This window comes from Notamacropus eugenii, chromosome 2 (assembly GCF_028372415.1).
Source record: "Notamacropus eugenii isolate mMacEug1 chromosome 2, mMacEug1.pri_v2, whole genome shotgun sequence".
Lineage (NCBI taxonomy): Eukaryota > Metazoa > Chordata > Mammalia > Diprotodontia > Macropodidae > Notamacropus > Notamacropus eugenii.
Window position 1 is genome coordinate 9,043,254 of NC_092873.1, and position 121,292 is coordinate 9,164,545.

General features: G+C 36.8%; 1 protein-coding gene, 2 long non-coding RNA genes and 1 pseudogene across 3 annotated transcripts; all 4 read right to left on the reverse strand.

The window, feature by feature from the left end:
• Positions 1-7,212: 7,212 nt before the first annotated feature.
• LOC140523400 (uncharacterized) lies at positions 7,213-8,873 on the reverse strand. The gene is made up of 2 exons (XR_011973387.1): positions 8,826-8,873; positions 7,213-7,510 (listed from the first exon to the last, which is right to left on the reverse strand). It is a non-coding gene; the product is annotated as an uncharacterized lncRNA (long non-coding RNA).
• Positions 8,874-17,740: 8,867 nt separating this feature from the next.
• On the reverse strand, positions 17,741-23,678 carry LOC140522475 (bromodomain testis-specific protein-like; annotated as a pseudogene).
• A 3,420-nt stretch (positions 23,679-27,098) lies between these two features.
• Positions 27,099-37,323, reverse strand: LOC140524341 (uncharacterized). Its single transcript, XR_011973672.1, has 4 exons — positions 36,418-37,323; positions 35,485-36,279; positions 30,071-30,217; positions 27,099-27,625 (listed from the first exon to the last, which is right to left on the reverse strand). It is a non-coding gene; the product is annotated as an uncharacterized lncRNA (long non-coding RNA).
• A 17,407-nt stretch (positions 37,324-54,730) lies between these two features.
• LOC140522476 (uncharacterized) lies at positions 54,731-113,039 on the reverse strand. Its single transcript, XM_072637907.1, has 17 exons — positions 112,810-113,039; positions 112,124-112,238; positions 111,742-111,972; positions 110,158-110,264; positions 106,224-106,361; positions 105,164-105,294; positions 97,239-97,267; positions 93,922-94,060; positions 91,779-91,992; positions 90,059-90,239; positions 85,765-85,986; positions 80,185-80,334; positions 75,839-76,645; positions 71,293-72,087; positions 66,746-67,540; positions 64,078-64,227; positions 54,731-57,627 (listed from the first exon to the last, which is right to left on the reverse strand). The coding sequence occupies exons 1-17, from the start codon at positions 113,037-113,039 to the stop codon at positions 57,511-57,513; spliced, it is 4,551 nt and encodes a 1,516-aa protein (XP_072494008.1). The 3' UTR covers positions 54,731-57,510.
• Between the last annotated feature and the right edge of the window lie 8,253 nt (positions 113,040-121,292).

Genomic DNA, 121,292 nt, shown 5'->3' on the forward strand with positions numbered 1-121,292 from the left:
GGTGCTGTATTTTCTCCTTGACCTAGGAGCTCTAGAATTTGCCTGCAATATTCCTAAGAGTTTTTCTTTTTGGATCTCTTTCAGGAGGTGTAATTTTTACCTTCTGCTTCGAGAATATCGGGGCAGTTTTCTGAGATAATTCCATGAGAGATGGTGTCTAGGGTCTTTTTTGGGATCACGATTTTCACGTAGTCCCATGATTTTTAAATTGTCTCTCCTGGATCTATTTTCCAGGTCAGTTGTTTTTCCAAAGAGATATTTCACATTGTCTTCTATTTTTTCATTCTTTGGGGTTTTTTTACTGATTATTTTATTTGCTTTCAGTGTTGTCCAATCACTTCCCATTATCTTAGATTTTTTCAGCATCCTCGTCCTCATTGTCTCCCCTCTCCCTACTCCATCGCAAAGACAGCAAGCGGTATTAAAGAGCCTATACAATACATTCCTACTGAATGCAATTTCACCTCCGTCGTGTTGAATAGAAGACTTAAAATGAGTGGGAAAAACCATAAAACCAAACCAAAGGTAACACACAAAAAATGGTGTGCTTCATGCTGTGATGAATCCCACAGTTCTTTCTGTGGATGTTAAAGGTATTTTGCCTCCAAAGTCCATTGGGAATTGTTTAAGTCCTTGCATTGCTTTGCAGGACGAAGTCTACCAGAAAAATTCCTCACACACTGTGGTTGTTGCTGTGTACAAAGTTCTCCTAGTTCTCCTCCTTTCACTCAGCATCAGTTCCTGTAAGACTTTCCTGGCCTCTCTGAGGTCTTCCTGTTCATCATTTCTTATAGCAGAAGAGCATTCCCTTACATTCATATATCACATCTTGGTCAGCCATTCCCCAAATGATGGGCATCCCCTTGATTTCCAGTATTTGCCCATCATAACTAGAGCTGCTTTAAATATTTTTATACGTGGGAGACCCTTTCCTATATTGCTATATCAACGGGTATGAACATTTTTGCAACCCTTTGGGCATCGTTCTAAATGGCTCTCATGGGTGACTGGATCAGATCACAGGTCCACCAACAATGAATTAATGTTCCAACTCTCCTACATCGTTTCCCACAATTATCATCTTCGTGTTGTCTCATGTTAGCTTATCTGATAAGAGTGATATGGCACCTCCAAGTTTTTTTATTATTTGCATCGCTCTAATCAGTATTGATTTACAGAATTGGTTCATGTGACTACAAATAGCTTTAATTTCTTACTCTAAAATGTGCCTATCCCTATCCTTTGACCACATACCAGGTGGGAAATGACCTGTATTCTTGTCCACTTGACTCAGTTCTCTCTATATAGTAGAAACTAGACCTTTTACACAGACCCCAGTGGCAAAACTTCTTTCCCAGTTTCCTGTTTTCCTCCTAATCTAGGCTGAATTGGATTTGTTTCTGCAAAAACTTTTCAAGCTAATATAATCGAAATTATCCATTGTGCACTTCATAACGTTCTCCCTCTCTTCAGTCAAATATTTCTCCATTCTCCATAAAATTGACAAATACAGTATTACATGCTCCCCTAATTTGTTTATAGTATCAATCTTTATACCGAGATCATTTGGACTTTATTCTTGTGTAGGTATCACGTTTTGATCTCTGCTATCCAGTTTCGCCAGCAATTTTTGTCGAACAGGGGGTTCTTTTCCCAGAAGCTGGAATCTTTGGCTTTCTCGAACAGTAGATTGGTATATTCATTGCTTATTGTGTCTTGTGTACCTATATTTTTCCCCTGGTCGGGTCTACTCCTTTGTGTCTTAGCCAGTAGCAAATGGTTTTGATGAATGCTGCTTTGTAATACAATTTGAGATCTGGAAGTACTACCCCACTCCACTCGCATTTTTTTAATTAGGTCCCTTGATTTTCTGGACCTTTTGTTCTTCCAGATGAATTGTGGTTCTATCTCTATCTTTTCTAGCTCTAGAAAATAGTTATCTGGTAATTTGATAGTATTGCACTAAAGAAATAATGTAATTTCAGTTGAATTGTCATTTTATTATATTGACTCAGCCTACCCATGAGCAAGGGATGCTTTAATACCTACTGAGATCTGACTTTACTTGTGTCAAAAGTGTTTTGTCAATGTGTTCATATAGTCCCTGGTTTTCTTCTGACAGGTAGAATCCCAGATACGTTACAGTGAATACTGTAGCTTTCAGTGGGAGAAGGTAGAGAAGTAGGAACTCAAAGTTTGAGGAACGTACTTTGTAGAATTGTTTTTGCATACAACTGGGAAAAAGGAAATAAAGGGAATATAATGGAGTACAGAAATTTATCTTGCCCTGCAAGACAAGGGAGAGGACAGGGACAAGGGAATGTAGGGGTATGATAGAAGGGAGGGTATATTGAGTGAAGGGGTAATGAGGATGTTCAGTGTTTTGGGGTGGGGTTGGGGAGACATGGGGAGTAAATTTGGAACTCAAAATTTTGTGGAAATAAATGTTGAAAACTAAAAATAAATAAACACTTGAAATCAATGAATGAATCAATGAATGAAAAAAAGCTGTAGCTTACCTGACCCTGAGGTGGCTGTTGTGAGAAAGCAGAGGCCAGGTGAAATCATTCCAGATTTCCCAGGAGTTACCAGAGAGCTAGCTGCCTTAGATGTGTGGGAGGAGTGGTCTGACCACAGAAGATCTCCTCTGTCGAACTAGAGCATAGGAACACTCGGTGGTTGGTGAACTTGTCTGCACTACTGTCTTCCCTTGTCCCCTGGGATGCTGAGGCATGTATAGATTCCTGGTGTTGGTTTGCGGACTCCAACGCACTGGGGTTTCACATTTCTTCCTTGTTCGCTGAAGTTCTTGATGATTTCTTAGAAGATATTGTCCAGGTCTTTTTTTGCACCATGGCTTTCTGTTAGACCAAGAATTCTTTCATTTTTTCTCCTGGATATATTTTCCAGTTTAGTTTCAGAACACCTACACTACTGGTCCCCTTCAGCCTCAGCAAGAGGGACCACCCAGCCCTTTGAGATTTTCCTAACCTCACAGGCTAAGAGACTGTTTTCGACTTCGACTGATCCCACTGTTCCAGAATTTCTCCTGGGGAATTATTTTAAGGGTTTTTCAAAGATCAACAAGAGGAAGGGGACAGCATTGAACAATCACTCCTGCATCTTGGCTCCCAGAAGTTCAAGTAGATAACTTACAGACTTTGGATCTGTGGGCTGAGAGTCACAGGAGTGACTGCTGCTGTTACCAAGGGTCCTGTACATCTCTCTCCCTCACTTACACAGGACTCCTTTTCTGGGCTGATATGTTGGAGAATTCGCATACCTTCTTCAGTTTCAGTCCAGCCAGGTGCTCCACTATGGTGTGTTCTGTGCTGATGCAGCATGTGCACTCCACGCTCCCCCAGCCCCATGTTAGAGATTCTTCCCATCGAAATTCCAGACCGTCCTGGGTTGGAAATCTGCCACACTCTATCTCACAGTGGATTCTGCCACTCTCATATTGATTCAGGGTAATTGTAACAGGGCAGCAGAGTCAAGATATTAGAGTGAAAGGAACGACTCACGTAAGCTCTAGGCAAAACTCCTTCGGATACCTCTGAAGGCAGAATCTGTCCAAATTTTGGAGGTGTGTGATCCAGGGAGAGACAGACTGTGGTGGATTCAGAACCCAGGACAGACTGGAAGGTTCACAGGAAGGATCGGTTCTGCGGGGGTCAACCCACAGCGTACAGTGCAGTGTGGCCAGCACAGTGGAGTGGAGGGGCCCCGGGAAACCTGATAGCAGCAGGCAGAATGGACAGAGCTGCAGCCATGTTTGGGAGGCCATCAAAGCCAAGCCAGTGAGAGCTACTGAGTGCCAGATATCAGCAAAGCAGCTCCTGAGACTTTCAGTCCTCAGATCAAACAAGGTGAACCTACTTGAACTCCTGGGAGCCAGGATGGCAGAGTGATCAGTAAGTGCTTTCTCCTCCCACCCTGATGACTGTGAAAGAACCATAAAATATTTCCCCATAAAAATCCTGAGTCAGCGGGAACAGCAAAGGGGGCAAATAGTCTCCCAACAGCTGAGGCTAGGAATATAGCTAAAGGGGATTTCTCCTACTGTGGCAGAGGCAAACCAGAAGGTCAAAGGACCCAGGGCAGAGAAAAGTTGCACTGGGACCCAGCCGAGCCTCAGCACCGTGAGAGAGGCCCCAGAAGGGGTGGGAACTCAGACTAGCATCTAGGAGTGTCTTAGCACTCCAGGAGAAAACGGGAAGACAATAGGGCAGCTGTGATCACCATCCCCTGAGCTTACTTTTGCCTCAGTGCAACAGAGGAGATAGCCTGTGACCAGATCACACCTCCCCCACACTTAAGGAGCTAACCTCAGGGCTGATCTGGGATACACAAAGCAAAAACTTGCTCTTAGCTTTTTCACAAGTCAGCTCAGCACCAAGTTGCGCAGCTTCTAACTGAAAGAACTAGAAGCCACAACACACAATCAATATCATGAACAAGAAAAAGCAGAAAGGCAAAAACCATAGAATCTTTCTATGGGAATAAGGACCAAAACACAAATATCAAAGAGGTCAGTACTGGGGCTGTACTTCCTTCTGAAACTTCAGAATGGTCTAGAAACAGCTCACATGCACAAACAACTCTGCAGGAACACCTGAAGAAAGAAATAGAAGAAAAACTGACCAATGATTTTAAAATGATAAAAAAAAAGAATTCACTGATGAGAACATCTCCTTGAAAAGGAAAATCGAACAAATGGAAAAGGAATACAAAATTAACTGGAGAAAATAACTCCCTAAAAGGAAAAGTTAGTTAAATGGAAAAGGAAGAGAAAAACCAAACTGGGAAAATTGGGCAAATGGAAAAGGAAGTACAAAAATTAACTGGAAAAAATAACTCCTTCAAAGGAAAAATTGGACAGATGGAAAAGGTGATGACAAAGTTAACTGAAGGATACAATTCCATAAACATTACAACTGGGCCACTAGAAACCAATTAATCAAGGAGACATCAAGAAGCAGTCAAACAAAATCTAAAGAATGAAAAGATAGAAGAAAATGTAAAATATCTACCTAGAAACACAACTGACCTGGAAAATAGATCCAGGAGAGACAATTTAAGAATTCTTGGCCTGCCAGAGAGCCATGATGAAAAAAAGAGTCTGGACAGTATCTTCCAGGAAATCATCACGGAAAACTGCCCAGAAGTGCTAGATCCAGAGGGCAAAATACTCATCGAAAGAATCCACCGTTCACCTCCCGACAGCGATCCCAAACTCAAAACCCCAAGAAATATCGTGGCCATATTGCACAACTATCAAGTGAAGGAGAAAATACTACAGGAAGCCAGAAAGAAACAATTCAAATATGGAGGAGCTACAGTCGGGATCACATAGGACCCGGAAGCTTCTACATTAAAAGATCGAAGGAATTGGACCCCAATATTCCCTGAAGCAAAGAAGCAGGGATTACAACCAAGGATCAACTACCCAGCACACTTCAGCATAACATTTCAGGCAAAGAGAACACCATTCAACGAAGTGAAGGATTTCCAGACCTTCCTGACAAAAACACCCGAAAGTAATAGACAATTTGATATTCAAATGCAGGTCTCAAGAGAAGCATAAAAAGGTAAACGGGGGGGGGGGGGGGGAAGACTTGTTACTCAATTTGTTCAAACTGCTTACCTCCCTATGAGGGAAGATGGTATCTGTTAATCTTGAGAATTGTGCATCTATTATGAAATACCAAAGAGATATATGCAGAGGGAACGGGCATAAAGTAAATGATGTCATGTTAAAAATATGATTGAAGTATGCCCAAGGGATTCTAAGAGGAGATGTGAAGAGGAGGAAGCAGAAAGTGGTAAATTACATCACAGGAAGAAGTACAAAAGTATAGTAGAGGGAAAGAGGGGAGGGTGATGAGCATTGTTTGAGAGGTAGTCTCATCAGATTTGTTTCAAGGAGGGAACAATAACCTCAAGTAGATAATCCTAACTAGCTCCAGAGGCAGTAGGAAGGGAAGGGGGAAGAAACAGGAGGGAAGATAAAAGGGAGGAAAGAAGCAGTAAGGGTAAAGGAGAGTAAAAGGGAGTGGGGTCAAAAGAAGGAAGGGAAGGCTGCAGGAGGAGGTGGTGAAAAATCAAATTTATTCAGATTCTCCTTTTAGAGATATCTGAAGGAATTTCTGGTACAGCATAGGTGAGTACATGCTCTCCATCTCCCATCTTGCACAACAGCCCCCTCAGTTTCTGTTAAAAAGCAACAATCATCCAAACTACTTGGTACTAGCTAAGACATAGTTGGTTAGGCATAGGTTAGGTACACAAGACACATTAATCAATGCTTATAGGATCCTATTGTTTGAGAAACCCAAGGATTCCAGCTTCTGGGATACAAACTCACTGTGTGCCAAACCTGCTGGGAAAACTTGAAAATAGCATGGCAGAAACTGGGCATAGACCAATGCCTGACAGTATATGCCCCCCAAAAAAGTCCAAATGGTTCACGATCAAGCTATAAAGGCTGATACTATATAAAAATATCAGGGAGCAAGGAATAGATTATTTGTCAATTGAAGGAGAATGGAGACATTTATGTCCAAATAAGAGATAGAGAATATTATGAAATGCAAAATGCATAATGTTGATTACACTACATTGAAAAAATTTTGCACAAACGTAGCCAATGCACCCAAATTAGGAGGGAAGCAAAAAACTGGGATTCTTATGAATTTTGCCTGGAGAAAGGCCTGATTTCTAAAATATATAGAAAACTGATTCAAAGTTGAGAAGAATACAAGGCCTTCCCCAATTGATACACATTGAAACGATATGAACAGGTACTTTTTAGAGGAAGTAATTAACGTTATGTATGGTGACAGGAAAAATGCCCTAAATCATTCTTGTTTAGAGAGATGAGAATCAAAACAATACGCAGTTAACTCTCCGTTGATGCACTAAGATGTTAGCAATCAGCAGCAAGAACTCATATATGTCGGACCAGTGTTCTCCAGTACACAAAATGGAAGGAAAAATACATCTGAAAGTAAGCTTGTCTTCTTTTTTAATTAAAAATGACAACTAGTTTAGCAATTGTATCTGAATAAGAAGTAAACCTGTCTTATCTATTATTTCTTAAATAGAAATTACATTATAATGTTCAACGATAGGTAATTAAAGTGTTCTAGCCAATTTAGTGGTCTCGAGAATTCCTGCAACAACTAACAATTTGAGGGACACTGTTAAAAATATAGTGAAATAAACGTTTTTAATAAAGGATTGTACAAACATATTTTCATACATATACACCTGGTGCATATTAAAACATGACAACATATTTTCGAAGTCAAGATTTTTTCACATTTGTATATTTAATGGAAAAGCAGTAAACATTGTCAAACATAGTTCATTTGATACATAAACATTATTTCTTCCTCTAAGCGTATTTCTGGATGCTAATTCATCTTTGACATTCTCAAGGATTTTTCAGTCTGTTGTCTATTGGAGAAGTCCGTCAAGGTTTGTAATCAAAGTTTATCAGTAGCTGCTGGGAAAGGAACGAAGGAAAATCAATTGACCTTATATATATGTATGTTTATATGTGTGTATGTATACACATACCACATATATGTATGTGTGTAATTCTTTACTTTTCCTTGGGACAAAGGATTCATTATATGAAGGAATTCTGTGTGTGAGAAGCATGAAAATTGTCACTGGTACAACTGAGCCTAAGAGTGTCCTGAGCCCTTTGAAGTGAAGGAAGTTGGTCATGGTGTCATAGGCAGCATGTATCTTATCATAGGGATGAGTTGAACTCAAGCTCTTGGGGAAGTCATCTACCCTACAAGGTGTTTTAAAGTTCAAACACAATGCTTTCAATGTTTCAAGTGCTATAATAAAGTTCATCTTCTTATTACACTTAAGATGTGTGTTGCCTTGATTTCAGCCAATTGTTACTATGATCTTCTTTTAAATTTTTGCTGTAGAAAACACTATATAAATAACAATCAGGATGGTGTTCATGAAAACCTCTTTACTTATGCTCATGTTGAACTTTACTTCCTACTTAAGTATGCTGATGTTTGCTTTTGAGTTCACCACACAATCAATCATGCCAATAATTTGATTTGCCTGTTTCAATAAAATAAAAACCACAATAGCAGTTAGCGGCAACTTCTTTGTATCTTTTGGTTAAACTGATAACCAGGGCGTCAATAAAAATTTTGCTTTGATTTTCAGTACTGTTGGTCATGGGACAAAGAGTGTCCATTGAGATTCTAACAATTATATTGATATTTGTAAACGGTTTTTCAATCCTGTCATTCTTAGTACCGTTTGCCCCCTGTCTCCTCACCCTTATGAAATCATCGTAGAATCACAGGATTAAACAGAACAATAGACTCTCAGCATTGAATATGACTTCAATAGCTTTCTAATCCAGACAGTCCTTAATCCTCTATCATCCTGAGGGCATTCGCCCAATGTGACTCATTTCTCATTTGAAGATCAGAAGGTGCTACCGAGAACTCAGCAGTATTCTTCCTTCTGTTTCATGGGATATGGTGGCCAAAGATTCATTACTTACTGACCAGGCTTCAGCATCTGAGTCTCTCTTTAATTGACCAGGCTTCTCTTCTGAAAACAGACACAAGAGGGCTTGTGCCACCTTTCTAGCTTATTGGAAAGAAGCTGCTAAATCTTGCACTTCACCTGCAAAGAAGAGTCCCTGGTTGCATCAACGGGATGAAGAAGAGAGATGTGGAAATGAAACAGCACCTCTGTGGAAGTTTTCCACCATATTTAAAAATCAGGTATAGGATCTAAATATAACATTTTATTTGTGAGCTGTTAGAACATACCTTCATTGAGTTCCCTGGTTATATTTTCTTCCAACTCCTGTCACATCTGAAGTCAAATGAAAAACCAAGTCAGAACAGTGAGGTAAATGAGGAAAAAGGAAGTCAAGATAATACACAGAACTCAAAAAATCATATAAAGAATATAGACATTCAAAGAAATGACTAATAAAATTAAGACCTCAGTATATTTGATTTTAGACTTTCAACAGAAAAGCTACTGACGTAATAAATTAATATTATTATGAACACAATCATGAATTTCTCACGATTAAATGCAAAGAGACATGTGAACATTTTTTAGCACAGTAGTCATGTCTCAGGTTGGGAATACAATTTTCTTCTGTGTTGAGCAAATTGTGCCCTCTTTATTTTCATTGGATCAATATAACATTTTTCTCTAAAAATAAAATCAGTTTCATATCCTATGCTTCAAAATAGTTAATTTCAAACATTAAAATTGTCTTCATTAAGCTTCATTCTAAACACAAAATGACCCGTAAGAGGTCCTTAACAGAGAAGAAAATTCCTGGAAATGATGAAATACAATACATTATCGCCAAGGAAGGGCAGAGAGTACTAAATGAAAGCAGCTCCTCCATTGTCTGTTACATTCGAATTATTTCTTTATTCAGGCAGACACTGACTTCATTTGAGATTCAAAATACATGCATTCTCCTTGTGCAGATTTTAGAAACCACGCTAAGATAAATTCTATTTCCATCTTTAAGTTATAAAGAAGGAAGGAAAGATTGTTTCCTCATTCATTACTTCAATTCTTAAAACCCCTTCATAGATACAGGAAGAGAAGATGAAATGGGAAATCACTGTTGATAACGATTAAAGTGGTATAGTTTCCCTTTCAGGAGACAAATGAAATAGTTTGAATAGTATAGACAGATATGAGGTCACTCTTACAACATACACATACACCATTATTTGGACATTTTGTTTGTATTGAGTGTGACCTGGTGTGGAGTATGCCGACTTCTCATGTACTATAATTTTGTGCCTCCAATCTTATGGCCAGTATCGTAATTAGTTTTTCTGTTCTGTATTCTGCAAATGTGAAGTTCAAAATGGGTTTGTGGGAATTATTTCGTGTTTACTTAAGTAATGATAATGTCTGTTGCCTACGCAAGAGTCGAGAATGCCCTTCGGGCTGAACGTAAGGTTAATGTAAGGTTAATGGATCATGGGGGAAGAATTCAAGACCTCCCCATCCAGTAATGGGCCTCAGACATGTTTTGCTAATTTCTAACGAGGCACAGAGTCACAATAGTCTTGCCCTTCAGCCCTGAAAAGAGTATCTACGCTCTGAGGTGAGGGTTTATTTTGGGCCTTAGTATTTGGACTCTTAATAATCACTCTGAAGGCAGGAGTGTCCATACTCTGACTACTTCTTAAAGAGGCCTATTCAATGAATGAGCAAGGAGTCACCCTAAGGGAATACCTGTATAGCCATTGGCCTAAAAGTGCCAAGGTCTCCCATTGCATCTGTGGTCATCTCCAGGCTTCCTGAGGAATATCACTTCACTAGATTCAGATGGCTCTGGGGACGAAGTGATTCTATTGATGTTGCACAGCCCTCCCTCACTCAGAACAAATTCAAGTGTCATCAATTCTTTGATGGGAAGGTGTTCTTCGGGGATGAAGAAGAAACACATGTATGTGTCCATGGAGAAAAATATTCATAGCAGCTCTCTTTGTGGTGGCCCAAAACTGGAAATCAAGGCGATGACCATCAATTGGGGAACAGCTGTATAAACTGTGGTATTTAACGGTAATGGAATGTTAATGTACTATAAGAAATGATGAAGAGGAAGACTTTGAGAGACCTGGAAAAACTTGTATGAAATGATGCTGAGTGAAAGGAGCAGAACCAGAAATCCTTTTCGCACAGCACCAACCACAGTGTGTGAGAAATGTTTCTAGTGGACGTAGTCCTTCGTTGCAATGCAAGGACTTAAAAAATTCAGAATGGTCTCTTAAGGTAAAACGCCTTTCACATGCAGACAAAGAACTACGAAATTGGATCACAGAATGAAGGAGAATATTTTCTTTTGTATTATGTTTTCTTTTGTTTGATGATTTCTCCCATTCGTTTTAATTCTTCTAAGGAACACGAATAAGATGAAAATGAATTGAGTACGAATGTATGTATAGACCCCATATGAAATTGTATGTTTTCTCATGGAGGGCGGGTGCAGAGAGGAGGACGGAGAGGAAGGGATGAGAGAAAAATCTAAGATATATGGAAGTGATTGTAGAACACTGGAAACACATAAAATAATAATTAAAAAAGAAAAAAATGTTATTCCATCTTCTATCTCCAAGATATTCCAAAGACTTTCTCCCATGCCAGGCATATAATCCCACCTTCCCTGGGTCTTTCAGAATTCCCAGTATCTTTTGAAAGCTCAGTTCAAGTGCGTCCAAGTCCTATTTTAATTCCGAGTTCATTTGCCCACCGTGTAAAACAAATGACCTTGTAGGTAGTGTGTATATGCTTCGTACTTACTTAGATAGAAGCATAAATGGCTTTTAGTCCTTTTCAACGACATCCCTCCTTCCACGCAGTGGAGATGGTATTGAGACAATCATAGTTTAAGTCATTTTATGAATATTAACTTAACCGTTGGTAATTTCAGTGTAGGATGACTGAGAAATTGCTCTGTTATTGCAAAAAATCCTTAACACCCTTAATGAAGTCACCACAGTAAGGGAGAAGACAAAATAAAATTCTAGTGAAACTGAAAGATAGCTTAGAGGGATCGATCATTGTTGGTTTCACTACGTGCTCCAAAGCAACAAGATCCATCTTTCGCCATAATTGGCCATCACATACAGCAATGATTACGACAAGTCTTTATAAAAAGACCACCATGAAGATAATTGTTACCTCCATGCCAATAATGTGTTGAATAGAGCAAAGAAGAGACCTTCTGTGAGAAATAAAGAGGTATTATTCAAATCATAACTTCTTTTGATGTTTAGTGACTTCAGTAGAAAGATTGAAGAAAAGGGGATTCTAGAAGGTATGCTGAAAAACATAACTCACGTTTGAGAAATGAAAGAGAACAAAGGCTTTTACGATGATTTAGAATATTTCTCTGTCTGCATGTCTCTTCTGATGATTTTTTTCCAGAATTTGAAGGTAACTACCCAAAGCAAAAGAAAACCACACACAAAGAAGAAATGAAATTGGTTATTATGAGAAAAGAAAAGATTGATTCCTGGAAATGACATCAGAATCAGCTGACTACAGTCTGAATATAGACTAGTTGTTGTTTTTTTAATGGCAAAAATAAACTTCTATTCATAAGGGAATTATATGGTGATATAGATGCCCCAGCATCTATGGTGGTCCAAGCCATGAACAGAGAGCAAGTAAGACCATTGAGTAATATTGAGTACACCCATTTTCATAGATATAGTTGCAGAGAACAGAAGGGTGAAACAAATTGTTGATTAAGGAGCTGCAGAAGTAAGAACACATGTATAGATCTTACGCCACACGATTCAATGAAATAAAATGAAGTGAAGGTGAGCTGATTGGCAAAGGGAAGGAGTGATTATAATTCCTATCTATGTACAAGTGAAACAAAGTGGTCAACTATGGCTTAATAAGGAGACTTTCTCATGAAAGTTTTCCTAAAAATTGCAAAACTATCTGTTTTCAAAATGAACGTTTTAATTAAAACTTCACAATGAAGACATGTTTATTAACTTTTATTCATGTTTCCTTATCATATCTAAATCACTCAGAAGATTACAAGCCATTGACCCAAAATGCTTAATCATTTCATCTTCCCTGAGTGATTAACACATTCAGTACATATATTTTTAAGGCATTTTAATTGTGTCTTTAAAAAAAATGAAACATTTGCTGTATTGAATGTTGACTGCATTACATTTATCATGTTGGCTCTGGGAGGTCCTTAGAATTAGGCACGTTTTATAAAGGGAGAGAAAGATGCCATAGATATGCAATACCTTTTAAGTTTCTAATCTTAGTTGAAGAAAATACGCATACAAATAGAAACTAATAACTAAATTAGGACGTAATTCTTTATATTATATGTGATGACTTTGCCAAAGATTTCTCTACAGTATTGAATAAAAAAAATGTGTTGATATGGGTATGGCTTTTTGTGTTTATATAGATGTTGAAGACGTTCTAAAAAAAAGCAGAAGGATCACAGAAAGACTGTGTTTTAAGTGTTAAGATGCCAGTACCATGGGAAAACAATCAGAGGAGATAAAACCCATGTTTAAGAACTGGTTAATGAGGAAACAGAATTCATTTTAAGGAATATGAGCGGCACTAGTCCCGGGTACATAAAATGTGTTCATTTATGTATGGCTACAACTGAGGACGTAACAGATGGCATAGGATAGTTGATCCATAAAAACATAAGTACATTTGCATGCATAAAATTTAAGTATCTGGCAATTGTTCTTCCAGTAGAGTTGTTACCTCCGCAAATTTGCATGGAGTGTTTCTTGTGTTAAGAAGAACACCACGGGATTAATCCCATCCACTGTAATCTCCAATTGTAGTGATCTCTCCCTTTTATAAATACTTATGTGTATATCATTCCCTCAATAGTTGTTTATGTGTTATCTTATATTAAAAATGAAATTCCTCTATTTTGCATTGGCTTCCTATTGAGGCTGCAGATTCTTCAAGGAGAAAGGGCATGTCTTACACAAAGCCTTTGCAACCTACTGAGGACCTACTATAGTGCAATTAGCATAATTAACATGCACTAGTTGATGATGTAAGTTTTGAACAAGGAAGAAACTGTAATTTGACTGAAAGCTGACATACTGAAAACTTGCATGCTCTGGGACATTAGACGAAAAAGGGTGCCAGTTTTCCCTGATCACAAATAAAATGAGGTAATTTGTACTGCCAAAGATGGACTCCAACTTATTGCTTCCTTGCTTTACCTTCGAGGGCTCGGTCCACACCTAGTTTTTTGACTGCAGCCTGAAGCCAAAAGCTTTGGAAGGTTATTATTTCCATCAGTGTGCTCCTAAAAGAAGGAGGGAAATGAAGACAATGAGTGATAGGGGAGTTAAATGGAAAACAAAGCTTATTTCTTTGCTATACTGATTTCTGAAACTTAGAAAAATTTCTGAAACATGAAAATGCAAAAGAAAAAAGTTTCCATAGGAATGAGACTGGCCCTCACAATAATTTCTTAGTTAAGACAAGTAAACTGAAATGAACCAGGTGAAGAGAACACTTTTTTAAAATTAGGAAGTGCTTATGAAAATGTGGGAGGCCGTGATTAGTTTAACATAATCGACAATGGTCACTATGTTTTTGGAGCAGAGACAGTAGCATTTATCAAGTGTCTAATATGTGCCTAAAATAAAGGCCACAAAGCTAAGAGATTTACAATTATTATCTCTTTTGATTCTTACACCAATCCTGGGAAACAGCTGTTGTTATTATCCCCCAAATGAGAAAGATTAAATGACTTGTATCACACAGATAGCATCTGAGGCAACATTTGATATCAGATCTTTCTAACCCCAGGCTCAACTTTCTATGCATAATTCCTTCAAAGTACCTCTAAGTGGAAAAGAATCTCATCCTCAAAAATTCTGTTTTTGACCACATTGGCTTAAATTTCACTTACTTTATCACGTATGATGGATACTAGGCTGAAAATGTTTTGAAGAACATCGCTATTATCCACTTCCATACTTTTTTGGTTGGCATAATGATGAATAGCATACATAATTACATACAAATATGGGAAAGCAACCGAGAATGGAGAAATCTACTTGATGGTAATAAAGTGAACTCTTTAGGAAAATTTGACTGCAATGTTATTCTACGCTTAACTTTGCCTTCATTGTAACAATTTCCAAAAATAATAATAGTAACGATACAATAATTATATATGGAATATGTATTTTGCCATTGAGGGCTCTGGGAAATTGAAAATTTGTTTAAAAAAATCAGACTAGAAAAACTCAAAGTGCTTTAGTCCAAATGTCACCTTGCAACAATTTTAATTTTAGCTTAACTTTCAACTCATGGCAAAATCCACAAATAAATCTTTCGTTTTCTTCTTCTTGTTCTTATTCTTCTACTGCTAGTACTACTGCTAATACTCGTACTCCTGCTACTAGAATTACTGCTACCACTACTATCACAACTACTCGTACTACTTTTACTACTACAATAATAAAATTACTTCTACTGCTAACATGCTGTGAAAAGGAATTCTTTCAAAAATGACAAAGTATAAGTAATCCCTGTCTTGTAGGAACATTTTTCTAGTTGAGTTACAAAGACTTAGAAAAAAGAAATGATAGTTTGATAACAGATGTGAACACCATAATGAATATACACTTAAATCCTAAATTATGTGCTATCTGATGACACGTGGAATTCAGGAGATTAAGAAGTCAAGACAGGTGAAAAGTCCAAAAAGGAGCCTGGGAAAACATTCAGTCAAAAGTCTCTTGAAGTTGAAGAGTAGAGTAGGAGGAGTTGTTGTAGTAGTGGTAGCGGTAGTAGTGGTAGTAGTAGTAGCAGCAACAGTAGTACTAGTAGTACTAGTAGTAGGGGTAGCATTGGCAGTAGCATTAGTAGTAGTAGTAGTAGTTTTCAGAACGTTTATAATATTGGTGAAAAAAGAGAAACATCATACTGAATATACTTTTCATTAATCAGGGACAAATTATTAATTGCGTAATTTGATTTTAGTTTTATTTTTTTGCTTCTGTAGTTTTTTCTGATCTTCATTATCAATTCGATAAAATGATGTGACTTGCTGTGAAACTACTGTCTGCAAATGATATTTGAGGGAAAGACGAAATTTTGTTGCAGGTATCTGACTTTAGCCTGATAGAAATATGTCCAAATAATTTCTATTACTGATTTCATAAATCAAGATTATCTTCCAGAGTCTGCAATTTTGGACACTGTGCAAGAATAAGTGTCAAAGCAATAAAAAAAAATGGAGATAAATGAAAAAATCCTAGGGAAGCACAATTAAAAAATAAGATCAGTAACACACAAAAGTTAATGCTACATGCATAAACATAATCCTTTTGAACAGAATTACTGTCCTCAGTTTTACAGAAAAGTGGTGGTTCGTGTTTGGAATTTCACTAAAAATATGATACAATCTTTAGTGTTTCAAAAATTAGTTCAGAGAAGTCTGAGTTGCAACTACTCGGATTGTTCAGCATGGTTACATTCTTGTAAAACATGTAGTGGTAATATGCTCTAGTATCTCAAAAGAGATGTCTGATTTGAATTGTGATATTATTCCTAGCATGACATTGTAGAATTTTTCTTAAGTTTTAGCACTTCAAATAATTTATTCCATTACAGTATTAAAATGGAACATTAGGAATATTGTTAGAAGAATAAATTTATCAGTACTTCTGCATTAATGATTACCCCTATCAATATTTATTGTCAAAATATCATGCAGTACATAATTTCTTTCAGCAAAGTGAGCCATCTAGCCTAAAAGATGATTTTAAAATTTTATTTGTATAATTTCATTTTTTATTTTATTTTTTATTTAAGATTATTGTCATTTCTTTATTTAATTATGCTTATTTTATTCCACTGATTTATTACATTCATATTAACTTAGAGACTATTATGTCATTATTTTCTTATCATATGTCATATTATTGGTTCTCATGCTCCTTTCTTACATAGCAGAATTTTTACAATAAAGTTAAAAATGTCTACCTGCTGAAAATTCAAATTCCTCAATTATTTTGATCAAAATTACTTTAACTTCCATTTCTGAAAGTTAAATGCTTATCAGATACATTATTTAAAGATCTACCTCTGCTCAGCTTTCTCATTTTCATATTTACATGTTTGCTTTTTAAATTGGTTACATTCACTGATTTAACCATTTTTTTCTCTCTTCTATCACAAGAACTTCCTTTTTAGTATCAGCATAAACTCTATTGAAGAGATCAAGAAACTGTACCTGGGCAAGACTCAATAGCTTTTCTTGAAGGATGACTGTCTTTTGGGTGTCTTCATGCTGTAGCTGAAGGAACATATTTGAACACTGAATTTGGGCACGTATTTCTTGGATAAGGTCGTTTTTGACAAGATGTATTTTTGCGTATTTTTTCCCAATTTATTTATTTATTTTTAATCTTCAACATGCATTTCCACAAGATTGTGAGTTTTAAATTTTCTCCCCATCTCTCCCCTCCCCCACCCCAAAACAGTGTACATTCTCATGACCCCTTCCCCCAGTCTCCCCTCCCTTGTATCACACCCCTTCCTTCCCATATCTCTATATTCTCTCTTTTCCAGTAGGGCAAGATACATTTCTATACCCCATACAGTTTTCTACACCCCATTACCTGCATTTCTTATTTCCCAGTTATGTGAAAAAACAATTCACAAGAGTCATTTCTAAAACTCCTCAAAACTGATTGTTTGTAATTACTTCCTCCTCCCATTTACCCTCCCTTCTGTCATCTCCCAAACCCTACTTATCCCTTTCCCCCGTACTTTCCTGTAGTGTAAGATAAATTTTCATGCCAAATTGAGTTTGCATGTTCTTCCCTCTTTAAATCAAACGTGATGAGAGCAAGCTTCACTTTTTTCCTCTCACCTCTGCCTTACCTTAATTTTATTTATTTAGATATCATCCCTTCCTATTTAAGTCAATCTCTGCCCTCTCTCCCTCTCTCTCTCCCTCTCTCTCTCTTTCTCTCTCTCTCTCTCTCTCTCTCTCTCTCTCTCTCTCTCTCTCTCTCTCTCTCTCTCTCTCTCTCTCTCTCTCTCTCTCTCTCTCTCCCTCTCTCCATATATACATATATATTTACTTATGTGTGTGTGTGTATGTGTGTGTATAATCCCTTCCACTACCTAAATACTGAGAAGAGTTTCAAGAGTTACAAATATTATCATTCCATGTAAGAATGTAAATATTTCAGGTTAGTATATAACTTATGATTTCTCTTCACTGTTTACCTTTTTATACTTCTCTTGATTCTTGTGTTTGAAAGTCTAATTTTCTATTCAGCTCTGGTCTTTTCGTCAAGAATGCTTGAAAGTCCTCGATTTCATTGAATGACCCTTTTTTTCTCTTAAAGTGTTATATTCAGTTTCACTTCCTAGGTGATCTTTCAGTTTAGTCCTATTTTCTTTGACATCTGCAATATCATATTGCAAGCACCTTGATCCCGTAATGTAGAAGCTTCCAGATCCTGTGTTGTCCCCATTGTATTGCTGCAATACTCAAATTGATTCTTTCTGGCTGCTTGAAATATTTTCTCTTTGACCTGGGATCTCTGGAATTTGCCTACAATATTCCTAGGTGGGTTTTTTTTTCAAGTCACTTTCAGGAAGTGATTGGTGGATTCGTTCAGTATTTATTTTGCCCACTGGTTCCAGAATATCAGGGCAAGTTTCCTTGATAATTTCATGAAAGATGATGTCTAGGCTCTATTTCTGATCATGGCTTTCAGGTAGTTCCTTAATTTTTAAGTTGTCTCTCTTGGACCTGTTTCCCAGGTCAGTTGATTTTCCAGTGAGATATTTCACATTATCTTCTTTACTTTTCATTGTTTTGGTGGTGTTTTGTAATTTTTTGGTTTCTCATTAAGTCAATAGCTTCCATCTGCTCCTTTCTGATTTTTCAAGGACTATTTTCTTCAGTGAGATTTGGAACCTCCTTTTCCATTTCACTAATTGTGCTCTTTAAAGCATTCTTCTCCTCATTGGCTTTTTGGGCTTCTTTAGCCATTTGAGGTAGTCTATTTTTAAAGGTGCTAAATTTTTCAGTATTTTTTTGGTTGTCTTTTCGCAAGCTGTTGACTCGTTTTTCATGATGTTCTTGCATTACGCTCATAACACTTCCCAATTTTCCTCCACCTCTCTTAGCTGATTTTGAAAATCATTTTTGACCTCTTATATGGCCTGAGACCACTGCATATATATTTTAGAGGTTTAGGATGTAGAAGACTTGACTTCCCTTGATGGTATGCATTGTTCTTCCTCATCCAAAGAATGGAAGAAATACCCGTTCGCAAAGAAAATAGTCTTTTATACTCATGTTTTTTCCCTTGTTTGAACTTTTCCGCAGCCAGTTTCTTGACTTTTGAATCCTTTTTCAAGAGGAGGGTCTACTCTGGTTACATGTAAGTTCTCAGTTCCTGCGAGGTGGCAAAAATAAGGGGGAGGGATTGATTCCTCTCCTGGCCTCTGGTCTGGTCAGTGAGCAGTATTCCCTCTACAGAGACTCCACTAGCTCCACCACACCAGCTACCATTCCTTCTAACCCCAAGGTCCCCACTCAGGATTGAGATCCACATCAGTTTCTCAGTTCACCCAGGGGTTTAGGCCAGGGCTCCAACAATGGAAGATGCAGCTGCAAGGGTCCTGCACCTAGACTGCTGCATTCCCTTCTCACCCAAATGAAAGAGCTTTCTCACTGACCTTTGAAGCTGTCTTTGGCATTTGTGAGTTGAGGAATATGGGACCTGCAGCTGCTGCTGGTGCTTTCTTGAGGCTTGCTCCAGTCTTGTCCCTGTCACTGTGCTACCTATTCTGTTGTTCACTCTGCACAGCATGACAGACCTTTTCTGTGGACTTCAAGGCTACTCAGGGCTGGAAATCTCTTTCAATCTGACATTTTGTGGCTTGTGCTGCTCTCGAGTTTGTTTAGATTTAATTTTTACACGTATCTAATGGGCTGTGGGAGGAGAGTGCTAGAGGTGCGTGCTTCTACTCCAGCATCTTGACCATGCCCCTTTGACAACGCATTTGATCGGTTCATCCTTTTCCTGTCAATTGTGTTTTCAAATTCCTTTTGCCTTCTGTTTTGCATGGTGTAATTCTCTCTGTATGCTTTCTCAAATGAATGTCTTTTTTCTGAGGGAATCATGTACATGGTACACCTCTTTTTCTAACCTAGTGATTATGTTCACCTTTAGAGAGCTCTTAACAAAGGGAACCACGGTTTTCTCTTAGGCTAGAAAAGTCATGACTTAGTTTGTGTTGTAAACGAAGCTATTCTTCACGTTGTCCCTGAAAGGAATGTTCAAGAGCTCTCTCTGATGTCCCATTTGGCTCATGAGCATGAAGAGCAAAAATCAGAAGGGAACAGTATGATGCAATTTCTTTCTCTAGACTGCTGTCCTTCCCTTTGCATTGTTTAATTTAGAGTTCAACACTGCATTCCCAGTTGTCAGAACTTTTATTTTTTCCACCCTAGTGGAATATGAATTTAATTAATGCTTCTTTATTCAGTTGTAATTCCTTTTGAAGTTCATCATTCTTTGCTTTTAAAACTTCAATGTCTTCTACATATTGATTTTATTTTTCCTGATCCTTAATTGTTTCTGCGTCTACATCCACTTTGAACATGGCAAATTCATCCTGTATGATTCCATTTTTATCCAAAAGATATTTTTCTTTTTCATTCCTAACAGGAACCCAAACATAATAAACAGAAAATATGTTAGTGAAAATAAATTCATGAATTGTGAGTTTTGCTTAGAAATTCAAAATCAACCCCAGGAGGCCAAGAAGGATAGTGTTTTCAGTAAACTGAGGAAGTTTCATCTATTTCACATTTCTGTCAGACTCAATTTTCCTAAAGAACAGGTCTTAAAAGTGCTTCATCAGTCAGAAAATATGGACTGTAATTTTAAGCCCACAAAGCTGTCTGCTTTCGGTATATTTGATTTCTTTTGCACTATCCATTCTATCCCACACGGATTAGTCACGATGTTACAATAAAAATAGCAAAACCTAATTATTTATGTGGGCCTTCTATGGTTTTTCAAAAGTACTTTCAAAACATCATGTCACCTAAAACTTTGATGAACCTTTTGAGAGACATATTTGTAGTCATCCTCCCCATTTTGCTGATGAGGATTTATGAATGAAGTATCCCACACCAGAGACAACATTTTTTAGGCTTGCTTACCATGAGGAACCAGATGATAGTCACAGTCACTATGAAGTGACATGCCTTTAGCGACCCTTTATTATTGTGATAAGTTGATGGAGATCTCACATTTTCAAACTTTTTATTAAGCAATCTTCTCTGATTTCATCAACTGTTCATTATCTCTGGGACATTACCAGTCTATGAGAGACTTATACAAGTTCACATACTTGAAGGTGGGAGGGAAAGATTGGGATGGAAAGCAAGGCAAATGGACCTGGCAGTACAAATCACACCTTCCTGTTGGATGCAACAAATACTCCATAAAGAGAACAGTTCTGGTCTTTCAAGGAACAGGTGTGCCACCTACACAGAGAGATGGAAAAGGGACACTAACCTGAACGTGAATCCCTGCTATCAGAAGAGCTCGAGTTGCTGCTGCTGCTACCCCAGCCTGAGGAGCTGCTGCCACCGCCGTCACTGCTGCTGCTCTTCTGGCTCAACCTTGTGCCCCGCACCCCCCTGCCCCCCGCATGGCCTTGGACACTTGTGTTTTCACAGTGTGAGATTTCCTGGGTCTCTTTCCCGCACCATAACGTATTTTTCTATTTCCCTCAGGATTGATGCTTTTAGTGTTTCAAAATCAATTTCTTTGTCATCAGAATTAGAATTCAGTAAAGATGGCTCTCCTAACTCTGTTATATGGACGACTCACACAAGTTTATCTCTGCGGCGTTTGTTGATAGCCAAGCTTAACTGCCTTTTTTCATCATAGTTCCTAGGCTTAGCATTATCTTCCTCCCCAGATTTATTGCCAACATTTGTTCCTTGAAATGTTTGGCAGGGTATTTTTCAGCTTTTTCTGTAGTTATTTGCTTAATTTTTTTTCCTCTCACTTTCATCTTTATTGATACATTTTTTTTTGTTTCTTTCTGCTTCTCTCTTTTAGATCTTTTATTCTTTTTCTTCAGCTTTTGGTAAGGTCCTTCAGACAGAACTTGCAGGTGTTGATGAACACATTTAAGCTGCTCTTGCAGTTTTGCACTCTCTCATCAGGAGACTCTCCAAAAGAGTTGTCTTCAAAGGAAGCATCTGCTGGGGATGGAAGCTCAATTCCAGGTGGACAGTCTCGGGCGGGTAAAGGTGGGAACTTCTAAATCTTAGAGTTCTCACGAGACCCCCCAGGAAACGACTGGGAATCGAGGTGAACCGAGCTATCTCGTGTATTTCCGCCTCTTCCCGTGAGAAACGTGATGGGAGAGAGCTCTCCCCGCCCTCGACATTGTCCCGGATCTGGGCACACTATTGTTATCTAACAGCCCGGAATTCAGATGCAAACTATGCTGCTGGAGGGTTTAAGTAGGATCAGGAAAGCCTGAAAGCTCTCTTGGGCGGAGGGGCGCGGAGTGGTGAGGACAACAAGGCTCAGCTTTTCCTCTCTCTTCTCTCCCCTCCCCCTCTCTCCCCACTTATACTTCTACTTCCAATCTCTTATTCTAAGATCTTTGCCTCCTTGGGAGATTCTTCGTTCCCTCCTAAGGAAGAATTCCCCTGCACTTGTAACTAGACCCTGAAATAAAGCTCAACCCTTGTTCGACTCTGGAGCATTCTTTCTCTCATACCAGCATCCGGTTTGGCCAACCGAAGACCTCGGGATAGAGGTGAGAAGACTCGGGTAGCCCTCAGGCCTCTAGGCCTGGCAAGCATCACTGCTACTTTCTCTACAGAATGCTTTGGTGACATCCTTTTCTATATAGCACATAGACATTCTTGCAATGGGTTCATCTGTGATCTTGGAAACTGAATCTCAAAAACATCTGAAGTGTTCTTGCCATCACTACCACCTCAAGATCTGGTGGGTTATACTTGCAGCAATTCATAAACGTTAACTGAACATCTGCAGCAAATTCACGTGCATCCTTACATTTCTGGTTATACCTTTTTCTTTAGTTGTGCCAAGGTCCATTGGATTTTTGACAACATCATTGTACTTATGGAGTCCTAGAGCAGTACTGGCAACAGGCTTATGGAAAGGTCAAGTATATGCTACTTCGTCCTTTGAAAACATTTCTTCAAGAATTTCATTACGGTATTTTAATTACTCAGTTAATTTAACATGTTCCCAACTCTATATTTTTGCTGAGAATCTGGTATGATATTCTTGACAACTTTTTCTATTACAAGTGGTATTTTAGCAGATTTGTGCTCAACCAGGCTTGATGAAGATTCACTACTTGCTGTATCTATCCACGTTATACAGGTTATAGTATCTGCTTTCCTTTTCACACCCCTTTTCACTTATGTTACAGCTTGTGTGTTATAGCTTGGTGGAGCTAGTTTAGCAATGTGCAATGCAGAAAGTAACGTCTGAGGACATAGAGGAGATGGAATCACTTGCTGTTTAGCTACCTTTTCTGATGCCTTAGGGAATGGTTTTTCTTTCATAGTGGAAACTCCTGAAGATTGTTGAGTACCTTTTCATTTTTTTTCCTTTCCACCTGCCACTAGTTGTTCTGAAGGCATTTGAGACAGTTTTTGCAGAAACAGTTTCTCTAAGACTTGTGTCATTAGAACAATGTCATCACCTGGCTTGCAAAACAATTGCAAAACAATATTTTCAAGTCTTCTATACATTCTGAGGCTTCCGCATAGTATTTATGTTCCAAGAGCTTTAGGAGGCTGTAATAATCTGGGAGAGTGAGCTTGGCCGCATCCACAGTCTGCTGGAAGGGTAAAGAGAAACTTTGCTGCCATAGAGCCTTCAGGACAATCTTCTGCAATTACTGCAGTTGGTTTGTGAGGAGGCCAGTCTTTCTGGCATTTATGTACTCTGGTGGAAGGGGGTTGGCAATAGCCATCTGTTGGCTTGACAGAGACATTCTGAACAGCTTTTTCCTGATGGAGTGTTGTCTTCCATGTATTTGTATCGCCACTCACCCATCGGCGTTACTGCTCACTCGAAATGGTGACCAGCCTGAGTCATTTTGGAAGTAGTAGCTTCTATTTCTTTGTTCACTCATGGAGGCTTATTCAGAATTCCATCTTACAAAGAACTGACACTCAGACCCTGCCTTTGTCTTTGAGTGTCATTTTGCTCTTCTTCAACCTGGGGAGAACAATATTGTAAAGTTTTTCATCACTTTTTTCTTCAGAATTCTGCAGAGACATTTTAACTTTAACTGGAATATAGAATGTGAAAAAGGATGGAAAAGAGATAAAAATTCTAAGAAAAGGAGGCTACTGAAAACGAAAGGGAATAAGGATATCATTTCAAAATTGTAAGGGACCCTCAAGAACTATTCAGTCCAATTCATATCCATTGCTAGGTGTGTAACAGAAGTGCAGTTTAGTCTTTTAGAACTATAGATTGTGAGAGCAGAAAGGGATACTAGAGATGAGTTAGCACATCATGGAATAAATGAGGAATCAGAGGCCTGAAACAGGAAGCCATTTGTTGAAAATCATGTGGATGGCAATGGACTGAGGTAGGACTCAAAATCTGGTAAAAGTCACAGTCAGACGCAGATTTTGGACAATTTGTGTATGTACACATGCATATGTTTCTGTGTACATATATATAGAGGAACAGATATACACATATACACATATGCATATATACATATATATGCATGTGTGTGTATAGATATATATATAGATAGATATATAGATATATACATATATAATGTAGGTATTCGGCAATTGTTCTTCCAGCAGAGGTACTAACTTAGCAAATTTATATGGAATATTTTTGGCGTTGGAAACCCAGTAATGGATCAACATCACCTGCGCTAATCTCCAACTATAATAATCTCTCCTTTATATAAATACTTACAGGTATAGCATTTATTTAATACTTCTTTAAATTCTACCTTGTATAATAAATGAATTTCCTCTGTTTTGTATTGGCTTCCCAGTGAGATTGAAAATTCTTCAAGGTAAGAGGCCATGTCTTACACCAAGTCTTTGTAACCTGTTCAGAATCTATCATAGTACTATTTGCATAATTAACAGTCACTGGTTGATGAAATAAGTTTTGATGAAGAAAGTAACTATCATTTCACTGAAGTCTTACGTAGTGAACATTTTCATCATCAGGAAAATTAGACAAGAAATGGTGCCACTTTCCCCTGAGTGTGAATTAAATGACCAATTTCATGTTGTCAGAGATGGAATCTAAATTGTTGCTTCCTTGCTATGCCTTCGCACCTAAGACCATATATGAAGGCAGATCTTTGTAAGTCTAGGTTCAAATCTCTATACAAAATTCCCCAATGTATCTCTGAAAATTCTCACCATCCAAAGTTCTCTTTTTGACTGCTTTGACATAGATTTTGCTTAGTTTTCCACGTACGATGGATACTAGGTTGAAACTGTGTTTTGAACGTTATCAGAAATATCTATTTCTATAATTTTGGGCTGGTATCATGATAAATAGCCTACTACATAATACATGTAACTGTGGGAAAGCAACTGATTATGGAGAAAGGCATTTTATAGTAATAAAAGGAGCAGGTTGTGAGACTTTGACTGCCATGTTATTCTACGATTAACTTCACATTCATCGTAACAATTTCTAATACTAAAAATGTTGAGAATGAAATAATTTTATACTGAATTTCTATTTTGCCACTGGGTCTCTGGGAAATTGAAAATGCATAAAAAATAAGACCAGAAAAACAAAAAAATGCTTTAGGCCCATTATTGCCTTAGAACAAATTTAATGTTGGGTAAACTTTCAATTCATGGTAAAATCAACAAATAAACATTTACTTTCCTTGTTCTTCCTCTTCTACTACTCGTGCTACTACTGCTAGAACAACTACTACAACGTCTTTTACTATTACAGTAATAACACTTACTTATACTGCCAACACTCTGGGAAAAGGAAGCTCTATTGAGTAAATGAAGAATAAATAATTCTTGTCCTCAAGGAACCACAATCTAGTTGAAAAAAACAGACTTAGAATCAGGACATGATAATTTGTTAACAGATGTGAACACCATAAGGAAATCAGTATAAAGTTAACCACTAAATTATGGTTTGTCCAAATCTAAGTGGAATTCAGGAGATTAAGAATTCAATAGGTATGAAAAGTTCAAAAAGCGTTATGGCAAAAGAATCATACTTTTGTAATTCAAAGGCACCTTGAAGTGAAGAGTAGATAGGTTTTAGATAGGTATACTAAATAGGGAAGTGTAACTAAGTGAGAAGAAGAGGGTGCTGAACGTATGGAGCTGGAAATCAGCATGGTGAGGTCACTTTGATTAAGGTAGAAGATAATAATGAGATTCTCCACCTAATTACTTTCATTCTCAATGGCATTTTGCATGTGTAATTTATATATTTACAAATTTTGACGAAATGACATTTTGCTTTTATTCAAGGAGTAGTTCGAAGAGAAGGAGAGAAATAATTTCTACTTCACAGTGCTGTTTGGGGGAATAAATCAGGAAATAAATGTAAAGGTCTTTCTAAATACGAAGTATGATAGAAATGATTTACTTATTATTGGCAGTTGGAAAAACACCCGATTCTTTGTGTAAGGCTAGAAAAACAAAATTGGCAACCACATAAAGAGTGAATGCTGTGAAATGATTAAATATTGGGTGGGGCTAGGATGGAGGAGTAGGAAGATGCATAGACTTTAGCACTTCCCCTACAGCCCACAAAATAACGGTAAAAAGGTCTCTCCACAAAGTGTAGAGCAACAGAAGTCTCAGAACAACAGAGCAAAAGAGGTTTCCAGTCAAAGGCAACCTGCAGGCTTACAGGAAAGGTCTATCTCACAGGACGCTGAGCAGAGCAGAGCTCAACCCTGGCCATGCGGCACTGGGAGGAAGAGGACCTGAACAGACCTCTGGGAAGAGCTCCTAACAGGGAGGATCCCACTTACTTCAACCCACAAGCAACACAGAAATCACCCAAAGTCAATGGGGGAGGGATTTCCCAGCTGGGGAGAGGTAAAGGGATTTCTTCAGCAATAGCCCAAAGTGATGGCAGAGGCCAGGAGCAGACACGGGAAGCCACAGAGGGTGGGAAGTAACCTGGGTCCATTGTTCAAGAAGCTCACCTGAAAGCCTCTGGCAGTAGGGAGCAGCTGATCTAAACGTCATCCCTGAGTGATAGTAAATGGCTGTGAAAGTGCCCCAAAAAGGGAACAAATGTAAGACCATCAAAGGTTACATTCTTGGTGACCAGCTGTCTCCTCCCATCCTTTCAGACAAGAAAGAACAAGACTTACTGTCATAGGAAGTTAAGACCTCTGCCTCCAGGGCCTCCAAACTGAACTTAAAGTAGACTCAGGCAATGGAAAAACTCGAAAAGCAAGGTAGCACCTGGTTCAAGGACAACCACAAAAATGCTGAGGAAAATAAAACCTTTATAAAGAGACTGACACGATTGGGAAAAGAGGTCCAAAAAGCCAGGGAGGAGAAGGAGGCAATAAAAAGTTGAATTAGGCAAAAGAAGGAAAAGGTTCAAAAGCTCAGTGAGCAAAACAGTTCTCTGAAACAGAGAACTGAGTTCAGGGAAATGAATGAGTGTAAGATAAACCGAGAAGTTGGAAAACAAACAAAAAAGAGTTTGAAAAAATACAAGATAATGTGAAACACCTCAATGGAAACACAAATGACCTGGAAAATAGATCCTGGGAGGACAATATAAAAATTATTGGACTACCTGAAAGTCATGATCAGAAAAGGAGCGTAGACATTATCTTCCATGAAATTATTGAGGAAAACAGTGCTGATATTCTAGAACGAGAGGACTAAATAAACATTGAAAGAATCCACTTACCACCTCCAGAAAAACACCCGAAAAGAGAAACTCCTAGGAAGATCATGGCAAATTTCAGAGTTCCAAGGTCATGTAGGAAATTCAGCAATCAGCTAGAAAGAAAGAATTCGAGTGTTGTGGAAATACAATCAGGATAACACAAGATGTGTTAGCTTCATCATTAAGGGATTGAAGGGCTAGGAAAAGCATATTCTAGAAGTCAAAGGAACTGCGATTAAAACCAGGAATGAGCTACCCAGCAAAACTGAGTATAATACTTCAGGAGAACAAATGGTCATTCAGTGATATAGAGGACTTTGCAGCATTCATGTTGAAAAGACCTGACTTGTACAGAAAATTTGACTTTCAAACACAAAAATCAGGAGAAGCTTCAAAAGATAAACAGGAAAGAAAAGTCATAAAAAAACTCTCTAAATCTGAAGTGTTTATCTTCCTACTTGGAAGGAAATTATTTATAACTCTTGAGACTATTCTCAGTGTTTGGGTAGGTGGAAGGATTGTATACACATGCACACATGCACACACACACACGCATTGACAAAGAGTACAGGCTGTGTTGAATCAGAAGAGAGGATATCTACAAAAATAATATATAGAAAAAACCTGAAGTGTGAGGGAGTAACATACTGGGAGGAGAAAGGGAGAAATGCAATGGGATGGGCTATAACTCATAAAGAGAGAAAGAAAAATCTAGTTCCATGGAGGAGAAAAGGGAGAAGAGGACAGGGGGTAAGTGATGCTACTCTCACTACATTCGTCTAAAGGAGGGAAATTAAATGCTCACTCAAATTGGTATAAAAATCTCTGTTATACTAGAGGAATGTAGCACAGGAGGCAACAAGAGGGGTGAGGGGAATGATAGAAGGGAGGGCAAATGGAAGAAGGGAATAACTAGAAATAAACACTTTTGGGAAGGAAGAAGGTTAAATGAAGGAATAAAACATACCGGGGAATAGAACAGGATACTGGGAAATATAGTTAGTATTAGAAAACATGATTATTATAGAAGTCTTCTTTAAAGCGGCCTGCATTTACTCTGTATTAAATTATTTGCCTTCTCTGGGGGATGAGTAGGGAGGGAGGGAGGGAGAGAAGGAGAGAGGGATGGAAAGAAGGTTGAATTCAAAGTAGTAGAAAGGAATGCTGATAATTTTTATTGCATATAACCCATAAACAGGTAACACAGGTAGTGAGGTACAGAAATTTATCTTGCCCTACAAGATAAGACAGAAGATGGGGAAAAGGGAAGGGTGTGGTGTGATGGAAGGGAGGGCTCATTGAGTGAAGGGGTAATCAGAATGCAGGGAATTAGTGGGTGGGGGGACGGGAGAGATAGGGAGAATAATTGGACATGTTACAAAGTGATGTTAAAGCACTTAACATTAAAACAATTGACAGAATTAATTACTGAGACTACACCAGAGACATCGTTAGATTGGGGAAATGCATTTTATTCTAAACCTCCTAGAGTCAGGTAACCTGGGGTAAAATGGGCATTGATGGAAAGGTTAAGGTTTGATTGGTAAATTTGTTTTCATGATCGTTATTTAAGTGGGAACTAAAACAGGTATAGAACGGCATGGAAGTCACTTAAGACTTCTCTCAAAAGATGTGCCTTAGCCAATGTGAAATTATAGTCATAACTGAAACCGTGGTCATTGCAACTTGCTATTTGAAGATGCTATGAGACTACTAAGTGACTGTTATTCTGAATCTAACTCCATATATGGATAGCAAAATAGTAATCTGAGCCTCCAATCCATGGTGCCATTAAGCCTGTATAGGAATTGAAAAAGGTGATCTCATGGGAAGGGTGGGAGAGCGGCTGTACAGCCTGGGCTGAGGTAGGATTCTCCTGACTCAATTTCCCCACTGATAGCTGGCAGACTCGAAGCCTCAGTGAATGCAAGTTGACAATCTATTCCTGCCTGAAACTGACAGGAATTTGGGGAGATTTGTTTTTCGCTGCAATGTCCTAACACTTAGTGGCAATTTCCTCTAGTCAAAAGGGTGGTAAGCCTAATACGAGATCAATTAAATTATAGCTTGTTGGTAGGGGAACATCCAAGGTCAAGTCTAAAATTAAGCTATTAGGCTTAGGAGTTTAGAACAACAACAGTAAGCTAAGGTCGTCTACTTCTTAGTAGGAATGTGGAGACAATTAGGACAAGGGCTTATGAAGTTAGCATACATAGTTATCATTAGTATCTCAGTTGGATACTGCTAAAAAAAATTACATTGTGGTCTACATTGTGAACACTTTAAAAGAGATATCACCCGACCAAAGGTGGGAATTGTTTTATGTGATATGAAATATGTTACAAATGAAAAATTAAAAAAAATATTAAATATAATTTAATTTAATATATTAAAATTCAAGTGTACAGTTGGTGGAGTTTTTATGTCTAGCTTTATGTGAGTGTAAATGACAGGCATAGTGTTCAGAAAATTTATAATATTGATGAAATAAAGGAAATAGCACACTCAACACACTTTCCCTTAACCAGTGAGAAATTATAGATTTTATGCATACATACATTACTTTTCCTTTGATCTAATTTCTCCTGTAGTTTTTTCTTATTTTCAAAATCAGTTCGATAAAATGATGCAACTTGTGAAACTACTGTCATGGAATGATATCACAAAGAATCAGCAAGTTCTTGTTGAAGCTTTCTTACTGTAACCTGAGTGAAATATTTCCAAATTATTTCTGTTCATGATTCCATGACATGATATTAGCTCATAAAAAAACGAACACACTTTTAAAATGAACAGAAATTAATATTTTCTCTTTCAACTTAACTTCATTTATATATTCATAATTACCATAGATTTACAGCTAGAGATATCTTAAGGACTATTTAATACAAGCACCTCATTTTGCCAACATGAAAACTGAAGCCCAACGAAGTTAAATGAATTACTCAAGGTCCTAAAGGCAGTCATTGAGAGAGAAGAGGATTGGAACTTGTCTCCTGAGACTACAAAGCTCAATTAACTATACAACTTCACCTCCACTCAGCATGGATCAAATGCTGTCTTCTTCTTGCTCAGTGTACTCCCCATTAAGCAATGCATTCAACCTGATTTCCCCATCACCTCTTTCAGAGAAAAATTAAAAGACCTCCAAAGTTACCTAGGGACTAAACTCTTTTATCTGAAATTGACATGGAAGGTGATGTAATGGAGTGGGAATAATCAATAGTTTTTATATTTGATAGAAACATTAGGGGTTTCCCCTTCCCTTTTTCAGAAACGTGAACTACTTTCTTTCTCTGCCCCTGCCTTTACAATGAGGAAGACATGCATAAGAAAGGGATGCATTTTCGTTCCTCTCATAGTTTCCCCTGGAGAATGAACATAGGTGCTGATATCCTTATCAGGCTTAGTAAAAGCACTTGACAAGTATGTTTTAGTTTGCTCGCAGCCAAAACTGCAACATATATCCTTGTTAACTACCTTTCACATGTTCAACTCTCTTTGCCAAGGCTTCAAAGCAATTCACTTATCCATTAGAATAGGAATTACACGTCTGGCTGTAGCCAATGGACAGAGAAAATGAAAACAATAAAAATAGGGTAGTTTTCCCACTTATGTATACACAGTATATTGCAAGGTCAGTGTTTCTACATACATAAGTATATTCATCCATATGCACATATCCATATGTCCAAATATGCACAGAAATACACAGTCACAAATGCATAGAGAGATATGCTACAAAATATCATCTTCACTTCACCATACAGCAAAGTATGTGAATGCACCAGTGAGTAAGAGAAAATGAAACCAAAAAATAAAAGGAACTAAAGCTTTTTTTTCTCTTATTAGATAATATTAAGTGCCTTGAAACATTAAATTTAAATAACATCTAGTAAATTTTTGAAGGAAGCAGAAAGCAGAAAGATGGCAATAAAAACTTGTGAAAATAAAACTGACCTAATTAACTAAATACATACAAGTAAACTGAATTGTAGTATGGAAGGACTGGATTCAAATTCATGACCATATATACTAAAAATAAAATTTAAAAATTTTTTTGTGACGTGTTTCCCCATTGAATTGATGATGAATCAGAGAGAATGAGAACTGCTAGTAGATTGTAAGGGGCAATGCATATTCAACAAATAAAAGGCAATGATTCTAGAAACTGCAATTTTGGACACTGAGCAAGGATAATTATTAAAACAATAAAAAATACTGAGATAAAAAAAAATTAGTAGGGACACCCAAACAATTAAAAAATAAGATTAGTGAGGACACCTCAGGGGCTGAATCTGCAGTTGCAACAGTGAGGCCTCAGACCCCTTGGCCCACAGGCACCAAAGGCCAGTGATGGGGTTCAATCAGCAGACCAGGAAGGGAGACGGCTTTCCCATAGCTCTGGCAGCAGGCAGTGGCCACAGATCTTGCACAGCAGCCCCTATGGAAGCTCCCTTGTTGGAGCGTAAAAACCCCTGGGGCCATTGAAGAGCTGAGTCTTGCCTCTGCCCTGGGTGGAGGCCCTGGGCTAGCTGCTCTTTGCTTCACACTGAATGGTGGCCCTGCCATCCAGCCTATCTGAAAATCAGCCCCAAGTGCTGACTTGGGAACTCGAGGCCAAGTGCCAGTGGAGAGGTATCTGCTAAGATTCTTGGCATAGAAATCGCTCTCTGCATCCAGACCAGGACACGCTTCATTGTGCCACTTTGGAGGAAGTGAAATCTCACAGATTCCCGGAGAATACCCTGCTCTTGACAAAGGACCCAAAAGTCAAGTAACTGGTTGGGAAAATGCCCAAAAAAGGGAAAAAATATAAGACTGTAGAAGGTCACTTTCTTGGTGAGCAGATGTCTCCTCCCATACATTTGGATGAGGAAAAGCAATGCTTACCCTCAGGGAAAGACATAAAAGTCAAGGCTTCCGTATCCCAAACAACCAAAATAAATATTCAATGGTCTCAGGACATGGAAGAGCTCAAAAAGGAATATGAAAATCAAGTTAAAGAGGTGGAGGAAAAACTGGGAAGAGAGATGAGAGAGATGCAAGAAAAGCATGAAAAGCAGGCCAACACCTTGTTAAAGGAGACCCAAAAAAATGCTGAACAAAATAACACCTTCAAAAATAGGCTGACTCAATTGGCAAAAGAGTTTCAAAACGTCAATGAGGTGAAGAACGCTTTAAAAAGTAGAATTAGCTAAATGGAAAAGGAGGTCCAAAAGCTCACTGAAGAAAATAGTCCTTTAAAAATTAGAATTCAACAGATGGAGGCTAATGACTTTATAAGAAAACAAGGAATCTCAAAACAAAACCAAAAGAATGAAAATATGGAAGATAATGTGAAATATCTCATGGGGAAAAACAACTGACCTGGAAAATAGATCCAGGGGAGACAATTTAAAAATTTTGGGATTACCTGAAAGCCATGATCATAAAAAGAGCCTAGACATCATCTCTCATGAAATTTTCACGGAAAACTGCCCTGAGATTCTAGAACCAGAGAGCAAAATAAATATTGAAAGAATCCACGGATCACCACCTGAAAGAGATCCAAAAAGAGAAACTCCTAGGAACATTGTGGCCAAATTTCAGAGTTCCCAGGTCAAGGAGAAAATATTTCAAGCAGCTAGAAAGAAACAATTCAAGTACTGGGGAAATAAAATCAGGATAACAAGAGATCTAGCACCTTCCACATTAAGGGATCGAAGGTCATGGAATGTGATTATCCAGAAGTCAAAGAAACTAGGACTAAAACCAAGAATCACCTACCCAGCAAAACTGAGTATATTAGTTCAGGGGAAAAAATGCTCTTTCTATGAAATAGAGGACTTTCAAGTACTCTTGATGAAAAGACCAGAGCTGAAAAGAAAATTTGACTTTCAAACAGAAGAACGAAGAGAAGCATGAAAAGGTAAATAGCAAAGAGAAGTCATATGGGACTTACTAAAATTGAAATGTTTACATTCCTACATGGAAAGATAATATTTGTAACTCTGCAAACTTTTCAGTATCTGAGTAGTTGGTAAGATTACACACCCACAGACACACACACACACACACACATCACAGAGTGAATTGAAGAGGATATGATCATATCTTTAAAAAAATGGAATTAAGTGGTGAGAGAGAAATACATTGGGAGGAGAAAGGGGGAAATGGAATGGGGAAAATTATCTGTCATAAAAGAGGAAAGCAAAAGACTTTTCAGTGGAGGGAAAAAGAGGGGAGGTGAGAGAAAAACATGAAGCTTACTCTCATCAATTCGACTAAAGGAAGGAATAAAATGCACACTCATTTTGGTATGAATACTGATCTTCAATACAGGAAAGTGGGGAGAAGGAGATAAGCAGGGTGGGGGGGATGATGGAAGGGAGAGCATTGGGAGGAGGGAGCAATTTGAAGTCATCACTCTTGGGGAGCAACAGCATCCAAAGAGAGAATAGAAGCAATGGGGGGGCAGGATAGGATGGAGGGAAATATAGTTAGTCTTACACAACACGACCATTATGGAAGTCATTTGCAAACTTACACAGACATGGCCTATATTGAATTGCTTGTTTCCCAAAGGGAATGGGTGAGGAGGGAGGGATGAAGAACAGTTGGAAGTCAAAGTTTTAGGAACAACTCTCAAGTATTGTTCTTACTATTAGGAAATAAGAAATACTGGTAATGGGGTATAACAAGTTATCTGGCCCTACAGTTCAAAAGAGAAGATCGGGACAAGGGAAGGAAGGGATGTTCGAAGAGAGGGTCGATCGGTAATAGGGGCAATTAGAGTGCTCAGTGAATTGGGGCGGGGGGAGGGGAGAAATGGGGAGAAAATTTGGAACCCAAAATTTTGTGAAAATGAATGTTAAAAGCTAAATAAATAAATTTTTAAAAAATCCAAAAAAAAAGTAAATATGTACTGGTTGACTTTGTAGCTGCAAAAAAAAAATAAGTTTATTAACACAAAAAATATTAATGCTTAGTGCATAATTATATTCCTTTTAATAGAAATACTGTCCTAAATTTTAAAGAAAGGTAGAGACTAGTCATTGGAATTCCACTAAAAATATGATTCACTCTTCAATGTTTCTAAAACTAGTTCAAAGGAGTATGAATAAAAACTCGTCAGACTGATGAATATTTTAAAAATCTTATGAAAAGGGTAACGGTAATACTCACGAGTATCTCAAGGGAGATATATGATTTTAATTGCTACATTATTCCTAGCAAAATTTTGTAGGATTCTTCAGAAGTTTTAGCATTTCAAATAATTTATTGTATTTCATTAAGAAAATGTAATATTTGGAAAGGAATGAGAATAATAAATTAATCAATATCTATGCACAAGAGATAACACTATCTATGCTAATGAAAAAAAAATTTCATTGACTATACAATTTCTTTAAGCAAAGTGAGTCATCTTACCTAAAAGATGACACTGACACTTTATTTTTTTATTTTATTTTTATACTTTTATGTATTTATTTTTATTTATTTCTACATAAATACTTTATGAAAATTTATTTCTATTTCATAGAAATTTTAATTTGATATATTAAGTATTTACTTTTATGAACTTAATTACCTGTATTTTACTGTATTTCATTTCATTACTATTATTAAATTCACACTTACTTATGCGTTTTTATGGTATTATTTTATCATACTATTGCTTCTCATTCTTCTTTCTTACATTTCAAAATTTTGACAATAAAAGTTAATAATATTGCGTGCCTGCTGAAAATTCAATGCTTAAATTATCTTCATCAAATCAATTTTGACTTTCATTTCAAAAAGTTACATGTTTACCCAAGCAGAATTCTTAAAACCCTACCTCTCTTTCAGCCTACACATTTTCATATATACACATTTGCTCTCTTAAGTACATACATTCACTGGTCAACACTTTACTTCTCTATTCTACCGTAAGAACTTGTTTTTCAGTGTCAGCACAAACTATATTCAAAAGATCAATGAACAGTACCTGGGATTCACTCAAGAACTTTTCTTTAGTCATGGTTTTCTTTTGGGTGTCTTCAAGCTGTTGCTGAAACAACATATTTTCACTCTGAATTTGTGCTAATCTTTCTTGGATAGATTCCCATTTGATAATGTAACTTGTTCACTTTCCCCTTTTTCAGTTGATTTGTGTGTTGAAGTTCCTTTTCTTCTGTTGGGCAAGGTTTAATTCTCTCTGTATGCTTTTTAAATGGGTGTCTTTTCCCTGAAGCAATCGTGCACCAGACAGCTAATTCTCTAAACTATTGGTTTTTCTTTCAGCTTTAGACAGCTCATGAGGAAGGACACCATTGTTCTCTCTTAAGCTAGGGGTGTCATGATAGCTTGTGTTGTAAACAAAGCCACTCATCTCATTCTCCCTGAAAGGAATGTTCATGGGCTAGTTTGATGACTCACTTTGCTCATGATCGAGAACAGCAGAAATCGCATGGGAACTTCATGATGCAATTACTCTCTCTACTCTGTCTCTGTTTTGCATTGTTCAATTTAAAGTTCAGAACTGCATTTTCAGTCGTCAGATCATGTACTTTTCCACTGCACTGGAATGTAATTTTTCTTAAGACTTCTTCATTCAGTTGTAATTCTTTTGAAGCTCCTCAATCTTTTCTTTTCAAACTTTTATATCTTCCATACAATGACATTCTTTTTCTTCATCCTTAATTATTACTGTGTCTAGTTCGAGTTTGAGCTTGGCAACTTCGTCGTGTAGGATTAGATTTTTATTCAACAGACATTTTTCTTTCTCATTGCCGTTAGGAATCTAAATATAACAAACAGAAAAAAAAATGTTACTCAAAACAAAATTATGTATTCTGATTTTCCTTAGTAATTCAAAATAAATGCCAAGGTGCCAAGAAGCAGAGTTTCCTCAGAAAAAATTAAATTAAGGGAGTTTCACCTATTTCACATTTCTGTCCAACTCAGTTTTCAAAAAGAACAGGTCTTAAAAGTGCTTCATCAATCTGAAGATAAGAAGTAAACTTCTAGTCCCACGAAGCTGCCTTTCAGCATATTTTATTTCCTTTGCTCTATCCATTCTATTCCAAACTGGATAGTCAAAGCGCTACAATAAAAATAAAAATACTTAATATTTACACATTGCCTTTTTATATTAAATTATTTTTTTGTTTTCCGTGTTCTAGAATCACTTCCATATAGCTTAGATGTTTTCCCTTTCCTTCTCCTCCATCACCTCTCTCTACACACACCCTCCCTGATTCTGTGTACAATCTTATATAGGTTCTACACGTACATTCCTATTAAACACATTTTCCTGTTTTTCACGTTGCAGAGAACAATTAAAATGAATGGGAGAAACCATAAAACAAAACATAATCCAAAGGAAAATGGTCTGCTTCATTCTGTTATCCAGTTCAGTATTTCTGTCTCAGGATGTGCAAGGCGGTTTGCCTCCAGAGGCCATTCAGAATCTTTTAGGTACTTGCATGGCAATGAATTACTAAGTGTACCAGAAAAATTCGTTGCACACTGCGGTTTTTGCTGTGTAAAGAGTTTTCCTGGTTCTGCTCCTATCACTAATCATCACTTCTAATAAATCCTTTCAGGTCTGTGTGAAGTCTTCATGCCACGTTGCCTTTTAAGGTATTTTAGAAAGTTCTTCCAATATATTATCACGGCTAAAATTTGCAACACACTTAAGAAGGAAATATTTAGATTATTCTCCCCATTTTACACATCAGGACTTACGGTAGGAGATATTACTGAATAACCTGCCCATTGTCACACTCAGTACGTAGTAGTAGCAGTGTTTCAAACCACGTCTCTTCAAACTCCAAATCAAACATGCTGTTGCAATAGCTAATTCCTCTTAGGAGCTGAAGACAAGCATTTGTCCTACGTTTAGAATCATTGTCTTGGTACAATTATATTATCTCCAGAACAATGAAGTGATAAGTCATAAATTTCTTAGTGGAAGTCCTCAGAAAATTCTCTTTGCTGATAGCTGTAGCGTTTTCACAGCAACACTGATTTAAATCTTTTAGAAGTTGTTAAGTCAAAACCTCTCATTTTCGGGATGGAAAAAGTGAGACCTGCAGTGTGTTCTCCTAGTGATGGTAACCTACCCTTCACCATCATATTTTAAAAGAATGATGAAAGCATTACTGAGGCCAAAGTGTAAAAAGTGCATATTGCACTCGTATCATAGTAAAACTGGTCCAGGAGCATTGTTCCCCATTCAGGACTGGTGGAAAGAGTTACATCAAAAAGCTTATAAGCTCCATGCTGTGACATCCTTTCTGGAAGTGTAGCAGGAGGGTATGAGGAGGTTTCAGCTGAGTTAAAAGGAGCACCCCAGGGCACCATTAACCAAGGATTACTGGGGGCCACCAACACAAATGATTTCCTTCAAACAACTTTTGAAGAAAATATGAAAATGCAAAACTGTAAATTTAGAATTTGATGAATATGTATTCCTATCATGGTGAGCAATGTTGAATTAGAATGAATGTAGGAATTCAGGTCACAGATAAAGCCAGAGGTCAGAAATCTAAGAAAAGTTTTTCTGTGGCAAATATTTTTTACTTCTCTTTCATGGGACATGAATGAGACAACAAAGTGAAATAGAGCAAATTAATAATATATACATATGTGTGTGTGTATATATATATACATATATATGTATGTATATATATTATATATTATTATATTATATATAATTATATATGTATTATTATATATTATTAATTTGCTCTATTTTTATATATTTGCTCTCTCTGTATATATATATATAGTAACCCTTAATCTCTCTCGTGAAAAGTACAAAGAGATGAATCGCTTAATCAAGGAATAAAAATGGTTTGTTTTGGAGGCGTCACTTTCTACCTCTTTGCATTCCTTTCTCCCACTAATTTAGGAGTGAATGACACTGATGAGCTCCCCCTTTTCTCTGACCAGAAAAGGCAAAGGCATTACTGAAATCCAGGGATTTTTTGAGTTGAAGTAGAGTTGGGTCTCAAGAATGGCCATTGAATGAAAAAGGAAAAAGGAACAACCAAGCATAACAAACAGCATATGCGGATTTTGATAACCAGCCATGTCCCGACTTGTGTGCTGTAGACAGATGTACCGGACTGAGGATGACAAATATGTAGCAAAATGAAGAAGCACAGTCCTGATTTTGAAAATATGGACTTAGGTTGGAAAGTGATCAAAGTGAATACCTCAGAAATCTCAGTGATTTGGGAAGAAGCTTTCTTTCTGCTTCCAAGAGGATTATTCACAATTCCACCTTGTTCAACTCTGGCTTTTAGCTCCAGAAAAAAGTCTCTTTGAGATGAGCTCTTCTTCGTCCTGGGGACAACAATTTCAGAAAATTTTAAATCATCTTTTTTCCTTCCAAAGTCAGCAACAACATTTGACCTTCAACTGGAATATAGAATGTGAAAAAGCAAGGAAAATAGCTTTATAGATTAAAAGAAATGCAGGCTACTGAAAATGAAAAGCCAAAATATAATAGCATTTCAAAGATGGAAAGCAACCTCAGTCACTACCCAAGGCAAGCCTTATCAATTCTTAGGGACCTAACTCTTACAAGCCTCAACTTGAAGGCTTCACAGGTGGGGGTGGCCACCACGTCTCAAGTGAGCGCATTCTGTTTCAAGATGTTTGTGTTGGTTAACAATTTTTTCCTGACATTCACCCTAAAAATGTACATTTTGGAAACTCTGATCCATTGCTCCGAGCTCTGATCCTCAGTCTGAAGCACAGAATGCTTCATCTTTCTTCAAAATGACTGTCCTTCAAAATCCTGAAGACATAAGAATCAATATCTTTAGTTCCTTTAACAGATCCTCACAAGTCATGGACCCCCAGGGTCTTCCTGTTAGGCATCGTGCTTACTACTTGTCATAATTCTGTGAGAGCCACAAATGAATTAATCAGGATAAGCCAATCTATTCACTTCAGAGTACACAGAGATTTTCACCTTGTCTGTTTTGAAAGCTATGCTTCTCTGAATAGGATGCAAAATTACACTAGCTTTTGGGTTCTCAGATAACAGTACCAACTCAGCTTCAGTTTAGAACTGACTAAGATTAACATCTTCTCAGACAAAATGCTGTCCAATTCTATTTCCTCCAACTTATACTTATGAAACTATTTTGTATTTAATTATATAATTTTGTATTCATTCTTACTGAATTTCATGTGATTAACAGGTTCCATCCAGTGCTCTGACTTATGAAGACTTTGTCTTTCCTCCATGTAGAAAGACTTGAATAATTTTACGTAAATTAATAAGAAAATAAGTAAAAGATAAAGATCCTAGAGAGCAACGAACTATTCTGAAATAGTGAGGGATGTATACTAAAGTGTAATGTAAGGAAGAGCAAAAGGGAATGAACTTGAAATTTCATTCGCCAAGAATTTTCAGGTAAGGAAATACTCTCTGCAAAAAGAGAGGATTTCTCTGGAACTTATATTCTTATGGAAGGTGAGGAGAGATCAGTGGTGTCAAATAGATGCCCCCAGGACTGAGTTTTGTGAAGAAATTCGGGGCAATTTCAGACCTCTGGCTCAGAGTCAGGTAAGATGAACTCTGTGTCAACATTTGAAACCAGATCTTTCTGGACTTGAGGCTTATTGTATTCATTACATCATGCTGATTCTGTATTGGGAGAAATACTTCACAAAGTACCAATTCCATTGTACTTTTCCATGGCCTTTTAGACTGTAATTTTACATTCAAATGATACTAGACGGGAATTTTTTTGTTTGTTTTATATTTATGTGTACTTATTTACAAATGATTGAACATAACTTATTTATTTAAGACATTATTTATTTTATGTCTTGTTTAGGATGAAGTAGCTTGGTAAACTGCATTGCCTGTTGTATTTCCCATTTCCATGTAAAAACAATTTTATAACATTTGTTTTCAAAACTTTGAGTTCCAAGTTCTCTCCCTTCCTCCCTCCCCACCCACCTTTATTGAGAATTCAAGCAATTCAATATATGTTATACATTTGAAGTCATACTAAATACTTCCAAAATAATCATATTGTGAAAGAATAACTATATTTGCCTCCATCCAATCACACTTCCCATTTATTCTCGTCTCTCATTTCACCCTGTCCCTCCTTCAAAGTGTTTGCTTTGGATTACCCCCTCCCCCAAACTTCTTCCCTTCTGTCAATCCCCCCCTCTTATGCCCTTCCCCTTACTTTCCTGTACGGTAAGATAGATGTCCATACCCAAGAGAGTGTGGATGTTATTCCTTCCTTAAGCTAATTCTGATGATGGTAAGGTTGACTCTCTCACTCTCACCTCCCTCCTCTTCCCGTCCACTGTAAAAGCGTTCTCTTACCACTTTTGTGTGAGATAAATTACTCCCTTCCACCTGTCCCTTGTCCATTTCTCCTCCTCCCGGTACATTCCTCTTTCAACTTTTATATTACTTTTCAATACCATCCTTTGATATTCAACTCACCCAGTGCCCGCCAACTATCATAATGAGAAAAGTCTCATGAGTTACAAATTTTTTTTCCATATAGGAATATTAACAGTTTCATTTTAATAAGTTATTTATGATATCTCTTTCCTACTTTCCTTTCCATGCTTTTCTTAAGTCTTGTATTTGTAAGATTCTTTTTCTGTTGAGCTCTGTTTTACTCAAATATGTATTAAATTCCTCTGCATCATTGAATATAATTTTTCCCCACTCAGTTTTGATAGGTAAGTAAGTCTCAGTTTTAATCCTTGCTACTTTGACCTCTAGAATATATTCCAAGTTCTCTGACTTTTATATTGCCCAAGCGCCCAATTCTTGTGGTACTGGGATTGTTGTTCCACAATATTTGGATGATTTCTTTCTGGCTGCTTCCAATATTTTATCCTTGACCTGGGAACTCTGGAACTTGGCTATGACATTCTGGGAGTTTTCCTTTTCGTATCTCTTCCGGGAGATGATAGGTGCCTGCTTTCAATTTCTATTTTATTCTCTGTTTCTAGAATATCTAGAATATCAGTTCTCCTTTAGAACTTTTAGAAATATGATGTAGAGACTCTTCTTATATCATGTCTTTGAAGTAGTCGAAGATTTTTTCAATTATCCCTCCTGCATCTATTTTCCAGGTCAGATGTTTTTCGGTTAGATATTTCAGATTATTTTGTGTTTTATATTCTTTTGGTTTTGCTTCGTCATTTCTTCATTTCTGATACACTCTTTATCTTCTGTTTGCTCCATTCTAATTTTAAGGACTCACTTACTCAACGAACTTTCGAGTTTCCTTTAAAATTTGGATGATTCTGCTTTTTAAGGCATTCTTCTCCTCATTGATTTTTTCCACCTCTTTTGCCCTTTGGTCTAGTCCACTTTTTTAACACGTTATTTCCTTCAAGATATTTTTGGTCTCGTTTATGAACTTGTTGACTCCTATTTTGCCTATGATTTTTTTCCCCTTACTCTCTTTTCTCTTCCAAATTTCCCTCTATTTCTCTTATGTGATTTTCAAAATCCTTTCTGAGCTCTTCTATGACCTGGGACCAATTTATATTTATGTGATATAAAAATCATAGCCCTTTCTTAAGATTAAAAAGACTATAATACTCACCTCCCTATTCCAGGAAACCCATACATATTCTTAACAAAAAGAGATGGAAATAGTGTCTTTTAAATTTCATTTTCCCTGATTCAAATGATTTGCTACTGTTCTCAGTTCAAGGTCCAGAATTCTGAGAAAGCATTGAAGTTTCTGGTGAGCTCCACTTTTTTACATCATCATTCTTTTTTCCTTAACTGATGTCTAATATTTTCAAATAGCATTTCTGCAGTCACTTGCTTCACTTCCTCTTGTTTCAGAGTAAACCTAGGTGAAAATTGCCTTTTTTCAATGACAGTTCAGTGGAAGGAAGTAATAAATGCCATTTGAATATACTCATCTGGATGTCTAAAAGAAAAACAATGTTCATTTCAGCTGAACTAAATCCATGTAGGGAACTCATTGTCAAGAAACTCCCTCTATTGATGCAGAGTGGTCCGTGCTCTACCCTTTGAAGCTTACCTTTTCGTATTACCTGTGGCACTGAGAATTTGTTGGCCTGCACAGGCCCACAAAGTCAGGACATGTTAGAAATTGATGGGGTGCTTGGGTGCATGTGATTGGACTCCTATTCTAAAATCACATTTCTCTTCAAAGATAACATTTGTTGTTAGCCTCAAAACCCTATCTCAGGCAGTTTCTCCCCAGTCCAAGAACACAGCCTGCCCCAGCAACCACTATTTTCTCATTTACTGATACAGTAGCAAGTTCCAACTAGAGAATTCATGAGTTTAAACAGCTGTATGCTGGCTGACCTGTTTGTGTACTTGATCATAATGACATTCACTACTCACTGACCAATCATATGTATCTTAGACTTCGATATAAGTACACTCCCTTTCATTTATCTCCTCCAACAAGATATTCATGAGATCAGGACGGTATTCCTTAGTCAGTCCTGTGGCCAGTGGTCAGTCCTGACCACTAGTTGACTTAGTGAGGTTTCAGGCCTAAAATTGTACCTCCATGGAGTGGCCCTTATTCGTTTCCAGACGAATGTTGGGTAAAATACTTCCCCAGTAGCAAAACTACATGTTCCTTTAAGAACTAACCATTCCATAATCCCACCTTGAATCATCTAGTTAGCCTATTTGACACATGTTTTACTATAGAAAATCCTCTAGAAACATTACCTGTACACAGATAAGGTTGCAGGTGCCCTAAGGACCCTTGTCCGCTGAAAAATGTAAATCTTTACTTTGAGTTCAGAAATGCTTGAGTCTTTGCATTCATTCGAAGTGAACTGCCCCTTGTACTATGATCTTGGCAAGGGTCTCACTGCCCCCCTTCTAGCCTTCATCAAAATCAGTGAGGAACCCATTTTTTATCCAGGCTACTTTAGGGCATTATAGTTCTATGAAAAATGGGTCATATTCTTATTTGTGTACAACTTCTTTTTTGTATTCAATGAAAAGGAATTCCATAAATTCTATATAGCTAGAACAACAGACTTTTTTCATTATTCCTGAGTTTTGATGCATTGGGATGACTCTGGAGAAATGTGTAGAAGGGCATGTACATAAAATTCTATCCATTTTCCCATCACTATTGATTATTCAGAGTTGACTTTTTTACTTCATTTTGAAAAATAAAACACAAATAATTGTGCTACCATTTTCAAATTTCGCTCAAAATACATCTCTTCCTTACATCCCTAGAGTGCAAATGAATAAGTAAGGCTCAACAATAATACTGTTTTAATGACGTAGTCCTTTTGCCTTTCTAATCTTAAATCCCCTGTCACATTTCTTCAACAGTAAGAATAATGCTTCCAAGACTTTCTTTAAAATCGCGAGTTTCATACCTAAGGCCATGGAGTTCTCTGTTCCATTCTGCTTTTTGGTGTACGAACTCACATATCCTTTGTCCTGTTTCTGGCCATCCTTCCTGTAGTCCACGAATCTTGCTTTGTAAACTCTTAACTTTTCTGGTGAGTAGTGGGCAATGCCTTTTTTCACGTTGTAGTGATCAGTCCTATCCAGGAACAGCATCCTCAGGTTTCACAAGTTTAATAAGATGTATACAGACAAAAACACAAAATAAAAATATGAGTATTTTAAAATCTGCAAGACAGTAGCAGTATTCCCAGAACTGAAATGCTCTTGCAATGGCAAAATAATATCCAAGCATAAATCCGGAGAATATAACAAAATATTACTTGGTCAAAAACTTCACATTGTGTATCAGAATAACCTATTTTTCTGTGAGCATTGAAGAAAATGATAAAAGATCACTAAGGGATAAATTACTTAATAGAAAAAATATATATGAAAGCTCAGAATTCCTCACAGTATGAGAAAAATATATGTGGAAAGTAAATATTTTGATGTGTACTCTGCGATGGGACAAATAAGATTAATATAATGGATGCTATGCCTAATATCTATATATTTCAAATATACTGAATGATTTTATAAGTATCATAAATGCGTTTTATTTTACAAAGTTGTGTGGAAACACGGCTTCTCCTTTAGAGATTTATAATAGCAAAAACCGTTCAAGATTCACATGGTAATATCAATCTTCGTTTATTCATTGGCCAGACTTCTAGTAACTTGAAACAAATATAGCTGAAACAGCAGAGGAAAGTGAAAAATTCTTTATAGTATTAAGCAAAATAGCTGCCCCTTTACTCTTCAGAGAGGTATGGAGCCAAATTGTTACCTAACCCAGAGGTAGTAACGTGTGTTATGTCAAGTTACAGATTCAACAGATTTGAGTATTGGGTTTCCCTTGGTAACTTTCAATTCTTCGTATATTTCAGTGTTTAGCAAAACTGAGGCAACAAGACAAAACTCGCTTGCTAGATGGAGCCACACTGATTGTAGCAGGAAGTGAAGCTGACGGTAAGAGAAATGATAAGCTGAAACATTCAAAACAAAGGAAGAAGCTGTGGCACAGAGAAGTCAAAAGGCATGTTAATACTCACACAATTGGTATGTGTATAAGGCAGAATCTGAACCTAGCCATTTCTGGTACGGTGTCCAGTACACTGTACTATATGTCATGTTGACAGAAGAATTACAAAAATTAGGCAGAACACTGACAAGATTGTTGACATTTTGTGCCGTTTTATGGAAGATTTTAGTAATTTAACCATTCTTTTCATGAAAGAGATCACTGCCTGATCTCTTGATACTTGAAGTCAAGTCAATCTCTTCAATGGTTCTCCTTTCACCAACCAAGCAAATAAAATTAATGCACCTTATCCTACCATGAAGTATTAATAACACACATTATATAATATAGCACTTAGAGGCTTACAAGATACATTCCACCCCCAAAAAAATCCTGTGAACTATGGTATTTTCTTGATTAAGAAACTGAAGCTCCAAGTTTAAGTGACTTGGCAACAGAAAAAATCTCGGCCCTCGGCAAATTTGTAATCCCCTAAGTTTCCATATTTAATTCTCACTGCTAAATACTGTCCAGAAAAACTCGATTTTTCGCTGTCACTTTTCTGCCTTTTTACTCAGTTTCCATCGTTTAAAGGTTCATTTCACCTCCCTATACTCCCATGATCTATAGCTACTGAATTCATACCTATCCTTTAAAACTCAACTCACATGCTACCTTCACACACAGGTTATTTTTTCTTGAAAGTTAGTGTTCTTTCCCCCACTGAAGCTCACAGAGCATTATGACGGTGCATTTCATACATATGCGTATATATACAAATATGCATTTGTATGAATATTTATATATATAAATACATATATAGCACATGTGTACACATATATCTACTTAGGTACACATGCACTTATATTTATATGAATATACATATCAGTATTCGAGTTACCTAGGTAGGGTATATCCCCTATTAGATTGCACACTCAATGAGATAACTTATACAAACTTTGTGTATTCAGCACAAAATAGGTACTTAGTAATTGTTTTTGAACTGACACAAGTAGAAGATGGCTGAAAAATTTATGACCCTGCAATCAACACAATCCCTTTCCCCTTGGCCAAGGCCTGTCAGTGATTGACTTTCCTCTATTTTGTTGTGAATGAATGGCATAAGGTTGCAATGGTCTCTTCTTGTATACATGCACGTCCTCGATTTCTGTTTAACAGTTATTATGTTTCGAAATTTTAAACTGTACTTACCTTTGCAATCACTACTGAGCTGTTCAACCAATAACAAAATATTCTTACAGTTTAAGGGAGATAAATCGTCATCCTCTTTATTTGTCTCAGAGGACTAAGTGACGTCCTCCCAATCATTTGCACACCACTTTGTCCTGTAAAATAAGTAACAGTAGGGGAAAATTCAAAAAAAAATCAGAAATCTTTAAAATAATAACGGTGGCTAACATTTCTCTCACACATGAGGGTTTTCACAACACTTTATATACATCATCTTGTGGCATCCTCACAACCATTTTGTGAGACAAGCATTACTCAAATTCATTTCACAGATGTTAGGTGGCTTGTCCAGCACCACAGAGTTAGCTAGGATCCCAAGGACGGATTTTAATGTGAGTAGAATATAAGGTAGTTCAAAGTTTACTCTAAATTCTTCATGATTAACCTTTTAACTTTCAATATGCATTACAAATCTAAAAGGCAAATAACAGTTTATAGAGTTTATGTATTCTCACTTCAGATATTATAACATGACCTTTATACTAGGCTCAAAAAGTGCAAATTAAGGACAATGATGTATGAAAGGTGATATAAACACCACACTATCCAATATATGTTTAATTTCTGGGTTTTTAAAATTTCTCCTATCTTCATTGAATTTGGCATCCCTTCAGGTTATTTTTATGTAGTGTCTCCCCTCCTTTTCCCTGTCTAAATATTAGAGTTATTTACAGTCACTCCTCAAACCCATTTATCTGACTGTGACCCTAAAACTCTACTCAAACTGCTTCCTCCAAGGTTGCCAATGGTATCTTCACTGCTAAATCTGATCACACTTTTTGAAGTCTTTTTCTTTCATCACCTTACCTAGCATCACAGCCTTGGTAATGAGGCTGACACAGGCACTGACTGACCTAACTCAGTGTTTGGGAGGGTCCAAAGAATATTATGGAAGAGAAACTGTATTATACTGTTGTATGCCTGTGAAACCTGGACACTATAGGAGGTCCATGACGGGAAACGGAATCTCTTTCATTTGAATGGTATTAGGAAGATTCTGAAGATTATCTAGAAGGACAAGGTACCAGACTAAGTTCTTTTCTAGATATTGAATGTTCAGGACTTCAAACTCTACAAATCTGATGGGCTGGTCACATGGTTTGAATGAAAAACTTACGCTTGCAAAAAAGACTCTTTTTTGAAGGACTCACAAAGAACAAGCGTTCACACGGTGGTTAGAAGAAGCAATGCAAGGACACTCTCATGGTCTCTCTTAAGAACTTTGGAATTCATTATGTGACATCGGAGACACTGGCACAGGACTGCTCATCATGGGGTGACCACATCACAAAAGGTGTTGTGCTCTGTGAACAAATCTGAATTGAGATAGCTCAAAGGAAACACAGGATACCCAAATTTGTTCACAAATACTCACAAGGACCATTTCTGCCTAAAGTGAGGTAGACCATTGCTAGTCGGAACTGGTATCATCAGCCACAGTCAGACACACTGAATCTGGACTCAAGCACAATGATGTTATTTTGGTCTGCTTTGAGAACAGAGGTCATACATACTGGAAGCATTTTCAGGTTGAGGAAGGATACAGTGGAATTGTTATTGGCAACTGGAAGACGGGTTTAATTTCCAGGAGAGAGGGATAGCTTATGCTACTGGATGTGATCAAAGTTGGTCCCTATATGTACATTCTTGTGGGGATCAATCAAATCCTGGCAATAAGGTGCTGATTGTTTTTGCTGAGAAGCGAATAAAAAAGTCTCTAGGTAACTCAGACCAGATGGAGAAAAGTTCTCGGGTTCAATCTGTATCAGTTTTAGGGAATCTGGGCTAGAGTCTAGACCTATGAATTCAGGGATCGTGGGATAATTGAACACTTACATATAATCGTTGCCATTTCTATTTAATATTTGTCCACTATTTCCCTTTATGAATAGTTCAGAAAAAAAAATGGCTGTTAGGTCAAAGTTTGGCAAACTTTGGGATGGATTACATTATCATGCATGTAGTAGTAGGTACTCTGTTACATTAATTGATAGAGTTTTTATTTAGTATGCCTTTAAAAGAAACAAATAAATCAATTTATTGGGAAATGATTATCAGGGAGATGAGCAAAATCCAGGAAAGCTTCCTGGAGTTTACACCTGTGAAAGTTTCTGAAGGAAGAGAGAGATTTCAATAGATAGCCCGAATGCATACAGAGCAGGACAAAATACAGAGTAAGTGGTAGAGCAGTTTGGCTGAAAAATGAGAGTGAAGACGAGCAGGATGAATTAAGACTGGTCAGACTCCTACTGTCAAGGGTCCTAGAAGGCAGCGCTCCTTCATCTCCTGAACATTTGCTGGAAGGTGTGTTTTTCTGCTGGGTATTGGAAATATTTTTTTTGACTTTGTACATTACCCTATGCCCACCACATTTGAATATCCTTAGACTACATATCAAGATAGCAACACGCCAAGAAAAGGAGGCAAAAGGTGCAAAGAAGGGTGAGAGCAAAAAGCATAACCTATTCTTGAATAAATGAATTTAGGGAGGGAAAACATATGTCTGGGTAAAAGTCAGTAATAAGAACTCCCAGTATAGACTGAGGCCTTCATACCCTCCCTCAAACTTTATGAAAGTAAGAGAATTCTTTGTTTCTTTTTCTTCCTGATTCCAATGAACTCATTTCCTACTATCTATATTTCTGACTTCCTATTGCCTACATTTTTCTTCAGTCACTGTTTGCTGTCAAGAGTGTGAACATTAACAGCCTTTCGAAAGCAGATACATAAGATTGTTTTTTAAAGATGAAGGTTATTACTCATTTTCTTCAATTTGTGTTTTATCTGATAGACACAGCGAATAAATAACCAGAGGTTTCAGGATCAGGGAATGAGAGCGACCAGGGAGTAAGCATCACAGGCAAAATTTGAATTCAGGTCCTCTGCTTCTACAGCCAAGGCAACGTTTCTCCAATGGACCACACTTCATTCCTGTCTACCTAGTTAACATTGGAAAAAAAACTGGTTTACTCATTTTTATTAATGAATATAATGTCTACTCTTGATACCGAGTTCCCAATGGAGTCATGGATTTGTGAATTAAGGATTTGTTAAAAATCATCATCGAAAAGTTCAAGAGCAGTCTGATAAGTTCAAGTATTATTTCCTTAGTGTCTCTGCCTCGGCTTACCTGTATAATTTGTTTGACAATAATTGTCTCATTTTTAAATCTTCAAAAGAAAGCTGGGCATATTTCTGTCTCTCTCTCCCTCAGTACCGTCTTGATATGAGTTTGTCATTCTTGAGAGTTGGGATTCCAGATCTCTTATTGGTTGCTCCATTTGGTTCCTTAGATCAGCATTCTTATTTTCTAATTTGTAATTATAAATATTTATAATTTATTTTCTCTTCATTGTTCTAACTTGTCTGTCTCTGCTGAGTCTAAACCAAACGGAAAACAAAGAATGAAATTAATGAGAAACTGCCCAGTTTTATCGTGGAAATTAACAGATGTCTACTTCTTAGCTTTCACTTTAATTTCAGTCAGGGATTCAGAGACCGATTCTGAATTTCTAAAAATAGATTCGAACTTTGAAAGTATTGATCATAAAGTTCATCTGAATTAAATTTTAACTAAAAGCAACAACAGCCCTATTTCTACAGGAAGTTAGTCATTAGTTTGCACTCTGGTACTTACTCTGGTGCTAGTATTAGGATCATTCCAAAAAACATGTATAATTCCAAAAGTTGTCTTCAACTCCAGAATCTCTGGGAATGCTTACTTTGGGTGTACAACCGGGAAAAATATCCTAAAATTTCATTTACATTGAAATATTTTACAATCGTAGTCGTGGTAAATGAAGTTACCTGGAGGAATGTATGGAGTTCCTTTGGTTTTTCATCAGTTTCCAGCCATGCTCGTTCATCAAGATCATGTTTCTATTCTGTGTCATTTAGCTGCATTTTAGCTTAGGAATTTCCAGATGATGTCTAATAGCAACAACTTCTTCTTCCAGGTGTTTGCTGTCTGCTTCCAACTGGTCACATTTCTTTTGCAAGATTTTCCTGAAAAAAAACCTCTTCTTGAAGATTTTGATCAATTGATCCCAAGTGTTTATAAAATGAAAATGCTGCTTCCAATTGCTGTGTAAGGTATTTAATCTGTATAAAAGAACATTATCAAGTTACACCAATTCAATTTAGGTCTTTCAAACTAAAGACTAATTTTAAACTGATAACATTAAATTATTTTGAATTCAGTTGTAATTAAATGCATCATTCTCTACATATTACAGCTACAAATTGTATTTCCTGAAATGATTACTCAGGTAAAGTGACAAATCAAAAACAAAATTAAGACTGAAATGATAAACCAAGAATTTCTTTGATTAGCTCTGATACTCAGTGTAATCCACATTTCATATTTCATCCCATATTTTCTTCTGTGATCTCTAATTTTCTCATGCATCTTTTTTCCAGCTCTTAATACAGTGCGCAGATATCAATAAAATTCATACTCGAAGGAGATCAATAAATTCTTCACTTATGCCAGGCCTAAGGCAGCAAGACATCTCAAAAGGAATTTGGAAAGACATGAAATTTCCTTTCTCATTCTAATGAGAAGACTGATTCTATGTTGATAAACTTCACTGAGAAATCAAATACATTTATAGCCATTTGAAGGCGACATGGTAGGATTTTGGGTTACAGAGCCAGAGAAAACCAGAGAGGTCTTTCTCAAAACTCAGGTGACAGTACCCAGGGACATCACATTGTTTCTCAGAGCTTCTGTTGTGAAATGGCCGTCTTCCTGCTCCCCAAGTGCTTTAAGGGAATAAACCAACACGCTAAACAGGACTCGATCGTTATTCCTTCAGACCCAGGGGTTAGAGGACAGACTGAAATAAGTGATCAATAAAACATATGCTACCACTGCCTTCCAGAGGACCAATCCTCAGTAAATGTTAAGAAGTTAATTCTTTATGATAAATATTGATGAGAACTGCAAGACAGGAGATATCATCTACGAACATTAATGAGAGTTAAGATAAAATGTTTCTAAGGAGTCACTTGACAGAGAAAAAAAGAGTATTACTATTAGTTAGCATTTAAATAGCACTTTAAGCATTATCAGTGGGATCACATTTGAACACTTGTTTTTCAAAACCTTGCTAGGAGTTTCCCCCAAATCCTGCTGGGAGTTGGGGAAATGGCTCAATATTACCAAATACTAGAATCCTTACAAATTAAGAAATAGTTCAAGATGAATTACTCAACTTATTATTCCTCAAGTTCGAGAAAAATCTTTGCTTCCCTAAAACAGAAGAGCAATGTATAGGCCATACTGCAATGAAGTCAGTTTCACCCACTTCCTGGTGGAATGATATGAAAATCTCCTAAGTATTCGACTCCTTTCTCCTCTTAAAACAACTAAAGTCCTGTTTTCACTTTTAACTCTTTTAACTCAATTACCTTGTATTATGAAGGTTCTTAATCAGCGGTAATCACCTTGCAATCAAATTTCTTTCGTTGTTGTTTTTTTTGGGGAGGGGGGTGATTTTGCCATTTTAAAAGCTCTTAAAGAGCGAGTGCTTTTCAAATTGTTTCTGCTTAGTAGTCATCTTTTTGGGGGGGATATGATTTGGATCTTTAGAAATCCCGAAGAAGTGTCAGAAGAAGTTCAGAAGTTCTAAGAGATCCTGCAATCAGTGCCCCTAAAAGACTTTCTATCATGTGTTTCTTCAAATAGCTTATCTCCCTCTGGTAGCACTCTGATTGCTGGAAAGTTTTTCTTGAGGTCCAATCTAAATTTGTGTCTTTGCACACTTCCATTGATGAGTAGAACAAGTCTAATATTTCTCTCACCTGAGAAAGCTTTTTAATCCTTGAGAAGTACCATTAACACAATATATTTAAATACATTCTATTTGATATAAGTTCCAAGATGGCAGAAGAAGAAAACCTTCTAGCATATAAATCTAGAAAGAAAGTTAGTAGAGTCCAGAATTTTCAGGGAGATTATCAAGTCCCAAGCTTGTTTACTGAGTTGCTAAGAGCAGCAAGAGGTGACTAGGCCTGAAATAGTAATTGTTGTCTTCCTAGCATGGGGAAGATGTAAATCTCAAGGACATTGGTGTCCAATGACCTGGTGCATATTGTAACTATTTCAAAAGGTATATCAAGGGAAGTCATTTTACACAATTCAATATTCAGGATTACCTGATTTTTTAAAGCATTAATTTCTCTACCCATTTCAGAATCAGTTCACTTCACTCCCACCCTGGTCAACAACATCTCCATTTTCATATTCTTTTAATGCCGTCATGGCTGTTTCCAACGCGTCGAAACATCTGTGACAATGAACAGAATAATTAAGTCAATGTCTTCATAGCTTACATATTATACATTTCAAAAGGGTAATTTTTGAACCACTACCTTAAATTATCCTCAATCATAGAGAAGAAAATAAATATAAAAAGAGTTCTTGTCATTACTCAACACATCTGACGATATTTTGGGAAATAAAACCAGAGAAACAGTAGCCTCACCAATGATTTCATCTCTCTTTCAAAAGATATATATTGGTCATCAGCTCTACATTAATGTCACTTCATTTTAGAACACTGCCCACATGATTTCTCGTTATGCTGTCATATTTGTAGAACGAAGGATGCCTTCCAAATAATATAATACAACAATTAAAGGATAAGGAAATTCATTTTGAATAAAAAAAGTTTTACAGTGCTGTGTTGTTTCTTCGTTATTTTCATTGTCGATCCATGTAAATTGGCTGGGGAAGTGTTTAAAGGTCCTAGGCTACAAAACACAAATGATCTCATTTAATGCTATTGGAATACCAAGTTGCATTTAAAATGTTGCTTTAGTGGATGGAATTACAGGTAGTCTCTAACTTGAAAAATCAGATGGATCTCAAACGCTCCTTTGCAAACTGACTTTGTGGAACAGGGGAGGCATTTCTCCCTCCCACTCAGAGGTAGTACTCTTAAAAGCAGTTCAATAAAAGCCCCGCAAAAACTAATTCTATCGTAACACTACTAAATTAAAGTCCTGGAAAATGCAGGACCATTTAGAGATTGTCCTCTCCCACTAATATGGCAACCTCTCGCCTGTGGTAAGAAGCTCTGATACCTCGACAGTGATAGCCTCTTGCCACATTCAATTAAAAGTCATCCACTGGAATTCAGTTACAATGCAATTTGAAAGCATTAAATGCTTACCTTTCAAAATTGTGACAGAATACAGAATTTAGATAGACCGTGGTCGATGCTCTCATTGAAGCAGGATATGAAATAAATGTGCAGATAATGACAATATACAACCACGTGTAAGAGCTTTAGGCGAGTGTAATGGAAATTTCAATGTGAACTCAGATGGGGAAGGTCATTCATTATCAAGTACAGAGATCAGAGTAGGCCCCAGTGAGAAACTGCATTTGGGTGAGGATGAGTGTAGATACCATGGGTAAATATCACAGGCACAGGACAGATTTGGGAAAGCCCAGGGCATGTTTTGAAGCACAGAGAATAGCCCAGTTGAACAGGAGTGTAAAGTGTAGAAGACAGAATAATATAATTGAAGAGAGAAAAGGCACGCTGCTGGCACATCGTGAAGAGCCTTATATCCCAGGTCAAGAAATGCTGTGGGGTCTAGCTCAAAAGTTATATACTTAACTTAGTTTGGCTGATCCCACAAAATTAGAAGAGGCCTTTTACTCCTTCAGTCTCTGACTGCATTTCATTTCGACCATTTTTTTTTTTATTTTTCTAGTTTTTTTTTATTTTTTTTATTTTTATTTTTTTTATTATTAAATTTATTTATTTAACTTTTAACATTCATTTTCACAAAATTTTGGGTTACAAATTTTCTCCCCTTTTATCCCCTCCCCCCCCAAACACCAAGCATTCTAATTGCCCCTATGACCAATCTGCTCTCTCTTCTATCATCCCTCTCTGCCCTTGTCTCCATCTTCTCTTTTGTCCTGTAGGGGCAGATAGCTTTCTATACCCCTTTACCTGTTTTTCTTATTTCCTAGTGGCAAGAACATTACTCGACAGTTGATCCTAACACTTTGAGTTCCAACTTCTCTTCCTCCCTCCCTCCCCACCCCTTCCCTTTGGAAGGCAAGCAATTCAATATAGGCCATATCTGTGTAGTTTTGCAAATGACTTCCATAATAGTTGTGTTGTATAGGACTAACTATATTTCCCTCCATCCTATCCTGTCCCCCATTACTTCTATTCTCTTTTGATCCTATCCCTCCCCATGAGTGTCGACCTCGAATTGCACTCTCCTCCTCATGCCCTGCCTTCTATCATCCCCCCCACCCTGCTTGTCCCCTTATCCCCCACTTTCCTGTATTGTGAGATAGGTTTTCCTACCAAAATGAGTGTGCACTTTATTCTTTTCTTTAGTGGAATGTGATGAGAGTAGACTTCATGTTTTTCTCTCACCTCCCCTCTTTATCCCTCCACTAATGAGTCTTTTGATTGCCTCTTTTATGAGAGATAATTTGCCCCATTCAATTTCTCCCTTTCTCTTCCCAATATATTTCTCTCTCACTGCTTGATTTCATTTTGTTTTAAAGATATGATCCCAACCTATTCAATTCACTCTGTGCACTCTGTCTCTATGTATGTGAGCGTGTGTGCATGTGTAATCCCACCCAGTACCCAGATACTGAAATGTTTCAAGAGTTACAAATATTGTCTTTCTATGTAGGAATGTAAACAGTTCAGCTTTAGTAAGTCCCTTATGACTTCACTTTGCTGTTCACCTTTTCATGGTTCTCTTCATTCTTGTGTTTGAAAGTCAAATTTTCTTTTCAGCTCTGGTCTTTTCATCAAGAATACTTGAAAATCCTCTATTTCATTGAAAGACCATTTTTTCCCCTGAAGTATTATAGTCAGTTTTGCTGGGTAGGTGATTCTTGGTTTTAGTCCTAGTTCCTTTGACTTCTGGAATATACTGTTCCATGCCCTTCGATCCCTTAATGTAGAGGCTGCTAGATCTTGTGTTATCCTGATTGTATTTCCACAATACTTGAATTGTTTCTTTCTAGCTGCCTGCAGTATTTTCTCCTTGACCTGGGAACTCTGGAATTTGGCCACAATGTTCCTAGGAGTTTCTCTTTTTGGATCTCTTTCAGGCGGTGTTCTGTGGATTCCTTGAATATTTATTTTGCCCTCTGATTCTAGAATCTCAGGGCAGTTTTCCTTGATAATTTCATGAAGGATGATGTCTAGGCTCTTCTTTTGATCATGGCTTTCAGGTAGTCCCATAATTTTTAAATTGTCTCTCCTGGATCTATTTTCCAGGTCTGTTGTTTTTCCAACGAGATATTTCACATTATCTTCCATTTTTCCATTCTTCTCTCTTTGTTCTGTGATTTCTTGGTTTTGCATAAAGTCATTAGCCTCCATCTGTGCCATTCTAATTTTGAAAGAACTATTTTCTTCAGTGAGCTTTTGAATCTCCTTTTCCATTTGGCTAATTCTGCTTTTGAAAGCATTCTTCTCCTCATTGGCTTTTTGAACCTCTTTTGCCAATTGAGTTAGGCTAGTTTTTAAGGTGTTAATTTCTTCAACATTTTTTGGGGTCTCCCTTAGCAGGGAGCTGATCTGCTGTTCATGCTTTGACTTCATGTCTCTCATTTCTCTTCCCAGCTTTTCCTCCACCTCTCTAACTTGATTTTCAAAATTCTTTTTGAGCTCTTCCATGGCCTGAGCCCATTGGGTGGGCTGGGACACAGAAGCCTTGATTTCTGTGTCTTTGCCTGATGGTAAGCATTGTTCTTCCTCATCAGAAAGGAAGGGAGGAAATGCCTGTTCGCCAAGAAAGTAACCTTCTATAGTCTTATTTCTTTTCCCTTTTCTGGGCATTTTCCCAGCCAGTGACTTGACCTCTGAATATTTTCCTCACACCCACCTCACCTCCTGATCCTCCCAGCCCGTGTTTGTGGTCTGAGATTCAAATGCTGCTTCCAGCCTCAGGGCTTTTGGCGGGGGCAGGGCTGCTATTCAGTATGAGATTATGATCTGGTGCTGAGATCGGGGCAGGGCCACCTCTCAGGCTCAGTTCCCTCAGGGGGTTTATGCGCAGACCTTCCGCAATGGATTCAAGCTCCCGCCCGCTTGGGGAGCCCCTGTCTGCAGCCGCCTCTCAGCTTCTACCTCCCGGGGGGGGGGCCTGAATTATGGGGGCACCCCACTCCCCTCTCGACCCGCCAAAGAGACTCTCTCACCCACCCCTGTCACCTGTGGGTGGAGGGACTTGTGCGGCCGCTGGAGATCCAGTCCCTGAAGCCTGCTTGGATCTGTTTCTCTCGGTGCCGCAGCCGTGGCCGCAGCAGGTCTGGGCTGGGCTTTGTGTCTGCAGCGCGACGGACCTTTTGCGAGAGGTTTGCAGATCCCTCTGTGGGTGGAGGGACCCGCGTGGCCGCTGGAGATCCTGTCTGTGAAGCCTGCTCGCATCTTTTCCTCTCGGTGCCGCGGCCGCGGCAGGGCTGCACTCAGCTCCCAGTCCCGGCGCCCAGTCCGCAGCGCGAAGGACCCCCCGCGAGAGGTTTGCAGGTCTCTCTGGAACAGAAATCTCCCTCGCTCCAATGTTCTGTGGCCTCTGGGTGCGGAATTTGCCGTGAGTTACTTCCCTGTAGCCATTCTATGGGTTGTGGGTTCAGAGCTATGTGTATGTGCGTCTTTCTACTCCGCCATCTTGGCTCCGCCCCCTCATTTCGACCATTTTAAAGCACTTAATACATTCTCATTTGCACAGCTTATTTGGGTCCCTACATTACCTCTTTGAATAGCCTACAATCACTCACTGTCAAAGCAGGGACTGCACATTAGTAATCGACCCCTGCCAGTCCAGGACCAGCACAGTATTTTATATACAATCGATGTTTGATAATACTTTTTGACTGAATGACAATTGAACAAATTAGGTAAATAATGAAGGAAATAAATTAGGATGGAAAACATAGAGATTTACCATAGAGAAGCATTTGTGTCCAGAAATAGTATACTGAACAAGCGACTGTCAAATGCTGTATAGTATCATTCCACCAAACATACTTTCAGGTACAGGTGCTATGCAGCATTTTACTATAGCTCCAGAGATGCAGGACAGAAGGTTTATTTGTCAGCGGTAAGTTAGTGAAGAAAATGAAAGTGAAAAAAAAAAAAAACCCTTTGTTCACTTAGAATCATCCATGGTGGAATTCTATAAGTGTTAATATACAAAATGAATTTGTACTCAGTATTTAACAAAATAGTGAAGTCCTTGCTTACTTTATGTTTCCTTTGAAAGGCCTGCCAAAAGGGGTCTTACCGATTTAAATCTTCCTCTAATTCATCATTTCTCTTCATTTGTCGTTCTAGAGAATCTTCCAGACATTGCTTCCACTCATTGAGTCTCGTGAATTTTTCCCTTTCAATACGAAGCTTTAAAAAAATTTTACAATGAAAAATATCACAATTGAACTGGCATTTCTCAAAGGGATTCTCTTCATTAACTCTAGCTCCAATTGTAAATATCAATTTAAGCATAGATTGTTGAACCAAAACAAATATGGAAAGATTTGAAAATGATTGATCTTCCTTGACATGACATACATTTCCCGTGATTTCACTACAAACTATTTCTTTTCTTTTGAAATTTAAATCAATGAAAGTTCTGATTTGATTCAATATAGGTATTACTTTTACCAACAATATTCATAAATTTAGGAATGGTTGAAAGGAATAGGAATGAATAGAAAGTGGGCCAAGTTTCCCAACACACCACACCTTGGAGGAACATTGGCCTTTCCTACTTCTCTAGAACCCATGATAATTATCCGTTCAGCTCCACTTCCCCTTTGTGTTGGCACACCTGCCCCATGTTCCAATCATTCCTCTGTTGAAATGACAATGTATGTCTTTGTAAGTAAGGGTGTAAAACAGTTCTGCTAATCTCTTTGTACTGAAATAAGAGAGATGCAACGTGAGTAAATTGACGTTTTCTTTTTCTCCTTGAGTGGTTATCTGTTGTTCCCGATTATGAGCCAGGTGCTCTTTACTCTCTTGCAAAGGAAGACAGAAGTCTGCTCATTGTGGTGAATACCGCATTTCTCCTCTTTGCTTCCACATTTCTCCAATGAATGATTACCACAGCTGCAATTTCTTCATTTCCTATTTCCATTTCATTCATCTATTTATCTGTAACTCTTCCCTTATTTATTTTCTATTTATCTGTGACTTAATTGGTATAGGAAATTCCCAGTCATAACGTTTATAACGTATCAGTACAAATAGGCCCTGCCCTCAACCGACATCTCAGAATCTGCAACTCTCAGAGTTTTACTGAATAACTTAGGGCACCAAAATTATACAAAACTGGCCCAGGTTCATGAAGCCATTTATGTCAACATTGGGATTTCAACCTACGCTTACGTCTGAGGCAAGATCTCTATTCCTAAAATATAGTGCCTTTCTTCATTGCCATAAAATCAGTTATTCCCTCCTTACTAGTCTACTACAACTGCATTCTCAAGAGGTAGAAGTCATACTGGTATCCAAAAACTTTTCTTCTTAGTCTCTGACTTCACTGAAACATAGATCCTCTTTCTCTTCTGTGATTGGTAATTTATTTTCCCTATAAATTATCCTTTCACCCTGTTTCTCTTTCCTCTTCTATCTCATGGAGACCCCTTTGGTCCTGGATCATGACTTCAAGCCGAGGATCAAAGAGTGAGGGAGGTGAGCATTTAATCCCACCTTCTCATTTTACAAAGGAGGAAGCAATCACACTGGTGTTAAATCAGTTGCATACAGTTTAATTAAAAACAAAAGGGCTACTGGGTCTTTCTGTTCTAATTTTGCCCCCACACCAATCTTTCCTACAAAATGCTAAGCCAAGTACTATCAAACATCGTTGTGATCATGTTACTGCCTTACTCAGCAACATGTACAGGAACTTCTATGGGCTATCAGATTGAGGCTTAAATTCTCCGTCTTTTTTTCTCTTATCTCTCACTTCATCACATTTTTCCAACTTTTAATTCTAATTGCTCTACGGCTCCCCTCCTCACACTCCTATGCTTTTTGTATTTTCCTATCGCTCCCTATCCTACTGATCCATCACTTTCTTAGCCTATTGGACTCCATTGCTCTCCTATCCTGCTGATCCCTTCCCAAATCTCGAAGGCAACTCAAAGTTCTCACTTTTCTTCAATGCTTTCCTTACTATTTTGCTGCAATGATCCTTGCCTTCACTGCATTCTTTGAGATTTTTGTCTGCAGCATTCAGTGAATATGCTATTGGGGTAAGTGCCTACATTGAGAATCACCTCTCATTTTAGTTCTTTATTATTTCAGTGTCTACTGGTGATATATTGTATAGGGACCTAGCAGGAATTCACTAAATATTTTCAGGATAATCAACTGCACTATACTCATTTAGAACTATAAACAGAGCAAAAATGGACAAGTCATGAGTTAGTACAGATTTTTTATAAATGAAGAATCCAAGGTTTGAGAGAGAAAAACATTCATAAAAACAAGTTGTATGCCAAGAGACTGAGCCAGGACGTAAAATTTTGAAAGTTCACCCTCCTATATATGCTATCAATAATGTATATACATATATACAGATGTATAGATGTGTGTACGCATATATAAAATTCAGATATTTGGCAATTTTTCTTCCACTAGAGTTGCTACTTCAGCAAATTTGCACTGGGAACTTCTTGTGTTAAAAATAGGGGTGGATAATACCATCTGTTCTAACCTCCACCTCTAGTGATCTCTCCTTTTCATAAATACTTACGTTTACCATTCACTTAGTAGTTGTTTATATGCTACGTTGTATTAAACATGAAATTCCTTTATTTGGCATTGGTATGCTAGAGAGACTGAAAATTCTTCAAGGAGAAAATGCATGTCTTATACATAGCTTTTGCTACCTGCTCAGAACCTCTCATAGTGGAATTCACATAATGAATATTCACTAGTTAATGAGGTAAATTTTGAACAAGGAAGAAATTGTAATTTGACTGAATTTTTACAGAGCAAAAACTTGGATGATCTGGGAAATTAGACTAGAAATGGGTGCTAGTTTGCCCTGAATACCATTTACATGAGGCAATTTGTACTGACAAAGAGGGACTCTAACTTATTTCTTCCTTACGTTACTTTCAAGGGCTCAGTCCACACCTAGTTTCTGGACTGGAGCCTAAAACCAAAAGGTTTGGAAGGGTAATATTTTAATCGATGTGTTCCACAAATAATGTGAGAGAAATGAAGAGAATGAGGGATAGGGGAGTTAATTGGGGAAAAAAAAGTTGTTTCACTCTCGTACTGGTTTCTGAAACCTAGAAAAATGTCTCAAGCGTCAAATGCCAGAGTAAAGAAGTTTTTCTAAGAATGAGATTGGACCTTGTAATAATTTCATAGCTAAGGGAAGTATACTGAAATTAACGAGGTTAAAAGAACGCTTTTGGAAAATTAGGAGGTGGATACGAAAATGGGGGAGGCAGTGGTTATTTGTATGAAAATGACAATGGTCTTTTGTTTTCAGTGTAGCGAAACTAGCATTTAGTCAGTGTCTAATGTGTGCAAGGAACAAAGGCCATAAAGTTGAGTGATTTGCAATTATGATCTCATTTGATTCGCACAACAACCCTGGGAGGTAGGTGCTATTATCAACCCCATTTCATGTTTGAGAATACTGAAAAGATCAAGTGACTTGCCTAAGATCACACAGAGAGCATCTGAGGCTATATCTGTAATAAGATCTTTCTCAGCCCAGACTCAAGATTTTATCCATAATTGCTGAAAATCCCCTTCAAGCTGAGAAACATCTCATCATACAAAATTCTCTTTTTGATCACTTTGCCTTAGATTTCCCTTGATTTACCACTTATGATGGGTACTAGTTTGAAAATATGTTTGAGGAATGTCAGAAATATCCACTTCTAAACAGGCATAATGATGAATAGCACACATAACTACATATAAATATGGGAAAGCAAATGAAACAGGAGAAAGGCATTTGACACTAATAATGGAAACCCGTTAGGGGAATTTGACTGTGTTGCTATTCTATGCGTAACCTCCCCTTCACTGTAATAATTTCTAATAATAATAACAACAATAATTTTTTTTTTTTACTGAATTTATATGTGGCCATTGCAGGCTCTGGGAAATCGAAAATATATAAAAAACCAGAATAGACAAACTCAAGGTGCTTTCGTACAAATATTACCTTGAGTCAATTTTCATTTTCACTACATTTTCAGCCTAGGCAAAGCCAAGAAATGAACATATAGTTTTGTCCTTCTTGTTCTTCCACTAGTAATACTACTATTATTACCAGTACCACTACTACTTCTACTAGAAGTACTACTACCAAATCTATTACAACTACTACTACTACTTTTGCTACTACAATAATAACAATTACTCTACTGCCAACATCCTGTGAAAAGGAATTTCTATGGAAAATAAGGAAGCATGAATACTCCCTGTCCTCAAGGAACTCCATTATAATTGGGTAAAAAACAATGAGATAAAGCAATTGATTTTTTGATAAGAAATGCGATCACCATAGGACAATCCATATGTAATTAAATACCAGATTTTGTGGTATCAGATGAAAAGTGTATTTGAGGAGATTCAGGAATCAACAGGGGTGAAAAGCCCAAAAAGCATTATGGCAAAAGAATCATACTTTTGTAATTCAAAAACATCTTGAATGTGAAGAGTAGAAAGGTTTTGAATAGGTAGCACAGATGAGGAAGTGTAACTAAACAAGAAGAGTACCTAAACAAGATGGAGGTATGGAGGTGGAAATCCACAAGGTGAGATCAGATTGATTAAGTTAGGGAATATTAATGAAAGCATTCATCTAATTACTTCAACTTCAATTTATCCTTTCCATGTACAATTTCTGTATGTACAAAATGTGAAGAAATAGCATTTTCTTGTTATTCAAGGAGTAGTTTGAACAGAAAGAAACAAAGAATTTGTACTTGACAGTGCTGTTTGGGGGATTAAATGAGAAAATGAAGGTCAAGGTGTTTCTAAAAATCAAGTATGATAGAAATGATTGAGCTATTATTGGTCGTGGGAGAAACACCTCTTCTCTTTGCATAAGGACAGATAAACCAAATAGTCAACCACAGAAAGAGTGAATATAAGTATTAAAATTTACGTGTACAGATTTTGGAAGTTGTAGTTGTAATTCTAAGTCAACGGAAATTACAGGCACAGTGTTCAGAAAATTGACAAAACTGGTAAAATGAGAAAGCAGCAATTCCCCAAACCACTAGGTAGTAGCTAAGAAAGAGAAGGGTAGAGAAGTGGAATGGGCTAGGTACTCAAGAGATAGCAGGCAAAGAATATAGCAGTCTCTGGGTTGATAAACTCAAGGACCCCTACCTTCTGGGATAAGAACTCACTGTTCGAGAAAATTGCTGGGAAAACTGGATAACAATGTCGTGGAAACTAAGCATAGACCAATTCCTGACACCATTCACAAGAATGAATGGGTACATGATCTAGGGATAAAGATTGATACCACAGACAAGGTGAAGGAGGAAGGAATAGTGTATTTATCAGATTTATGGAGAAGGGAAGAGTTTTTGACTAAAGGAAAGACAGTAAGCATTATGAAGGGAAAGGTGAATAATTGTGATTGCATTAAGCTGAAAAGTTTTTGCACAAGCAGACCCAATGCAATCAAGATTCGGAGGGATGTAGTACATTGTAGTTAATGTTGGGGATAAAGGCCTCATTGATAGAGTATATAGAGAACTGAGTCAAATGTACCAGAATACAAGTCATTCCCCAATTGATAAATGGTAAAAGGATATGAACAAACAATTTTCAGAGGAAGAAATTAAAGATACCTATAATCATAGAAGAAATGCTCTCGACCACTTTTGATGAGAGACATGCAAATCAAAACAACTCTGAGGTACCACAACACACCTATTAGACTGGCAAACATGACAGAACAGGAAAATGATAAATGTTGGAGAGGATGTGGGAGAGTTGGAACACTAATTCATTGTTTGTGGAGCTGTGAGCTCATCCAACCATTCTGGAGAGCGCTTTGGAACTATGCTGAAAGGGCTACAAAAATGTGCATACCCCTTCACCCAGGAATATACAGCAATATGACTGTATTCCCAAGAGATAATAAAAATGAGAAAGGGCCCCACATGTACAAAAATATTTATAGCATCACTCTTTGTAGTGGCCAAAAACTGAAAATCAAGGGGGTGCCCATCAATTGGGGAATGGCTGAAGACATTATGGTATATGAATATCATGGAATACTATTGCACTATAAGAAATGATGAGCAAGATGACTTCAGAGAAGCCTGGAAATATTTACATGGTTTGATGCTGAGCAAGAGGAGCAGCACCAGCAGAACTTTGTGCACAGCAACCACCAAAGTGTGCAAGAGCTTTTTCTGGTAGACTTCGATAGTCACAGAAAAAAAAAAAATTCCTAATGATGCCCTAAGGCAAAATGCTTTCCACATACAGGGAAAGAACTATCGAATTCAATCGCAGAATTTAACAGATCATTTCTGTATGTGTGTGAGTGTGTGTGTGTGTGTGTGTGTGTGTGTATTATATTTTGGTTTGTTATATGATTTCTCCCATTTATTTTAGTTCCTCTACACAGCATGACTATAGTGAAAATGTACTCAGTAGGAATGTATATGTAGATTCTATATAGAAGTGTACGGCTCTTGGGGTGGGAAAAAAATCTAAGTTTTGTCGTAGTGATTGGAGAATATTAAAACTAAATATATTGCTTAAAAATGTGAAATGTCACACTGAATATACTTTCCACTCATTTGTTTCCAGAACAAATTACTGATCTTTTTGCATACGTACTTGACTTTTGGTTTCATCTACTTCCTTCTTTAGTTTTTCCTTATCTTCATAATCAATTTCATTAAATGATGTGACTTGTTGTGAAACTCCTGTCAGGAACTGATAATTGCAGGAAACAGGTGATTCTCGCTGAAGATTTCTTACTCTAGCCTGACAGAAATATGTCCAAATTACTAATATTACAGATTTCATAAAGCAACATTAGCTCGTGTAAAATAAATATAAATTTAAAATTCAAATCAAAAGTCTATATAATTTTGCATGCAACTTAATTTCTTCAGTATATTCATAATTATCAACGATTGAAAGACAGAAATCTCTTAGGGATTAAGAAAACAACCTCATTTTGCAGGTGAGAAAAACTAAACTCCAAAGAGGTTTAATGAGTAACCAAGGTCCTAAAGGTAGACGTTTAGAGAGAAAAGGATTGAAACTTGGCTCCTGGGGCAGCAAAGTTGTTTGGATTATACCACTCAACTTCCATTTAGCACGGAGCAAATGAGATCTCCCTCAGAAGACTCCTCAGAAATTACTACAGTCAGCCTGCTTTCCCCATTATGTCTTAATTGACAAGAATGAGACCACCTCCAAAGCTATCTAGGGACTAAAACATTTTACGTGAAATTCCCATGCAAAGTAAAGGAAACAGGAGGGAAGAATGTACACTTTTTTATACTTGGTAGAAAACTTAAAGGTTTCCCATTCCATTTTTCGGAAAAGTTGACTACCTTATTTCTGTGTGCCAGTCCGTAGAAGAAAGACATCTACAAGAAAAGGTTGTGCTTTCTTTCCTCTCATGGTTTACGCTGGAGAGTGAACATCGGCACTGATATGCTTGTCAGGCTTGGTAAAAGCACTTCACATGCCCAAAGCCAAAATGTCAACAACAAATGTGGCCGCTAGGTACTATTCACATCTTCAACAGTCTTTGCTTAGCCTGCGAGGAAGTTGCTTACTCTATTCAGATAGGAGTTACACTCCTGGTTTCAGTGAATGGAGAAAAAAGAGGAAACTCTGGAAAATATGCCAGTTCTCCACGCTATGTGTACATAGCATGTTAGAAGTACAGAGTTTTGGACATACAGACGTATTCATCCGTTCACATATATGTATATGTAGATATCCACACAGAAAAACACAACCGTATGTGTATAGAATGATATACTGCAACAATTCCTCTCCTTTTTCACTACAGAGCAAGGGGAATTATTGAATAAATTATGAAAACCAAATGAAGCCAAAAATCAAAAGAAGCCAAATGTTTTTTTCTAATTAGACAAGATGAAGTACTTTGTAAAAGTAAATTTTAGTAGAGTCTCATCAAATTTTTTGAAGAAAACATAAGGCTAAAAGAAGACAATGTAAAGTTCAGAGAGTAAAATTGGCACAATTCACTGAATTTCTACAAGTAAACTATATTCTATTATGGAATGACTAGATAAAATTTTAAATTTTTTAGATGAAATCATTACCCAGGACAATACATGGTAGAATTCACCCTCATTGCATATATGAAAAATCACAGATAATGAGATTTGCTATTAGACTGTATAAATTATTCATATTAAGGAACTAAAATGAGTGATTCCAGAACCGGCAACTTTGGAAACTGAGCAAGACTTGTTAGTCCAACCACAAAAAAAAAAAAAAAAAAAAAAAACAGAGATGAAAAAATAGTGGAGTACAATTAAAAAATAAGATTAGTAACTGAAAAATTAACGCTTAATGAAGAATCATAATGTTTCTGAATAGAAGCACTGTCTTAAATTTAAAAGAAAAGTAGTGGCTCGACTACGGAATTTCACTACAACTAAAATCCAATCGTTAATGTTTCAAAAATTAGTTCAAAAGTGTCTAAATTGAAACTAGTTAGACAGATGAGTATGTTTAAATTTTAATGAAACTCGTAAAGAGAATATTGCACAGTTATCTCATAAGAGATTTCATACTTGAAATGTAATATTGTTCCTAGCATTATGTTGGAAGACTTTTCTTAAGTTGCAGCATTTGAAAAAATTTGTTCCATTTCAATGTTGAAATGGAATAATAGAAAAATTAATGAAATAAAAATTTATCTTTATTTAGACACTAGAGATTTCCTATACAAATATTTATTAAGCCAAATGTCATGGACAACATAATTTCTTGAAGCAAAACGTGTTGTTACCTAAAAGAAGAATTTGTAAATTATTTTTATACTTATAGCTTTTATACTATTATTTTATATTTAAAATTGCTTTCAACTGTTTGCTTTATTACTTATATTGTATTACAGTACATTTTATTTTCATTTTTGTATTCATTTGATCTTAAAAGTTATTATATTACTTGTTCTGTTTATCATATCGTGGATTCTCACTCTCAATTCTTATATATCAGAATTTGTACAATGAAAGATAATAGCATCACCAGCCTGTCGAATATTCAAATTCCTAAGATATCTTGATAAAAATTAACTTGAATTTCATTTCAAAAAGACTAAAACTTATCCAAGTAAAATACTTCAAGAGCGAACCCTCTTGCGGCCTTCTCATTTTCATATTTCCATGTTTGCTCTCTTAAGTGGTTCCATTCACGCATTAACTAATACTTTACTGCTCTCTTCTACTATAAGAGCTTGTTTATCAATATCAGCATAAGCTTTATTGAAGAGATCAATAAATTGCACCTGGGCATCACGAATTTGCTTTTCATGAAATATGATTTTCTTCTGTGTGTCTTCAAGCTCTTGCTGCAGCACCGTATTTTCACTCTGGATTTGGCCTAATCTTTCCTGGAGAGATTCATTTTCCAAACTGTATCTGTTGACTTTTTCCTTTAACACTTGATTTGTTTCTTCAAGTTCCTTTGCCTTCTCTTCAGCATGGTTCAGTTCTCTTTGTGTGTTTTCTACAATGTATGTCTTTTCTGTGAGGGATTCCTGGACATGGTCTAGCTCATTTTCTAAACTCTTGGCTCTACTTTCAGTCTTAGAGAGTTTTTCAGAAAGGACAGCGTTATCCTCTCTTAGACTCAACCAATCACGGTTTAGTTTGTCCTTTAAATGAAGCCACTTATCTCTTTCCCCCTCAAAGGAATCCTCAAGGGCTAATTTTGATAACTCATATTCGCGACCAACTTCAATCAACCTGGACGCGTATGATGCCCTATCGTCCTGTAGTTTTTCAATGTTTTGTTCTGCATTCTGCAGTTTAGAGTTCAGCGTGGCATTCTCAGCTTTCAGAACGTGTACTCGTCGACGGCACTGAAATCCGATTTTTCTTAACGCTTCTCTGTTCCATTGTAATTCCTGTTGAAGCTCCTCAATCATTTCTTTCAAAGCTTCAGTTTCTTCTGTGTGGTGCTTTCTGGTGTGCTGATAGTTAATTTTTACTGTGTGTAATTCCACTTGGTGCATGGCACCATACTCTGCGATTTCCTTTGTTTTCTGCAGGTATTTTTCCTTTACATTCCTAAGAGAAACCTAAACATAAGAAAAAGAAAAAAAATTTTATTCAAAATAAAATTATTTATTGTGATATTTCCATAAAAATTCAAAATAGACACCAAGGGTCCCAGAAGCATAGTGTATTCAGAGAAAAGCTAACTGAGGGAGTTTCACCTATTTCCTATTTCTGTCAATTTGAGCAAAGAACAGGACTTAAAACTACATCGTCAATCGGAAGATTTGGAACGCGTTTTTGAACCGACAAAGCTCTCTGTCTTTCAAGATATTTGATTTCCTTTTCTCCATGCATTTTATCTCACACTGATGATTCTATTTCAGACATTTCAAGGTCTTTGGAAAGTACTTTCAATACATGATCTCACCTAAAATTTGCACAACCTTTATGAGGGAAATATTTATATTTATTTATATTGCTAAGTGTGGAACAGAAGTGGAGTTCACGCATTTGAAACTATAGATTATTAGAGCAAAAAGGGACACTACGGATGAGTTAGTACATCATTTTATAATTCAAGAACCAGAAGCCTAACGACAGAAAACCATTTGCTGAAAGTCGTGTGGATGGCAATGGACTGAAGCAGAACACAAAATCTTGGAAAAGTCCCCCTTAGATTGACAGTTTTACCAGATTTCAGACATATAATTATATGAACACACGCACACGTGTGTGTAATTACGTATGTGTACATGTATATTTTTGTGTGTACATATACACATCCACGCAGGAACAGATATATCAATATAAATAAATATATAAATGTACATACATATGTATAAATATATATACATGCATATTTACACATATATATGTATAATACGTAGGTATTCAGCAATTGTTCTTCCACTAGGGCTGCTAACTCAACCAATTTGCATCGAGTAATGTTTGCATTAATAAAAACATGAATGGATTAATACCATCTGCTCTAATTTCCACCTGTACTGATATCTTCTTTCATAAATACTTACAGGAATATCGTTCCCTTAGTAGTTGTTTAAATTCCACTTTGTGTTATAAATGAACTTTCTCTCTTTTGTATTGACTTCCCAGAGAGAGTGAAAATTCTTCAAGGAGACAGTGCATGTCTCACACACAGTCTTTGTATCCTTCTCAGGGCCTATCACAGTGTTTACGTAATTATTATTCACTAATTGATGAAATAACGTTTGAACAAGGGAGAAACTGTAATTTCACTGAAATCTTCCGTAGTGAAAACTTGCACTATCAGGGAAATTACACAAGACATGGTGCCAGTTTGGCCAGAATGCCCATTAACTGACATACCTCTTCCTACCAAAGATGGATTCTAAATTACTGCTTCCTTGCTGTAACTTCCAGGAGTCAGTTCACACCTAGTTCCTTGACTGCATCCTGACGCAAAAAGCTTTTGACGGTTAATATTTTAATCCAAGTCTTCCAGAAAGAAGGTGAGGGAAAGGAAGAAAAGAAGCGATAAGGGAGCTACTTGGGAAACAAAACTTATTTCATTCCAGTGCTGATTTCTGACACCTTGAAAAATTTCTCAAGAATACAAATTCAAAAGAAAAGTAATTTTCAGAAGAATGAGACTGGAACTCATAATAGTTTCTTAACTAAGCCAAGTCTACTGAAATTAGCCAGGTTAAGAAAAGTCTTTTGCAATATTTGGAGATGCTTATCAAAATTTGGGAGGTAGTATTATTTGTATAAAATGGACAATGATCTTTATGTCCTTGGAGCAGGGAAACTAATATTTCTTAAGTATCTAATATGTGCCAAGAACAAAGGCCATAACCTTAAGAGAATTACAATAATTATCTCATTTGATTCTTCCAACAACACTGGGAAGTATGTGCTATTATAATTCCCATTTTGTGGCTAAGGAAAGGGAGAAGAATTAAGTGACTTGCCTAGGATCACACAGACAGAATCTGTGGACACATCTGAAGTCAGATCTTTCTAACCCCACACACAATTTTCTATCCCTAATTCCCCCAACATACGTCTAAGTGGAGAAATATCTCATCATCCAAAGTTCTTTTTTTTGCTAGCTTTGGAAGAGATACGTACTTACTATGCAATTTATGATGACTACTAGGGTGAAATTTGTTTTCAAGAGTATCCGAAATACCTCTTACTATAGATTGTGACTTCTACAATAATGAATCCATACCTAAATACTTGGAAATGTGGGAAAGCAACTGACAATGGAGAAAGGTATTTGCTAGCATTAAAGGGAACAGGTTAGAAGAATTTGACTGTCATGCTATTGTACGCTTAACTGTACCTTCATTTTAATAATTTCTAAGAATAATAAGAGTAACTAAAAAATAATTTTGTATTCAATTTCTTCTTTGCTCTTTGGGGTCTGGAGCATTCAAAATTTATAAAAATCAGACTAGAACATCTTCAAGTATTTTAGTCCAACCACTTTCAACTGCTGGCAAAATCAACAAATAAACATTTAGTTTCCTTGTTCCTGTTTTCCTACTACTAGGACTACTACTACAAGTACTCCTATCACTAGAACTAGTAGTACTGGAACTTCAACTAGTACCACTTGTACTACAACAATCATAACAATTGCCTCTACTGACGGCGTGCTTTGAAAGCAACGTTCTACCAAGAAAGAATGAAGTATCCATTATCCTGTCCTCAAGAAACTTTATTACAGTTGGGCAAAAAACAGTTAGAAAAAGTAAGAAATAGTTTGTTAACAGATGTGAAAACCATAAAGCAATAAATACTCACTTTCATACCCAATTCGGTATTAGGTAATTAGGTGGTATCAGATGAAAAGTGGATTTCAGGAGATTTAGAAATTCATAGGGGTGAAAAGTCCCAATGGCATTATGGCAAAAATATCGTGCTTTTGGAATGCACAAGCCTGCTGGAGATGAAGAGTAGATAGGTTTTTGATGGGGAGTGCAAATGAGAACGTGTAACTGAGCAAGAAGTGAAGAAGGTATGGAGCTAGAAATGCACACGGTGAGATCAGATTGCTGAAGTTAGAGGATATTAGTGAAATCATCCATCTAATTACTTTAATTCTCAATTGTATTTTGCAGGTACAATTTACATATTTAGGAATTGTGAAGAAACAACCTTTTCCTGTTATTCAAGGAGAAGTTTCAATGGAAGTATACAAATAATTTTTACTTCACAGCATTGTTTGGGGATTAAATGAGAAAATGATGGTAAAGGTCTTTCTAAACATAAAGAATCATAGAAATGATTTAAGCATTATGGGTCCTTGGGAAAACATCTCATTCTTTGTGTATGGACAGATAAACCAAATGGTCAACGACAACATGAGTGAATATTAGTATTGAAATTCATGTGCACAAATTGTTTTATGTTATGATTTTTATTTGTCACATTATTTTCATTTCTTAATTTAATTACTTACTTTTAATTACAGTATATTTAATTATTACTGCATTCGTATTATCTTAAAAATCATGACATTACTTGTTCTATTTATCATATTATGGATTCTCATTCTCAATTCTTACATATCAGCATTTTCCCAATGACAGTTAATAACCTCACCAGCCTGTTGTGAATTGAAATTCCTAAATTATGTTGATTAAAATTAGTTTGACTTTCATTTCGAAAATCTTTATGGTTATCCAAGTATGACATTTAATGATCGAACCCTCTTTCAGCCTTCTCAATTTCATATTTACTCATTTGTTCTCCTAAGTGGTTACATTCACTGATTAACACTTGATTGCTCTTGTTTTTAACTATCAGCATAAACTTTATTGAGGAGATCAAAAAACTGTACCTGGGCATCACTTAGTTGCTTTTCTTGAATCGTGACTTTCTTCTGTGTGTCTTCAAGCTCTTGCTGCAGCACCGTATTTTCACTCTGGATTTGGCCTAATCTTTCTTGGAGAGATGCATTTTCCAAACTGTATCTGTTGACTTTTTCCTTTAACACTTGATTTGTTTCTTCAAGTTCCTTTGCCTTCTCTTCAGCATGGTTCAGTTCTCGCTGCGTGTTTTCTACAATGTATGTCTTTTCTGTGAGGGATTCCTGGACATGGTCTAGCTCATTTTCTAAACTCTTGGCTCTACTTTCAACCTTAGAGAGTTTTTCAGAAAGGACAGCGTTATCCTCTCTTTGACTCCACCAGTCTCGGTTTAGTTTGTCCTTTAAATGAAGCCACTTATCTCTTTCCCTGTCAAAGGAATCCTCAAGGGCTAATTTTGATAACTCATATTCGAGACCAACTTCAATCAACCTGGACGCGTATGATGCCCTATCGTCCTCTAGTTTTTCAATGTTTTGTTCTGCATTCTGCAGTTTAGAGTTCAGCGTGGCATCCTCAGCTTTCAGAACGTGTACTCGTCGACGGCACTGAAATCCAATTTTTCGTAACGCTTCTCTATTCCATTGTAATTCCTGTTGAAGCTCCTCAATCTTTTCTTTCAAAGCTCCAGTTTTTTCTGTTTGGTGCTTTCTGGCGCGCTGATACTTAATTATTACTGTTTGTAATTTCACTTGGAACATGGCACTACACTCTGCGATTTCCTTTGTTTTCTGCAGGTATTTTTCCTTTTCATTCTTAAGAGAAACCTAAACATAAGAAAAAGAAAAAAATTTTATTCAAAATAAAATTATTTATTGTGATATTTCCATAAAAATTCAAAATAAACACCAAGGGACCAAGAAGCATAGTGTATTCAGAGAAAAGCTAACTGAGGGAGTTTCACCTATTTCCTATTTCTGTCAATTTGAGCAAAGAACAGGACTTAAAACTACATCGTCAATCGGAAGATTTGGAACGCGTTTTTGAACCGACAAAGCTCTCTGTCTTTCAAGATATTTGATTTCCTTTTCTCCATGCATTTTATCTCACACTGATGATTCTATTTCAGACATTTCAAGGTCTTTGGAAAGTACTTTCAATACATGATCTCACCTAAAATTTGCACAACCTTTATGAGGGAAATATTTATATTTATTTATATTGCTAAGTGTGGAACAGAAGTGGAGTTCACGCATTTGAAACTATAGATTATTAGAGCAAAAAGGGACACTACGGATGAGTTAGTACATCATTTTATAATTCAAGAACCAGAAGCCTAACGACAGAAAACCATTTGCTGAAAGTCGTGTGGATGGCAATGGACTGAAGCAGAACACAAAATCTTGGAAAAGTCCCCCTTAGATTGACAGTTTTACCAGATTTCAGACATATAATTATATGAACACACGCACACGTGTGTGTAATTACGTATGTGTACATGTATATTTTTGTGTGTACATATACACATCCACGCAGGAACAGATATATCAATATAAATAAATATATAAATGTACATACATATGTATAAATATATATACATGCATATTTACACATATATATGTATAATACGTAGGTATTCAGCAATTGTTCTTCCACTAGGGCTGCTAACTCAACCAATTTGCATCGAGTAATGTTTGCATTAATAAAAACATGAATGGATTAATACCATCTGCTCTAATTTCCACCTGTACTGATATCTTCTTTCATAAATACTTACAGGAATATCGTTCCCTTAGTAGTTGTTTAAATTCCACTTTGTGTTATAAATGAACTTTCTCTCTTTTGTATTGACTTCCCAGAGAGAGTGAAAATTCTTCAAGGAGACAGTACATGTCTCACACACAGTCTTTGTATCCTTCTCAGGGCCTATCACAGTGTTTACGTAATTATTATTCACTAATTGATGAAATAACGTTTGAACAAGGGAGAAACTGTAATTTCACTGAAATCTTCCGTAGTGAAAGCTTGCACTATCAGGGAAATTACACAAGACATGGTGCCAGTTTGGCCAGAATGCCCATTAACTGACATACCTCTTCCTACCAAAGATGGATTCTAAATTACTGCTTCCTTGCTGTAACTTCCAGGAGTCAGTTCACACCTAGTTCCTTGACTGCATCCTGACGCAAAAAGCTTTTGACGGTTAATATTTTAATCCAAGTCTTCCAGAAAGAAGGTGAGGGAAAGGAAGAAAAGAAGCGATAAGGGAGCTACTTGGGAAACAAAACTTATTTCATTCCAGTGCTGATTTCTGACACCTTGAAAAATTTCTCAAGAATACAAATTCAAAAGAAAAGTAATTTTCAGAAGAATGAGACTGGAACTCATAATAGTTTCTTAACTAAGCCAAGTCTACTGAAATTAGCCAGGTTAAGAAAAGTCTTTTGCAATATTTGGAGATGCTTATCAAAATTTGGGAGGTAGTATTATTTGTATAAAATGGACAATGATCTTTATGTCCTTGGAGCAGGGAAACTAACATTTCTTAAGTATCTAATATGTGCCAAGAACAAAGGCCATAACCTTAAGAGATTTACAATAATTATCTCATTTGATTCTTCCAACAACACTGAGAAGTATGTGCTATTATAATCCCCATTTTGTGGCTAAGGAAAAGGAGAAGAATTAAGTGACTTGCCTAGGATCACACAGACAGAATCTGTGGACACATCTGAAGTCAGATCTTTCTAACCCCACACACAACTTTCTATCCCTAATTCCCCCAACATACGTCTAAGTGGAGAAATATCTCATCATCCAAAGTTCTTTTTTTTGCTAGCTTTGGAAGAGATACGTACTTACTATGCAATTTATGATGACTACTAGGGTGAAATTTGTTTTCAAGAGTATCCGAAATACCTCTTACTATAGATTGTGACTTCTACAATAATGAATCCATACCTAAATACTTGGAAATGTGGGAAAGCAACTGACAATGGAGAAAGGTATTTGCTAGCATTAAAGGGAACAGGTTAGAAGAATTTGACTGTCATGCTATTGTACGCTTAACTGTACCTTCATTTTAATAATTTCTAAGAATAATAAGAGTAACTAAAAATAATTTTGTATTCAATTTCTTCTTTGCTCTTTGGGGTCTGGAGCATTCAAAATTTATAAAAATCAGACTAGAACATCTTCAAGTATTTTAGTCCAACCACTTTCAACTGCTGGCAAAATCAACAAATAAACATTTAGTTTCCTTGTTCCTGTTTTCCTACTACTAGGACTACTACTACAAGTACTCCTATCACTAGAACTAGTAGTACTGGAACTTCAACTAGTACCACTTGTACTACAACAATCATAACAATTGCCTCTACTGACGGCGTGCTTTGAAAGCAACGTTCTACCAAGAAAGAATGAAGTATCCATTATCCTGTCCTCAAGAAACTTTATTACAGTTGGGCAAAAAACAGTTAGAAAAAGTAAGAAATAGTTTGTTAACAGATGTGAAAACCATAAAGCAATAAATACTCAATTTCATACCCAATTCGGTATTAGGTAATTAGGTGGTATCAGATGAAAAGTGGATTTCAGGAGATTTAGAAATCCATAGGGGTGAAAAGTCCCAATGGCATTATGGCAAAAATATCGTGCTTTTGGAATGCACAAGCCTGCTGGAGATGAAGAGTAGATAGGTTTTTGATGGGGAGTGCAGATGAGAACGTGTAACTGAGCAAGAAATGAAGAAGGTATGGAACTAGAAATGCACACGGTGAGATCAGATTGCTGAAGTTAGAGGATATTAGTGAAATCATCCATCTAATTACTTTAATTCTCAACTGTATTTTGCAGGTACAATTTACATATTTAGAAATTGTGAAGAAACAACCTTTTCCTGTTATTCAAGGAGAAGTTTCAATGGAAGTATACAAATAATTTTTACTTCACAGCATTGTTTGGGGATTAAATGAGAAAATGATGGTAAAGGTCTTTCTAAACATAAAGAATCATAGAAATAATTTAAGCATGATGGGTCCTTGGGAAAACATCTCATTCTTTGTGTATGGACAGATAAACCAAATGGTCAACGACAACATGAGTGAATATTAGTATTGAAATTCATGTGCACAAATTGTTTTTATGTTATGATTTTTATTTATCACATTATTTTCATTTCCTAATTTAATTACTTACTTTTAATTACAGTATATTTAATTATTACTGCATTCGTATTACCTTAAAAATCATGACATTACTTGTTCTATTTATCATATTATGGATTCTCTTTCTCAATTCTTACATATCAGCATTTTCCCAATGACAGTTAATAACCTCACCAGCCTGTTGTGAATTGAAATTCCTAAATTATGTTGATTAAATTTAGTTTGACTTTCATTTCGAAAATCTTTATGGTTATCCAAGTATGACATTTAATGATCGAACCCTCTTTCAGCCTTCTCAATTTCATATTTACACATTTGTTCTCCTAAGTGGTTACATTCACTGATTAACACTTGATTGCTCTTGTTTTTAACTATCAGCATAAACTTTATTGAGGAGATCAAAAAACTGTACCTGAGCATCACTTAGTTGCTTTTCTTGAATCGTGACTTTCTTCTGTGTGTCTTCAAGCTCTTGCTGCAGCATCGTATTTTCACTCTGGATTTGGCCTAATCTTTCTTGGAGAGAAGCATTTTCCAAACTGTATCTCTTGACTTTTTCCTTTAACATTTGATTTGTTTCTTCAAGTTCCTTTGCCTTCTCTTCAGCATGGTTCAATTCTCTCTGCGTGTTTTCTAAAATGTAAGTCTTTTCTCTGAGGGATTCATGGACATGGCCTAGCTCATTTTCTAAACTCTTGGCGCCACTTTCAGCCTGAGAGAGCTCTTCAGAAAGGAAAGCATGGTTCTCTCTTAAAATAGACAAGTCACTGTTTAACTTGTCCTGTACATGAAGCCACTCATCTCTTGCTTCCTGAAAGGAATGTTCAAGGGCTAGTTTGGACGCCTCACTTTGCTCATAATCGTCAATAACAGACATCAGACGAGACCTGTATGATTCAATTTCGCTCTCTAGTCTCTCTGTGTTTTCTTTTGCATTCTCCAATTGAGAGTTCAGCGCTGCATTTTCAGCTTTCAGAACCTTTACTTGGCCACTGTATTGAAATCGGATTTTTCTTAATGCTTCTCTATTCCACTGCAATTCCTGTTGAAGCTCCTCATTCTTCTCTTTCAAAGCTTCAGTTTCTTCTCTGTGGTGCGTTCTGGTTCGCTGATCCTTAATTTTTACTGTTTTTAATTCCACTTTGTGCATGGCAACTTCATACTGTATGATTTCCTTTTTCTCCTGCAAGTATTCTTCCTTTACATTCCTAACAGGAACCTAAACATAAGAAAAAGAAAAGAAAGTGTTATTCAAAATAAAATGACTTATTCTGATATTTCCTTCAAAATTCAAAGGAAACGCCAAGGGGCCAAGAAGCATAGTGTATTTAGAGAAAAAGTTAACTGAGGGACTTTCACCTCTTTCCCATTTCTATCAATTTGCCGAAAGAATAAGACTGAAAACTGCTTCATCAACCAGAAGATTTGGACACCATTTTTGAACTCACAAAGCTGTCTGTCTCTCGGGAGATTTGGTTTCCTTTTCTGCATACATTCTGTCTCTCACTGATGATTCCATCTGAGACATGTCAAGGTTTATGGAAAGGACTTTCAGTACATCATCTCACCTAAAATTTCCACCACCCTTATGAGGGAAATATTTATATTCCTTCATATTGCTAATTGTGTAACAGAAGTGCAGTTCACGCACGTAAAACTCTAGATTGTTCGAGCAAAAAGGGACACTACTGATGAGTTAGTACATCATTTTACAAAGCAAGAACCAGAAGCCTAAAGACAGAAAATCATTTGTCGAAAGCCATCTGTTTGGCAATGGAATGAAGCAGAACACAAAATCTTGGAAAAGTCACCCGTAGATGCAGAGTTTCAACAAACTTCAGACACATATCTGTAAAAACACACACACACACACATATATATATGCGTGTATCTACGTATGTGTACATGTATATTTTTCTGTGTACATATACACATCCACACAGGAACAAATATATCAATATAAATAAATATATAAATATAAATGTACATGTAAATATAGATAGATAGATAGATAGAGAGAGAGAGAGAGAGAGAGAGAGAGAGAGAGAGACAGATAGACAGATAGATAGATAGATATAGATATACAATAGTTAAGTATTTAGCAATTGTTCTTCCAGTAGGGCTGCTAACTCAACCAAATTGCATCAAGTAAGGTTTGCATTAGGAAAAACATGAATGGATCAATACCATCTGCTCTAACGTGCAACTTTAGTGATACCTCCCTTTTATAAATGCTTACTGGAAAATCGTTCACTTCGTAGTTGTTTAAATTCTACCGTTTGTTATAAATGAAGTTTCTCTATTTTGTGTTGACTTCCACAGAGAGTGAAAATTCTTCAAGGAGACAGTGCACGTCTGACACACAGTCTTTTACCCTGCTCAGGATCTATCACAGTGCTGTTCACATAGATAATATTCACTGGCTGATGAAATAACGTTTGAACAAGGAAGAAACTGTAATTTCACTAAATTCTTACATAGTGAAAACTTACACGATCAGGGAAATTACACAAGAAATGGTGCCAGTATGGCCAGAATGCCCATAAAATGACCTACTTCTTGCTGCCAACGATGGACTCTAAGTTACTGCTTCCTTGGTATACCTTCCAGGAGTCAGTTCACACCTAGTTTCTTGACTGCAAACTGAAGCCAAAAGCTTGTGAAGGTTCATATTTTAATCCAAGTCTTCCAGAAAGAAGGTGAGGGAAATGAAGGCAAGAAGTGATAGGGGCGTTAATTGGGAAACAGAACTTATTTCATTCCAGTGCTCATTTCTGACACCTTGAAAAATTTCTCAAGCATGCACATTGAAAAGAAAAGTCATTTTCAGAAGAATGAGATTGGAATTCATAATAGTTTCTTAACTAAGCTAAGTACACTGAAAGTAGCCAGGTTAAGAAAACTCTTTTGCAATATTAGGAGATGTTTATCCAAACGTGGGAGGCAGTATGATTTGTATATAATGGACAATGGTCTTTATGCTTTTGCAGCAGGGAAACTATCATTTGTTCAGTATCCAATATGTGCCAAGAATAAAGGCCATAAATACAACAGATTTACAATAATGATCTCATTTGATTCTCGCAACAGCCCTGAGAAGTATGTACTAGTATTATCCCCATTTTGTGGCTGAGGAAACTGAGAAAAACTAAGTGACTTGCCTAGGATCACACAGATAGAATCTCCGGACACATTTGAAGTCAGATTTTTCTAACCCCAGACCCAAATTTCTATCGCTAATTCCCCCAACATACGTCTAAGTGGAGAACTATCTCATCATCCAAAGTTCTTTTCTTCCCTGCTTTGGCAGAGATACTTACTTACTTTGCAAGTTATGATGACTACCAGGGTGAAATTGCGTTTGGAAGAATCTCAGAAATCTCCCTTAATATACGTTGTGCCTTCCACCATGATGAGTAGCATACAGAAATACATGGAAATGTGGGAAAGCAACTGACAGTGGAGAAAGGTATTTGATAGTATTAAAGGGAAGGGGCTAGAAGAATTTAACTGTCATGCTATTGTACGCTTAACTGCATTTTCATTTTAATAATTTCGAAGAATGATAATAGAAACTGAAATACTTTTGTATTGAATTTGTACTTTTGACGTCTGGGAAATGGAAACTTTGTAAAAAATCAGACTAGAGAAACTCAAAGCACTTTAGGCCAACCATTACCTTAGAACAAATTTAATTTTAGGTAAACTTGCAACTCCTGGGAAAATCAACAGACAACATTGAGTTTCCTTGTTCCTGTTTTTCTACTGCTAGTGCTACCACTACAAGTACTACTATCACTAGAACTACTAGTACTACAACTACTACTAGTACTACTTGTACTGAAAAAATAATAACAATTACTTCTGCTGACAGCATGCTTTGAAAACAACGTTCTATGGAAAATAACGAAGTCTAAATGATCACGGTCCTCAAGGAAATCTATGATAGTTGGGCAAACAAGAGGTAGAACAAGGAAGTAATAGTTTGTTAACAGATGTGAACAGCATAAAGCAATAAATACCCAATGAGGTCATATCAAATGAAAAGTGGATTTCAGGAGATTCAGAAATCCATATGGGTGAAAAGTCCCAATGGCATTATGGCAAAAGAACCATTCTTTTGGAATGCACAAGCATGCTGGAGGTAAAGAGTCAATATGTTTTTGACGGGTAGTGCAGATGAGGACGTGTAACTGTGCGTAAGCCAGAAGAAGACTGTGAAGAAGGTATGGAACCAGAAATCTACATGGTGAGATCAGATCGATGAAGTTAGAGGATATTAATGAAATCATCCATCTCATTACTTGAATTCTCAATTGCATTTTGCAGGTACAATTTACATATTTAGGAATTGTGAAAAACAACTTTTTCCTGTTGTTCAAGGAGAAGTTTCAACGTAAGTAAACAAGTAATTTCTACTTCACAGTATTGCTTCGGAATTAAAAGAGAAAATAATGGTAAAGGTCTTTCTAAACATAAGGAATCATAGAAATGATTTAGGCATTATGGGTCCTTGGGAAAACACCTCACTCTTTCTGTAAAGACAGATAAACCAAATTGTCAAGGACATCATGAGTGAATATTTCTATTGAAATTCGTGTGCACACATTGTGGAGGTTGTAGGTCTAATTTAATTCGACTTAATTGACAGACAGAGCGTTCAGAAAATTTATACTGTTGACGAGACAAAGGGAAATGTCACACTGCACACAATTTCCATTCATCAGGAACAAATTATTGATCTTTTTGCATACATACTTTACTTTTGGTTTCATCTACTTGCTTCGGTAGTTTTTCCTTCTCTTCATAATTCCTTCGATAATATGATGTAACTTGTTGCGAAACTATTCTCATGGATTGGTAGTTGCCGGAAACAGGAACTTCTCGCTGAAGATTTCTTTCTCTGGCCTGAGAGATATATGTCCAAATTATTTCTATTGCTGATTTCAGAAAGCAGTATTAGCTCATATGAAATAAATATCATGTCAAAATTCACATCAAAAGTCATTATAGTTCTGCATGCAATTTAATTTCATCAACATATTCATAATTTTCATAGATTTGCGGTATAAATAACTTAGATGTTATTTAACAAAATTCCCGCATGTTGCACATGAGAAAAATGAAACTCCAAAGAGGTTAGTTGAGTTACCCAAGGTCCTAACGTTAGTCGTTTCTAGGGACAAAGATTGACACTTGGCTCCTGACACGAGAAAGCTCTTTTGATTATTCTACTCAACCTTCATTTAGCATGGGTCAAATGAGATCTTTCTACTTGCTCAAACATTCAGCCTGATTTCCCATTGCCTGTTTTTTGAGCATAATTGTATCACCTCAAAAGTTATCTAGGGACTAAAATATGATAGGTGAGACTCACATGGAAGGTAATGGAATGAGGGGGGAGGAATGTATACTTTTTTGTACTTGATAGACACATTCATGGTTTCCCATTGGGTTTTTCAGAAAAGTTAACTGCCTCATTTCTATGCACCAACCTTTAGAAAGAAGAGGACATCTACAAGAAACGTTTAAATTTTCCATCCTCTCATTGTTTAACTCGGGGGAAGGAACGTAGGTACTGGTACGCATGTCAGGCTTGGTAAAAGCTCTTCACATGAATGATGTGCTTTGCTCAAAGCCACAATGAGAACCACACATATGGTCACTAGCTGCTGTTCCCATCTTCAAGAGTCTTTGCTAAGCCTTCAAAGAATTCCTTTTCCTGTTCTGATAGGAATTACACGCCTGGTAATGGCGGTCCATCGGCAAAAAAAAAAGGAAACTGCGGAAAACATGCTAGCTCTCCCGCTTATGCATATATAGCACATTACAAAATCAGAGTTTTGTACCTGCAGACGTATTCATTCATTCACATATGTGTATAAGCACATATACACACAGAGATACAAAGTCGTGTGTTTATGGACTGTTATACTGCAGAAATTCATCTCTGCTTTCATCATAGTGCCAGGCAAGTTATTGCATAAATTATGAATACCAAATGAAGCCCCAAATCAAAAGAAATCAAAATGTTTTCTCCTATTAGAGAAGTTGAAATACTTTGTGAAACTAAATTTAACTAAAGTCTGGTAAGTTGTTTTGAAGAAAACGTAAGGCTAAAAGAAGACAATGTAAAGTTGAGAAAGTAAAATGGGCACAATTAACTGAATTCTTACATGTTAACTAAATTCCACCATTGAATGAGAAGACAAAATTTTCAAATTCTTTAAATGAAATTATTACCCAGTACAATATATGGTATAATGGACGCTCTTTGCATATATGACAAATCACAGAAAATGAGAGCTGCTCTTAGACTGTGTAAAGCTGTTCTTATTCAACAACTAAAAGGCAGTGATTCCAGAACTTGCAATTTTGCACACCGAGCAAGCATTATTAATAAAACAATAAAAAGTACTGAGATTAAAAAAAAATTGGTAGTGAAGCACAATAAAAAATAATATTAATAACCCCAAAATTAACCTCTTTGTGAATAGAATTACTGTCCTAAATTGAAAAGAAAAGGAGTGTCTAGACTCTGGATTTTCACTACAACTATCATCCTGTCGTTAGCGTTGCAAAGAGTAGTTCAGAGGAATCTGAATTGAAACTCGTCAGAATGTTGAGCATGTTTAAATGTTAATGAGATGTCTAATGGGAATATTTCACAGTATCTCAAAAGAAATGTTATCTTTCAACTGTTACATTATTCCTAGCATTTTTTGGTAAGACTTCTCTTAAACTTCAGCGTTGGAATTAATTTATTCCATTTCAATATTTAAATAGAATACTAGGAAAATTAATAAAATAACAAAATTATTTGTGTTTATACACTAGCGAATTCCCCTACACATATTTATGAAACCAAAATATCATGGCCTCTAGAATTTCTTCAATCAAAATGAGTTCTCTTACCTACAAAAGCATTTTCTAATTTTAGTTTTATTTGGTTTTTAAATTATTATTTTATATGTCACATTATTTTCATTTAGGTTAATTACTTATATTTTATTACAGGATATTTACTTATTATTGCAATCATATTATCTTCAAAATCATGATGTTACTTGTTCTATTTATCATATTATGGATTCTCATTCTCAATTCTTACATATCAGCACTTCCCCAATGAAAGTTGATAACCTCACCAGCCTGTTGAGAATTCAAATTCCTAAATTATCTTGATTAAAATTACTTTGACTTTCATTTCGAAAAGCTTTATCTTTGTCCAAGACATTTAATGACCGAACCCTCTCTCACCCTTCTCAATTTCATATTTACACATGTGTTCTCCTAAGTGGTTACATTCACTGACTAACACTTTCTTGCTCTCTTCTACTAGAAGAACTTGTTGTTCACTATCAGCATAAAGTTTGTTGAAGAGATCAATAAACTGTACCTGGGCATCACTCAGTTGCTTTTCTTTCATCGTAACTTTGTTCTGTGTGTCTTCAAGCGCTTGCTGAAGCACCATATTTTCACTCTGGATTTGGCCTAATCTTTCTTGCAGAGATTCATTTTCCAAACTATATCTGTTGAGTTTTTCCTTTAACACTTGATTTGTTTCTTCAAGTTCCTTTGCCTTCTCTTCAGCATGGTTCAGTTCTCTCTGTGTGTTTTCTACAATATATGTCTTTTCTCTGAGGGATTCATGGACATGGCCTAGCTCATTTTCTAAACTCTTGGCTCCACTTTCAGCCTGAGAGAGTTCTTCAGAAAGGAAAGCATGGTTCTCTCTTAAACTAGACAAGTCACTGTTTAACTTGTCCTGTACATGAAGCCACTCATCTCTTGCTTCCTGAAAGGAATGTTCAAGGGCTAGCTTGGACGCCTCACTTTGCTCATAATCGTCAATAACAGACATCAGACGAGACCTGTATGATTCAATTTCGCTCTCTAGTCTCTCTGTGTTTTCTTTTGCATTCTCCAATTGAGAGTTCAGCGCTGCATTTTCAGCTTTCAGAACCTTTACTTGGCCACTGTATTGAAATCGGATTTTTCTTAATGCTTCTCTATTCCACTGCAATTCCTGTTGAAGCTCCTCATTCTTCTCTTTCAAAGCTTCAGTTTCTTCTCTGTGGTGCTTTCTGGTTCGCTGATCCTTAATTTTTACTGTTTTTAATTCCACTTTGTGCATGGCAACTTCATACTGTATGATTTCCTTTTTCTCCTGCAAGTATTCTTCCTTTACATTCCTAACAGGAACCTAAACATAAGAAAAAGAAAAGAAAGTGTTATTCAAAATAAAATGACTTATTCTGATATTTCCTTCAAAATTCAAAGGAAACGCCAAGGGGCCAAGAAGCATAGTGTATTTAGAGAAAAACTTAACTGAGGGACTTTCACCTCTTTCCCATTTCTGTCAATTTGCCGAAAGCATACGACTGAAAACTGCTTCATCAACCAGAAGATTTGGGCACCATTTTTGAACTCACAAAGCTGTCTGTCTTTCACTAGATTTCGTTTCCTTTTCTCCATACATTTTTTCTCACACTGATGATTCTATCTGAGACATGTCAAGGTTTTTGGAAAAGAGTTTCAGTGCATCATCTCACCTAAATTTTGCACCGCCTTTCTGAAGGAAATATTTATATTCCTTCATATTGCTAATTGTGTAACAGAAGTGCAGTTCACGCACGTAAATCTCCAGATTGTTCGAGCAAAAAGGGACACTACTGATGAGTTAGTACATCATTTTACAAATCAAGAACCAGAAGCCTAAAGACAGAAAATCATTTGTTGAAAGCCATCTAGATGGCAATGGACTGAAGCAGAACACAAAATCTTGGAAAAGTCACCCTTAGATGCAGAGTTTTAACAAACTTCAGACACACATTTGGAAAAACACACGCACACAAATGTGCATGTATCTATGTATGTGTACATGTATATTTCTGTGTGTGCATATACACATCCACACAGGAACAAATATATCAATACAAATAAATATATAATTATATATATTTACATGTCAATATAGATATATAGATAGATAGATAGATAGGTAGGTAGGTAGATAGATAGATAGATAGATAGATAGATAGATAGATAGATAGATAAATAGATAGATAGATAGATAGATAGGTAGATAGAGAGATAGATAGACAGATAGGCAGATAGACAGATAGATATAGATATACAATAGGTAGGTATTCAGCAATTGTTCTTCTAGTAGGGCTGCTAACTCAACCAAATTGCATCAAGTAATGTTTGCATTAGGAAAAACATGAATGGATTAATACCATCTGCTCTAACGTCCAACTTTAGTGATATCTCCCTTTTGTAAATGCTTCCTGAAAAATCATTCACTTCGTAGATGTTTAAATTATTATTTTATATGTCACATTATTTTCATTTAAGTTAATTACTTATATTTTATTACAGGATATTTACTTATTATTGCAATCATATATCTTCAAAATCATGATATTACTTGTTCTATTTATCATATTATGGATTCTCATTCTCAATTCTTACATATCAGCATTTTCCCAATGAAAGTTGATAACCTCACCTGCCTGTTGAGAATTCAAATTCCTAAATTATCTTGATTAAAATTACTTTGACTTTCATTTCGAAAAGCTTTATCTTTGTCCAAGACATTTAATGACCGAACCCTCTCTCACCCTTCTCAATTTCATATTTACACATGTGTTCTCCTAAGTGGTTACATTCACTGAATAACACTTTCTTGCTCTCTTCTAATAGAAGAAGTTGTTTTTCACTATCAGCATAAAGTTTGTTGAAGAGATCAATAAACTGTACCTGGGCATCACTCAGTTGCTTTTCTTTCATCGTGACTTTCTTCTGTGTGTCTTCAAGCGCTTGCTGAAGCACCATATTTTCACTCTGGATTTGACCTAATCTTTCTTGCAGAGATTCATTTTCCAAACTATATCTGTTGAGTTTTTCCTTTAACACTTGATTTGTTTCTTCAAGTTCCTTTGCCTTCTCTTCAGCATGGTTCAGTTCTCTCTGTGTGTTTTCTACAATATATGTCTTTTCTCTGAGGGATTCATGGACATGGCCTAGCTCATTTTCTAAACTCTTGGCTCCACTTTCAGCCTGAGAGAGTTCTTCAGAAAGGAAAGCATGGTTCTCTCTTAAACTAGACAAGTCACTGTTTAACTTGTCCTGTACATGAAGCCACTCATCTCTTGCTTCCTGAAAGGAATGTTCAAGGGCTAGCTTGGACGCCTCACTTTGCTCATAATCGTCAATAACAGACATCAGACGAGACCTGTATGATTCAATTTCGCCCTCTAGTCTCTCTGTGTTTTGTTTTGCAGTGTCCAATTTAGAATTCAGCACTGCATTCTCAGCTGTCACAACATTTACTTCTTCACTGTACTGTACTCTGATTGCTGTTAATATTTCTGCATTCAACTGTAATTTCTGTTGAAGATAATCATTCTTTTCCTTTAAAATTTCTATATGGTTTTCTTTGTCTCGATTCTTAATTTTTAGTGTATCTACTTCGAGTTTGAGCATGGCATTTTCATCCTCTAAGATTTGATTTTTGTCGAACAGATATTTTTCTTTCTCATGGCTGTCAGGAATCTAAACATAATAAACAGAAAAAAAGTGCTACTCAAAATAAAGTTATGGATGCTGATTATTCCCTAGCAATTCCACATAAACGCCAAGGTACCAAGAAGCATACTTTAGTAAAACAAAATTAAAATGAGGGAGTTTGCCCTATTTCACATTTCTCTCAGAGTCAGTTTTCACAAAGAACACATTTTAAAAGTGCTTCATTAATCAAAAGACATGGAGTGTAATTTTAGGCCTAGAAAGCTTATATTTTATTTCCTTTGCTCTGTCCATTCTATTCCACGCTGATAAGTCATATTGTTAATAGAATTAAAATACTTAATATTTTCAAACTGCCTCTTCTATGTTGTGTTATTTTACTCATTTTCAGTGTTGTGCAATCTCTTCTGTATATCTTAGATTCTTTTCCCTTTCCCCCACCTCCTTTCCTCTTCTCTCTCCACTTACTGCCTTACACGGTGTACGATCTTATAGAGCATCAATATCTTGTCTTATATCTTATCTAGTATCTTGTATCTATACATACATTCCTATTAAGTGCATTTTTACCTTAGTTATACTCCCTAGAAGAATTAAAATGAACGGGGGAAACCATAAAACAAAATGTAACAGAAAAGACAATGCTGTGCTACATTCTGCGATCAAATTTCATAGTTGTTTCTCAGTATGGGGAAGGCATTTTGCTTCAAGAAGCCAAAGGGAATTTTTTAAGTCCTTGCAATGCAATGACATACTACATCTACAAGAATATTTCCTCACACACTCTGGTTGTTTCTGCATACAACATTTTCCTGGTGCTGCTCCTGTCACTCATCATCAGTTCACATAAGTCCTTCCAGGCCTCTCTAAAGTCTTCGTGACACATTGCCTTTGGTGGTATTCAGCAAAGTACTTCCCATACATTGTCTCACCTAAGCCTTGCCACACCCTGATGCGGGAAATATTGATATTCTCCTCCCCGTTTTACAGATTAGAACTTAGGTTAGGATACATTATTGAACAACCTGTCCATTATCACACTCAGTAAGTATCAGCAGCAATATCTCAATCCAGGTCTCTTCAGACTCCAAATCTAGCACACTTTTTTCAATAGCTTATTTCCTTTCAGCAGTTGATATTAAGAATTTGTCCTAAATGGAGACTCCTTGCCCTGGTACAATGAACTTCACTCCAGAACAATGAACTCATAAGTCTTATGTTTCTTAGTAGAAGTCTTACGAATAATCGATTTTCTCATGGATGTGTCGCATTTTCATAGCATCATTGATTTAAAACTTTTAGAAGTTATCAAGTTGAAATCTCTCATTTTAGGGAAGGGAAAAGTCAGGCCTAGAATGTGGTCCCCTACTGATGGTAACCTAGTCTTAACCATGACATGTTAAAGAAATGATGAAAGAATTATTGGGGCCAAATAATAAAATATGACTATTGCACTCCCATCACAACCAAACTCCTCCAGAAGCGTTGGATCCCGTTCAGGACCAGAGAACAGAGTTTTATCCAATAGCTTAGAAGCTGCATTCTATGATATCTTTTCTAAAAAGCCAGAAGGAGAGCATGCATTGGTCACAGGTGAGTTCAATGAAGCACTCCAGTGTGCAAGCACCAAAGGACTACTAAGGGCCAACAACCCAAATGGTTTACTTCAAACAACTGTTGAAAAACAGAAGAAAATGAAAATTTCTAATTTTGGCATTTGAGAAACTTGTGTTTCTATCATGCTGAGCAATGATGAATGTGAGCGAATGGAGGAATTCATGGCCCGGATAGAGCCTTATGTCAGAAACCTAAGTGAAATTTATTTCTGTGGCAAATACTTTTATTCCTTTTCTTTAATGAAAGATGAGGGAGACAAGAAGGTGAAATAGAGCAATCTATTAACATATATTTCAGAACCCTCACTCTCTTCCCTGAAAAGTACAAGCAGATGATATCCCTTAATCAAGGAAGAAAAATGGTTTGTGTTTGAGGTGTCACCTTCTACCTAGTTGCATTCCTTTCTCTCTCTAAGCTAGGAGTTAGTGACACTGATGTGCTGCCCCTTTCCTATGTCCAGAAAGGAAGAGGCACTGTTGTGCACCAGGAACTTTTTTCAGTAGACGTAAAGTTGGGTCTCGGGAGAGATCATTCAATTAAAAGAAAAAGAAACGGTCAAGCAAGACAAACAGTATTGTGCTGATTTTAGTCACTAGCTGTGTCCTGAACTATCTGTTGCAGACAGATGGACAGGACTGAGGATAACAAAGATGTCCCAAAATGAAGAACCGAAATCTGAACTTTCAAAATATGTAGTTAGATTTGAAAATGACCAAAGTAAATATCTCAGAAGTCTGAGTGATTTTGGAAGCAGTTGTTTTGTTTTCTTTCTGCTTTGAAAGAGGATTGTTCAGAATCCCACTTTGCAAAGCTATAACATTTAGCCCCGGAAAAAGTGGTCCTTGAGTTTCCTTTAGCTCTTCTTCGTCCTGCGGACAAGAAGTTCATAAAATTTTCATCATCATTTTCCTTCAACAGTCAGCAACAACATTTTACCTTTAACTGGAATACAGAATCCGACAAAGCACGGACACTAACTTTAAAAACTCAAAGAAAAACAGGCTACTGAAAAGGAAAAGCAACAAGAAGGAAAGCATTTCAAAGTTGAAAAGGAAACTCAATCACTCCTCAGGGCGATCCACACCCAGGGTTAAGTCCCTAACTCTTACAAGCCTCAGCTTGAAGTCTTCACAGGTGAGGATAGATACCATATCTCAAGTGAACTCATTCGATTTGTGGATGGTTCTCTTTGTTGGCAAGTTTTTTCTCATTAATCTTAAAAATGTACATTTGTGCAACTCTTATCCATGGCTCTTAGCTCTTCTCCTTAGACTGAAGCAGAGCAAGCTTCGTCCTTCTTCCACATGACTCTCCTTCAAAAACTTGAACATATAAGGATCAATAGCTCTATTTTCTTGAACACATCCTCACAAGTCATGGTCCCCAAGGGCCTTTCTCATCCTGTTTGCCATCCTGCTTATTAGCGAGCATAATTCTGAGGAAGCCACAAATGAGTTAAACAACATAAGCCTATCTACTTATTCACTTCAGAGTAGAGAGTGCTTTTCGCCTTCTCTATTTTGGAAGCTATACTTTTCTGAATAAGATGCAAAATTACACTAGCTTTTGGGTTCTCAAATAACATCAATAAATCAACTTTAGTTTAGAACTGGCCACGATTCTTATATCTTTTCAGGCAAAATGCTATCTAAACCTATTTCCCCCAACTCATACGTATGAACCTAATTTTGTAACTAATTGTATAATTTGACAGTAATCCTCACTAAATATCATGTTATGAATAGGCTCAGTCCAGTACTCTGACTTCTTGAGAGTTTGCATTTCCTCCATGTAGAAAGTCTGCAATAATTTTAAGTAAATCAACACGTAAATAAGTAAAACATAAAGACCCTAGAGACCAATAAACTCTTCTGAAAGCCTGAAGGATGTGTGCTAAAGTGTAGTGAAAGGAAGAGAAAAAGAGAACGAACTTGCACTTGCATTGCCCAAAGTATTTTCAGATAAGGAGACTCTCTCTAAAAATGGAGAGGAATCCTCTGGAACTTATGTTCCTATCAAAGTTGAGGATAGAGCAGTGGTGTCAAACAGATCCTCCAGCACTGAGTTCTATGGACAGATTTGGGGGACTTTGAAACCTTTGGCTCAGGGTTAGGTGAGATGAACTCCGTGGCAACATTTGAACCCAGGTTTCTCTGGATATCAGGTTAGTTCTATTCACTACGCCATAGTGATCCTCTACTGTGAGATATACTTTAAAAAGTACTAATTTCACTTTACTCTTTCATGGCTCTTTAGACTGCAATTTTACATTCTAATGCTACTGCATGGGATATATATTTTTTTATATTCATGAGTACATATCTACAAATGATTAGACCCAACTTACTTACACTAGACATAAAAATCCTAGTCCTTTCTCAAGATTAAAAAGAGTATGATGTTCACTTCCCCACTCCCAGGGAACCCACAAGTTGTCTTACCAAGAACAGATGGAAATAGTGACTTTAAAATTCCAATTTACCTGTTTCGAATGATTTGTTTCTGTTCTCAATTCCAGGTCCAGAGTTCTGAGAGGGTATTGAAATTCCTGTCTTAGCTCCACTTTTTCACCACGTCGTTCTTTTTTTCTGAACTGGTGACTCATTTTTAGAACTAGCTTTTCTTCAGCGTCTTGCTCAATTTCTTCTTGCTTCCCGGGAACCCTAGATGAAAATTGTCCTTTTTCAATGACAATGCAGTAGAAATAAGGATGAAATACCATTGAATATACTCATCTGGATTTCTAAAGGAAAAGAAGATTAATTTATTGGGAACTCGATCTATGTAGGGAACTCCCTGTCAAGGAACTCCCTCTGTTCATGCAGAGTGGTCCGTGCTCTACACTTTTGAGTTGACCTGTTTCTGTTCCCTATAACACTGAGAATAAACGTAATTTGCACAGGCTCACAAAGTCAGGATGTGTCAGAAACTGATGGAGTTCTTGGGTGCCTGTGCTTGGACACAATTCTAAAATCACGTTTCTCTTTCAAAATCGCATTTCTCCCTAGCCTCAAAACATTATCTCAGGCAGTTTCTCCCCAGTGCAAGAAAACAGCCTGTCACAGCAACAACTATTATCTCCTTACCTGATACAATAGCCAGTTACAACCATAGAATTCAGAAGTTTGAACAGCTGTGTGCTGGCTGAACAGTCTGTGAACATGGCCAGAACGACATTGACTACTCATTGACCCATCATATGTTTCCTCGATTTAGATATAGGAACACTCCCTTACATTTTTCTTGTCCAACAAGATATTCGTGAGACCAATCTGGCATCCGTTAGTCTGTCCTGACCACGAGTGAACTTAGGGATGTTTCAGTCCGAAAACCGCATCTCTATGCAGTTGCCACTCCTCCTTATGCTATTTCCCTGTGAACTCTGCGTATAATACCTGCCAGGTAGATACCAAAAGTGCATGTTCCTTTAAGAAATAACCTCTGCTTAACCTTTGCCTAGTCTCACCTTGAATCATCTGCTTAGCATATTTGGCACATGTTTTCCTATAGACTATCGTATATAAACTTTACCTGTACCCAGCTAGGGTTGCAGTTTCCCTAAGAACCCTTGCTGCTGAAAAGTGTCAGAAAGCTTTACCTTGATGTCAAAAATGTTTGAGTTTGTGAATTCATTCCAGGTGACCTGCCCGTGGTACTCTGGTCTTTGCGTGGCACTTGTTGCCCCTCTGCCAGTTGTCATCAAAATCAGAGGGGACCCATTTTTTTTATCCAGGCTACTGCAGGGCACTTTAATTCTATCAAAACTGTATCATATATTCACTTGGATGCTTTTGTTTCTTGTATTCAATGAAGAGAAATTCCATAAATTGTATGGAGCTGGAACAAAAGATTATTTCCAAATTCCCGAGTTCTGATACATTTCAAAGACGCCGGTGAAAAGTGTAGAGGGGGATGCATATGAAATTACATCCATTTTTCCATTACTATTGATTAGTGAAGTGATTTTTTACTTCATGTTGAAAAAAATGAAACACAGCTACTTGTGTTACAGTTTTCAAAATTCACTACAAATGCATCTCTACCTGATATCCACAGAGTAAAAATGAGTAAGTAGGGCTCATTCATAATACTGTTTGAATGAGGTGGTATTTTGGCCTTCCTAACCTCAAATCCTCTATCACATTTCTTCAACGGTAAGAAAAAAGCTTCCAAGGATTTGTTTAAAATCATGAGTTCCATACCTCGTGCTAAGGAGTTCTCTTTTCCATTCTGCTTTTTGTTGCTCTAAGTCAGACACCATTTGCCTTGTTTCTGATAATTCTTCCCGCAGTCCACAAATCTTGTTTTCTAAACTCTTCACTTTCCTGGTGAGTAATGGACAATGTCCTTTTTTACGTACCACTGATCGATCATATCTAAGTATTGCATCTTCATTTTTCACAAGTTTAATAAAATCTGTACAGAGAAAAACGCAAGTCAATAAAAACATGAGTATTTTAAAATCCGCTGAACCGTAGCAGTATACTTAGAATTCAAATACTCTGGCAATGACAAAATCATATCCACGTATAAATCCTCACATATTGCAAAATAATGCGTTGTCAAAAATTTACATTGAAGATGACAATAACCTATTTCTATGTGTGCACTGTAGGCAATGAAACACAATCTCTAAGTGACAAATTAATTGATATAAAAAAATCTGAAAGCTCAGAATTCTTCACAATGAAAGAAAAATATTTGTGAAAAGGAAGTATTTTGAGGTGTATTCTGGGTGGGACAAATAAGATTCATCCAAGGGATTATATACTTAATATCTACATAATGAAAATATACTGAATTATTTTAGAAATATAAATATGTTTTGCTTTACATAATTGTATGGAAACACTGTTTCCTCTTTAGAGATTTATAATATCAGTAAGTATGTAATATTCACACATTGAAATATCCATCCTCATTTATTCATTGGCGAAACCTCTGGTAACTTGAAACACCAGAGGAAGGTCAAAAATCGTTCTGAGCACTAAAGAAAATAGCTGCCCCTTTATTCTTGAGAGACATATGGAGTCAAATTGAGACCTAATCCAGAGTTAGAAATGTTCGTTATGTCGTTACAGTTTCAACGAACTTGATTATTGGGTTTTCCTTGGTAACTTCCAATTCTTCATATATTCATTCACTGTTGAACTGAAGTGAGGCAACAAGAGAGAACCCAGTTGCTGGATGTAGCCACACTGGAGTAGAAGCGAAGCTGACACTGAGGGAACTGGTTAGCTCACCGATTCAAAGAAAAGAAGGTACTGAGGCACAGAGAAGTTAAAAGACTTGTTAAGATTCACACAATTGGAACGTGTAAACGGCAGAATCTGAACCTAGCTATTCATGGCATCGTGTCCAATGCTCTATCCTCTATGCCATGCTGAGAGAAGAATTATAAAAACTAGGCAGAATATTTACAAGATGTTTGATATTTGGGGCCATTTTATGAAAGATTATCATATTTTGACTATTCTTTTCATGAAAGAGTTCACTCCTTGAGACCTTTATACTCGTAGTCAGTTCAGTCTCTTCAATGGTTCTCCTATTACCAACCAATATTAATAACACAGATTATATAATATAGCACTTAGAGGCTTACAAAATACACCTCCTCCAACAACAATCCTGTGAAGTATGACATTTTATACGTTATGAAACTGAAGTTCCACGTTTAAGTGTGTGCACTACAGACAAAATCAAGGCCCTGTGCAAATGTGCAATATCCTAACTTTCCATATTTAATTCTTACAGGTATATATTGTCCAGAAAAACTGGATTTTTCAGTGTCACTTTTTTACCTTTCTACTCAGAGTTTCCATGGTTGAAAATGCTCATTTCATCTCCCTATTTTCCCATGATCTCTACCTACTGAATTCATACTCATTCTTTAAAAGTCAGCTCAAATGCTACCTTCACACACAGGTTATTTATTTTGTAATGTTGATAGTCTTTCCCCCACTGAACCTCAAACAGCAATATGACTGTGCTTCTCAAACATACATATATATATGCATATGTATGCACACATATATAGTACATATATACGTATATGTACATATACATATATATATGAATATACATATTAATTTTTGAGTTATCTATGTAGGCTATATTCCGTACTAGATTGCACATTGAATGAGGAAACTTATCTAAACTTTGAATATTTAGCACACAATAGGTACTTAGTGATTCTTTGGTGAAGGCCTGCCAGAGATTAAGCTGACCTCTACTTTGCTATGAGAAAATGGGTTAGGACTTCAGTTGTATCTTCTTGCATACACACACATCTTTGGTTTCTGTTGAACATTGTTATTTTCTTAGGAAATTGTAAAACGTTCGTACCATCACAACCAACACTAAGTTGTTCCATCACTAACAAAACATTCTTATAGTTCAAGGCAGGTAAATCATCACCCTCTGTAGCTGTGTCAGAAGACTGAGTGAGGTCATCACAATTGTTTGCATCCATCTGTACTGTGTCCTGTAAAATACATGACAGCAGGGGAAAATTAAAAAAACAAATATTTAAAGAACAACAATGGCTAACATTTCTGTCGCACTTTCAGATTTTCACAAAACTTCGTGGCATTCTCACAACCATTTTGTGAGACAAGCAATATTCATAATCATTTTACAAATGTAAGGTGGCTTGTCCAGTATCATAGACTCAGCTAGGAATCCAAGGATGGATTCAAAATTAGGTCTTATTGACCCTACCTAGTATGCCACCTAACCCATTAGAAGCTACATTATTTAGGAATCTTGTGAAAATTATTATATATATGTATGATATCATGTATGATATCATATAACGTATATAAAATAACGATATATAATCATATATTATTATATCATATGTATAATATATATAATCACATCTTCCTGATTATAAACATTCTTCTTTAATATATAGGGAGAAATGAAGTAAATTCCAGCTTTATCATCAAATTTCTAGCATTCACAATGGACATATTTGACTAGGAGACAATTTCTAAAATTATTCATTTTCAGATTAACTATTCCTATTCGTTGTCACTGAAACATGCATTATTTTCTAAAGTTATTGCAAAAAGCATTGAAAAGTAAACCAAGTTATGAAAGTCTTGCAAGCAAACTAGCATGAAAGGCACTTTGCATAATACAAAATATCAGAAATTGGAATATTATTATTACATACCTGTTCCAGGTCACTTTTATCAAAACTTTCTTGACTTTCCTCTGATGATCCTTTAAATTCCAATTATTGGGTTAAATGGGCATTAATGTTTAAGTAACAGGTGATTTTATTCAGAAGTATTTTTCTCATAGAAATGAAACCTCCCCCTCTTATCAGCAGTGGCAATCAGGACAGCTATAAGTTATCCATTGTATTCTCTTTTCAAGAAAGGAATGAATATAAGAAAATTCGATTTCACTAATCATGCATTCATCAAATTATTCTGTAATCTCAATCAACTGCTGCATTTTAAGTAGCTTGTGAGATGTTCATTTTATACCAAATCACAGGAAGCTGTGAGGATTGATTTATGTATTCATTCCAGATGATATTGTAAAATTTGAAAATTAAAGGTAAACTAATGAACAATGGTCATGTGTGATCATTTTGGTAGTTAGGCCAGGAGTAATCAATCCATTGGGTTACTTGTTTTTCTCAATGATGAAAGAGCAGGAGAGAGGCTTGCTAGCCTTCACGGAATGTGGGGAATATATTATCTGATATCTGCCCTCCTTTTCACTGTCCAAGTAGTAGAGTTATTTATATTCATTTGTCAAACCCTTTTGTCTGCCCTGGATCTAACCTTCTACAGAAACTGCTGATTCCAAGATTAGCAATGGTCTCTAAAGGCTAAATCTGATAGCCTTTATCCTCGTTCTTACTCTTTCTTGACCTTACATGATCGTGATCACATACTGTTCAAGTTCTATGCTTCATGGATAACCTCCTCTGATGCTATTTGTTAGCAACTCTCATGATTTCTTGAGATAGGGTCAGAACACGTCATAGCAGACTATATTCACATTTTGACAATCTTACTAGACTGACGGAACAGGGTATTATTGTCATTATACTTTGCCTCCCTTTCAGAAAAGCATTTGACAAATTCCTACAAGTCATCTTTCTGGGCAGAATAACAAACGCAAGTACAAGAACAGGATAGAGAATTACATAGAAATGGTTGTCAGAATTTCTTGGGAGTTTTTTGGATGATGTGCTTTCTCTGAATCAATATAATAGCCGTGAGAGACAAAGCAATTTTAGATTTCATCAAAATAGAAATCACGTTCAGAGGAAGGGAGATATAAATCCAGCTGACCCCTGCCTTCGTCAGACCACACCTAAATACTGTTCTGTGTTTTGGGCACCATCTTTTGGGACTGGCTCCTGGATCTCTCAGCCTGTATGTCCTCCTGGAGCTTCAAATTCAACATGAACAAGTCTGAACTCATCATTTTCTTTTCTCTCCATTCCAGCTCTTAAATCTACAGTATTTAATACTTTTTATCTTTGGTAAACGCATGCCATCTTCTCAGGAATATGGGCCCGTATCTTTGATACTCCTCTCATCCATACATGTATGTGTGTGTATGAAGAAACATACACATGCAAAAGCTGCTAAGTCCCTGTTGATTCTACCTCCATCACATCTGTCATCCTCTCCCTTTTCATCAGTATCAAAGAACCCCCATTTCACGAACTCCTCAACTTTTACCTGGATTTTTGCCATAGCTTACTAAGCAGTCTTCATATTTCTGAATTCTACCTTCTCTGCTTCCTTCTACACAAAGTCATCAAGTAATCTCTTTAAGACCCTGAACTGGCCATTCTCTTGCTCTCAATCCTTCTGTGGTACCTTATTGCTGCAGTTCTCGGGGCTATGAAACCTTTCTTCCACAACCAATACCCTTTCTCCTGATCTCTCACCCCTCAATTTTCCTGGAGCAGTGTAATTCTTCTCCCTTACCTTCCATACTACTGACATTTTAACACAGTTTGTACGTTGTACCCCTTCAGAGAAAGTAAATTTCTTGAGGCAAAAAAACTGTTTGTTTTTATCTTTCCATCGTCCAATAAAGCAGCAAGAATGTGATATTCACATGATAAATAATCGTTCCTTAATAAATACTAACTTGAATTGCGATAATACATACATAACTCAATTTATGTGGCTTTGGGAAATGTAGAAAGGAGGCAGCAAGTACAAAAATGCCACTTGAAATACGGTACTCATAACACAACAGCAAAAACTGAAAACTGCAGGGCACATCTCCTATTAGGTGTGATTTTTTGAAAATAAAAATCACTTAATCTCCTACTTGTAAAAAAGGGGAAAATGAGACAATACCGTCAATATCATCTGAGTCATCTAAGTTCCTTTCTTCCACTAAATCTGTAAGATAAGTAGGGAGAAATGGAAGGAGAAAAGGATATGAATATTTACGTTTTTAAAAATATACTTTCTTTCTTCCTAAATTATAGAATTAGGACACTTACATGACTTTCGTTTTTCCTGAACTCCATTTCCCAGATTATCATTCGTGTAATAAACATGCTTTTCTGTAGTGGGTTGAATGGACTATGAAACCAATAAGAAGAAGATAGTTATATTGAAAGCTTTGAATAAATATCAGATGTAAATTAACAGTATCATTTTTATTACCTTCACATTTTGATGTCTCTCAAGAGAATCTGAAAGAAAAAGAATGAAAGGTTTATCAACAAGTGTATTTCAGCAATATAATACCATCACAACTTCCCACAAAACGAATAGCCTTGTTGGATACCCTTATGTGAATTAAAGAATGAAAGCCATAATTTGGTGTACTTCCGGTTATGGCGTTTGCATCACAGCAATTAGAATCAATTATCAGTTCTTGAAATAAAACAAGAATATAGTGTTAACACAACATGCAACGCACATTTCAAGTAGACCCTACTTCAAGGGTTTTACATATTTGTATATGGAGCAGTACATAACATGCTCCACAGTGACACATGTAAAGGTGATTCTTTTGAAGGGATGGATACTCAAGATTCCCAGGGGGCTCTTATGAAGTTGATGCTGCAACACAGCATCATATCTTCCAAACAATGGCAGTGATTGATGCAATTATATCACAAGGGACCCCAGTGTGGATGATTCCTTAATTAGTTGTATAATTTGGAAATTCGCGTAATATGTAAGCAGTCACAATAAGGTACTTTCAAACAACGTATAAATGATATTCTTATCTCAGAAATAAAGAGCTAGAATTATGTTTTGAATACATCCACTTCGATGCACACTTGTAGAATAACAGTTAATAATACAGTTTCATTTCTTTCCTTACCAGTGCTGCCTACTGGCATCTCTACACCTCTGGTATCCATTAATTTATCAGTCTTAAAAGGTTTTTCTTTACTCATGACGGAAAGTGCCGTCCACAGCCAGAGAAAGTACTAAGGAGTGTGAATTCAGAGTCAAGCAGACAATTTTCCTTTCGTTTTATTTTCTTTGTCATGGCTCTTCCCATTCACTCCAGTTCTTCTATATAACATGACTAATGTGAAAAAACGTTTGATAGGAAAATACATGTACAGCCTATATCTGATTGCAGAATGTCTTGAGGAGGGGGAAAGGGAAGGAGGGGGAGAAAATGTAAAATTAATGGAAGTGTATGTTCAAAACTATAAAAATATAAAAGCTACTTTTTAAGTTTAGTTTATCCATATAGGAAAGAACGTATATAAAATATTTTTAAGACATGATGGAAAAACTTTTGCCATTTGGAGAGTTATTTCAAGAAAGAAAAATTGTTTTAGTCATCTCCTTTAGTAATTCAAAGTTATTAATATATAAACACCCTTTCCACATATGTATTTTACCATTAATGAAAAAGAAAGCTATGTACATGTTGGAGATATATCTCAGAAATCAAAATTTGAAGCTTTGAAACTATTGTATACTTTTAAAATATCATTTGTTTTCAGTATTCAACAGTCATTTCCATATATCTTAGATTCCCCCCTCCCTGTAACCCCGTATCTCCCCATGTCCATGCTGAGACAGCATACCGTTTGTTATAGATTCTACACTTACATTCCAATTCAATATATTTTCACCTTGGTCATGTTACATAGAAGAGTTAAAACGAATGAGAGAAATCCTAAAACAAATCAAAACAGAATATAAAAGAAAATGATCTGCTTCATTATGTGATGAAATTTCGTAGTTCTTTCCCTGCATGTGGAAGGCATTTTGCCTTAAGAGACCACTGGAAATTATGTACATCCCTGCATTGCAATGAAGTGCTACGCCTAGCAGAAAAATTCCTCCCATATAGCGGTTGTTGCTGTGTACAAAGGTCTCCTGGTTCTGTTCCTTTCACTCACAATCTTTTCACATTACTATTTCCAGGCCTCTCATTAATCTTCCTGTTCATCATTTCTTATAGCAAAACAGTATTCCATTACATTCCTGTGCCACACTTTATTCAGCTATTCCTTAAATGATATGCATCCCGTAGAGTTTCAGGTTTTGGTCACCCAAAGGAGAGCTGCTATAAATATTTTTGTACATTTGGGACTCTTTCTCATTTTTGTGATCTCTTGGGGATACAGTGTTAGAAGCGGTAGTTCTAGGTCAAGGGCTGTGCACATTTTTTAGCTCTCTGGACATAGTTCCAAAATGTTCTCCAGAATGGTTGGATCAGGTCCCAGCTCCACCCACAAGAGATTAGTGTTCCAACTCTCCCACATCTTCTCCAACATGCATCATCTTCCTATTTTGTCATGTTACCCAACCTGATGGCTGTGATGTGGTATCTCAGAGTTGGTTTGAATTGCATCTCTCTAATCAAAAGTTCTTGAGAGCTTTTTTTATATCACTCTAGACAGCTTTTATTTCTTCCTCTGAAAACTGCCTATTCATAACCTTTGACCGGTAATGGGCTGGGGATTGACTTCTATTCTTGTACATTTGACTCACTTCTCCATCTATTTTAGAAATGAGGCCTTTATCACAGACGCTAATTGCAAAAATTGTTTCCCAGGTTTCTGCTTTCCTCCTAATCTTCGTTGCATTGGGTTTGGTTGTAGAAAGCTTTTCAGTTTAATGGAATCAACATTTTCCATTTTGAATTTCATAATGCTTTCCACCTCCTGTTTAGTCAAAAATTCTTCCCTTCTTCATAAATCTGAAAAATAGACTATTCCTTGCTCCATTAATTTATTTATAGTATCAATCTTTATTCCTATAGCATGTATCCATTTGGAATTTATTCCTGTGTACGGTTTTGGGCAATGTTCTAACCCTAGTTTCCACCACAATGTTATCCAGTTGTCACAGCAATTATTGTCAAGTAGTGAGTCCTTATCCCAGGAAACTGGGTTCCTTGGCTTTCTCGAAGTGTAGATTGCTATATTCTTTGACCACTGCGTCGGAAGGACGTAAGCTATACGACCGGTCTGCCCTTCTGTTTCTTGGCCCGTATCAAGAGGTTTTAATGATTGTTGCTTTATAATGAAATTTGGGATCTGGTAGATCAAGGTCACCTTCCCTGGTATTTCTCTTCATTAGTTCGCTTGATATTCTGGGCCTTTTTCTCTTCCCGACGAATTTTGATCTTATTTTGTCTAGCTATAGAAAATAATTATCTGATAATTTGATTGTTATGGCACTGAATAAGTAAATTAACTTAGGTAGAATTGTCATGTTTTTTTAACATTGGCTTGGCCTAGCCATGAGCAACTAGTGTTTTTCCGCTTTCTTAGACCTGTCTTTATTTGTGCAAAAACGGTTTTGTAATTGTATTCAGATAATCCCTGGATTTCTCTTGGCAGGTAGACTCCTAAATATTTTATAGTGTCTAACCTAGCTTTACAAGGAATTGTTCTTTCTATCTCTTGCTCTTGAGCTTTGTTAATAATATATAGAAATGCAGAAGATCTGTTCATTTTGCAACCTGAAACTTTGCCAAGTTGTTTATGATTTATCATTTCAAGTAGTTTTTTACTAGAGCCTCTGGCATTCTCTAAGTATATCATCATATCATTTTCAAAGTGAGATAGCTTAGTTTCTTCTTTGCCTATTCTAATTCCATCCTTTTCTTTTTCTTCTCCTATTGCTACCACTAATATTTCTAGTACCATATTGTATAACATGGGTGATAATGGACATCCTTGTTTCACCCCTGGTCTTCTTGCAAGTACATCTAGCTTATCTCCCTTGCATATGATGCTTGCTGAAGGTTTTCGGTAGATACTACTTATTGTTTTATTATTTTATGGGAAGTTCCATCTACTCCTATGCTCTCCAGTCTTTTCAATAGGAATGGGTGTTGTATATTGTCCAAGGATTTTCTGCATCTTTTGAGATAATCATGTGGTTTCTGTTAGTTTTTGACATGATCAATAATGTTAATAGTTTTCCTAATAATGAACCATTCTTTTCAAGGTAAGTTGCTGTATTTTTTTTTTTTGCTAAAATCTTTTTTAAAATTTTTGCACCAATATTCATTAGAGAAATTGGTCCAGGATTTCCTTTTTCTGTTTTGGCCCTTCCTGGTTTAGGTATCACAACGATATTTGCATCATAAAACGACTTTGAGAGGACTCCTTTGCCAATTTTCCCAAATACTCGATATAATATTGGAAGTAACTGTTCCTTAAATGTGTGATAGAATTCAATTGTTAATCCATCCAAACTTGGAGATTTTTTCCTAGGGAGTTCATGGATGGCTTGTTCAATTTCTTTTTTCCGAGACAGGGTTATGTAACTACTCAACTTCCTCTTTTGTTAATCTGGGCAATTCACATTTTTTAAAATAGTCATCCATCTCCTTTAGATTGTCGAATTTATGGGCATACAGTTGGGCAAAGTAATTTCTAGTTAATGTTTTAATTTCCGGCTCATTGTAGGTGAATTCAACCCTTTTCATCTTTGATAGTGTAATTTGCTTTTCTTCTTTGGTTTTGTTTTGTTTTTTTTATCAAATGGCTCAAAGGTTTCTCAATTTTGTGGTTTTTCATAAAACCAACTTAAAGTTTCATTTATGACTTCAATAGTTTTCTTAATTTCCATTTTATTAATCTCTCTTCTGGTTTTCAGTCTTTCTGATTGGGGATTTACTTGGGGATTTTCAATTTTTTCTTGTTCTGGCTTTTTCACCTGCATGCCCAATTCGTTCATGTCCTTAGAGGAAGAAATTTTACATCTTTAAATTCCTACATCAGCCATTGTCTATTTTGAAATATTAAATGACTTTACTATATATCAGTCCAAAAACGTCTTAAGATGTTGTTTAATATACAAAACTATATAATTACCTTTACTATTCATCAGTCCACAATATATTACTAAATTCAAAGCTTTTTTTTAGCAGGGGTTTCTTGTTTATTAAGTATTTACAATTAGTTTGACAAGAGGAATTGGTTGCATCAATGAACATATGCAAAACTTTTTATTAACTTTGGGAATTTTCAATTATTGATATATATGTATATGTACACGTATACATAGATACACACACATACATAAATATGTATGTATGTATAGTCAAAGTCAGGTCCTCTGGTCCGCTGAAATATGGGGCCGTGCTCTAGAGCCCTTCTGGAGGGGAGCACAAAGGTAAATGCATCAAGAAACAGGTACTACTGTGCAAGTTTTTGTATATAGGATTATTGTTGCACCTTTGATTGTGATATTGCCTACGTGAAAATTAATATATCCCTTCACCTTTCAGTGCTCAAGTCAATTCTCTGCCACCCGAAGTTTCACAGAAGGTGCTAACCTGCTCTTGCAGAAGGAGATAATTCATGCCAACGGAAATACAAGTCTTGTCTTTATCACCAAAAAGAATTGTGTGATATGGGCTTGTATCCTGAGGCAGACATTTATATAACCCACTCATTAAACTGAAATTCATCTCATTGTTTCCTAAAGCTAAGGACAAGAAGAGAAAAGTAATTAACAAGAGCACTGGATTTCTTAATTCAACACAATACCTGGCAGAGCCAGGACTAGATCACTTAGTCCTAAATCCTGCCTGTCTTATCTAGCTACACTACAGCACTGTCTGACTTGGGAAGGACAACTTTTACTTGTCAGCATTTCCAATTTGTATTACCCATGAAGAGTTGTGCAACAAGATGACATTACTCAATTAAAGTAATGGCTTCATGAAAACAAAACTGAATATCAATCATCAGGGAGAGAGAGAAAAAAGACTTTTGGATTGCAATGTTTTGGGATAATTTGTGACTTTGCTACCATAACCCTGAATTAAAATATCAAAGAAATGAGAATTACTGATTAGGGAATGCTCCACCCCAGAATACAATAATTTGTCAAAATGCCAGAAAACCAGAAAATTTCGAATTTCTCTGACAAATAATTTGGGCTTATTCTCAATTAATGTGAACAAAAGAAAACAAGAAATAATTACAAGGAAGGAAGATGTTGCTTCAGGGAACGAAAAATGACTACCAGGCCCCAGGATCGGAACTCTATCACACTCATACTTCATGATAAGAGCCTGGTTTCCTTTGCCAATATGATTTATAAGAAAATGTGTACGCAAAGGGTTCACTACTAATAAAACTCAAGAAAATATGTCCTCACTTTATTACTACTCTCATCTTCCCCTCAAAACAATGAAGATTTGAGGTTCATGGTCACAGCTCAGTGACTCCTCAAGTTCAAAAAAGTCATCACCAATTTTGTCTAATGCTGCATGAAGCTATGCTGTACTGCCACACTCGTGTATCAGATAACAAATTTTACTAATTCTTTGATGAACATAAATGAGATAGAACAAATAAATGTCTTATGGTACAGAATGAGTATTTCAAGGAAAGCATACATATTTAATAAAAATATATTTAAAAAAAGAAATTTTTTTCTTCCTATTCCTATCCCTAGTTGTTTGAAGCTTTTAAAATTCTAACCTTACTATGGTTGCGCTTACACTCTGATTTGGGTTTCTATAGAAAATGATTCTGGTTATTATATATTTCATAAAGTCAGTGTCTGCATTCAGATATCTGTCACAAACCTACTTATGAATAGTTCTATCAGTAACAATCCTTTCAGTTTTCCCTATATTTATTTCCGTCTTGTAGACTATAAATTTTCTTGTTTGATGAAATTCATAGACATTCCACCTTCATTGAGTTTCCTAAGTACAATTATTTTTATTACAATTTGATTTGGAATTTCAAAAAATTTGATTAAATTTCTTTCTCTAGATAACATAATAGAAATTGAGGAATACAACTTGACATTTTTAATCTTAAAAGTTCATTCTATTTGCATGTATGTAGCTAGAGATATACTATTTTACAAACGAAGAAAACGAAGAAAAATGAAGTTCATTCATCACCTGACAAGCTATAAGCAAGGAATGTTTTCTGAAAAGGATGTGATTTTAGACTGTACTAGATATACTTAAAATTAAATACTGTTTCTTGTGCCATTGTGATTTCTTATTTCTTTTAAGGAACGATTTACATAGCTCATCTCTTTCAGATCTGTAGTGTAATATGCGCATGATCACACTTTCTTTTGAGCTCTGTTGGCATGAGCAAGGCATCTAAGCTAACTGCTCCTTAGTTTCATCACCATTCAAATGGAAGTAAACAGAATACCCACACTGCTTTTCTCACAAGGTAAAGGGTAAATTGATTTGAAACAGAAAACTCATAAATACGGGATGAAGTTATTATTGCAAGCCCAGGTCATTGAGATTCCCAATGGCCCAGCTGGCAGGATTCAATATTAGGCAACCACTCAGAAAAATCTCTTCTCTTTGAAAGTTTAACGGCCTGAATCAGGAGATTGGAAGTGTTCCTAGGATGATGTTGGAAGTGGGCACATGTGCAAATATCTACCAAAAATCTAGGAACATATATGTATTACCTTTCAAACCTTTGTCCCCTGTTCCCCCTAACTTCTGTGTCTTTTGCATCCTCTTTGGTATCTCTGAACTGAAAGCTTTATGAACATTTAGAAATGTTGGAAACGTTTAAAATGTATCCATTTCCAAAGCTTGGATAAGTGATTTTCATACACTTCCAAAAAGGAAGAAGGCTTTGCTCTCCAGCTGTTTTACCGTTCTGCCTTTATATGTCCAAATATTAGATGAGCCCATCTGTGTCGGTGTGCCTCTGTGTGTGAACATGCTACAGTTACAGGAGACGTTTACGTACTTATTTTTCCCATGTTTTAGCATCAAAAATAACTAATATCACTACATATAATACATGTGAAATATGTTCAAAATTTTTCACATGATTTAATTAATTTCATTTATAACAATGGAGACTTCTGAAAATTGTTATTGTAACTTGTTTAAAGAAATTTTTGGAGAAAGTAGATATTAATAACACAAAGTACCTTGAGGCTGTTTTGTTCAGGATAATCAACCTACAACGATAATTAAGTAAATAACCAAAAGTAGACCAATTCCTAACCTTTAAAAGTATAAAATGGAAAAAGAACATACATACATATATTTATATACATATATGTTTAATATATATGAAATTAAAGATTGCTCTTTCATTATTTTTTAAAATTAGCTATTTTTTTAAATTTGTCACTCTTACCTTCCTGATTCTTGGCAGGTCCAGTCACGGTAAATCTGGAATCAGAAGCCCTTTCCAAACTGCTGATTTGGAGTGAAAGGGGCTGATTAAGTGCCTTCTGTTGTCCATATTGATTAATTAGTTCGTAATGACTATATACAAAGTAAAAGATAAAACAAAATATTTGTACATCAACCAAGATAAAATTATATGTACCGGGTCTCTGCATACCTTAGACTTTAATATCAGATTATCAGCAAAATTGTTGTTATTCTTTTGATAAAGTCTGCAGGGTATAACTAATTATTCAGCCTAAACCTAATATACATGTACTCAGAGTCACAGTAATAGAGAATTATAGATTCAGAGCTTTAGATCATCTACTCCAAACACTTTATTTTCTAGATTAAGTAACTGAGTTCCAGAAAAGGTTAACAGTTTTCCAGGGTGATCCATAAAGTGAGAGGCATCATTTCTCCTCAGGTCCTCTGATTCCAATTAGAGCACTCTTTCCCCTGACCAAACTGCCTCATTGTAAATTTTGATGTTGATTATTATATTTATTACTTATTCTCTTTAGCTGTCACTCACTTTCAGGTTTCCAACATATAATGTGGCTTTTCCTAAAACTAACTTTAAATCTACTATAACTGGAGGTATCAGCAAAGATTAAGAAACAAACAGGAAAAAAAACCGTGTCTTTAAAGCAGACTTTATAAATAAATTTTTGTGAAGTGAACTTTTGGGAAGACCAAATACTAAAATGTATGGAAAACATTGGAAAACCTTATAGAACTATAAAAATGGCACCTATCATCCTCGTTATCCTTACTTCTGAAAAATCTGATCTCACATTCCCTGACTCTACTTTGTAACTCGTCTCATGCTTATGTCCTCCTGAACTTGGATAACCGAAATTGGCCTTTGGACCAACTTCTTCACAGTGCCTTGAAGTATGCTTGCCAGATGCTTGCCATATTATGCAACTATGAAAGTCCCAGACAGTCTCCTTTGTATGGAGGAAAAATGATTTTAAATGCAATTCCATACAAATTATTAGAATTAAAACGTTGATACTTACATGGAATGACCACTGAAAGCAGCATGTTCCTCAGCTGTCTGTCCAAATGTATCTCGGCAAGAGAGATCAATATCATATTGAAGAAGAAGACTGACTACACCTGTTGGTTTACAACGGGCAGCAATCATCAGGGCTGTTCTAGAATAACAAAGAAACCATCGACATTTCAGAATTTAAAGGAGTCACACGTAATTAGATTTCTCTCGATATGTTGCAACAAGAGGATATCTCATATATAAGGTTATACGCATGTGCAACATGAATACTTCGTGAGGGATGAGTACTTTTTGTGCTTATATGCAGCATGAAAAATGGCAGTTAGGAAAAGAAGGAAAGACAGGATTGAGAGGGGTATTTTTTTGTCCTCTTAGAGTTCTAGCAGGAACTGTCCAATTCAAGATTTTCATGACAACAAGAAGGTAGTGCATCAGAGTAACTTGTGTACAAAAGTGAAGAACTTTCAAGGGAGCCTACACCAAGTTTCCACTTGTTTACTAGCCTTGAAAGGAAAGTGGAGGCTCTTTGAAAGTAATGTTTATGGACAAGCTCATGTAACTGAAGAAAGGTTCATCACCAGATAGCTAGGACCATTGGATTTCAGGAAGGCCCATTAACCCATGAAGGCAGTTGATAAAGAGTTAGTGTGATTACAAGCTGCACTAGTAGAGAAAATATCCAAAATCGTGAAAACAGAGATCTTTTGAAGTTCCGAGTTTGTGTTATGTTGAATAATTCACTGTCTTTCTGCCTAAGGCAGTATTGTAGGTATATCAGTAATGTCACGTAGAGGTGTGCTGTTCCTTGATTACTTCGTGATAACTCATGGGGCAGCGAGGTGGTGCAGTGCATAGAGCACGAGTGCAGGAGTCAGGAGGACCTGAGCTCAAATCTCACCTCAGATACTTGACACTCACTAGGTGTGTGACCTTGGCCTAGTCACTTAACCCTAATTGTCTCATCCTGGGTCATCTCCAGTCATCCTGATGAATATCTGGTCACTGGATTCAGATGGTTCTGGAGGAGATGTGAGGCTGGCAACCTGCACAGCCCTCCCTCGCTCAAAATAAAGTCAATTGCAAGTCATGGCAGTATTGCCCTGATGGCATGGTCTTCCTCTGCAAGGAAGGGTGAACACTCACGCAGTGATAACCGATATAATAGGCTAACTCTGTGGAAGGTGGAAGTAGTGTCAAAAATATCCATGTAATGTAAATATATTATATGGGGAAATTATGGATATTTTAAGGTATATTCAAGTGTTAATAAACTCTTTATGGCAGGTAGAAATGTTGATTCTGTTTAAATGTTTTTCTCTGATCCAAAATCTCAATACCAAACATAGCAAAAGGAACGAGTACAATATATTTGGGGGTGGCGCGGAATAAAGGATTATGGGAAAGATTGAAACTGATGGAGTTATGAAATATAGTATTAGCTCTTAATATTATCCTATCTTTTAAAATATTAGGTTTGTTTTTTAAAAGATTATTTTTAGTTTTGCGATCCAAGATGATGGAGTAAGCAGTAAATCGCCATAACTCTCCAATATTCACCTCGAAACAACCATAAAATACTGCCCTCAAACAAATCCTGCCACAGCAGAACCATCAAAGGTATAGGGTGAAACAATCTTAGAGCCCCCAAACCTTGGAAGATTGACAGGGAAGTTCTTTCTCACTTAGGTAAAAGGGAGCATACTCCAGGACAGGAAGTATCCCAACAGGGCAGCAGCAAGCCTCATCTCAACAAAGCAATGGTAGATTCGGAGTCCCAGTATAGGGAGTGGGCAGACTCCAGTTCTAAGAACTGACATGCCTCAGAATAGACTCAGCCAAACAGGTAGGGTCTATCCCTACAGGTGATTAAGGAAACAGGCAGCCACCAATGGTTACAATGCCAAGAACTTCAGGGTACATCTAGGGAAACTCAAGAACACTCCACCAGTCGTAGCACATGACAAACATCAGCAGTAGAACTCCGGGACAGCATCAGGTAAGCTGCCAGAACCCTACTATCTGCAGCAGTGCCTTTCATTCCCACTCCCATCCCCCGAGCAAACCACCGTAAAAGAGGGCTCCCACACGAGTCAGCAAAACATTGCAGCACCAGGTAAACAGCCAGGACCTGGAGACCCTGCTACAAAATTCTGAAACAGTGCCCTTTCCACATTGTGAGCAGAGCTCAAATTGAAAAGAAAGGGGAAAAAAAGACGAGCAAAAAGTCATTGGAAAAAATGACCATAGGAAGTTATTGTGGCCACAAAGAATGTGGAGGAAAAAAATTCAGAGAAGGAGAATGACGCCAAAACACGTATAGGCAAAATCGCAAAGCAAAAAGAGAAGTGAGCTCAATCCCAGAGAGAGCTCATGGAAGAGCTCAGAAAGGAAATTAAAATCATATAAGAGAGGTAGAAGGAAAAGTGTGCAAAGAATTGAGCGATGAAAGAGAATTGTGACAATATAAAATACTTGGGAATCTCTCTTCCAATACAAACCAACCAACAATGAACACAATTACAAAACGTTTTTCACTCAAATCAAGTCAGATCTGAATAATCTAAAAAATATCAGTTATTCATTGGTAGGCCAAGTTAATATGATACAAATGACAATTCTACCAAAAGTAATATCTTACTCAGTGCCATACCAATCAAACTACCAAAATTATTGTATAGAAATTAAAAAATAAAATTCATCGGGATGAACAAAAGGTCCAGAATACCAAGGGAATTAATCAAAAATAATACAAGTGAAGGTGATCTATCTCTACCATATATAAAATTCTATTGTATAAATCGACAATCATCAAAGCCACTTGGGACAGGCTGAGAAACAGAGTGTAGGATTAGTGGAATATGTTTGGTATCAAAGAACCAGGGTCAATGACTACAGTAATCTTCTATATGAGAAATCCAAAGATTCCAGCTTCTGAATTCACTAGTTGACAAAAAATGCTGAGAAAACCGGGGGAAAAAGTCTCATGACAGAAAATGTTATTCACATCCAGAGAAACAATTATGGAGTCTGAATGGAGGTGGAAGCATACTATTTTCTCTCCCTTTTGGTTTTTTGTTTTTTCTGTCTTCAGATTTTCCTCTTTTATTCTGCTACTTCTGTCAAACATGAGCAGTGTAGAAATAGGTTGAATATGATTGTACATGTACAGCCTATATCAGTTTGCATAACATCCTGGGAAAGGGGGAGGCCCAGGAAGAAGAGCAATTTGAACTCAAAATTTGAAAACTGCAAAAAATTGAAAAGTAAAAATAAATAAATTTTAAAAGAATAAAAGAGAGAAAATGTGACAATGTAAGTGCTTCCATCGTCCTCAAATATTAAAAGAACCAGGAGAAGGCTTCAATGCCTTTCTTGGATCCTCTATGTGGAATTTCTGGTATTAGGACAAAAATCCTGTAGCATAAGAAAGTATGGAAGGACTAAAATCTCAGCCAGTGGCATAAATATTCACAGTGATAAGGTCACAGGATCATGAAAGTCAGTCATCTTATTATTGTATTGATTTGTATTTGTCAGTGCACATATCCTTAAGAACAATGAAAGGAAGAAGAAGGAAAAATTACACACATCAATTCTCATGATTGACATGAAGATTATTTCATGTAGAGAATCAATTGCATCACGAGTACACAAAACAGCTATGTGATGATCTTAAGTCATTGAAAATCAAACAATGAAACCTGAGAAAATAAATCACTAATTGATGGTGGATGGCATGCCCACATGAATGGCTTTCTCTGCTGCAGAAGCATAAATAGTAGCCCTTTTCATAATTGATGTTTGTGCACATTGTCACCCTTTCTCAGTGATGAACAATTTCAATTATTGTTGCTCACTAAGAGTTCCCTGATTGAAGTTGTTCTTATTCCTCTAATAACAGTTACCTCTTTTTTTCTTGGAAGCTTTAATTACCGTACCTGTCAAGCCTATCCGATGTATTCACATTTGCTCCATTCTTTAAGAAAAGATCTACCATATCTCGGTTATTTTCTTTAACTGCAAGCAAAAGTGGTGTGCAGCCTTCCTGCAAAATCATATTAAAGATCAAGTTAAGGTATGCAAGAATTGTTTATATGATAGAATTCAGTTGAAGGCATGTTGTGAACATCCTGTGAACTTGCTAATGACATGCTAAGGAAGTAGGCTACAATGGAACTCTGGAATGAGAAGAGCAGGGCATAAATCCAGCTTCTGTTAGTTAATTTCCATGTGACCGTAAGTAAATTATTTCACTTCTTTGGGCCTTAATTTCCTCACATGTAAAATGAGGGAATGAAGTTAGATAGCCTCTGGGATTGCTTCCAGTTATTAATTTGTGATCAGGACGTAGAAAACCAGGATGTGTAAGAGATTTTCCTAATCTTTTAGGGGTACCTTCCTTTCCTCTGTCTTCATGTCATGATCAATGATCGTTCTGCGTGCAGTCACCCTTATTTCCCCAGTACTTGGCCAAGCTACAACTAAGTTCTGGTCAGTTTTCAAGTTGCCTAGTTCTCTTCATCCTTTCCCCTGAAGTGTGTTACAACCAGCCTCAAAACTCAAGAAAATCTTGCCTTAAGGTGGCTGAACCTTGAAGAAAGTCATTCTCTTGATATTTTCCCTCCCTTCACAACCCTCCTAATGTATATTTTGATTTTTATTTTCTTTCTTGAGCAGCAGTGACGAGGAGTCAAACCTTTTCTTAAAAATCAGGAGATACTCAATAAGTCTAGAAAGGAAACGGCATAGCGTGTAGGAAATAGAAAAAAAAAAACACCTACATACACTTAAGAATTTGTTCTTGTAAAATGTCTGTCTGCAGTTTTATGCTGAACAAATTTTTAACAGAATATTTTTTAAAACATTATGACATTTCTTCTTGACCAATTAACATTGTACTATCATAGGTAAAGGTTTATATGTAAAGTATTGCAGACAGATATTTGATGGAACCTTTGAATTCTGGGTACCAGACCTAATATAGCATGCAAAGAAAATTCTAGAGAGATAGATGTGGTGGACTGAATGGAGAGCCAAACTCAAAATCAGTGAAACAGAGATTCAAGGCCTGCTGCTGAGACACTTAGAGTGGCTAGGTGAGCCTGGGAAGTCACTTCACATTTCACCATTACAAACCATTCCCTAAGTCACGTTTTCATAACTTTTTGTGTGTGTGTGTCATGCACCCCTTTCCAGAATAATGCTTTTAAATACCTAAAATACAGAGAATGCAAAGGAAGCCAATAACATTGAAAGAACTATAAAATAAATGGTGATTTTTTTTGAAATTAATGGATCCCAGGTTAACAACCCTACTCGAAGATTAAATCTTAGAACAGGCCCTGGTCCAAAGCAGTCGAGGGAAGTTCCTCATTAAGAGTTCCGTTGTGAATGGAGTCTCCTCCCCGTTTTGCCTGGCCATCAGAAAATTCCCAAGGCCAATGAACTTTGACTAGAGATGGATTTTAAGATACTTGCATTAAAGAAATGCTTCCAAGAATATAATGTGCATTGGAAAATACCTGATTTACACATTTGATCTCAGAAAATATTTTCTCACACAAGAGGTAGACTTCTACCTTGTTTTTTGCTTCCATGTCTATTGTATGTCTAAGCAGCTTTGCTGCTATGGCTGTGTTAAGTCCAGAGGCAGCATAGTGAAGTGCAGTGTTGTCATGGGTATCCATCAGAGCAGGGTCTGCACCATAATCCAGCAGGATCCTTGCACACTCCTCCTGCTGACACTGTACTGCCTGTGAATGGAATGTAGAGAAAGAGACAATCAATACTCTAAAAAGTATTTAGTATACTAAAACATCATTAGTGATATTTAAATAATTTAGTAAAGCACATTTTCTTACTCCAAACGCATTCTATAGACCAGCAAGGTTAACTAGGGCATACCTTCATTAAAGATGTCTGATAGTGCTTGTCACGCAGGTTTATTTTGCATTTTCTCTCTACTAAGAGAGACACAACATCTGGATGGCCATTTGCAGAAGCCAGGTGTAGAGGTGTGCTATGAAAATGAGAGCTAAGTCAATGCTTGGTAATTACGAAAATCAAAATTGTACTCTTGTTAGGTACTATACTTGTAACATAAAATGCATTATTGTTACTCCGCCTGAAATCGAAATCGCTGCCCAAATAAATATAAGTGGCCACCCTTCTCACCCGAGGACATCTACAATGTGCATTAGTTCTTCTGACCGGATATGATGAACAAAAACGTCTGGGAAATAAATAGCAGACTCAGAAGAACATTTCACTGGAAGAGAGCAGCATTTGCTCCCACCACGTCACTGAGAAAGAGTAAGTCAGCTGGAAGCAGACTACAAGTAAAAGGAAGGAGTTTCCCCTCCATTAAAAATGGGCAGGCAGGAGGGTCAGGGGTCACCAGCACTCAGAACTTGGGATCCAATCTCCAGGAGGCAGAGCCTGCGCCTGCTCTGGCCCAGGTGCTCAAAGGACAAGTTTTCCAAGGATTAGCCAAGGCACATGCAGACTCGTGGAGGGAGGGTGGAGGAGGGGGTGTCTTACACTGTTCCTGGGGGGGGCCATCCCTTCTCTCACCCCCAGAGCCCTCTCACCGCTTCTCTTTATCCAGATCGTCCACGTGTGCCTGGCCCAGCAGCAGCAGGTGCTGCACCCTGGCCACATCCCCGAAGGAGGCAGCTTTATGGATCTTCCCGAGGTCCTTCATTCTGATGACATAACCGGCACCTGGGACCAAGGGTCGGACCTCGCTGTCTCTCCTGGGAGAGGAGGAGCCAGATGGAGACCGCTCTCTCCTTCTCAAGATTTTGAAAATCTTCCTCATCCTGAGGGCGGGCTTCAGAGATGGTCTGGAGAACTCACTTGGAGACCCTCAGCCTTCTCCGGGAGCTCGCTTACTCTCCAAAACACTTCGATAGTCAGAGACTCCAAGGAAACTGCGTCCAAACAGGGCAACAGTTAGAAAGGAATCGATCCTGGAGATGCTTGGAGCCCTAGCAACGCCTCGAGCGAGACCGAAGTGCGCGTGAGCTTGACAGACGCTCAAGGCATGCGCACGCGCCCAACGGGAAAGATTAAGCCTGCACGAGTGCTCACGTGCCAGGTCCATTAACTCTCTGCTGGAAGGCTCCAAAGGTCATGATCGCGAGGGTGGCTGGGCCCAAGGCTGGCTGCTTCCCCTGCTAGAGGTTCTGCCGGGTCTCGCGCTGGGACAGGATGCATAGGGGCGGGGCTGTGAAGGGATGGAGGAGACCTAATGGGAAAGCTGGAGCAGCTGGATTCAGAGGACTTGGATTCGAATGTCGAACTCCGGACTGGCTCTGTTGTTTCACTTGGGAAAGCACCTCCTCTCCCAGCCTCAGTTTCTGCGTCTGTAAAAGGAAGAGGTGATTCTCCATAGCCCGCCAAGGGTCTACAAGGCTTTAAGAATTCGTTGACGCCCCGACTGAAAACGAGTAGCATGTTACTACTCTGATGTCTGGTAGCCTAGGTTCCTCTTTGCTCTCATTCTTCCTTTTCCCTTCTGACCTTCAGGAGAGGAGGGCAATGATTCCTCAGGGACAGGCTGCCTGGCACGGGGAGGGTGGAGCTGGCCTTAGACAGGAAGCCCTGGGTTCAAGCCTAGCTTCTGCAAAATTATCATTGCCCTAGATATGTCCTAAGTAAGGGTAGGGGAAGAGTGGGTTGCAGCAGTTTCTTGGAAAAAGTGATGTTCGTTTTAGCTGATCATAAGAAAGGCTACGGTAATAGAATAATACAGTTTAAATCTCGCAAGTTAACAGTTCCATTCACCTCTGGGCTGCAGGGTCCCCGTCCACAAGACTATGATAATAATGGGGGCTACATATTAAGAGGAATATTGATAAGTTAAGAGTTGTGATTATGGTTTGTCCTTCCTTCTGATAGAGGACCTTGACCTCAGTAAGAAGACAACATGACTTATACTTCAACTGGATTGGAGGGAGGGCTGTGCAAAGCCACCAGCTTGATTTTCTCCTCTGGAGCCATCTGAGTCCACTGGCTACATATCGATCAGCATGACTGGAGATGACCCAGCGTGTGCCGAGGAAACTTGTTCGTTTGAAATAAATGTCTTTTCAAATTCTCACTTTGAGTGAGGCAATGCCAGTTCAGTGAAGAAGCCTGTTTAAAAGGTAAATCAAAGGATATCTCCTTTAATGGAAATTTAAAAAAAAAAAATTCAACTCTCTTCTCTCCTGAAGAGAAACAATTATTATTTACATTCACTCTGAAGCCAGGATGGCCAAAAAATACTCATTAAGTGGTACTTCGTCAGCGACCTATAGTTCACTTAATCAGAGGCAGAGTGAATTGAGTTGAAGGCATTATCGTTAAGAAGCGAATCCAACCAGTAAATGTCCGGTAACTATGTAGGTTTGAGTCATGAAATCTCACCTTTCTTTGGGCAGAACCCCCTACAGGAAAGAGGTGATACCCTATGTCGGGGAGAAAAAGAGGAGAGAGGACAGGACGAGCTGAGTAGCCCAACTAGAACTGCTCAGCTGGGTCCCTATTGAGCTAAAGTGAGCTACTCACAGGCTTTGGTATCTCCTTTATTCTTGAGGAGCAATAGAACTTGAAGAAGATGATGACACGGCTTACCACTGAATTGGATTTCAATAAGGAATGGCTGTGCAAAGTCACCAGCTTCACTTTCTCCTCCAGAACCACCAGGGTTCTTTGGCCATATATGAATCAGGATGACTGGAGAAGGCTGAACTCAATTCAGAGACAAGTGATATGGATGAACTAAGAATGAATAAGACAGTTGAGGGACGGTATGATGTCTAATTTCAGATCTGTGAAGAGCTGCTGTGCTGACTTGGGTATCTCTAGAACAGATTGGTCAAATCAGTGATGAAAGGTGCCTAGTTGTGACTTTTATAAGAAAAATGAAAATTTATGGCAATGGAATGGATTGGTTGTGAGACAAGTTCCTTCAGGAGACACTGTCTGACTATGGGTGACTACTACAGACACAATTCTTACATTGACTGCAAGGTTGGACTCTGGAATTTATAATGTCTCTTCCGACAGGGATATTTTCATTCTCTGTATTTGTTTGTATCGTCCTGTTGCAGACTTCCATTAGAATAGATCATGAAAGCTGCCTTGGTTTTGAAGGTACATATAATGCAGAGCAGATTGGCGATCTTTATTGATGTTACCTCAGGAAGTACTTGCAAAGGGGAATACAACCAGCTATGACCACATGGTCTTTGGCTTTTCCCCTTTTTTTCCTCTGCAGCTTTCCATTCATGATGTGAAATTTGTACTCTGCACTACTAACATTCATTCTGTTCATTCAGGTCCATGATCACTGGACTTCTGAATACAACAATAACGGATACTCACAAGATGATGTCCTTTTCTCCTCCTCCTCCTCCTCTCCCTTCTACTTTGCCTCCTTCTACTCCTCCTCCTCCTCCTTTTTCTCCTTTTTGTTCTTCTTCTTCTTCTTCTTCTTCTTCTTCTTCTTCTTCTACTTCTTCATCATCAACATCATCATCTTCTTCTTCTTCTTCTTCTTCTTCTTCTTCTTCTTCTTCTTCTTCTTCTTCTTCTTCTGTTTCTTCTACTTCTTTTCCCCTTTTCTTATCCCTCTCCCTCTTCCTTTACCTTTAACTTTTTCGCTCACTTTCCCTTTCCCTCTCTCTCTCTCCTCCCCCTCCTTCTTCTCTTTGCTCTCCTCCTTTTTATTCTCCTCCTTCGGTAATGGTAATTTAAATGTAAACATCTTTCCCATTCCTTAATATGATCTGCTGAGGTCACATTCTTCTTTGTCTCCTCCTCCTCCTCCACCTCCTCTTCCACTTCCTTCTCCTAGTCATCAAAAATATCCACCCATCACTTCCTAAAAGAGATCTCAAATTTGAAACTGCAAGGAACATTGTAGTCAAATTCCAGAATTATCAGGTGAATGAGAACATACTGCATGCATTCAGAAAGAAGCAGTTCAAATACCATGGAATTACAGTCAGGATCACGAAGGTCCTTGGAACTTCTACATTAAAAGGTCAGAGGCTTTGGGATATGCTATTCTGTAAGGCAAAGAAGGTTGGACTATATCCAAGGGTCAGGTACCCAGCAAAAATGAGGGTGATCTTTCAGTAAAGGAGATGGATATTAAATGAAAGAAGGGACTTCCAGATCTTCCTGATGAAAGGGCAGAGATTGATGGGAAATTTGACCTTCAAATACAAGACTCAAGGGAAGTATGAAAAAATAAACAAGAAAAACACATTTTAAAAAAATATCAGCTTATTCAATAAGAGAAAACTGTTGACATACCTATGTGGGACAACAATACTCTTCACAATCTTGACCATTTTATCTTTATTCTGACATTTAAAAATCTTGAAAATTTTATCTTTATAATGACATAGACAGAGGCTGTGGGTATAAACTAACAGATGTGACAAAAAAAGGAATTAAGTATCACAAAAAGATTGCAATGGGAGAAGGGCAAAGGAGGACGCAGAAAACTGTAAATTACTCCACTTAAGGAGACACAAAAATATATGACTGTAAAGGGAAAGAATGGAGGGAGATGAGCATTGTTTTTACTTTGCTCTCATTAGATATGATTCAAGAAAGGAAGAACATACTCAGTTAAGTATGGAACCTAACTAGGCTCAGAAGCAGTAAGAAGAGGAAGGGGAAAGAAAAAGGACGGGGTCTTTAGAAGGGAAGGAAGACAAAGGGAGCACCTCTGCCCTTTCTGAGAATCAGAAAGGGGCAGCTCATCAGTGTCACTAATACCTACAGGGAGGAAGGAATGCAACCAATAGAAGGTGATATCTCAAACAAATTTCTTTCCTTCCTTCATTAATTGATTTCATCCGTTTCTGCTTTCATAGGCAGAGGGAAAGAGTGATAAAATGCATGATAATAATTTGATCGATTTCACGATGTTGTCTCACACATGTTCCATGAAAGAGAAGGAACATAAGGATTTGTAACAGGAATAACTTTCAGTTAGATTTCTAAAATAAGGCTCCTTCCATTACAATGATTCAGTAATTGACATTCATCATTGCTCTGTATGATAAAAAATCAAGTTCCTCAAATGCCAGATTTAGGATTTTGCATTTCTTTTATCCAAAATCGATTGGAAGTAAATCATTTAGCAAGTAAATCATTTAGCCCTTAGTAGTCCTTTGCCGCCTGGGTACTGGAGTGCTCCCTATTCATGCTCTCCTCGTGACTTTATAGAAGGAATCTCATAGAATGGATCTTCTAAGCATTTTGAGATAGCTTTTCCACCTATCCTGAATGGGGCCCAGTTTGCTTGAACTGATGGCACTGCAACATCAAACTTTTATACTTTGAACTCAATAATTCTTCCACTATTCTTTTGAAATTTGATGGTAAAGGAAGTTTAGGTTACAATCTACTGACCACACTCCGGGTCTCACTTTTCCCATCCTTAAAAGAGATGTTCAGACTAGAAAACTTCTAAAAGTTTTAAATCAATGATAAAATGAAAATGCTACAGTTCTCCCAGAAAAGAGCTGTTTCTCAAGACGTGTATTAGGAAAGTTTAAGACAGTCATCATTTCATTGGTTTGCAGCTAAGATGATTGTACCAGAATAATGACTCTAAATATAGGACAAATTCTTATCTTCAACACCTAAGAGGAAAATAACTTTTGCAAAAGAGTGTTAGACTTCGAGTATGAAGAGCCCTAGATTGAAATACTGCTACTAAAACCTACTGAGTGTGATGATATGGGCGGGGGGGGGGGGGGGGAACATTTAACAAGTTCTCCTCACCTAAGTTCGATTCTGTAAAATGAATTGAACAATATGAATATTGCCCTCATAAGTGTGTTGCCAGTCTGAAGTGAGATAATGCAATGAAAGTCATTTGCACAGAACCCTACTATGCCTGTGCAAATAGTAGGTATTGTTACCTTTGTCATTACTGTAGGATGAATCAGTGTGGTGTCCCATCGATAGAGCAAAGGAAATGAAATATGCTGAAAGGCAGACAGTTTTACAGGCCTAAAAATCCAACCCACATCTTCAGATTGATGAAGCACCTTGAAGACCTATTCTTTGGGAAACCTGAGTCTGACCGAAATGTGAAATACGTGCAACTCCCTCGATTTACTTTTTCTCCGTATGCTTCTTGGCCCCTTGGAGTTTGTTTTGAATTACTAAGGAAAACTCAGAATATACAATTTAATCTTGAATAGCATTTTTTCCCCTTTTAATTGTATTCAGGTCCCGAATGATAGTAATGAAAAAGAAAAATATCTGCCGGACAAAATTGGAACCCTACAGTACAAAGTTGCTATGCTTAACCTGGAGCTAAATACAGTAAAAATTAAAGATCATGCAAAAGAAAATCAAGATCCAGAAGAAACTGAGGTTTGAAAAGAAAAGAAATATGGGCTTCAAGAGGAATTACAACTGAATGAAGGAGCAGTAACAAAAATCATATCCCAGTAGAGTGGACAAGTAAATGTTCGGACAGCTGAGAATGTAGTGTTGAACACTAAGGTAGAGAATGCAACAAAGAAAAATAGGAAAGGCTTGAGACAGAAACGAAATCATACCACCCCTTCTACTATTGAGGTCATGAACAAAGTGAGACATCGAAACTAGCCTTTGGACATACCTTTCAGGGAGAAAGAGATGAGTGACTTCATTTACAGGACAAACTAAACCATAACTTGTCTAGGTTAGGGAAAGGCAATTGTGTCCTTTGTCAAGAGCTCTCTACACCTAAAAGTAAAGGCAACAGTGTAAAAAAATGAGCTGTACCATGTACATGACTACCTTAGAGAAACGATAGCCATTTTGGAAAGCACACAGAGAGAAGTAAAACAGGCCCAACATAACGCAAAGAAACTTGAACACACAAAGCAAGTGTAAAAAGAAAAACTGAACAAATATATTGTCAAACATAAATCTATCCAAGAAAGATTAGCTTACATCTGGAGTGAAAATATATTACTTCAACAACAGCTTGAAGATACGCAAAACAAAGGCATCATTCAAGAACAGGTATGGAGTGATGACCAGGTAGAATGTATTGATGTCTTCAGCAAAGTTCGTGTTGATACTGAAAAACAAATTTTTAAGGTAGAAGAGAGAAATAAAGAGGTAATCAGTGAATATAATCCCTTAAGAGAACAAATGTGCAAATATGAAAATGGGAAAGCAGAAAAAGAGATAGCTCCTTATTTGTCATAGTTTGATAAGCATTTTCTTTTTAAAATGAAAATCAAAGTAATTTTAATCAAGATAAAAGAAGATTTGAATTTTCAGCCTGCAGATGATACAACCTTTCATTGAAAAAATACTGATATGTAGGAAAGGAGAATGAGAAACAATAATACGATGAATATGCTACTAAAATAATAATGTAGCACTGTGTAATAAAATATGAACCGAATCATTATAAGAAAAAAATAATTAAACAGAATGTAATAGAATATAGATATTTAAATAACTAAATGGAAATAATTTCAAATATGAAACTGATAGAATAAAAATAAAATTAAAAAGAAAAGTATGAAAATAAAATTTAAAAATCATCTTTCAAATAAGATGACTCTTTTTGATAATGAAATTATGTAGCCCATGAAATGTGGCTTTCATAAATACACGTAGGGTTAATCCCTTGTGCATAAATACTGATGAATTGATGTCTCTAATAATATGCCTACTTTTCCATTTTAATTCTGCCATGGAATAAATTACATGAAATGCTATACCTGAAGAAAATCCTGAAAAATTATGCTAGCAATTATGGAATAATTGAAATGGTACATCTGAATTTTGATTGTGTGGAATAATATAGTTACACTTTTCATAATTACTTGAAAATATTTATCAGTCGATCTATGTTCAATTCAAAACACTTGGAAATAATTTTAGAAATATTAATCCCTGGATCATATTTTTAATGTTATTCCAAATGCTGTCCACTATGTCCCTTTAAAATTTAGGACGGTGATGCTGTTCAAAGATATTATGATTCTGCATTAAGGATAAGTATTTTTTCTACATTAATATTTCCAATTAAAAAATGTTCTTTGCATTGCCACTCCATATTTTTATCTCACTATTTTTTCTCTGTTTTACTAACACTTCTTGCTAAATGCACACAATTGTAGTTTCTTGAATGATTGCCTTTTATTTTTTGAAGATGGTTAGTCTTTTGTGGTATAATAGCAGTTCTTATTATTTGAGATTTCTTCGCACATGCAGTGGGAGGCCAGACTACAACAAATTGTGCTGGGTAAAAAAAATTTCGTATAATAATATATATATTTAATTTTAATATATACGATCATGTGATTGAATCTCATGATTTCATGCTAGAACTTAATTTGTTTTTAGGCATTCAATTCATTATGCCAATTTTTCCTTTCACAATTTTATATTGGCTTCCTTTAGTTTATGTTTCCTTTCTAAAACTTCCTAGACTTTAGTTAAATTTTTTTTTACATGATACTTAATTTTATCTAATGATGGAAAAATATTAATTTCTTTTGCTTTTCAGTTTTATTTGCTATTAATAATATGTACAATAATTTATTGTCTAGTGAAATAAATAGGATTTTATAGCATATCTGTATATATCTATAAAAATACAACTGTGTATTTGTGTTGTGTGTAAATACACACACGTATGTATGCAGTTTTGCTACATTAGGGCATGAAATGAAATGAAATGATTTCCCTTTACTTAAGTGGTGGAATTAACATATTTTCCCCTTTTTCTGCCTATTGACTGCAGCCAAGAGCGTACTTCCTATTCTAGCAGAAAAAGGAATTGAATTGTATGTTTGCCAAGGACAGTTCAAGATGTGAATGATAGCGAATGATCTTTTTTTCTGTTTTTCTTTTCTTTTTTCTTTTTTTTTTCTTTTGGCTTCCAGAAATCCAAATCAATCTGTTCATGTGTTTTTACCAAGTTTGACTAGCGTATCAGTGCACATGTTCATCCTTCAGGGAAAACTATGGGAGTAAAGAAAACGCAATTTTTACAATAGATGTCCTTATTCAAATAAAGTACTCTACCTTTTTGAAAAATGGA

What these genes read in the sequence shown, in the direction of transcription:
- LOC140522476 (XM_072637907.1), bottom strand. Translation starts at nt 113,039, where the DNA reads ATGAGGAAGATTTTCAAAATCTTGAGAAGGAGAGAGCGGTCTCCATCT. An exon ending in GATCTGGATAAAGAGAAGCG is followed by an intron (nt 112,239 to 112,809) that starts GTGAGAGGGCTC and finishes TCATTTTCATAG; the next exon opens with CACACCTCTACACCTGGCTT. An exon ending in ACTTAGTGTTGGTTGTGATG is followed by an intron (nt 91,993 to 93,921) that starts GTACGAACGTTT and finishes TTCTCTGTACAG; the next exon opens with ATTTTATTAAACTTGTGAAA.